Source organism: Scyliorhinus torazame, chromosome 3 (assembly GCF_047496885.1).
Source record: "Scyliorhinus torazame isolate Kashiwa2021f chromosome 3, sScyTor2.1, whole genome shotgun sequence".
In the NCBI taxonomy this organism is placed as follows: Eukaryota; Metazoa; Chordata; class Chondrichthyes; order Carcharhiniformes; family Scyliorhinidae; genus Scyliorhinus; species Scyliorhinus torazame.
Window position 1 is genome coordinate 148519269 of NC_092709.1, and position 144179 is coordinate 148663447.

Here is a 144179-nt window from a genome sequence, read left to right on the forward strand (position 1 = left end):
TATCACAGGGCAGGAAACCTGAATCTGTTGAAAGCTGCTTTCACACCATGCTTAATATTACTCTCCATTGATCATAACAGACTTAAGTCAGGCAGAATATAAAAAACAACACTAGCACTCACCCAATCCCATCAATTTTCTAACTGGTGGGTTGCATTAAAATTTCACTTTGGTGTTTCAGATTTGATTTTTATTTATTTGATTTCTTTTCTTTATGTCTCCTTTTGTCTCGTCCACTGATGGCTGCTGTCTTTTATCCATTTCTTAACCTGCAGCTTAACACTTTTCAGGTTTTGTTTGTCTATTATGGTGTATGCAGTCATTGTGTTTTTCCCTTTCAAATATTTCTCTTGTGCTATTCCTTTTGAAAAGGGGCATCTGTAATATAATTCAATCCTGAGGAAAAGTTTATGCCTAAAATGCTCACTGACTTTAGTTCTCTTGATAGATACTGCCTGAACTGCTGAGTTCTACCATTTTTGTTTTTGCATTGGGGTACTGTCTGTATATATGCTGGTGGCCTTTGCCATACTGTTCAGACAAGAAACCTAACGAGGAGTAAGGCCCCTCGAGTCTCGTCTGCTGATCAATAAGATCACGGCTGAACTTCTACTATAGCTCCACTTTCCCACCTTATTACCATCACTTGATTTATTTTGTGCTCAAGAATCTACTGATCTCAGTCTTGAATATAGAAAATTTCAAATATTCACAACCCCCTGAGTGAGGAAATTTCTCTTAATCTCAGCTTAACTGGCTCCCTTATTCAAAGACTATGGCCCCTCGAACTAGACTCATCAACCAGGCGAAACAAGCTCTCACAATCTACCCTTTCAAACCCTTGAGGAACTGTATGCACTTTAATTATATCACTCCTCTGTTCTGAATTCCAAAGAATATAGGTCCATCCTACTCAATCTTTCCTCATTGGACAGCCCTCTCTTCTCAGAAATCAATCCAGTGAACCTTCTTTGCACCCCCCTCGGAGACAACTATATTCTTCCTTAAGTAAGGAGACTAAAACTGTGCATAGTACTTCAGGTGTGGTCTCACCAAAACCCGATACAATTGCAGTAAGATTAAACTCCAAACCAGCAACATACCATTCACCTTCCTGATTGTTTGTCGTAGCCGGATGTTAACGTTTTGTGGTTCATGTGCAAGGTCCCCAAATCCATCTGAAAGCAACATTTACTAGTCTATTTCTTGCTAAAAAAGATACTCTGCTTTTCTATTCGTTCCACCGAAGTTGATAATTCACATTTCCCCACATTATCCTCCACCTGCGACCCTCTTGTCCAATCACTTAACTGGGCTGAATCCCTTTCATCTCTTTGCATCCTTTTCAAAGTTTATTTTTCCACCTGGTTTTGCATCATTAGCACACTTGGATACATTACATTGAGTCCACTCATCTAAGTTATTGATATAGATTGTAAATAGTTGAAGGCTAAGCATCGATTCTTCTGTCACCTGACTAGTTACATCTTGCCATTATTTATTCATACTCTCTGTTTTCTGTTCTTTAATAATAATAATAATCGCTTATTGTCACAAGTAGGCTTCAATTAAGTTACTGTGAAAAGCCCCTCGTCGCCACATTCCGGCGCCTGTTCGGGGAGGCCGGTACGGGAATTGAACCTGCGCTGCTACCTTGTTCTGCATTACAAGCCAGCTGTTTAGCCCACTGTGCTAAACCAGCCCCTGTAACCAATACATTGTCCCAAATCCAGGCCCCTGATAGTTTCTGGAAATATATTATTAATAATCTTTATTAATAGGCTTTATAGGCTTACATTAACACTGCAATGAAGTTACTGTGAAAAGCCCCTAGTCACCATACTCCAGCACCTGTTCGGGTATATAGAGGGAGAATTCAGAATGTCCAATTCACCTAACAACACGCCTTTCGGGACTTGTGGGAGGAAACCGGAGCACCCGGAGGAAACCCACGTAGACACGAGGAGAACGAGCAGACTCCACACAAACAGTGACTCAAGCCGGGAATCGAACCTGGGACCCTGGAGCTGTGAAGCAACAGTGCTAACCACTGTGCTACCGTACTTTACCACAGATTTTTAGATTTTAATGGTAGATTGTTGGCCAGTTGCGTTTTGTATTCAGGTAAGTTTTTGATGTTCATTGAAGGAACGCAAGAGACGAAAGTGATATTCAAGGTGATCTCAGCAAATGAACTGTAGAGTAGTGACAGTTCAGCTTATTGGGAAGGGGGAGCCACATGTAAGGAAACACATGCAATAATGCTTATTAGTGGGGGAGTAGCATTGTAATCACTGCATCAATCTTGTAGACATAAACCATGCAACCTGAGTTTTTTATTCCATGGTTTACATGACAACGAAATATGTTGTGATGGAAAATGCAAATTAATTAATAGAAAATAGCAAAATATAATGGCAAATGATAGAAACTACTTGTGATGTGAAGGTCAGATACAATACACAGTTTGATTCAGAGCATTATAAAAGCGTCAATGTTGCAATGAGGTTAAGATCATATCCACTGTAGAAATCAGTACAAGATGGAGATTACAGAATGAAATACTGCGGATGATGGAAATCCGAAAAAAAACCCAGAAGAGGCTGGAAATACTCAGCTGGTCTGCCAGCATCTATGGCAGTGTTTTCCAAACTTTTTTTCCGGGGACCCATTTTTACCAACCGGCCAACCTTCGGGACCCAACCCGACCGACCTTCGTGGCCCACGCCGGCCAAACTTCACGACCCACGCCGGCCGACCTTCGCAACCCATGCCAGCCGACCTTTGCGACCCACGCCGGCCAACCTGCGCAACCCACCATTTTCTCTTACCTTGTTTGATGCTGACAAAAATGGTGGAAATGGTTTTGGGTCCCTTTGGCCCCAATGGCCCCTTTGTCCCTTTGGCTGCCTGAATTTTAACAAAAAAGGCTGCGACCATAAAAAAAAAATGCGGCCGCACTGTGCTTGCGCACCGATGATCGCGCCCACATGCGCAGTGTGGCCAAATTTTTTTAATCTGTTCCTGGCCATTTTGAAGGCCACTCGCAGCCGGCATTAATAAAAGCCGGCTGCTGCGGCTGTTACGCGCGGATTTGCGTGATCGGGAACGCCGTTACGGACGACTCCGCGACCCTCCCGACACCCGCCCGCGACCCACCTGCGGATCGTGGCCCTGAGTTTGACAATGCCTGATCTATGGAGAGAGAAACTGTTGTGTATTTTAACCAAAGTCCTTCTGGACAATATGTCACATGATACGTGGTGCAGGTAATCATGGTGCTGATGGGGAAGGGGCTCTAGGATTTTGTGAGGGAATGGCAATATGCAGTCAAATTCTCTCTCCTGGCATAATTTCCACTTGTCAACTTTCAAATTTCCAACCACTTGCCCCCTCCTCCCCCCACAAATCACAGGCTGAAACCTAGCACGCTCCCCACATCCAATCTTCGTGCTTGCTCCTCAGAACCCACCTGGCACCCACACATGACACCAGGTATAGATTCCGATCCACAAAGCATGCAGCTCACAATGCCCTCTGTTTGTCCCCGCAGGAGAAGACAGCCCATCATAAGCAGGGAAGGCCCAAGATAGTGGGGGGGGGGGGGGAGGTGTCCCAGAGATTTGAGCCCTCATCCCCTACGCGTAACGGACCCTGGAAATCATGGTCTTGGCCAAGGAGAGAGCGGGCACTGACATTGAGGTTGGCCTGCGTCACAGAGGTGAGGATCCATTGCCCCTTCACCCAGATAACCTGTCTCAAGTGAGTAGTTCATGTCAGACAAAATTATCCTTCCCACTCACTGACCACGTCCTCATTGTTCCTGATCATGTCCTCATTGTCGCGCAGGATCTCGATCTGATGGGACCAGGCCATCCAGAGTTGATCCCCCCCATCACCCAGGTAAAGACCTCAAAGGGGAGATCCGAGGAGACCACCACCGAGGCGTCACAGCTATCGTCCCACTCACACTAGCACAGAGACACACACATTGGAGGGTGATATTTTTGGACAGGCTTCTGGGGCGGGATTCTCCGACCCTCCGTTGGGTCGGAGAATCGCCGGCGGGCGGCGTGAATCCCGTCCCTGCCGGCTGCCGAATTCTCCGGCGCCGGGGTTTTGGTGGGGGCAGGAATCGCGGCGCGCCGGTCGGTGGCTGCTGGCAGCGGTCCCCCCCGGCGATTCTCCGGCCTGCGATGGGCCGATGTCCCGCCCGTTCTATGCAGGTCCCGCCGGCGTAAATTGGAGTTAGTCCCTTACCGGCGGGACCTGGCGGCGCAGGCGGGCTTCGGGGTCCTCGGGGGGATGCGGGGCGATCTGGCCCCGGGGGGTGCCCCCACGGAGGCCTGGCCTGCGATCGGGGACCACCGATCCGTGGGCGGGCCTGTGCCATGGGTCACTCTATTCCTACGCGCCGGCCGTATAAGCCACCGCGATGGCCGATGCGTAGGTGAACCCCCCCAGCGCATGCGCGGGGATGACTCAGCAGCCGCTGACGCTCCCGCGCATGCACGGACGCGCACCGGTCGGCGGATTCCCTTCGGCCTCGGCTGGCGCGGCACCAAAGGCCTTCCACACTGGCTGGCGGGATGCCAACCACTCCGGGGCGGGCCTAGCCCCTGAAGGTGTGGAGGATTCCGCACCTTTTGGGGCGGCCCGACGCCGGAGTGATTCCAGATAGTGCATAGTCAATTGGAGGAGTCTCAAAGTCTACAGGCGCAGGAGATGATGCCAACTATGCATGGCATTGAGGCCAACACTGTTACGGTGATGATCACAGTGGAAAGCCTGGAGTACGGCATCAACATCTTCACAGGATCACAGATAAATACAGAGCAGAAAAGGCCCTTCGGCCCATCAAGTCTGCACCGCTGCATGAAAGGCACCTGATCTGCTAATCCTGATCCCATTTGCCAGCATTTGGCCCAGGGCCTCGAATGTTAAGACGTTCTAAGTGCTCATTCTGGTAATTTTTAAAGGATGTGAGGCAACCTGCCTCGACCACCCTCCCAGTTTAGAATGGTGGTGCCCAATGCATGGCTCAGTCTGTGAAGACCGTGGCTGAGGGCCTTGACATCATGTCCCAGTCACTAAGGGACATGTCCCAGGTGCAGATGACATTGCCGAGGCACTGCAGAGCATGGCCCAGTCACTCAGGAGCATCGCTGATGGCGTCGACATCATGGTGCAGACAATGGGGAACTAAAGGATTGACAGAGTCAGATAACTCAGAGGCCTCTGGAGCTCTCTCCAGCTGCCTCCCTGTCCAAAGGAGACCGCAGGGCCCTATGGGCACAGTCAGGGAGGAGGAAGCGCTAGAGGCCAATCCCAGGTTTGTCACCAAAGAGACAACGTCAGCTTCCAGTTTTTCCAAATCGCCCTTCCTGACACCAGCGCATCTCAAGGGCAGTGACAGAGCAGGGTGGCATGATGGCCCCGGGACACAGATAAGTCAGCCGGGGTCACCTCCCCAAAAGACAAACGGTGCCTGTACACTTTGGGACGTTGCTCGTACCCCCCTCTGGTTTCCTCCATGGCCGGATGGACGGCCAGGTCTTCAAAGTATGTAGTGGTCCCCTGCACATGGGGTGCTGCGTCTAGCCTGTGTCGACACTGCTGCCTTCTCCAGCGTCTGGCGTTCTCGGCTGCCACCAGCACCACGAGGGCAGCTTCTGCCGGACAGACACCACCATCCATTTCGGTATATGTGAGGAATTGGAGAAGGAGAGAGACCGACAATCAGTTAGGGCTTCCACCCCGGGACCCTCAAATTTACCAAGCCTCCCCCCACCCTTATGTGTCCTCCTTCTCTCAGAGTGCCATCCAGTGAGCCAGTTGTGATGGAAAACCTCGCTGTGCACACTGACTCCCAGCCACAGCAGGAGTCCAGAGACCCCAGACTCCTGCCAAGAACGTAAGGGAGACCGTGCTCAGCTGCCCTATGGTCACGAGAAGATCCCCAATGCTGAAGCCCTGCTCTTTAGAGTTTGATTGTTGGCTGATGCCTCTCTGGTGCTGATGTTTTAGATTTCAGGCACACGTTCAGGTATCAAAGTTTGATTAAAATGCTATGCACTAATTGTCCTCTGAAAAATGGCATGTGTACCCAAGAGAAGCCATTTGAGAGTTGAGGAGTGAGAAGTGGCTATCAAATCTAACAAGGCCAATCCTTATTAGCAATAGGCTTGGTTGTAAAGCTAGAGGCTGCTCACAGTCAAAGGGAGTTAAAGTGTTCTTCAGCATATAACCTCTGACCTGGAAGTGATTGGTAGGACAGACAGGCTGCAGCTGTGGTTGCCCCTGTAATGGTTTCCACAATATTTCAAGATGACTTGAAAGTCTCACAGGCATAAAGCGCCCCCCCCCCCCCCCCCCCCCCGCATCTAGTGTGACACCCGACCCACACAGCTTCAGCCCCCGGACCAAGCCCAGCCTCCCTGAGGCCTCTAACCCCCAGATCGCACCCCCCCCCCCACCCCCCAGCACTGGGCCAGCAGCTGTGGTGCCATTGAGCTGCATGTCAGAAAATGGAAAGAGCTGCTCAGCTCCTTACTTCTTCTCAGTAGCTGTTGCGCCAGCTTCACATTTTTAAAAAGGAGTACTGAATGACACCTCCGTGACTTCCTGCTGGGGATCCGGTTAATGCCTGGGAGGCTGCTGGATTCAACTTCAATACCGTTAAATAAGATTCAAATGAATGCAAATGAGGGTCAATGATATGCTTTCCATTCTTGGGCGAAACACGGATCTCGCCATCAGGAACGGGCCAGTTAGATTGCAAACTGATTCGTGCTGGGCGCGAGTCTCGATTTTTGGGCTTTCCTGCTATTTCCCTGGTGCGCCCAGATCCTCACACAGTGAAATGCGGTGGTTAAATCGTGCCCTAAGTTAATGTTTGTTAATATTTGCTGTCACACTGCAGGAGTGTGGTAGTCACCACTAGTAGTATATTGTATGTATTATGGCACTGTCCGTATATTAGAGGTACAAGGGTAAATCCCTGCCTGCTGGCACCTCCCAGTAGGAGGCGTATAAATGTGTGTGCTCTTCTGTGCTGTAGCCATTCTGGTTCCAGCTACAGGAGGCACAACAACTTGCTCAATAAAGCCTCGATTGTTCAACTATTCTCGTCTTTGTGGTAATTGATAGTGCATCAATTTATTGAGCAAGATTTTTTAAACGCTGGATCTCTGCATCAAGCCTGATCGCCTGCAGCTGAGCCCTCAAGCAGCCAACGCTACGTCTGCCTTTGACCACTGGTTAGCCTGCTTCGAAAGCTACCTCAGGACAGCCACTGAAGAACCCTCGGACTCGCAGAAGCTCCAAGTCCTCTATTCACGGGAGAGCCCTGACATTTGTCCCCTCGTCCGGGATGCGCCTACCTACTCCGAAGCGATGGAGCTCCTGAAGGTACATTACGTTCGACCAGTTAATCAAGTATACACCAGGCACCTCCTGGCCATGAGACAGCAACTCCCCGGGGAGTCTTTGGACGATTTCTGGCATGCCCTGCACATCCTAGGTAGGACCTGTGACTGCCAGGCAGTTTCGGCAGTCCAGCACACCGAACTTTTAATTAGAGACGCTTAAGCATGGGCATGAAGTCTGCGTACGTCCGCCAGCGGCGACTGGAAGGGGGTATGCTCGATGATGCGGGAACTAGGCAGCTCGCTAAATCATTAGAAGTGGCCTCGCGTAACGTTCAGTCCTACGCGGCCGACCACGCGGCACCCTCGTGGGCATCGTGGGCCCCACCAGCTGCCGACACCAGCTCACCGCAAGCCTTCACCATGCGGCAGACAGCCAACTCTGGGGGGCCCAAGTGTTGTTTTTGCGGGCAAAACAAACACCCAGGCAGCGCTGCCCGGCGCAGAGCACGACCTGCAATGGGTGTGTGAAGAAAGGACACTTCACTGCTGTTTGCCAGGCCCGGTCGGTCGCCGCTGTTTCCAGGCCTGGCGTTCCTACACCCCCCACGTGCGACCTGGGGCGCCGCCATCTTCCCCTCCACAAGGCACGTGCGGGCCGTGGACACCGCCATCTTCCTCACCGCAAGCCACGTGCGGCCCGTGGGCGCCGCCATCTTTTGATGCCGCCCGCCATGTGCGCCCTGTGGGCGCCGCCATCTTCACCACCATTTTGAACGGCGCCTCAGGACTCCTGCCACTACCTCCGCCACCGCTGACCAGCCCGGGACCTCCCAGCATCTGCTGCAGCTCGCCTCTATCACCCTGGATCAGTCGCGGCCCCGCAACCTCGCGACCACGACCACGACGATGAAGATCAATGGGCACAAGACGACCTGCCTTTTTGACTCCGGGAGCACAGAGAGCTTCATCCACCCCATTATGGTAAGGCGCTGCTCCCTCCCGGTACACCCCGTCACCCAGAAAATGTCCCTGGCCTCCGGATCCCATTCCGTGGAAATCCGGGGGTACTGCATCGCGACCCTCACTGTCCAAGGCGTAGAGTTCAATAACTTCCGGCTCTACGTCCTCCCCCACCCCTGCACTGCCCTGATACTCGGCCTGGATTGTCAGTGCCATCTTCAAAGCCTAACTTTAAAATTCGGCGGACTCCTATCCCCCCTCACCGTCTGCGGCCTCACGACCCTTAAGGTTGATCCACCTTCCCTGTTTGAGAACCTCACCCCGGATTGCAAACCCGTCGCCACTAGGAGCAGACGGTACAGTGCCCAGGACAGGACCTTCATCAGGTCGGAGGTCCAACGGCTTCTGCGGGAAGGGGTCATTGAGGCTAGTAATAGCCCCTGGTGAGCTCAAGTGGTGGTAGTGAAGACTGGAGAGAAGCACAGGATGGTCAATGACTACAGTCAGACCATCAACTGGTACACGCAGCTCGACGCGTACCCCATCCCACGCATATCTGACATGATCAATCACATTGCGCAGTATCGAGTCTTTTCCACAGTGGACTTCAAGTCCGCCTACCACCAGCTCCCCATCAGCCCGGAGGACCGCCAATACACTGCGTTTGAAGCAGACTGCCTCTATCACTTCCTTAGGGTTCCCTTCGGCGTCACTAACGGGGTCTCGGTCTTCCAACGAGAGATGGACCGAATGGTTGACCGGTACGGACTGCGGGCCACCTTCCCGTACCTAGAGAACACCACCATCTGCAGCCACGATCAGCAGGACCACGACGTTAACCTCCTAAAGTTCCTCCAGACCGCCAAACTCCTTAATCTCACATACAATAAGGAGAAATGCGTGTTCCGCATCAACCGCTTAGGCATCCTTGGCTATGTCGTGGAAAATGGAGTCCGAGGGCCCGACCCCGACGGCTTGCACCCCCTCCTGGAACTCCCCCTCCCCCACTGCCCCAAGGCCCTGAAACGATGCCTGGGGTTTTTCTCCTACTACGCCCAGTGGGTCCCCAATTATGCAGACAAGGCCCGCGCACTCATTCAGTCCACAGTTTTCCCCCTGGCGGCTGAAGCCCGCCAGGCCTTCAACCACATCAAGGCGGACATCGCCTAGGCCACGATTCACACGGTCGATGGATCATCTCCCCTTTCAGGTGGAGAGCGATGTATCGGACGTAGCTCTGGCCGCCACCCTGAACCAGGTGGGTAGGCCCGTGGCCTCTTTTTCCTGCACCCTCCATGCCTCTGAAACTCGGCACTCGTCTGTCGAAAAGGAGGCCTAAGCCATTGTGGAAGCTGTGCGACATTGGAGGCATTCCCTGGCCAGCAGGAGATTCACCCTCCTCACTGACCAACGGTCGGTTGCCTTTATGTTTAATAATACACAGCGGGGCAAGATCAAAAATGACAAGATCTTGAGGTGGAGGATTGAGCTCTCCACCTATAATTACAAGATTGTGTATCGCCCGGGGAAGCTCAACGAGCCCTCTGATGCCCTATCCCGCGGTACATGTGCCGGCGCACAAGTGGACCGACTGCGGGCTCTCTACTATGACCTCTGCCACCCGGGGGTCACCCGGTTCTTCCATTTCATCAAGGCCCGCAACCTGCCCTACTCCATTGAGGAGGTCAGGACCGTCACCAGAGACTGCCAAGTCTGCACAGAGTGCAAGCCGCACTCCTACCGCCCAGATCGAGTGCACCTGGTATAGGCCTCCCGCCCCTTTGAACGCCTCAGCGTGGACTGCAAAGGGCCCCTCCCCTCCACCGACCGCAACACGTATTTTCTGAACGGGATTGATGAGTATTCCCGGTTCCCTTTCGCCATCCCATGCCTCGATATGACTTCTGCCACGGTAATTACAGCCCCGCACAGCATCTTCACTCTGTTCGGTTTCCCCACCTACATCCACAGCGATCGGGGATCCTCTTTTATGAGCGATGAGCTGCATCAGTTCCTGCTCAGCAAGGGCATCGCTTCGAGCAGGACAACCAGCTACAACCCCCAGGGAAACGGGCAGGTGGAGAGGGAGAACGGCATGGTCTGGAAGGCCGTCCTGCTGGCCCTGCGGTCTAAAATTCTCCCGGTCTCCCGCTGGCAGGAGGTCCTCCCCGACGCGCTCCACTCCACCCGATCGCTCCTCTGCCCCGCGACTAACGAGACCCCTCATGAACGTGTGTTTGCCTTCCCCAGGAAGTCCACCTCCGGGGTCTCGCTCCCAACATGGCTGACAGTTCCTGGACCCGTCCTCCTCCGGAAGCATGTGCGGACCCATAAGTCGGACCCCTTGGTCGAAAATGTCCACCTCTTACATGCTAACCTGTAGTACATCTACATGGCACACCCGGATGGGCGCCAGGACACAGTCTACCTCCGGAACCTGGCACCCGTTGGATCCCCACCCACGACCCCCGACCTGACACCGCCCTCCCCCCGGTTGCCTCATTCACCCCTGCGCCACTCATCCTCCCTCCAGCGATCCTCACCGCAGCCCCCCACCCCAGCAGGGTCCGTCCTCCCACTGGATCCACTCAGGGGTGACGAAGATGAGGACAACACTCTCCCGGAGTCGCAGGTGACCAAGTCGGCGCCCACATCACCACCAGGACTGAGGCGATCGTGGAGGAGGGTCAAGGCCCCCGACAGACTTAACTTGTAATGTTTTCGAACACCCCCGCCGGACTCTTTTTTTTAACAGGGGGTGAATGTGGTAGTCACCACTAGTAGTATATTACATGTATTACGGCACTGCCCGTATATTAGAGGTACAATGGTAAATCCCTGCCTGCTGGCTCCACCCCAGCAGGCAGCGTATAAAAGTGTGTGCTCTCCTGCGCTGCAGCCATTCTGGTTCCAGCTACAGGAGGCACAACATCTTGCTCAATAAAGCCTCGATTGTTCCACTATTCTTTGTGGTAATTGATAGTGCATCAAGGAGTAAATGGGGAGGGCTGTTATGCATTGTAACCAATATCCTTCTGTACAGTATGTCACATGTGTATGGTGACATCACCAGAGGCACTTGGGAGATTTCCCTCTCGGACTGTAAACAAGCAGCACCTCTGGAATAAAGTCTGACAACTGGTCACGTAATCTATGCTGTGGCAACGCGGTTATTCTTTGTCTCTACTGTGAAGTAAAAGCAATACCCCTTCAAACATAACAGAAACAGAGTTAACATTTCAGGTTGATGATCCTTCATCAGATCGAGGGGTACTTTGAGAAGTAAGAAGTTTTGAGCAACACAGGTAAAAGTGGGAGGTCGGCGGGGTTGATGGGGGACTGAGTAAAGAACGGTCAGAGACAAAGTGGAGCAGAAAATTGAAATAACAGGCATCTGGATGCTCAGGGTCATACTTTTGGACTAAATGGAGGTTTACTGCAAAGCAGTCACCCTGCCTGAATTGGGTCTTATTTTGAGCAGCAAATATAGTGGCCGGGATTCTCTGGCCTCGTGCTGGGTCGGAGAATACCCGGGGGGCGCAGGAATCGTGCCACGCCACCCCGATGCCGGCTCGCCGAATCTCCAGCACCGGTTTTCGGGCGCCCGCGGGAGTGCCACCACTCTGGTGGGGGGCCGTTGAAAGCGGAAGCCCCCCGGTGATTCTCCGGGCCTCGACGGGCCGAGTGCCCGCCATGTTCGGCCGAGTCCCACACGGAGGGACCACGGAGTTCTGTCTGCAGGGGCCAGCCTGGTGGGGGGCGGGGAGATCCGACCCCGGTGGGGGCCTCCACGGTGGCCTGGCCCGCGAGTACCTATGTTCCCCTGTGCTGGGCCCCTGTAGGGCTCCAGCATATCGCCCGGGGGCCTGCGCGGAGACGGGAACCCACGCGCAAGCACAAACTCGCGCCAGCCATGGCGCGCTGGCTTTCAGGTGCCGGAGCTGCGGAGACCACTCCGGTGCCATACTAGCCCCCTGGGAAGAGGTGGATAGCTGCCAGGTGAGGCCTGCTGACGCCAGAGTGGCTTGCGCCACTTTTCACGCTGGCATCAGAACCTGGCCGCAGGACTGGAGAGTCCCGGCCAGTATTCTCCGTTCCACTCCTACTATGATATTTCTGTCCTCGACCCCTACATGATTCTAACAAAGCTAAATGTAAGCTTGAGTAACAGCACCTCCTCTTTCAAGTAGACACGCCATAGCCTTCTGTACTCAATATTGAGTTGAATGATTTCAGACCATAACCTCTGTCTCCGTCTTTCCGTTTTTTTGGTTGTTGTTGGTAATGATCCCTCCAGAAATACTTTTTGGATTTTAACCGATCCCGTTATCATCTCCTTTTACCTTGCACCAGCATCCGCTGTGCAATTATTCTCCCCTGCCTTGCAAGCTATTGTAGATCTTCCCTGATGTTCTTTCCTATTCCCTACCCTCCGACTATGCAGATTGGGGAATGTAATGTTATTTTTAACCATAACCTATCCAGACAATTAAGAATAGGTTCTAATTAGGAATTAGGAACCTCAGACTAAAAATTGGATAAATGTTGTCAGGGTCCTGCTGCACATGGTCTTGCCCACCAGACGATTGGGTAGAAGAATCTGGTGCGGATGTCAGTACACCCAACCTACAGCACTCCCAATTTCAAGGTGATTCATTTGAACAACCGGAAAGTTAGTCATCACCTCAAAACAAAGGCATTTCCTCTGACTCCAGTTCTCTTGTTAGTGCTCTAGTCCAGTGACGTCTTATGTTGGCACAGACAACCTGGAACCTGGAATGAGTGGGTTGTCTGATGAGGAGAGGTTGGACAAACTGGACTCGTTTCCACTGGGATTTAGATGAGTATGGGGTGATTTGATTGAAATATATAAGATCCCGAATGGCCTTAACAAGGTGGACGTGGAAAGGATGTTTCCTTTAAATAATAATAATAATAATAATCTTTATTATTGAAACAAGTAGACTTAAATTAACACCGTGATATACCTTCAATTCACCAAGAAGCCGAGAGAGCGAGTGAACATAAGGCTTTATTAGTCGTGAACTTGCCTAGCCTGAGTCGGTTGTGCAGATCAGTGCCACCCGCAGGTGGCCAGGTTATATATGGCCCCGGTGAGGGCGGAGCCAGAGGCGGAGCCCACGGCGGTTACAGTACAGTACCTGGAAGCAGCTCGTATTACCACTTCCAGGTCATAGGTTACATTAGGTGGATACAATGGTTACAGTGTCATGCATTATGGTGAATACATTCACCACATTCACCCCCTGTTAAAAAATCAAGTCCAGCGGGGGTGACGTGGGGTCATTACATATTCAGTCTCTCTGGAGGCTGGATCGTTCTATTCGACCTCCTCAGCTCTGGCGGTACAGCGGGCACGGTTGTTGCAGGTGGTGACTCCAGGGGCGTTGTGTCTGGAGCTGGAGCCTCGGTCCGGCGAGTCGGAGACGGTTGGGGTGTGGGAGTAGACATGGGGGTGGTGGGTGGCGGCAGTGTCAGCGCCGGACAGTACAGGAGGTGGGGGTGGGTAGCGGGGGGGGGGCGCGTTGGCAGGGGAACCAGCTGGTGCCACGTCTTGTAGGGAGACCGTATCTTGCCATCCGTCCTGGTGCACGATGTAGGCGTACTGGGGGTTGGCGTGGAGCAGATGGACCCTCTCGACCAGCAGATGGACTCTCTCTACCCCGGTGGCTGTGGATGTAGGCAGAGAAACTGACCAGTGTGAAGATGCTGTGCAGTGCCTTTATTACAGTGGCCGAGGTCATGTCGGGGCAGGGGACGGCAAAGGGGAAGCGGGAGTACTCGTCGATGATGGTGGAGGGGAGGGGCCCTTTGAAATCGATACTTAGGCGTTCAAAGGGCCGGGAGGCCTTTACCAGGTGGGCCTTGTCTGGCCGGTGGAAGTGCGGTTTCCACTCCGCGCAGACTTGGCAGTCCCTGGTCATTGCCTTGATCTCCTCGGTGGAGAAGGGCAGATTGCGGGCCTTAATGAAGTGGGTAAGCCGGGTGACCCCCGGGTGACAGAGGTCATTGTGGATAGCCCGAAGTCGGTCATCTTGTGCATTGGCGCATGTGCCGCGGGACAGAGCATTTGGGGGCTCGTTGAGCTTCCCAGGACGATACTTATATCGTAATTGTAGGTGGAGAGTTCGATCCTCCACCTCAGGATTTTGTCATTGTTTATTTTGCCCCGTTGTGCGTTGTCGAACATGCAGGCGGAAGACCGCTGGTCGGGGACGAGGGTGAACCTCCTACCGGCTAGGTAGTGCCTTCAGTGCCTCACGGCTTCCAATATGGCTTGTGCTTCCTTCTCGACCGATGTGTGTTGGATTTCGGAAGCGTGGAGGGTCCTAGAGAAGAATGCTACTTGCCTGCCCGCCTGGTTGAGGGTGGCGGCCAGGGCGGCGTCTGACGCATCGCTCTCTACTTGGAAGGGGACGGACTCGGCCTCCGCGTGCATTGCGGCCTTGGTGATGACGTTCTTGATGCGATTGAAGGCCGAGCGGGCCTCATCCGTCAGGGGGAAACTGGTGGTTTGAATAAGTGGGCGGGCTTTGTCCGCATAGTTGGGGACCCACAGGGCGTAGTAGGAGAACAGCCCCAGGCAACGTTTTAGGGCCTCGAGGCTGTGGGGAGGGGGGCATATCGTCAGGGTCGGGCCCTAGGACTCCGTTCTCCACGACGTAGCCGAGGATGGCCAGTCGGGTAGTACGGAAGATACACTTTTCTTTGTTATATGTGAGGTTGAGGGATTGGGCGGCCTGGAGGAACCTCTGAAGGTTGACGCCTTCCTGCTGATCATGGCCGCAGATGGTCACGTTGTCCAGGTATGGGTATGTCGCCCGCAAACCGTACTGGTCCACCATTCGGTCCATCATTCTCTGAAAGACCGAGACCACATTAGTGATGGCGAAGGGAACTCTGATGAAGTGGAAGAGTCAGCGGCTGCTTCAAAGGCAGTGTAGTGGCGCTCATGCGGGCGGATTAGGAGCTTGTGGTAGGCCGACTTCTGATCGACCGTGGAGAACACACGGTACTGCGCGATCTGGTTGACCATCTCCGCTATGCGGGGGGAGGGGGTACGCATCCAGTTGCGTGAACCGGTTAATTGTCTGGCTGTAGTCCACAACCGTCCAGTTCTTTTCCCCGGTCCGGACGACCACCACTTGCGCTCGCCAGGGGCTGTTGCTGGCCTCTTTGATCCCTTCACTCAACAGTCGTTGGACCTCCGACTTGATAAATACCATGTCTGGCGAGCTGGACCACCTGCTCCTGGTGGCAATGGGTTTACAGTCAGGAGTGAGATTCGCAAAGAGTGAAGGGGGGAGACCTTCAGGGTCGCGAGGCTGCATACTGTGAGGGGGCAAGGGCCCGCCGAACTGTAGGGTCAGGCTTCGTTGATTACACTGAAAATCCAATCCGAGCAGTAGGGGGGCACAGAGGTGGGGGAGGACGTAGAGCTTAAAGAGGGTATACTCTGCACCCTGCATCGTGAGATTGGCGATACAGTACCCCCGTATCTGGACCGAATGAGACCCGCAGGCAAGGGAGATTGTTTATGAGGCAGGGTAGGTGTGGAGGGAGCAGCGCCTTACCGTGTCGGGGTGGACAAAGTTCTCCGTGCTCCCGGAGTCGAAGAGGCAGGGGGTCTCGTGCCCGTTGACCCCGGACGACCATCATGGAGCTCTTTAGCGGTTTCGGCTGTGACTGGTCGAGGGTCACCGCGCCCAGCTGCGGGTAGCCTGCGTGATCGGTGGAGTCACAAGATGGTGGCCCCCATGTGTCGCACGTGTCGGACGGGATTGAGGATGGTGACCAAGATGGCCGCCCCCATCGGTTGCAAGTGTTGGTCGGTGCCGAGGCCGGCGGTCAAGATGGCGGCCCCCATGAGTCGCACGTGTCGGTCTGTGTTGGGGCCAGCGGCCAAGATGGCGGCCTCCACGATTCGCACGATGCCGATGACGCATCTGGAGGGGGCGCTCCGGGCAGGTATGCAGCCACATTGCTGGGTCTGCGGGGATGCGAGTCCATAGGTCGGGCCTGGTGCGTTTTCGATTTCTGGGCCTTAGGTCGGCCCAGACAGACTCTCGCGTAGTGCCCCTTTTTCCTGCAGTCGCTGCACGTCGCTGAGTGAGCTGGGCAATGCTGCCGGGGGTGTTGGCCCTGGCCGCAGAAGTAGCATTGCGGTTCTCCGGGCTGGGCTGGCAGACACGCGGCGCAGGCCTGCGATGTAGGCGGGTCCGATGGGGGCCGCGACGATGGTGTCCACGAGGGGTTCGTCGGGCCCGCGGGGAACGCGCTAAGGTTCTGGTAGGCCACCTCCAGCGAGGTCGCTAGCTTTACCGTGTCCCGCAGGTCGGAGGTCCCGTTTTCCAGCAGACGCTGCCAGATATAGTTCGAGCGGACCCCCGCCACGTAGGTGTCCCGGATCTGTGAGTTCATGTGCTCCTCCACCATCACATTTCGATAGCTGCAGTTCCTCGCGAGTAGAGTCAGGGTTTCCAGATACTCGTCCAGCGATTCTCCGGCGCGTTGACGGCGAGTAGTGGGGAGGTGTCTAGCGAACACCTCGTTTACTGGCTTCACGAAGTGTGCCTTGAGGATTGCGACCGCCTCCTCGTACGTGGCCGTTTTCTCAATCATTACCGTGATTCGATGGCTCACCTGAACGTGGAGGAGTCGCAGTTTGAAGGTCTCCGAGGGAGCCGTTGTGGAGGAGTCGATGTCGGCCTCGATGCATCAAAACCAATGTTCAAATATTTCCTTGGCTTCGGACGCGCGGGCGCCGGTTCGAGCCTGTCTGGCTTTAGAGTGACTTCCATGGTGCTGTTGACAACTAATAAATTGATATACCTTCAATTCACCAAGAGGCCGAGAGAGCGAGTGAACATAAGGCTTTATTAGTCGTGAACTTGCCTAGCCAGAGCCGGTTGTGCAGATAAATGCCACCCGCAGGTGGCCAGGTTATATATGGCCCTGGTGAGGGCGGAGCCAGAGGCGGAGCCCGCCGGGGTTACAGTACCTGGAAGCAGCTCTTATCACCACTTCCAGGTCATAGGTTACATTAGGTGGATACAATGGTTACAGTGTCATGCATTATGGTGAATACATTCACCACACACCGCAATGAAGTTACTGTGAAAATCTCCTAGTCACCTCACTTCGGCCCCTGCTTGGGTACACTGAGGGAGAATTCAGGATGTCCAATTCACCTAACAAGCACATCTTTTGGGGCTTGTCGGAGGAAACCGGAGCACCCGGAGTAAACCCACGCAGACATGGGGAGAACGAGCAGACTCCGCACAGACAGTAACCCAAGCCGGGTATCGAACCTGTGACCCTGGCGCTGTGAAACAACAATGTTAACCACTGTGCTACCAAGTCCAGTACTAGAGGGCACTGTTTTAAAATTAGGGGTCGCTCTTTTTGGACAGAGATGAGGAGAATTCTTTTCTCACAGAGGATCATGCAACTTTGGAACTCTCTGGCCGGGATTCTCCGGCCCCGCGCCGGGTCGGAGAATCCCCGAGGTGGCGTGGGAATCGTGCCACACCGCCCCGATGCCGGCTCGCCGATTCTCCAGCGCCGATTCTCGGGCGCCCTCGGGATTGTCGACTCTCCGGGCCTCGGCGGGCCGAGTGCCCGCCGAATTCGGCCGAGTCCCACCGGCATGGGTTTACTCTGGTCCCACCCGGTGGGACCTGGAAGCTCTGTCTGCGGGGGCCGTCCTGGAGGGGGGGCCGGGGTGATCCGACCCCAGGGGGGGGGGGCCTCCACGGTGGCCTGGCCCACGATCGGGGCCTACCGATCGGCAGGAGGGCTGGTTCCGTGGGGGCCCATGTTGCTCCGCGCCGGGCCCCTGTCGGGTTCCGCCATATTGCCCGGGGGCCGGCGCGGAGACGGGAACCCACGCGCATGCGCGAACTCGCACCAGCCACGGTGCACATGCGTGAACTCATGCCGGCCGTAGCGCACATGCGCGAACTCGCGCCGGCACAAGCAGCGGAGACCACTCCGGCGCCGACCTAGCCCCCTCGGAAAGGGTGCAAACCTGACAATCGAGGACCGTTGACGCCGGAGTGGTTTCCGTCGCTTTTCACGCCGGCGTCAGAACTTGGCTGCGGGATTGGAGAATCCCGGCCTCTGTCACTGAAGGCAGTGGAAGTGGGGTCATTGAACAGCTTGAAGGCGGAGCTAGACAGATTCTTGTTCGGGAAGCAAACCAAAGATTATCGAGGTGAATGGAAATGTGGAATTCGAAACACAAACTGATCAGTTATGATCTTGTTGAGTGGCAAAGCAGGCTTAAGGGGTCAAATGGTGTATTTCTGCTATTATTTCATATGTTCGTATACAAGCATTTTAAAGTTTATCCTTAGCACTTCAAAACACTGCAGTAGAGATTGCATTTCAGTTGTAGTTGTGAAATTGCATTCAAAGTGTGCTTGAAATTGGGCCATTTAGTTTACAGTTCAAGCTACTATTAAAATTGATTTCACTAATCACAATTGTAACATCTTTTATGAAACAACGTGATGCCGGCAGTGCAATATATGTGTTTCTTTATTTCGGCTTTATTTTTCTTTATAAATTTAGAGTACCCAATAATATTTTTTCCAAATAAGGGGCAATTTAGCATCGCCAATCCACCTACCCTGCACATCTTTGGGTTGTGGGGGTGAGAACCACGCAGACACGGGGAGAATGTGCAAACTCCACGCGGACAGTGATCTGGGGCCGGGATCGAACCCGGGTCCTCGGCTCCGTGAGGCAACCGTGCTAACCACTGCGCCACCGTGCCGCCCTTCTTTTGCTTTTCATTAAAAGTATTATTTTGTGTGTTTACGTGTGATAACCGATTTATTAATGCAGCTGAAAAGCAACATCATCACCACAAATTACATTTTTTTAGTCAGAGTATCACTTACGAGTAACCTGATTTTAAATAACTGAAAATTACTTTAAAAAACTATACTGGACCATGGGGTGGCATAGTGGCTAGCACTGCTGCCTCACAGTTCCAGGGACCCGGTTTCCGTTCCGACCTTGGGTTACTGTCTGTGTGGAGTTTGCACTTTCTCTCCGTGTCTGCGTGGGTTTCCTTCGGGTGCTCTGGTTTCCGCCTACAGTTCAGAGATGTGCAGGTTAGGTCGATTGGTCATGCTAAATTGCCCCTTAGGTGGGGTCATGGGGTTAGGGTGGAGGAGTGGGCCTACTAGGGTGCACTTTGCGAGGGTCGGTGCTGACACGATGGGCTGAATGGTCTCCCTCTGCGCTGTAGGGATTCTATGATTTATTAGTTATGCTAGTTAGTTTCTTAGTACATTATATATTTTGATATGAAAAACTGAAGAAAATGTATTACTACGTGCCTAAGTGAATTCAATTTAAAGAACCTTTCTAAGTCATGCAATCAGCTGAATCTCCAATTCTAACCCGGGGTCATGGTCAGTAATGTGTGCATGGGCTGAACTGGAGAATTGAATCTTGACTCATATGGAAAATATGAATGTAAGTACTTTAGGGGGTAAATAATGTTTAATCTCCCCTGATCTTTTGCACTGGTTCATCTGAATCTGTCCTCTACATTCATAAACAAGTGAAAACTCTACTCCAAACATTTTGAAGTATTGATTAATTTATTTATTGAAATATAATGATCTCAGCAGTGGCATGGTCAGTCATTCCAAACATTAATGTATTCAGTTAGCATGTTTGTATTGGTTTATCAGAAAGTGAGTTGCTGCGGAAATCGATACTTATTAAGATGATTGCCTGAGGGAGTTTAGTAACAACTCGACCATTCAAATGATTTTACACTGAAAAGAGACAAAGGAGAAACTGATTTAATCCCAGCAAGATTACTTCAAGACATGATAATATTTCGTGATTGCCGACCATTAACTACACTTGATGATATTTTCTATTTTTGTTTTTGGAACACTGAAACTTGAACTCGGTGAAGCTGTGCTGGGGCAAATTAAGAAATTATATTGCTCTACAATTTATATTTTAAATAATGACTTATCAAAAATATATATATTACTCTTGAATCCACCAGGATGATAAAATGACCAATAGTCTTCTTGTTGAAAGATGAAATATTTAATGAGTAATAAAATAATAAACTGAGTCCTTTTACTCAACACTAAACTAACAATAAAGAAATAAAGTACAATACAGATAACTATATAACTGTACACTATTATAACAAACTAGTTCTAACTTCTCTCACTCTAGCTATTCTATATCTTGCTTGTTCACTGTTCTGAATCACATCATAATGTGACTTAGAAAAGGTGGGAATCCAGTTCTTATAGTATCTGATTGTGAGCCATCTAGTGTTGAAATGACTGTACTACATTTACATACATTGATCATGTATATTTATATCTGAATATCACTACACACAATACATTTGATTGGCATTTAGCTACAGGACTGGCATCTACCCGATGAAGTGGAAAATTGTCCAGATATGACTTGCCCAGAAAAAGTGGAGCAAATCCAATTACCACCCCGTCAAGTAACTCTCAATTATCAGCAAAAGAAGTAAAGGATCATTGACAGTGATATCGAGTGACACTTACTCATGAATATCGTGCTCGTCAATGCTTAGTTTGGGTTTCACTGGGATTACTCAGCTCCAGACCTCATTGCAGCCTTGGTCCAAACAAGATATTGCGCTTGACATGTGGATCACCATTAACCAGCAACTGAACTGGACTAGCTACATAAATACAGTGGTTATAAGAGCATGTCATAGGCTGGCAATTCTGCAGCGTGTAACTTGCCCTCTGACTCCCCAAAGCCTGTCCACCATCTACAAGGCAAAAGTAAGGATTGTGCTAGAATACTCTCCACTTGCCTGGATGGATGCAGCTCCAACAACACTCAAGGAACATGACACCATCCAGAATAAAGCAACCTTGTAAAAACCTGGCTAAGTATTTGGCAGATGGACCAAATTGTGGGAAAATGTGAACTTTTCCACTTTGGCAGAAAGAATAGAAAGACCAGTTCATTATTTAATTGGTGAGAGATTACAGAATTTGGCGATACACAGGGGTCTAGGCATCTGGTACATGAATCACAAAATGTTAGTAGGCAGGTACAACGAGTGATGAGAAAGGGAAATAGAATGTTGCCGTTTATTGGAAGGGGAATGGAATATTACAGTAGGGAAGCTTTACTGCAGCTCCACAGTGAGAACACAACTGGAACTGTGTGTAGTTTTGGTCGACTTGTTTGAAAAATATATAATTGCATTAGAAACAATTTGGAGAAAGTTCACTCGACTCAATCCTGGAGGGCTTACCTTATGAAGAAAGGTTACAGGCTGGGTCTATACCCAGTGGAGTTTAAAAGAACAAGAGATGATCTTAATGAAACATATAAGATCCTGAGGGGGCTTGATAGGGTAGATATGATGAGATATTACCACTTGTGGGGGAGATTAGAAGCAAGCAACACAGTTTAAGAAAAAGGTAGTGGCTTTAAGGGAGAAATAAGGAGAATTTATTTTTACCAAAGCGTAGTTAGTCTGTCGAATTCTGTTCCCCAGAAAGCAGAACAGATTGAGAGATTTAATGTATTCAAGAGAGGGTAAGATAGATTTTTAATAGACAAGGGAGTCAAGGATTATGAGGAACAGACAGGAAAGTGGGGTTGAGACCACAACCAGGTCGGCCATGATCTTAATGAAGTTTTTAGCATGTTCAAATGGCCAAATGGCCTGCTCCTGCTCCTAATTCCTATGTTCCTATATTCCTAACCTGCTTGATTGACACCACATCCCTCACCTAAACATTCATTCCCTCCATCACCAGCACACATTGGCAGCAGTATGTACTATCAAGAAGATGCACTGCAGCAACTTGCCAAGGCTTCTTTGACAAAAACTTTCCCAACCCACATGTTTTTCTGCCTTGAACAACAAGGGCAGCGGGCACATGAGAACACCTGCAAGTTCTCCTTCAAGTCACACAACATTTTAATTTGAAAATACATCACTGTTCTTTCTTCATTATTGGGTCAAGATCCTGGAACGTCCTGCCCAATAGCACTGTGGGAGTACCTTCGCCACATGGACTTCAGCAGTTCAAGAAGGCCACCACCTTCTCAAGAACGATTAGGGATGGGCAATAAGTGCTGACCTCACCAGCAATGCCCACATCATGGGTAGATGAATTTTGTTTTGGAAGCATGCTGTGAATGTAAGAGGCAGAAACAGAATGAAGACATTCACTGAATTGCATTTATTAAAGCAGACTGACTACTGCAACAGAGTATTGGGAGCACACGTCCAAATAACAAGTCAAATCCAAACAATGAAAAATGTAGCTGACATAAAACAAATACGGTATTATCAGAAATACATTGCTGAAATAAAAAAGTGAAAAATCCTTGACAGGAGATGATTCTGTGATGATGAAGTTGAAATTAATGAAATTGAAGGAAAGTTATTGTCCTGATTGAGCAGCAGGAGATAAAGAGTAAAAATAATGGGTGTACAATCACAAAGAGATATTAATAGGTTACATTTAACAGACCAAACAGTGGGAACTCAATTTCGATGGAGGCAAATGTGAGTTCATCCACTGTGGACTAAAAAGAATACAACAAAGTAGTTTCCAAAAGGTGAAAATCCAGATACAGTGGCAGTCCAAAGAGACTTGGTTTTCGTGGTACTTAAATCATTAAAATTACATGAACAGGTACAGAATATAATGAAAGAAAACTAATAGATTGTGCCTTTTATATCTAGAAGGTAAGGATGCAATGGGGTAGCAGATATATATGCTACCACTATATAATACCCTAATTAGTTTACACTTGGAGCACTGTGAGCAGTTCTGGGCACCACACCTTGTTTAAGCAGTTTTAGAGGTTTAAGCAGTGATTTGATCAGAATTTTCAAGATATTAGGATAGGTTAACAATAACTTGTATCTATATAGCTCCTCTAATGTAATAAAAAATCCCAAGGTTGTATCACACGCTGAGATATTCGGGTAAAGAGATATTCGGTAAAATGATCAAAAGCTTGGCCAAGTTTAAGGATCGGTTTAAAGGAGGAAAGAGAGGTAGAGAGGAAGTGAGGTGTAGGGAGGGAATTTTTGAGATTTGGATCAAGGCATCGGAAGTCATGGCCACCAATTTGTGGAGTGATTAAAGCCAGGGACTTGCAAGCGGCTAGGACATGAGGAGCACAGATATTTTGGAGGGTTATAGGGCTGGGGGAGATTACAGGGATAATGGAGGCGCTTGAGCCTGGGGGAGTTGAAAACAAGGATGAGAATTTTAAAGTCAAAGTGTTGCAGGACTGGGAGCAAATGTGCATCAGGGAGGACAGAGGGAATAGTTGAATATGACATTGTGCAACTTAAGAAAAAGACAGCAGCATTTAGATGAGCTGAAGTTTACAGAGGGCAGAACATGGGAGGCTGGTCAGTGGTGACTCCAGCGATAGCAAAGGCATGAGTGTTTCAGCGACAAATGACACAAGAGAGGGGAAGACTTGGATAATGTTGCAAAAGTGGAAGTGAATGTTCTTACTGATGGCACAGATATATTGTTGGAACTTCACACCGACATGGTGAAAAGGCCAAACAGCTGGCAGGAAGAAGGATAGAGTGGATGGCTGGAGAGCCACGTTTGTGATGGGGCTCAAAGGTAATGGGCGGAATTCTCCCCTGCCCTCGCCAGTATGTTTGTTGGATGGCATGGCGGAAAATATAGCGGGTGGTCCAGAAATAGGTTTCACGCCATTGTAAATTTACAGCGAAATGTTCCGTTGGTGCCTACCATGGCAGGTCAGAAAACCCACTAGAGGCCGGAGTGAATCTCATTTGTATCCAGTTAATGGGACGTAAATAAGATTGTCCACAGTGCCGGCGGGAAAACACGCCAGCATGAAACACATTTGGAACAACGTGCATGCAAATTTCAGGACTCATCTAAACATTGCCTGGGGCTGCCTCCAGAGTTCAGGATGGAGGCCATCTGTAACCTTAGACCCTGGAGCACCACAGCTGTGAGTCAGGTGCATCTGCAGGTGGACCTTCCAGATTCTTGGAGGGGGCCCAACTTTCAGCCTCAGAATGTTCCTGGAGATCCATCTTCATTCTCATACTGCTCCAGGACATCTTTCTTTATTTTAAAGAGGTCCAACATCTTTCTGAAATAGTGGGTCAGTGATGTTGGGTGCCATTTGAATATGCAAAAGAGGCATCAGCAAACGGACTCACAGCCTTCAGACATTAAACAGTCAATAATGCAAATCTGCAAAAGCATTTATTCAACACCTTCATCAAGTTGCTCATTTGGATGAATCCATCTCTGTCTTCCCCTCCTGCAGCTCCAGCAGTAGACTCTCAACAGTAGAAAGCCACACTGGAAAGTCACACCAAAGCAGAGCATGCCAGAAGAGAGAAAGGGTACCCTTTCCTCTTCTGCAGTGCTGGCAGCAGGTCATCGTACACCCTCTGTTTCCTTATTCCAGGCCACAGAAGCAAAAGAGACAGAGAAAACACATCGCCTTCAGGCATTTGCAGCCACCAAAGGAGCGAGCAGCAAACACAATCTGCAGCCACTTGAAAATATAGTTTATTAAATGGTCAACAATACCTTTATTAATAAAAAAAACTACTTAGCAGTCCATATATCACAATAATCAGCAAACGATAAGGCAAAGGCACCATTCCATACACACAGGCACCTTTTCACTACATAATATCGGTACAAACACAAAGCTACAACAGTGCATTTATACAAAGAAAATTAAATACACGTTAAACATTAAAAAATCAACAGTACAGTAAAGTCCATAGCATCCGAAGCAACCTGCCGCTCTCTCACCCTCCCGCCATTCCCAGCAGCAGTCTTGGATCAGTGGAATGTCGCTCTGGGGTAGCACAACAATACACTGGAAAATCACACCGATGCAGAGCACAGCAGAAGAGCGAGGGAGCACCCTTCCCCCTCTCCAGCATTGGCACTATGTTCCATACTCGAGGCCACAGAAGCAATCGGGGCTGTAACAGACAAACACACGGCCTCCAAGCAATAAACATTACACAGTCAATAGTATAATAACTCTCTCCCCCTCCTGCAGATCCAGCAGTGGACTCGCATCAGTGGAAAGTCGCTCGAGTGGAAAGTGTAACAAAACAATGGAAAGTCTCACCAACACAGAGCACAACAGAAAAGTGAACGAGCACCACTTCCTCATCACTAGCACTGGTCCAATGTCATCTTACTGCCCCCTTCCACTTGTCCCAAGCCACAGGAGCAATAGGAGCAGCATCAGTCAAGCACACGGCCTCCAGGCATTCAACTTTAAACAATTAACAGTACAATAGCAAACACTCAGCTTCCAGGTGGTAAACATTGAACAGTCAACTGTACAATAAAGTCGCCAGCAATCTGAAAAAGGATTCCTTCAAGACCTTCAGCAAGTTTCTCAGTCGAATCGGTCTGCCACCCCTTCCCCCTCTCCAGCACTGGTAGTGGATCATCTTGCTTCCTACCTTTCCATGCGCTCCAAGCTACAGAAGCAAAACAGGCAGCAGAAGACAGATGCACGGCTTCCAGGTATCAAACAAGAAACAGTCAACAGTACAATAAGGCCATCAACAATGAACAAAAGCATTTCTGCAATACTGTCATCAGGTTGCATAGTCGAATCAATCCGCAACCCCTTCCCTCTCCTCAGCACTGGTAGTAGGTCACCTTACTTCCTCCCTTTCCATATGCTCCATACCATAGAAGCAAACAAGGCGGGAGCAGACAGGCACACAGTTTCCAGACATTAAACATTGAACAGTCAACAGTCCAATAAATTCACCAGCAACCTGAAAAACAATTCTTCAATACATTCAGAAAGTTGCTCAGTTGAATTGGGCCGCCAGCCTTCCCCTCCTTCTGCAGGTCACCTGACTTCCTCCCTTTCCTTACTCCAGACCACAGAATCAAAAGAGGCGACAGCGAGCAAATACACAGCTTCCAGACATTAAACATTTAACAGTCAACAATGCAATAAAGTCACCAGCAAGCTGCAAAGGCATTTCTTCAATACCTTCAGTAAGTTGCTCAGTCGAATTGGTCCGCCACATCTTCCCCTTCTCTAACACCAGCTGTAGGACATTTTACTCCCTCCCTTTCTTTACTCCAGGCCACAGAAGCAGAAAAGGTGGCAGCGAACAAACACTCAGCCTTCAGGCATCGCAGCCACAAGCAAGAGCAGAGTAAACACACCCTGCAGCCACTTGAGAATATTTTGTTTATTAAATGGTCAACAGTAACAAAGATTTGAAAATCAACGACATATTATTCCACATATCACACTAACCAGTAAACAACAAGGGGACATTGCCATTCCATATTGGTACCAATACAAAGCCATACCAGTTCATTTTCACAATAAAAAACAAACACACAATATCACCCCTCGCAGATTCCTCAACAGAAATGGAGAATAAGCCTGACAATGCGTTATCATGTCCAGAACTTTGTCGTCAAAATGATCTGTCCATCAATGTGTGACTTTTTCCACATATCAGTGCCATTCTCCGTCCAGGAGCCGCAGCTGTGCAGGCCCTCCCACGCGGCTCAATCTCACTGAAATCAAATCCTGGCATCCACATATTCCACTGGCGCTCAAGGAGCAGTTGAACATCTTTGACTTCCAGCGTGTTTAACCGGCGTTGACGTGCCAGTTACATGCAGCACTCACCGTACCAGCATTAAAAGCATCAGCAATCTGCAAAAGCATTTCTTCAATGACGTTAGCAGGTGGCCCATTTGGAACAATGTTGCATGCCAGGTCCCACAGCATCTTCTTGCTTCAAACTGGATTGCCTTCTGGACTCATATTTCTCCTTCCCCTGGTGTTCCAGGACTCAGGTATCTTAGAAACAATTGTCCTTCTTTCTGGCTACAGAAAAGGAAGGAAAGAGCAACAGCAGCTTACAGGCATCTGCAACCACCAGCAGGAGCAAGTAGCAAACACAACCTGCAGCTGTGAAGTGCTCACATAACTAACAATGTCAATTCCTTATTAGCAATGGCCTTCAGCTGTGAAGTTAGAGGCTGCTCCCAGTCAAAGTGAGTCAAAGTGACCTTCAGCAGATAACCAAGAATAGGATTCTGTCCTGGAAGTGATGGGTATGACAGACAGAGAGCAGGTAGACCCTGTTATGGGTGTCCACAATGTTTAAAGATGGTTTGAAGTTCTCAGAGATGCAAAGCCCCTTACACCCCCTGGCCCAGGGGCAACCCCCGACCTGGATGCTTCAGCCTCCTGGCCAAGCCCAACTCCCTGAGGGGCCCCCCACTCTCTTGAGCACTGGCACAGCTGCTCCAGTGACCTGGAGCTGCATGCCAGAAAATGTAAATGCTTGCTCAGCTCCTCAATTCCCCTCAGCAGCCATTGCACTGGCTTCATGTTTTTAAAAAGTAATAGTAAAATACGCCTGTGTGATTCCTTGCTGGGAGTCGGTTAATTCCTGGGAGGCCATCACATTCGACTTCGATCTCCCTAATGAGATGGAAACGAATGCAAATTGGGGTTATTTGGGTTAGATCCGGAACTCACCATCAGAAGCGGCCAGTTAGATAGCAAAGTGATTCGCGCCCAGCCCGTATCTCGAATTTGGCCTTTTCTGCTATTTAACCGACATGCCCGGATCCGCACTGGGCATAACGTGGTGGTTGAATCGCATCCACCGCCTACCAAACGGAGAATCCTGCCCACTGTATTTATAAATGTGCTGGCATTAATGTATTTCTCAATGAGGATTCCTGGGGTGTGATCCAATGAGCGTGTTTCGCCCGACTCGGGACACAACACGGCCGGTAAATCTTGCGAAATGCCTGTCTCGCAATCTGGACCCTGCCCACAATGGTAAAGACCTAAATTTGCATATTTCAGTGTGCAGTTAGGCACACTTGAATGTGCACTTGCTAGGTCTAACCAGCGTCCGAGATCGAATCCCCTCGCCGAGGAGGCCCCAGCTGGGCACAAAGAAAAACTGGCCTCCACAAACAAGGACCAGGCTGAAGGGCACTTGGGAGGATTGCCCAGGTGATTGGAGGCCCACAGGTGGTTGGCCTCTGGGCAGGGTGGCACCCTGGTACTGCTGATGCCACCTGGGAACCTTGGCATGGTCAGCCTGGCAGTGCCACCTGCACACCCTGGCAGTGTCACCAAGGTGTCAGCCTGACACTGCCATGGTGCCCAGAGGCACTGCCAGGTGGGCAGTAGCATGGTGTCAAAGTGGCATTTTGCCCGGCTGGGGATTGGGCCACGGGGTGCCCTGCCCTCATGAGGTGGGGTGTGGGGGCTCAAGGATCTCCCAACAGTTGTGGCATTGGAGGAGTCCAGGGTTCACGTTGGGGGTATCGAGAGATAAGAATGGTGACCTGAACTCTTCCTGCACAGGCGAGCAGAGCTGCTCAGTGCAGGAAATGAAGGTAAGTGTGGCCCAGCGAGGCCTTCCCTGTTAAGGCCCGAAAAAAATAACAGTCCCATTCGATATTGGGGTAGTTCCCGGCGCTTGCTAAACCCTCCCACAACGGGACTCATTTTTTTGTTAAATCGCGCCCCTGATCAGGAGTTATGGAGAAAGTTCCTTCAATAAAAGTTTGTGATTAAATTGTTCCAAAAACAATCAGAAACATCTAAAGACTGGGAACAATAACTGAAGTCTAAAACATGGGGAGCATAGTGGCAACCACAATTTGAACTCAAGTCCACCGACCATGAATAGAAGACATACATTTCCATTCAGGAACTCTCTTTGTAGTTCATTCTTAAATGTTGGCACATTATTGTGGTTTTACAATAATAAGGCGCCACTTCCTCATAAGAATGAATGGGAAAAAAATCAAAGGAAATGACTCATGCTTTTGGTGCATGCTGTTAAGCATCTTGTGTGGGTTCTGAAGAGAAGTGAAATAAAAAAGGTTTTAGAAAACGTGATGATTCAAAGTATCAATTTGTTACACTTCCCTCTTTTGGCAGATATTGAGATTTAATTTTTTTATTTATTGGTTAGTCAAAGTACTTCCTCTGATCTTGGACCTCATTATTTTGTGCACTAACGTAACACTCAGGAGCTAAAGATGTCCATGTCCTGACCTATTCATTGGCGTCATTAATGTTGTACTTGTTTGATTTTTACGTTCTGCTGACCTCTTTACTCCTTTTAGTGACAGAGTAGAAATTAGCTGTAACCATGGATAAATTGTCCATTCCTATCTTACAGCAATATTCCACATTTTACTAATCTCTTTGTTATCACGATTGGAACCAAGACGACTTAAATCAAGCACGAGGGGCCCGGTGAAGGGACGATTTTGTTTGACTCTCTTGGAAGGCTCTGCTGTAATTCCAGTTAAAATCCCAAGGATCAGTTTAAAACTGCTGGGACCTGGAATTGATAGGTTGATTTTCATTGTTTTTAAAGCCAGCAATAATAAAGCGATAAACTTAATGTCATGCACAAATGAAAAGCGGAGGCTCATTTCTCAGATGTACTTAGCAATTGCAAATATAGTAAATTAATTATTTGGAATTTTGGAGTATTTGTGTAGGCTATTCCTTTGTCATCTCAACGGAGAAATGAGTCTGTTTACTTAAAATGGGTTGAAGTCTCCACTCAGCTACTCTTGCTTGATTATTTGGAAAAGGCGTCCAACACAGCAAGCTTCTCACCCAAACAATCTGCATTGATGTCTGTATATTTAATCACACACAGGTAATCACTTGGTTCCCACTCACTTACAGGCTCTTCAAACTTCCAATATGGTAGTATAACTGCAATATATGCCAAAGGCGTGCACATTACATGAAGCGGTTGCAAACATGCTGAGGGAGAGCTCTGGCGTATGAGCCAGGCTGGAGCAGGCACAGCTCAGGGTGCTGCCCGTCTGGGGCCTGGAGTATTGGATGCCTCCAACCATCAGAGAAAATGATAACAAATATGTCAGCAAGTGAACAGAACAAAGCAGACACTAAAATAACAGTACTGGAGATAGCTGTTACTGTCTTGTGACCCAGCATAACTAGACCATCACATCAGTCCGAAGCGTTACTTGCGGACACTCACCAGCAACGCACATCACTTACTCTTGCCACTGAGGAAGTATGAGATTAGGTCTGGACTATCCAAACCATACAAGTGGTGAAATTAGTTAACCAGGCAGACCACTGCCATAATTATAGCTGTCATGATATGCAGACATGCAGATAATGATGTACAGACAGGCACAGACAGGCAGCTAATGAACACAGAGAACAGGACATGACCAATGAGCCGGCAGGACACACAGGGGTGGTATCTCACAGTAAAAGGCACGAGGCTCTCACACTCCACCTCTTTCCACTGATGAACATCTATAGAGTGAGTCAGGGTGCATGTACAGTATCACACCTCCAGCACATGGCTAAGAGCTAGTCTGGTTCAGTCAGACAGAGTAACCACACTTAGGTTAGCAGAGAGTCGAACTCATAAAGAACTGTGCTAACTGCGCTACTAGTTCAATAAATCAGATTGAACTAACTTCATGGTCTGGAGTATCTTTTGGTTGAAGCTGCGCCAGTTGCAGCCTGTGTTATCCCAGAGTACATAACACAACATGCTACCAGGGGACTGCTTAATCTAGGTGGTTTACTTCAGTCCGTTCCGTGACGACCAGCGAATGTATCCCGGCACCATGGAGAAGATTCAGGCTCCTCACCAGCTCAGGACCTCCAGCAACCTTAGTGCCAACTGGCGGACATTCAAGCAAAAGTTTCTGCTGTATATCGAAGCTTCAGACTTCGTAGGTGCATCTTATGAAAGCAAGATCGCGCTTCTCTCTCAACAGCGGGTGATCAAGCCATCGAACTCTTCAACTCTTTTCACTTCACTGAAGGCCAGGACAAGACAAAGTTTCAGACCACCCTGGACAAGTTTGACAGTCACTGTGAAGTGGACACCAATGAAATCTTCGAGCACTACATATTCAAACAGCGTCTACAAGGTAAAGATGAACCTTTCAACTCCTTCTTAACTAACCTCCACCTGCTAGCACTGTCCTGCAACTTTGGTGATTTTGCTGACTCCATGATAAGAGTACAAATCGTTTTTGGAGTTCATTCTGATCCTCTGAGAGAGCAGCTACTGAAAATCAAGCATATGACCCTGCCAGTCGCGATTGAAACATGCAAAGTGCATGAGCACGCCAAAAATCGCTTTGCCCAGTACAAATCGGCGGAAAATGAGAAACCTGCCTCCCATGAGGCAGAGAGTGTGCAGGCCATCTCCCGGATGCAATGCTCCAATGGGGATCTTCAGGCCGGCATTGACGACATCCTCGATCAGTATCCGGATGTGTTCGACGGGATGGGCATGCTGCCATATCGATACAAGATTCTGCTATGACCTGATGCCAAGCCTATGGTCCACGCACCATGCCGGGTCCCGGCTCCGCTGAGGGAGCGCCTGAAGGCACAGCTCAAGGATCTTCAGCAACAGGGCATCATTTCCAAGGTAACCGAACCGACTGACTGGGTCAGCTCGATGGTATGTGTTAGAAAGCCTTCGGGAGACCTACACACCTGCATTGATCCCAAGGATCTCAATAAGAATATCACGCATGAACACTACCCCATCCCGAAGCGGGAGGAATTCACCAGTGAGATGGCACACGCATGTTTTTTCACCAAGTTAGGTGCGTCACATGGATTTTGGCAAATCCAGCTGGATGAGTCCAGCAGAAGGCTCTGCACCTTCAACACACCGTTTGGCAGATGCTGCTATAATCGCATGCTGTTTGGCATTGTCTCGGCATCGGAGATCTTCCATCGCATCATGGGGCAGATGACGGAGGGCATTGAAGGGGTTCGTGTGTACGTGGATGACATCATCATATGGCCCACGATCCCTGAAGAGCATGTTTCCTGTCTCCAGCAGGTATTCAGCCGTGTCCATGCCAATAACCTGAAGCTGAACAAGCCCAAATGTTGCTTTAGCATGTCGACGCTCACAGGGTGACCCCACTGTCCACTGGCATGTCACTGGTTCAACTCCTGATGAACAGGGACCTGCGGACGACACTTCCAGCCATACACTTGCCCAACCTGGATCACCTCCCGGTGCTGCAGAATGTGCAGCATCTCCGAAACAAGCAAAAGCAGGGCTATGATGCTCATGCCACCGATTTGCCCGTGTTATCCCCGGCAGACACTGTCAGGATCAAGATACTGGATGGTGGCTGGTCTGCTCCAGCTGCCGTTGTTCAACAGGCTGCGCCCCACTCGTATGTTGTACGTATGGCTGATGGTTCTGTTGTGCGATGAAACAGACGGGCACTGCACTAAGTTGCCTGCCCGCAACCACTTTCTTCTCCATCAGGCTTCCATCCCGCCTGTCAAGGCGCCGTCGTCCCCACCAGCATCTCTCCGGCGGTCGACAAGGATCAGACGCAAGCCCCAGAGACTGGACTTATGAACATTTGGTTTGTTTGCTATGTTCTGTTTTCTCACATTAGACAGCTGTCTTCACATGTAAATACGTTCACATACGGCACCGCTTGTAAATATGTTAATATATGCCACCACATGTAAGTACATTCCCATGTGCCAACAAAACATTTTTTAAAAAGGGAGATGTCATGATATGCAGACATGCAGATAATGATATACAGATAGGCACAGACAGGCAGCTAATGAACACAGAGAACAGGACATGACCAATGAGCAGGCAGGACACTCAGGAGTAGTATCTCACTATAAAAGGCACAAGGTACTCACACTCCGCCTCTTTCCACTGATGAACATCTACAGAGTGGGTCAGGGTGTATGTACAGTCTCACACCTCCAGCACGCGGCTAAGAGCTAGTCTGGTTCAGTCAGACAGAGTAACCACACTTGGGTTAGCAGAGAGTCGAACTCATAGAGAACTGTGCTAACTGTGCTACTGGTTCAAGAAATCAGATTGAACTAACTTCAAGGTCTGGAGTATCTTTTGGTTAAAGCTGCATCCAGTTGCAGCCTGTGTTATCCCAGAGTACATAACACAACAATAGCCTTGTATAATAATGCAGCATCTGCCCTGCTCAACCGAGGTCATTATTTACACAGACCGGGTAAAACAAAATGCTGGGATTTTCCTTGTCCTCATAGGGACCTATTTTCAGTTTGGAGACTGATATATTAAGGGAGAAAATGCTGTATCATTCTCCTGACGTGTAGAAGACGTGGATCCCGTTGGTGAGGGGATCCAGGTCAGGAATAGAGTCTGGAACTCCGAAGAGTGGACAATAGTATGCAGCATGGAACATAGACTTTCGAGTATGTGGGTTTACAATGAATATATGAGACATGCTCCTGCTGGTGAAGTGCCCCTTCGGGGAAATCAGGGGTCTCTCCACTTGATGCTGCATACTCCAGCAGCACCGATTGAGGAAGGCGCTAGCAGATGCAATCACAGCATCAATTCTGGAATAATAGCTCATTGAAATTTGGTGGCAAAATTAACAAAACAGAAGGTTGCATAAGGTGACCTGGAATTTCAAAAAGAAAATTAGCGAGAGAGCATTTGATGCAGCTAGTTAAGAGAGATCAAGCAAAAAAAAAAGTTTATTTTTTAAATTGAATTAAATATTAATTTGCACTTTTTAATGATGCAGTCCAGTTGTTAGTTTGTACGGTTTCTCTTTATTTAATTTGACAAAGTCTGAATTCTGTGCAACATTTTGAAGCAAAAATGAAGACCGCCTGAAATTCCGACATCAACATGAAATATTATGCACAGCACAATTTATTACTTCAGGTGAACTATTACAAATGAGAATTCCCCACAACATAGGAACCACGTGGTCCCGAATAGAAATAATTGACAACCGTCTCTTTTCTTTCATCAACCCACTCCATCAAGAAAACGTGGGAGAAAGTACTGTGGTTAGTCAGTGTGAAGAACAGTTGTTTTTAAATTGTGCTCTGAGAAAGCCTCCTGCTACAATGGACTCTTTCACTCAATAACAACACAGTTCTTCTTCCCACAGGCCTTTCATAATGACCTGTATTTCTTTCCACATTCAGGCTGACACTCCATTCTCACAAGTTACAGCAAGCATGAGTGCACCATAAGCTAGTCTAAAATCTCGGTTGTGCCCCGATATGCAGCCTTTACACCCTCCCGCACCCAAATTTATAGATTAATTCTTCAGCCTATGCTTGTGCCCTGAAGGTAATTTTGAAATTTTATATTAGCTGAGCAGGGTTAATTATTTTATAACTAAGAATTTTCATGAACTCTGCTTTCTTTTTACAGGCCCCCCAAGGGAATGGGTTGGCAGGGGGGAGGTATGAAACAAAATTGGGCGCCGTGCCAGCGGAGTCGTTCCTGGTGCCTAGCTGACTGTCTCTGTCTCCTCTGTAATTTTACCAGCAGTGGGGGAGGTGTCAAGAGGCCTTATTGCTGGTCGACAATTGAGGGCAACGGCTGGCCATGTAAGAGCCTCTTCCTGCCGCTACTGGAATTTTACGTACGGCAGGGTAAGGCCCGGCATCAAAGATTCATCCCACCCATGTGACATTTGTCAGCTGGTTAAGGGAGGGGGGGAAGGGTGTTCCTTTTAAGACTCCATGTAGCAACTGGAGGTGCCCCCTCCCCCTTGGAAAAATTCAAGGCAATCAGGTAGAGTCAACATGGTTTTCTGAAAGGGAAATAATGTTTAACCAATTTGTTGGAATTCTTTGAAGGAGTCACATGAGTTGTGGATAAAGGAAAACTGGAGTGTACTGTACATGGATTTCCAGCAGGTATTTTATAACGTCATACATCAAAGATTATTGCCAAAAATAAAAGCTCATGGTGTAAGAGGTAACATGTTGGCATGGATTGAAGATTAGCCAACTAATTGGAACCAGAGAGTTGGCATAAATGGGTCATTTTCTTGTAGGCAGGAATGTGCTAGGGCCTCAACTTTTATAGTTTATGTAAATGACTTGGATGAAGGAAGTGAAGGTATGGTTGCTAAATTTGCTGACAACATAAAGATAGGTAGGAAAGTAAATTATGCAGAGGACATAAGGAGGCTGCAAAAGGAGATTGAGAGGTTAAGTGAATAGGCAAAATCTGGAAATGGAGTATAATGTGGGCAATGTGAAATTGTCCATTTTGGCATGAAGAGTAAAAAAAAAGTTTACAATCTAAATGGTGAGAGATTGCAGAGCTTGGAGATGCAGAAGGACCTGGGTGTCCTAGTGCATGAATCACAAAAGGCTGGTACAACTAGTAATTAGAAAAAGTTAATAGAATGTTACCGTTTATTGTGAGGGGAATTAAATACAAAAGTAGGGAGATTATGCTTCAGTTATACAGAGCATTGGTGAGACCATATCTGGAGTATTGAGTACAGTATTGCTCTCCTTACTTAAAGAAAGATGTAAATGTGTTAGAAGCAGTTCAGAGAAGGGTGACTCGGATAATCACTGGTATGGGCAGGTTATTTTACGAGGGAAGAGATTCGGGGCGCGATTTAATGTGTGTTACGCTTAAACAAGGGCTCAACAAAGCCGTTAAATTGCGGGAGAGGCCAGAATCAAGAAGCACAGAGATCTGAAGCGATTGAACCTGCCCGCTCCTGTTGGTGAAATCAGGATCTCGCCTTAGCGTGGCAAGAAACCAGTAATCACCACTTAAACCCAATTTCCACACAAGTAACAGGAGGGACCCTCTACCTAATGGCCTCCTGTAATCTAACCACCTCACCAGCAAGAGGTCATGCTGGCACCGATTAGTATTCTTTTTTAAAAACATGAAGCTGGCGGAAGGGGTGCTGTGGGCACCCGAGTCGGTGAGTAGCCATCTTCACTCACAGGCACAGAATTCAGGGGCACTATGGTTGCTGTCCTGGTGCTCGAAGTGGGGTCAGTCTCGGTCGGCATGGGCCACCATGGCAGGGGGGGGGAGTGCGGGTTTGCAAGGCAGGGGGGCTGGCTGCCCATGGCCTGGGCTGGGCTCGGGGGTGGGGGGTGGGTAGATGAGTGTCCCAGCACCCATGGCCCGCCATTCGAAATCCTGGACCATGTGGCCCCACTCTGGGGGCAACCCCAGCCCCTGCCTGCCTGCTCCACTGACCACCCATATATCCTACTGACTACGGAAGCCTCTGGCCATGTGGCTGAAGGCTATAGCTAATTGGGGATTGGCAATCATAGTGAAGTGATCACTTCACACACCCAAGTGGATTCTAGTGGGTAGGCATGTCATGTAGCATGTGGGAGTTATTGCCTAGCATCCCAATCAGAACATTATGCCTCGACACTGTGCCTGAACACTGCGGGAGGCAACACCACAGGTACAGCAGCCAACATCCGAATATCCAGGGGCTAGGTCCCAGCACCAGGGACATTTGCGTGACCAGAGAGTGGGTGAGTGCACCAGGGAGGGAACCAGCACCTGTTCCAAGTAACATTACTTGTGGGTGTCTGGGGTGCAGGGTGTGATGTCCAGTAAGCAGCAGTTGGATGAGGGTGAGCAATGGGGGGATTGGAGGGTCCCAGGGTGGAAGACACTGCTGGTTGTTAGTCTCACACCCTCTCCCAATTTCCTACAGATATTACACGGGATGGACGATATCTTGGACCCTGCGGAACTTGCCTTAGTGGTGCTGCTGGCAGATCAGGCGGCCAGTCACCGGGAAGGCGACGGCAGCAGTAGCGTTGACAGAGGCTAGCGGCCCATGTGCAGGGCCTCGCCCAGTACCCTGAGAACCCAGCCGCCCACCAGGCCAGGGAGGAACCCAGGAGGGGAGGTTCGCAACAGCCCAAGGTTTACAGGCGTCGCTGGTCTTTCGAACCGATGACAGGCAGCGCGTGCCGCAGGAGGCTCCGCCTCAACAAGGAGGCGATGCGGCACCTTTGTCATGTCCTCACAGACTTGGCACCACATGGAAGAGGAGGATACCCGCTCCCAGTGGCCATCGAGGTCACCGCAGCCCTGAACTTCTACCCCTCCGGATCATTCCAGGGCTCGAGCAGGGACTTGTGTGGCATCTCACAACTTACTGCCATGAGGTCATAGATTCCCTGTTTGCCTGGGCAGCAAACTATATAAACTTTGACAAGGACCATTCCCAACAAGATGCCCGGGCAGAAGGGTCCTCCGCCATCGCTGGCATGCTCCAGCTCCAGGGGTAATTGGTGGCACGCATGATGCCTTGTGTTCACCACGCCATCTGGGAGTGCCCAATATCAGCAGGAAGGGGTTCCACTCCCTGAACATCCAGCTCATGTGCGACCACCACATGAGGAATATTCACCTGTGCAAGCTTCCTGGGGAGTGTGCACGACAGTCAGGCATCCCCAGTCTCTTTGAGGACTGCTCCAGGATGGTCGCTTGGCTCTTAGTGGATAAGAGGTACCTGCTGAGTAACTGGCTAATGATGCCAGTACGGAGTCTGGTGACTGACACAGAGACCTGGTACACCGAGGCCCATGTGGCCACCCAGGCTGTCACTGAGGATGCATTGATTGCTCAAATGCGGTTTTGATACCTCGACCGCTCTGGTGATGCAGGACACCCCCTGGACGGTTGCATGCTTTGTGGTGGTCTGCTGTGCCCTCCACAATCTGGCACAGCATCAGGGCGACGTGCTGCAGGTGGAGGGGGAGGAATATGTGGCCACTTGCGAGGAGGAGGGTGAGGAAGCGCCGGGCCAGGGGGCGCTGGAGGATGAGGCGGGGAGGACCCCCAGGACCAGCAGGGAGGCTGGGCGACAGGCAGGAATCACAAGGATCCAGGAAGCTCGGAGGGCCATGGAGGCCCTCATACTCACCCACCTCTCCGCACAGCCCCGCCGCCCTCCCCTTTCCCTCTGCCTTCCCCTGCTCATCCCTGCACCATCTTCTCAACCCCCCTCCCGACCGCCAATTCCCTCCCTCCCAGGGTCTGTGTAACACCACTCCAGGGCAATGGGACTGTGTCCACACTGTCACAGGGTCACGGTCGAGGGCAGGAGGGTGATAATAATCCAGAGAGAGCAGACTGCTAGAATTCCTTGTTCAATCCATAGTCTGACCCCTGCTTGTATGCTAAATGCTAGCTCACACCCATCTACTGTGGCGGGGGGGTGGGGGGGGGGGGGGTGGTGGGGGGTGGTGGGTGGGGGGGGGGAGAGGAGGAGGAGCCCAGGACCTCCATAACTGGTGAGATGGGGCGTGGTATTGTGCTTGGCCTACATTGCTGAACAAAGTGACAGAGTTGACATACTGATTGAGGCCAACAGACATTAATGGGGACGAAAAGTGTCTGCAACTGCCCCACTCTCCCAATGATGCTGCCCCACTCACCCCATCACTCCCAGATACCCCCATCTTTTCCCAGCACCCTCCTTAGCTTACCCTATTTACACCTCACTTACCCACCCCCCCTACCTCCTACCTGCCCTCACCCCCATTGACCTCTCAGTGATCCTCCACCTCCTTAGCCTTCCGTGCTTACTGCTGCATCTAAGATGTGTCCCCAAGGTGCACATCAGAGGTGGAGGCAGCCTGTTGCCTACCGCATCCCGTGACCTTTGATGTCCCTGACAGGTATCCTCTGGGGCTCTGGAGCCAGACGGGCCTGTCGCAATCGCTGACAGCCATGCCCCGCCAGGCCACACTGTACCGGGTGCTGAATGCGAGAATTGCTATTGTCAAGGGGTTGGAACATGAGGGAGCTGGTGGCCACCATCGGCATTCCACAGGATGGCTTCGGGCTGACAGCCAGCGCCCCCTCTTCCCGGTCGGTGCCCATAGGGCCCTGGGGTGCACCTTGGGATAGATGGGCAACTGGATCGAGCCCGGCTACCCTTGCATCATCTAGTTCTGCCAGCCCTGGCAGCTCCCCAATGTTCGCAGCATGGTACTGACCCCCTCAGTGATGCTCCTCAGTGACTGGGGCATATCCCCCATGAGTGGGACATGCTCCGCAGTGTCTCATCAAGGTCCATCTGGGACTGGATGACATCCCCAGTGACTCGGACATGCTGTTGAGGTGCTCAGCCACGGCCATCATTGACTGAACCATGCCTTGGGCACCTACACTCATGCTGCTGACGTCGTGCCCCAAGCCTTCCACTGCGGTCACCACCCTAACAGGTTGGTCTTGGTGCCAAGCATTGCCAGCATCATCTCCTTCGCCTGTAGACTCTGGAACTCCTCCAATCGGCTCTAGACCTGCTGGAGCATCGCTGACATTTCCCATCTGAAGCCCTCACTCTTTCGTCTGCATCAGCTCCGGGTAAACTTGATCGAGAGACTCAGCATCTGACTGGGATCCAGCTGGGTTCTTGGGTCCAGCAAACCTCTGACTGCTGTCTCGCCTGGGGGTTACTGCCTCTACCTGATCTGCATCTGCAATTGTGTGGTGCTCACCAGAATGTGCCCCAGAAGCCTGACCACTACATTCGCCCACCGAGATGTGTGTGTCTGCGCTGATGGAGGTTGCGGTTGACAGAGGTGTTCTCTTGGGAGGCGGGGGGCACCCCGGATGGGCCAGTGGCATCAGCTATATGGGGGAGGAAGAGTATGCGGGGTGGGGGCAGGAGCGGGTGTCCAGTGTGTCATGGGAATGTCCCTTTAGGAAACGTTTTTGTCTTATCACATGGCTTCAGTGATATCATTGTGTGGGCGGAGCTGGGCTGTGGCTCTGGGAGTTGGTTTTACTTTCGCTTTGGTTTGGGGCTTGTTTGTAGCTCTGAGTTTTTGCTTTCATTTTCACATTTGGCTGCTATATTCAGAAAGAGAAGTATCTTGGAGTGTCTCTCTATCATCAGTTTAAATGCTGTTTCCAGATTACTTGATAATTTGAAAAGAAAGAATTCAAACCTGCTGTTTTGGAAAGGAAACAAAGCACCAGGTCTTGAGAGCTGTGTGCTGGGTCACACCTTTTGAAAAGGGGGTACTGGTTTTTGTTATTGAATTGGAACAGTTAAAGGGGGGAATTTATTAAGGGTTGTACATAGATTACTGGAGCTGAGTGGGGTATTTATGTTTATAGTTGATAAAAATGCTTACTGTGTGTGTTTATAAATATGTAAACTAAATTTGTAGAATAAAGTTTGTTTTGATTATAAGTGCTTAAGGCCTCTGTTGAATAACACCTGAAAGGCAGGCCCTTGTGCTCATCGTAACCAAAATTAATAAACAGTTGTAGGTCAGGTGAACTTCATGATATACTTTGGAGTTTTCTAAACCCTGGCCCACAACAAATGCGAACTCACCTGAGAAGCCCGGTGGATGTTGTTGACCTTCCTGCGGCACTGGGTGCCGCCCTCCTGATCACACTCGCCAAGCTGACTGCCGCTGTCACTTCCTCCCAGATGCGATGGCTACCCTGTGGCTGATCCTCCGAGACCCTCGGGGGGAACACGGCATCGTGTCTGGCCTCCACCGCAGCCAATGATCACAGGTCGGCGACACCAAAGCCTGGGGCTGGTCTCACTGGCGATATGGCTGTGAGCGGAGGGGGATTGGCTGTACAGGAGCATTTTAAGTGCTGCTGTCACTTCTGAGCAGGGGTCTTGCGACTGAGATCCCGGCGAATCAGTCAACGAACCATGATTTGAGTCATGAATCCTGTGGGGCCTCATTAAGTGGACCAATTAATGTTTCATCGTGGTGATGGCATCGCCGGGTCAAGTCTTGGGGATTTTATTTTTATTTTATTTGATTTATTGTGACATGTACCAAAGTTCTGTGGCCGAGGGAACGTACACAGTACGTACATAATAGACAAAAGAATAATCAACAGAGAACATTGACAAATGGTACATCGACAAACAGTGATTGGTTACAGTGCGGAACAAGGGCCAAACAAAGGAAATAAAGCAAATACATGAGCAAGAGCAGCATAGGGCATCGTGAATAGTGTTCTTACAGGGAACAGATCAGTCTGAGGGGGATTCGTTGAGGAGTCTTGTAGCTGTGGGGAAGAAGCTGTTCCTATGTCTGGATGTGCAAGTCTTCAGACTTCTGTACCTTCTGCCTGATGGAAGGGTCTGGAAGAAGGCAATGACTGTATCGGAGGGGTCTCTGATAATGCTGTCTGCCTTCCTGAGGCAGCGGGAGGTGCATACAGAATCAATGTGGGGCTGGCACCTTGTGTGATGGGTTGGGCTGAGTTCACCACACTGCAGTTTCTTGCGATCTTGGACTGAGCAGTTGCCATACCAGGCTGTGTTGCAGCCAGATAGGATGCTCTCTATTGCACATCTGTAGAAGTTTGTGAGAGTCGATGCAGACATGTCAAATTTCTTTACCTTCCGTAGGAATTAGAGATGTTGTTGGGCTTTCTTGACTGTTGCATCAATATAAGTCGACCAGGACAGACTGTTGATGATGGTGACTGTCATGTGAGAGTACCTTTAAGAAATGGGTGTTTATTACTGCAATGATGTCAGAGAGTGGGTGGAGCTGGGTTGTCTGTCAGCTTTTTACTTTCGTTTTAGGCTGTTTGCTGCAGGGTGTGTTTTAGTTTCATTTTCAGAGCTGGATAGCTGCAGTCACAGCTGTCTCTCTGTAACCTAAAGACCGTAAATCGATCCTGGTGATTTAAAACTAATAACAGTAGTGACTTTAACCTGATGTGCTTCTGGTAAAATGTGTTTTAAGTCTTATGGATGTTAAACAGAAAGCTTAAAGGATTACTTAGTGTTGTAGTCTTTGGGGGTTGTATTTGAATTAATGGTTGCTAAGATGTTCACTGTATGTTTCAAAAAGGTGAACTTGAGTTCATAGAATAAACATTGTTTTGCTTTAAAAAATACTTTGCCATTTCTGCTGTACCACACCTGTAGAGTGAGCCGTGTGCTCCCCATACCACAATCTATTAAAAGTTGTGTGTCAGATGAGCTCCATGATATTTTGGGGTTCTCCAAAACCTGGCCCATAAAGTGATCCCCAGCGCATTGCAGTTCCCACTCGCTACCACACTTCAAAATACTTAGGTTTGTATTCATTGTATTACGTCACCCTGGGCTAGTGCTTGATCAATTCCAGCCCTACTTGACCTGGAGTCACAACACAAGTGAACTAACCAATGATTTTTAGAAAAATACCCAAAGTCTTTGGCCCTTGGCTGCCCAATAGTTACAGTCATCAGAGCAGTAAATGGAAACACAATTACTGTTTATGTAAAACAAGAATAAAATGAAATATTCAGCAAATGCAACTAGTTAACTATTAGCTTATTCCGAACCCCCGCTTTAACTTGCCCCACACCCTCTTCACACAAGACAGATGGACCTGGAGTGGAAGAAAGGGGTGAAAAAAAATCATAAGTAAAAGAGAAAAAATGGTGGTTCCCAGAACCTTACTCCTCTTCAAACTTTGCTTTCAGTTGTGGTTTTTACTGGAGATTCCTTCAGATCTCTGTCGTTTCAGAAATACAGCACTCATTTTTTGCTTAAATTTAGGGTGCGCAATTAATTTTTTCCAATTAAGGGGCAATTTTGCGTGGCCAATCCACCTACCCTGCACATCTTTGGGTTGTGGGGGCAAAACCCACGCAAACACGGGGAGAATGTGCAAACTCCACAAAGACAGTGACCCAGAGCCAGGATCGAACCTGGGACCTCGGTGCCATTAGGCAACGGGGCTAACCCACTCCGCCACCGTGTTGCCCTAGAAATACAACACTGATAGCCTTTGTGGAGAGAAAGAGAGAGAGAACATTCTTGTCTTTGTTTGCAGCCTGTAATGGTTTTCCTATTGATTCATTCATTCATTCAGGTTCTCTGCAGGCTCAGGAATGCAACCTTTCTGGAAAGAGCACAGAGACAGAGAGACCTTGTCCCTGTGCTTTCAGGAGACAAACTAAAATCCTTCGGTCTCTGAAAATCATTCCACTGGGATAGAATCCAATCACCACCTGTTACTGGTCAGTGTACGACCCTTTGGGCCAATTCATTGCCCATCAGCCAATCACTCAAACTGAGTCCCACCATATCTCCCTCTCTCTGGTACCGACAAATCTGAAGCTCCTATGCAAACCAGCAGAGACTAGCACAATGTTCTCTCATGTAACTTCTGAATTCTGCTGATTGACTTTAAGATAACAACGGGAAAATAAAAGAAAGGACAAATAAGGGAATATACAGGAAGATCCTTATAAGTGGAGTTTAGAAGAGTAAGAGGCGACTTGATCGATACCTTTTAGATCCTGAGGGGTATGGACAGGGTGGAGTTATTTGTTTTTGTCAGAGAATCTAGGACAAGAGGCACAGTTTAAAAATAAGGGGGTCATTCATCTAAGACGGAGATGAGGAGAAGGTATTTCTTTCAGAAGCTTGTGAGTCTCTGGAACTCTCTTCTTCAAGAGGCACTGGAAGCAAAGTCTTTGGGTGCGATTTAATGGAAAGTTTAAAAGTGTCATCTGTGGTGGGTTTAGCTGGGAGTTTCACCCCCGGCTCTGTCGGCAAGTTCCCCACGACTACTTAACAGCCCTTAGTCACTTCTTCAGGCCCATGGGGAATTTCTAACCGGGCTAGCCCACACCTAGAATTATTTTCATCACTGGGGAGCTGAACTCGCTGGCCAGACCGGCTCCTCAGAGATCGTGCCGCCATTTTGAAAGGGTGCCCTGATCTCGAAGTGAGATTAAGGGTCCCCATAAAACCCACCCACAGGCAATTTCATCCCCCACACACACACCCATAACCCTGCATCTCCAAAGTGAGGACTCCCCACGATGGGGTCACTGAGGGTTCCCCATTATAGGCATTCCCACATCCCCTCTTCCAGGATCCCTGGCCGGGATTCTCCGAAATCCCGGCCAACTGTTGACGGCGGTGTCAAAACCGGTGCGAGCGACACCGTCGTCAACGGGCCTCCAGGCCCAGTAATTCTCCCCATCCTCGGGGACTAGAACGGCGCCGGGGTGCTGTGCGCAGCTCCGCGCCGATAGCTGGCCTGTGCACAGGTGATCTAGTTAGATCTTGCAAGGCACAACAACCACCGGGAAGCCTGTCCCAGCATTTACCGGCCGCGTCCCACTCCGAACGGGCGGGATGCGGCAGGTAGACTGTGTCCTTGAACATTTTAAAGGCAGAACTAGATAGACTCTTGATTCACAAGGGGGCGAAAGGTTATCAGTGGGCATGAATTTGAGGTTGAAGTTACAATCAGATCAGCCATGATCTTATTGAATGGCAGAGCAGTTTTGAGGGACTGAGTGACCCACTGCTGCTCCTAATTCATATGTTTGTATGTTCGTAGTCTCTGAGGACAAAGGATCCAAAAATCAACAGATCATGAGTCAGGTGTGTACTCGCTGTTTAATGCCTTCCATTGCTACCCTGCTAGGGTATTTGGGGCCAGTGAAGAGGCACCTTTCTGTATGGGGCCAGTCGGCATCAGAAGCATTGCAGGAAGTATCTTCTGGCACCTGCTTCACGCAGCTAGTAAATCTAACACTTGCCTACCATCATGAATGGAGCTGGGGGAGTTCTGGAAGTTGCCCATTGCCCATGGACATCCCAAGACCCCATTAGCTTCCTCCGCTATTTCCTGGGCTTCCTCATCATTCGAGAAGCCCAGCTGTTTCCTTGGTCTAGCTCCTCTGCAGTCACCACCTCAGCACCCCACCCTCAGCCCCCATCAGTTGTGAATCTTGACGTCACACCTGCCTCAGGAGACTGGACTCCATTCTGACAACAGGCTCCAACAATGTTGGAATAGTGAGAAATTCTAGTGTGGGGGACATCCCCTGACTTAATTGGCTTTTTTTTGTGAGGGATGGCAGAGTTTATAGTTCTCACAAGATCAATAGTGAGATCATGAAAATGCTCGGGTGTGGAGGAGGGGGGCGCTGTTGCTGGAAGTGGCAGCATTGACTGTGCCTTACTGTTTTCCAGTGACTTCTATTGCATTTCCACTGGAATGCCGAAGGAAAATTGGAAGCAAAGTTTCAAATATCAATGTTGCCACCCTGTCAAATTACCATAGCACAAAATCACATAGTCTTTCTTATTATGCCACTCAGAAGGACATTGTCACCTCTGCATGAAAATATATGCAATTTGACTTACTTATAGATGTAGAGAACATGGGTTCGAAATTGGTATGTGGCTCTTTTTGGACACAGGAGCTGTGATTGTGAGCTGCCCCATTGTCATGGAGGCAAGCAGAAAGCAAATTTTCTGCTGCCTCCTCATTAGAATAATTTGAGCATGTAGCCTAGTGTGACCCATACTGCTGTCTGGCTGCATACTCAACAGGGAAGCTAACATCAGATGGTTTTATTCCCTCGGCTTGAGCAATCCGAAACGCCTACAGATGTTTTGTCTCGCCTGCTGGGGCGGCCTCCGTCTGGCTGCTCACCCTCGACCCGCCCACCGGAGCCATCTATGCCCTACACTCCTTTGACCATGAGCCGCTTCTGGAGGCCGAGCTGTTCCAGCTAGCTTAAAACACTTTCAGGCAGCCTGTCCCTCTTCAGAGGAAGCTGCACTGGATCACAGCAGGCTGATACTCAATGCTATTGCTGCAAATCTGTACAAGATAAATTGAACACTAGGGCAGAGAGGGAGTTCTCAGCTTCACTGATGCTGCACTGAAGGCCTTAGTGATGGATGTGGGCAAAAGGAGAGGGGTAATGTTTCTGCTTCATAGCAGACGCTCTGATGTTGGCAAGTAAGGGCAATGCCCAAACCCAACCTTTGAGGATCTGGCAGTGGTGCTGGATGATTTTTGATGATTTCACATGGGTGGCCAAGGGTCGTGAAGCCAAACTACCAGTCTCTCATGCTGCTCAATGCACCATCACTCACCCTGCAGCACTCACTAGCACTCAGAACATACACTTAACTCTACCACTTCCCTCGACATACTACTTCCAGTGATAGCAGCATCAAACCCACTTCTCCCTAAGCCACCACATACTTTCAGTTAATCAGGCTGCTATCGGAACTTCTCCTGCAACACAGGCAGAAGCCACTCAATGTCTTAATGCTGCAGTGCAGCCTCTGACGAAGGTCATAAGGTCCATGCTTGTTGCCAGGCAGACTTAGTCTGTTGCCGTAGAGGCAACAAATCTCAATGCTCAAAGGAGTTTACAGACTCTCACAGCAATTTGTTCTCCAACAGGTCATTAAAATTGTCACTGCCTTGGGAACTGGCAGTGACTTAGTACAGCACAAACCAGCTGTGTTCCCTCGGGTTGCCAGCATTTGTGCTCCCACCACAGTCACCCTGTCAGTGCTGTTGCATTGTCTCTCAGCCAGCTAGCCCAGACTGCTCTCACTCATGGCACAGGAAGACCCTCACCCACCCACCAAACTGACTCCGTTCTTCCACTGCTCACTCGGGCCTGCTTGACTAGCCCCCTGCAGCGAGCCTGTCATAGTTACTCCAGAACTGCGCTTCCTCCAGGCGCCCTGCAGTCCCAGCAGTGGCCACAGCGGCTAGTGGCGCTAACTGATGGGATGGCACAGTGGAACAGTGGTTAGCACTGCTGCCTCACAGCACTAGGGGCCTGGGTTCAATTCCAACCTTGAGTCACTGTCTGTGCGGAGTCAGCACGTTCTCCCCATGTCTGCGTGGGTTTCCTCCGGGTACTCCAGTTTCCTCCCACAAGTCCCAAAGGACGTGCTTGTTAGGTGAATTTTACATTCTGATTTCTCCCTCTGTATACCCGAACAGGCATCGGAATGTGGTGACTTGGGGCTTTTCACAGTAACTTCATTGCAGTGTTAATGTAAGCCTACTTGTGACACAAATAAAAAGTATGATTATGATTATCCACCCATCACTGGAAGGGAATCCAGCTCTCCAGTCACTCCAGGAACAGTGCTGCAGTGACCACAGACATTCCCATGGTTCATTGCAACATAGCTCCTCTATCTAATACACAAATAATGGTATAGGGCAATAGAATTGTGAAGGACATCATTACCAGATTATAAAGTTTAAACACTAATATAGAAATTGCTGTGTGAAACCTTTAGTTGTAGCAAAACAACACCAGGAAAGTAGTAGGAACAACACTCAGAACACTTCATAGCATTCATCGATCTGACCAAAGAATTTCACTCAGTAAATTGCGATGCGCTGTGGATTGTGTTCCAAAGATTTAGATGTCCAATTAACTTAATCCTAATGTTGCAACTTCTTCCGAATGATATATTTGCAGCTGCCTTGAGTGGGAGATCTAAAACAAACACCTTCAAAATCCAGACCAGTGTCAAGCAATGCTGTGAGTTTGTCTTCCTTCCATTTACATTCTACCTGACAGTGGCTATTCTCCTCATCAATGCCCTCTGGTCACGGTGTCAATTTCCACCTGGATGGATAACTCTTTAACTTCAATTGTCTCCGTACCAAACCTCAACTGAGCCCCATTTGCAGTTGACTGCCGTGACTTTGTCCACTTTACACCAGATTTGCAAGCCGCTCTCAATCTCTTCAATTCTGCACACAAGAAACTTGGCCTGTTCTTGAATGTTTAAAAAATGTGTTTCCAGGATGTGGGCATTACTGGCTGGGTTAGCATTTATTTTCTATACCAAATTGCCCTTCAACTGAATGACCTGCGAGACCATTTGAGAAGGAAGTTCTGAGTCAACCACATTGCCGTGGGTGTGGAGTGACATGTAGATCAGACCAGGTAAGGACTTTGGGTTTACTTCCTTAAACAGCATTAGTGAAACAGGTGGGTTTTTATGACAATCAACAACGGTTTCATGGTCATCATTAATTTCAGATTTTTATTGAACTCAAATTGCACCAACTGCCTTGGTTTCATTCAAATCCTAAGAGCATTACTCTGGGTTTCTGGATTACTAATCCAGTGACAATACCATTTTGCCACAGTATAAACCACCCCCTCCCCCTCAATCCTGTCCACTTTCCTTCCCCTTCCTCTTATCTCCTGCTATTTCCCTCTCTACATCCACTCTCCTCTTCTCTTGCCTCTCTGTCTCCCCACTTCACTGCTTCATCGTGAAGAAAATGGACCCCAGCTCATTGCATCCATCTTCTAGAACTGCAAAGTAATTCAGCCCTTATCTAGTTCACCTTGCACAATGTCCCACCACCCTCCCCCACCCCATCCACTTACTCCCTACTTTGACTCTGTCTCCTTGATCTTTCCTCTTCTCCCAACACTCAACTGCCATCTTGGTTTACTAATTACCTGCTTCTAACCCTACCACACCTGAATACTGAACTTTGACCTCAACTGCTCAAATACAACAACGCAGGAGATTGAGCAGTTTTAAAAAGACGTTGGCAGTAAGTTTCCTATTTTGACTATGAACCTGCTCAGTTTTGGCTGGATTGTACAGTTGTCTTTTGGCTGCTCGTTTACAAAGAAAAAGTTGTAAAAATTGTACAGATAAAAAGTGAAAATTAAATACCCCATAAACATAAAAGAAATGTGCCCAGCTTTTACCCCAATGTTTTAGGTAAATAAGTAGAAAAGTCAAATATCGTTATTTAGAAATTTTGAATTAAGTTTTGATTTTATGTTTGCAACAAAATGTGAGTATATGTATAGCTTACTGCACAAATATGAAGTACAGCTGAAGCCCAGGAGGTAAATTATTAATCAAAGGGATTTAGAAGTAACTTAGGATCTGGGCGGCAGCCATAATTACAAATTCAAGGTCACTCGAGTAACCTAAGGGGCAATATTTATGATAGGCTAGAAACTACTGTCAATATTTTCTCAGTCTTGCATGAATGAACAGGCCTATTGATATGTGACTGTTTGCCACGTCTTTTTTTTAAAGTATATTTATTGAGGCTTTACATTTTAAAATTACAAAACAATACACAGCCGTAAGCAAGGATCAAGAAAAAAAAACGGCTCAGCATACATGAGTCCAGAGAGAGACAGGAGGATGTCACAACTGGCTCGACACAATCATTAGACATAACTAGGTACTTAAACAGCCCCACTGGAAACAGGGAGAAACAGGATGAGGCCATGGAAATCATGATGAAATGTTGCACACCCTCCCACGCCACAGTTACTATGAGAACAAAGAACAATACGGCACAGGAACACGCACTTCAGCCCTCCAAGCCTGTACCGGTCATGATATCACCCTTGGTCAAAACCCTTAGCACTTCCAAGTGCCGTATCCCTCTATACTCATCCTATCCATATATTTATCCAGGATAAACTTTCCACGCCATGTTTGGGTGCGCACCAATGTATATCTCCCACAATTCTAGCAGCACTAAAGGCACCAACGGCCCACCGCAGCCTCTTCCCCTCGGATACAAAACCCATCAGCACCCATGTTGCAGCCGAGCACGGATTCCTCATACCCACCATTGCAAAATAAACAAAATACAAGGGAGTGACATATACAACACACCACACAACTTAACTCCAAACTGAGAGCCAGTGCAGAACCAACATCATTCCACACTATTTTGTAGAGAGGACCGGCAGCAACATTCGGATTATGTGCGGAGTCTGCACGTTCTCCCCGTGCCTGCGTGCGTTTCCTCCGGGTGCTCCGGTTTCCTCCCACAGTCCAAAGATGTGCAGGTTAGGTGGATTGGCCATGCTAAATTGTCCTTTGTGTTCAAAAAGGTTGGGTGGGGTTACTGGGTTACGGGGATAGGGTGGAGGTGTGGGCTTGGGTAGGGTGCTCTTTCGAAGGGCCGGTGCAGCCTCAATGGGCTGAATGGCCTCCTTCTGCACTGTAAATTCTATGATTCTATGATTATGATCAAACCTTCTGAGCCTCTCACGAAAGCAAGAAAAGGAAGGAAAAGCTAGAACCACCAGAACTGACCCACAGGCTATCAAGGGGACAGGACCCAACCCAGGCTCTGCATTTCCCTGGTGCATACCGAGGATCCACCAATGAAGAAGAGAAGAGAACAGGTCGCTCAACTAATCAAAATGGCATCCCATCCCCCAGGGGAACAATAGGATATCCACCAAGAACATAAGTCGGCTCATCCCGAGGCCCCTGTGCACAGTAGAAGCAAAACCCAACCGCCCAAGATGCCCCCCAACATGCACCCCCTAAAAGGGACACCTCAAGCTCCCAGAGGCAACAGGAATCGAGCCACAGCACCGGACCTGGCCTAGCCCATACATCTTGACACACATGAACCAAACCCCCAGCGCCTCCAGCACATCTCAAAACCTGCCCCCAGCGGAACACAGAACTCTCCCACCCCATCCAGGGCAATGCACCGTCCTTGCTAATGCTAAGAAGGAAAAGGATGATCACTCTCGCCCCAGCTGGGGGGAGGGGGGCAAAGCCCAACCGGCAAAGAAGCACCGTCAAGACCCCCAACAAGTGAGCGCCCTGGTGGTAGTGCCGACTCCACCCTCCCTGGTACAACCAGGGGAGCCTCCCCCAGACCACTGGACCAGACCAGGATTAGAAACAGCACCCTGCTCACCTGGATAAAGAGAGGAAGAATGAAAAGTCCAAGGGAAGAGACACCCGAACCGACTCAGAATAACCGCCATCACAGAAAGGATACAAGAGCGACCCCTCTCCTCAACAACCCAATCACAATTAACCAGTCCCACCTCAGCATGCCCTATTATTAAATCCTCTTAGCCCAATAGCTCCAAAAAAAATCTCAGAGAGAGATCGAAGTGAAAGAAGGCTCAACCTCAGGAGCCAGAAGGAACCCAGTCCTCTCCAGGGTACAAACTCTGCCCAGGCCATCAAAGGATAAAGGTACGGATTCTTAAATTGAAGTACCTTAAATTTAAAAAATCAGAAAAAAGAACCAACAGCTATTAGCTCTAACTGGGCAGTGATGCTCAATCTCAGTGAGGGTTGAACGAACTCGACCAAACCAAAACATCCATCCTTCATCGATCTCCGGCTCTACCCATCTTTCTTATGAACAAGTTAGGGGGTTATAAAAACAGAAAACTCCCCGACCACAACAACAAGGATAAGACATATGTAGCCATCTGGGATGGCCACTTACAACAAGAAACATGGACGTTCGCAAAGCATAAAGGGAAATGTGGACAATGTAAGATTCAGGCAGGCAAATGAATATTTGTGGGCAAAGAATCCAGACAGCATCGAAACCGATTAGCATTTTGATGGCCCATCTCCGTAAGACAAAGGACTGATACTCAGGTAACCGATACAAGTCCAGACATTTTGGCGCCACTCCCTGTACTCAGGAAGCATAAACAGCAAGGTCAATGACCGCTTAGGACACGCCCGGCCATCGAGGCACCCGCCCCTTTATTGGCTCAGATCGAAGACAGTGATCGAGAACTGCCCAATTAATCGGGTTCAAACCTAAGGACTGCCCAAAAGAGCGCGAAACTCCCCAAGGATAAAGAGAGACACTGCCATGTGTTCGATCTCTTTTGGACCTGGTGCTCCGGCAACGCCTATCTCCAATCGCAGCACCACCAGAAGCAAGTCCAAGTTCAACTCCCGCTACCAGACGGATGAGCCCAGCTGAGCAGCAGTTACTTCTCCAGACCCGATAGATCCAGATTCAAGCAAAGGTCACTGTTCCTCCTGTGCCGGAAGGTAAGTACAGATTGTCATAGTTGTTAGGTGTGGTTTAACTAGTAGTGTTTATGTTGCATGTGTAAGTTAATCTTGTGTGTAAATAAAGTACCATTGATCTTGAACTAACTAACTGGTGTTTGGCTCTTTGATCGATATCTGGTTGAACCTTGTGGTGGTATCATTTGATACCTGGCGACTCTGAAAGCAATATAATATCGATATCTAAAGAAAGAAGGGCAGCCTTATTGACTGCCGTATTTATAGCAGGTACAAAAGGCAACACATAACAACAATAAAGGAGTAAATCTATGCGCAGATCGACTCAACATGAGTTTGCTAAGAAAGGGTAATAGGCAACACCCGCCCTCACGCTCACACCTTGTACTCCCTTGGAAGAGAAAGGACAACATTAATTATTAAATAACCAACAGCATAATCACAAGGTAGTTATATCCAGGATTACAGAAGAATGTATTGCAGGATAAAGACACCATCCATATTGCACGAGAAGATAAAAGATAAATCAGGATCAGTGTGTACTCTTCAGGATCTCTCAAGGATTCCAACGGTCAAAGTGCGAGACACCATCACTTCCATCTTGCCATCTCTTCGATGCCCAGGAGGCCCACAGTCTAGGCCTCAACTGGGGGAATGACTCGACCCACTGGCCGCCTCCAACCCCTCATGACTAGCATAGAGACTAGGACAATGTAGGACCAGCGATCGGTGGGTCTGACTGGTCCATGACCTTGAAGATCAGATTTGTCATCATGCTCCATCAAATCTGATGCACCCAGTCTCCAAATCAAGATTAGAACATAGAACATAGAAAATACAGCACAGAACAGGCCCTTCGGCCCGTGATGTTGTGCCGAACCTTTGTCCTAGATTAATCATAGATTATCATTGAATTTACAGTGCAGAAGGAGGCCATTCGGCCCCCTGAGTCTGCACCGGCTCTTGGAAAGAGCACCCTACCCAAACCCAACACCTCCACCCAACACCAAGGGCAATTTTGGACACTAAGGGCAATTTATCATGGCCAATCCACCTACCCTGCACATCTTTGGACTGTGGGAGCACCCACGCAGACAGATTGTTGAAGCATCACAGCCAATTTTCGATCTCAATCAGGAACTCGCTTTCCAACTCTTGCCAGGGACTGACTCCACGAACACCTTGCCCGGCCCCTACTACTCAAACCCGTCAGGATAAACAAAACATTATGCAGGAGGATCTCGACAAAATGAAGGCAGGTCCTCACTAGGGAAGGTGCTCCTTTGAGTGCAAGAACTTTGTCATGCATCTCCATTCCTCTCCCAATGGTTCCCCGCAAATCCTCAAAGTGAACTCTGACAACCTGCATCACAGAGCCGAGATCTTCAACCAAGATTACAGGCAGGATTCTTTGTTCCGCGTGCCCCCGGGATTTCCATCTCGCCAGCCGGCCAATGGGATTTCCCATTGTGGGTAGCCCCATGCCGTCGTAAAATCCCCAGGCTGCCGGTGCAACGGAGAATCCCGACAGCGGAAAATTCAGCCCAAAATCTTCAATGGCGCCTATCTTCGGGATGCACATGGAACTGCCGAATCGAGGACCCGCTCAGCAGCAACTACATCACTGCAAGCTGGACCCCAGCTCAGCTCACTCCATCCACCACGAACAAATGAGGATTTTTATTGTTAATCTTGGCTCTTCTTTGCAAAGCATCAATCAGGAATCTCCAGGGACATAGCACAAGCTACGTAACCCAAGAGAAAGGAAGTATGAAATGTGCAGTAGGATAAAATAAAGGATTCAAAGATTCGCAGAGCAGGAGCTCGCAAACCACAACCACTCACGGGCTCACATCACACGACCCCACCCATCTGCCAAGTCTTGATAGACACAGAACACAGACACATTGAGCGGGATTCAATGTCCAGCAACGGCGGAATCGCAAGGCACGATCGGGCAGAGAATAACATGTCGGCCGAAAATCAAGGCTGGCGCCGGGCACCCGACAGAATGCCAAACTCGCATGCCTCAATGACAGCGTGAACAGATTCTACTCCGCAAGTACAGTAAATGCTGTCGGCATATCATTAATGGGCCTGTCCTGATATTCTCCAGGACTCCCATGATTCTCCACCTCCGCCAGGAGGAATTACTGATGCCAAGGTTCATTTGTGGTTTTAAAAATCCAGAAACGGCCACAGTGGCTGCTGAGGGAGAGAGAGGAGGTAGGTCGTGCTCCCAGGGGCACAACTATGGGCTGCTGATCCTGCCCCTTGTATGGCTGGCTGGGCGGGGGGCGTCTGCCAGGGCCAGGGCTGTAGCGGCGGTAACTAGGGGATGGGCTGTAGGGTTGGGGTGTATCCCCGGGACCAGGGTGTCTTGGCATGGAACACCATTACCGCAGCCTGCAAGGCAGCCTTCCCACTGTGCACCCCACTGACCACCCACCATGGCCCATGGCTGCGTAGAGCAACCATGGATGTATGGAGAGTACCACTGGCGTGGATAGCGTCAGCCACCGGAGGTGGTGGGGTATTGAGGTTGGAGTGGTGTGGACGTGTTGGGAGGGTCTGGGGTGTTGGAGTGGTGTGGACGTGTTGGGAGGGTCTGGGGTGTTGGAGTGGTGTAGTGTGCGGGTAGTGGGGTGGTTTGGGGGAGGTGGAGTTGTGGAGTGGTCTGGGCTGGTGGTGTGGTGTAGGGGAGGTGGGGTGGAGTGGGTGTGGTGTTTGGGTTGTGCCACGTGTTCCATAGGGTCACCGCAACTCATCAGGGGTTCCCTTGGTTCAGTCCAGGGCTGCCACATTCGGGGGAGGGCCGATCGGCGGGCAGGTGGGGCTTAATTCGTGGCTGGGGGCACTGTGGGCAGGCAATCAGGGCGCGCGAGTGGCCAAAGGTGGGCACTACTTTGCCGGTCCAGGTCCGGGGGCTGAGTCTGCCTGGAGCACGGTGCAGCCGCTGCCGTGCGCTTCCGCGGCCTCTGAACCGGAAGTGCTGGGGGCCAGATCGTCAGCTAGAGCTGCGAGCTCTACGTCAGCTCCCTGCTAGCCCCCAGCAAAATGGGGAATTGGTGGCCTTTTGACGCCAGTTTTCCTGGCGTAAAAGACCACCGTATTCACAACGGCGTGGAGACATAGTTCCCAAAATTGAGAATCCAGCCCATAGTCTCTGAAATGCAGAATCCTGCCCATTGTTTTCTTTTAAATGACCTCTCATTTTATGCAATGTGTTTTTATTATGCACCTGCTTTGGATCTTCAACAGCATTGTGCACATTGTATACATCATCATTGCGCCCCACATTATGATGAGAGGGCGAAATGATCTGCTCGCAAAACTTTGTTAACGTTTCTTTTAAGAGGGCTGGTAGGAAATGGTCCTGGATGTTTTGCTCCTTGACTTGCTTTTGCTCCTGGATCTGGTTTTGGTATCTACACAGCTCTTTATTTTACAGAAGAACTACCTACTTGGAGGAGGTGCGGGCTTGTGGGGTCGGGTGATGGGGGGAGGGAGGAGATAATATTTATTTCCCCCATCTGCGCAAATTTTACAATAAGTCAGTTACGTTTTTCAAAGTCAGTTTATTGGTAAATGCATTGTGTATTCTGGTCCTCCTGGGAGGTTTTAGATCTCTTGTATTATTCTCAAATATTGAGTGTTTCAGGTGGGCCTCTGCTCTGTAATGGTAAAGTTGCAAAGTTCTCTTTCAGAGCTGGGTGTCAAGGCCAGTACAAATAAACTAAGATTGTCTCTGGAGAATCTGGAGTAGCTTTCCTCTCCGAGTGAAATAACTTCTTACATTTGTTGCTGATAATGGGATAGAGTTGAAGATCTAAATTATGTACACGAATACTGCATTGTACTTTATTCTTAGGAAGTCATTAAGCATGCAGTATTACCAGAGCATTCTTTCCCAAGCCTGGTTAAACAAATCATCAATGTTACAGTTAAGAACAGAGGCATTTATCAACTTTCAACATAAATCACATTGGAACAGAAAACAATAACTAAAATAATAGAACAATAAATTACCAGTGCCACTAAGCTTGAAACTTCAAAGCAGATGCTATTGCTGAAAGTACATTGTGTTTTATGGCATCAGTGACAGTCTGTTCTCTTGCCTGCCGATGTTGTTGAATATTCTTTGCTGACGCCAATTAGTGGACAACAGGGAAAACCATTTTCTTGGAAATGGCAGACGGACATTCGATGCTTCAGACCAATCAGAGGGACAGCAGCTCTGACAGCCCCATCTGGAGAGTTGGCCACTGCTTGAGGCAGGTTAGGAACTGTGAAGGTGTCCCAACATGGAGGCACCCTTATGGCCTGTACAGCACTACATAATTAAACAATGGTTAGCATGGCACGCCCACATGGCAGGAGGGGAAACCGCTTTGTTGCATTGAATGCTGCCATGATTGTTGCTTTGTACAGTCCTACCATTGGGCCTCAAGTGCTGATCACAACCCAGATAATGATGTAGAGGTGCCGGCGTTGGACTGGGGTGGACACAGTAAGAAGTCTTACAACACAGGCTAAAGTCCAACAGGTTTGTTTCGAATCACTAACTTTTGGAGCACAGCTGAGGAAGGAGCAGTGCTCCGAAAGCTAGTGATTCAAAATAAACCTGTTGGACTTTAACCTGGTGGTGTAAGACTTCTCACTGAACCAAGATAATCATTGACAGCAAGCCACCTGTAGTAAGCTAGTGGGTGGGTGGCAAAATGCTGGCAAAGCCAAAAAAGGTGGCAACCTCTAATTGGGGTTTTAATCAGCATTAACCTCCATGGAGCAAGCAGCCGATCCGATTCCCAGCCTGGCACGAGGAAAGATCCCTGGTGGCAGAAAACCATCCTGAGGCGGTTTCCTGTATTTTCTCAGCTGCACTCCTTCCAAGCCTGCAAACACAGGGCTTGGAAAATTCAGCCCATGATGCTGCTTTGACTAGTTCAATAAAGCTTCTGGTTAATGGTGACCTTCAAGTTATTGATGATAAAGAACACAGTGGTGTAATGTATTGAATGTCAGGGTTTGATAGTCTGGCTTTCTGTTTTCCAAGGTGGTTATTAGAGGTGCTTAGTTGGTGAGACATGTCACTTGTCAGTCAAAGTCAGGCTGTTGCTTCACTCCTGCTGCAGGCTTTGTCTTCTTTAATCTTTCATGGGATGTGGGCATTGCTGGCAGCACCGACAGATGTTGCCCATCCCTAACTGCTCTTGAACTGAGTGGCTTGCTAGGCTGTTTCAGAGAGCAGTGAAGAGTCAATCAAATTGCTGAGGGTCTGGATTCACATATCGGCCAGGCAGGTAAGGATGAGGGATTCCTTCCCTGGAAACATGCGGCGGGATCCTCCCACACTTGGCGCGATGGCCCGACTCCGGCGCCAAGAACGGCACAAACCACTCCGGTGCGGGTCGCCCAGAAGTTTTGGTATCCTCTGCACTTCTGGGGGGCTAGGCTTGCGCCGGAGGGGTTGGTGCAGCGCCAACTGGCGCCAAAGGGCCGGCGCGAGTTGGCGCATGCGCAGAACCGCTGGTGTGGTTCCACGCATGCATAGACCGGCCGGCCTGTTCCAGCGCATGCGCAGGGGTTTCTTCTCCGTGCCGGCCATGGCAGAGCCCTACAGAGGCCGGCGCAGAGGGAAAGAGTGCCCCCATGGCACAGGCCCGCCCGCAGATCGGTGGGCCCCGATCGCGTGCCAGGCCACCATGGAGGCCCCCCCGAGGACCCCGCTAGACGACCGACAAGCCAGGTCCCGCCATGATGGACCATGTCCATTTCACGCCGGCGGGACTGGCCAGGAAATGACGGCCGCTTGGCCCATCTTGGCCCGGAGAATTGCCGGGGGGGGGCCGCAGCCAACGGCCACAACCGGGGCGACGTGATCCCCGCCCCCGCCCAAAAACCGGCGCCGGAGAAGTCGGCAGCCGGAGTCGGAGCGGCGGGGCGGGATTCACGCCACCCCCCCCTGCGATTCTCCGACCCGGCGGGGGGGGGGGGTCAGAGAATCCCACCCCTGGTCTTAGCTTTTTGGCTGCTTCCTTGGTGGAGGAGTTGAGTGGAGTTGAACGCAGTGTAACGGCCAGTCCGAATCCTGGAGGAAAGTCATTAATGAAGCAATTGAAAATGTGGAAGAGAGAATTATTCCCTGAGGAACTTCCTCAATGGGTTCCTCATTGTAACCCATCATTGTCCATGTGTTACAATGATTGATCTTCAATAATAATGACCTCTTTACTTTGTGTCTGGTATGACTGCAGCAACTGGAGGAATTCTCCCTTAAGCTCTCCTGACCTTAGTTTTACAAGAGCGCCTTGGTACCATAGATGGAAAATAGCTGCCATGATGTCAAGGAGAGCTTTGCTTTGACATTAACCTTTCACCTTCATGTGTATGTCAAAGCTGCACTTACAAATAGGTGCTCATGAAGTCGGGCAGGTTTTAATGCTCAAGAGTGGGAGGGTTTGGAAGCCGGTGAATGTGGTGGTTAAAAGCATTGATATTGACAGTGCATCAGAAAGCCAGCTCCTACCCATCAATATACATAGTTATCTCCAGCAAGTTACGTTGCATTCGATCAACCCTTTCTGAAGAAGCAGATTGGCAGTCTAAATACGTAATAGCTCATTGAGTGCTATATTAACAGGGATTTGGGTTTTAAGTCTGAGGGCAGAGGTTTTCCAAGCATCCTGAAACCCATATCATAGTAGAATCATAGAATCCCTACAGTGTAGAAAAAGTTAATTCGGTCGTTGAGTCAACATTGACCCTCCAAAAGAGCACCCTTGCTAGACCCACTCCCCCACCCAATCTTTGGACATTAAAGGGCAATTTAGCTTGGCCAATCCACCTAATTTGCACATCTTTGGACTGTGGAAGGAAACCAGAGCACCCGGGGGAAACCCACGCAGACACGGGGAGAATGTGCAAACTTCACACAGTCACCCGGAATCGAACCCGGGTCCCTGGCGCTGTGAGCAGCAGTGCTAACCACTGTGTCACCATGCCGCCCATATATTCTGTGTAACCAAGGTAGCACATCAAGGGTTGAGGGATCTGACAAAGTGACAGGGAAAAATTCCAAAATGTAATGAGTCATCACACCTGTCTGACTCTGACTGAATTGTGTGAAAAGCTTTTGCTCAGACTACCTAGTCTAACTGTTCTGAAATGCAAACTTACCTCTATTTGGGGTGTTTTCAGAGTGGAGGCCAAGGGCTATGAGTCCTGACACACCCTGTAAGTTCTGACACATCCATGGAGTAGGCCACGTCTGCTCATTACAGTGCTTCAGGGACCTTTGAAGAGGTCACCAGGGTGCCTGTGTGGCATGAAAACAGCTAAGGGACCAAGTATGGCACCACAAAAAGTGGAGCCCAGTGACAGATACGCAGAACTGCCAGGAGAGGGCTCAGATAGGGATCCAAAGAAGGAAATAACCCAGAGAGAGAACCACTGGGAGAGAATCCAGAAGGAGACCCAGGGGCTGTTTAGCACAGGGCTAAGTCGCTGGCTTTGAAAGCAGACCAAGGCAGGCTAGCAGCACGGTTCAATTCCTGTACCAGCCTCCCCGAACAGGCGCCGGAATGTAGCGACTAGGGGCTTTTCACAGTAACTTCATTTGAAGCCTACTTGTGACAATAAGCGATTTTCATTTCAAAGGAAGGAGTCAGAAAGGGAGTGTTACATTATATTACCACACCTGGTAGCATGTTATATTACCTTGTGTAATATATGTTAGTCATTTGCTTCTTACCAAGATAATCTCTTACTCGATGTTGATTAACACTCGGAGTCTTCCAATTAAAGCAAATAATTTATTGAGTAACTTTAAGAAAAAAAACGAGTTTGTTCTCTTTCCAATACTCATACTAGATATTAAATAAACAAGATTGAATAAGAATTAACTATGATTAACTACATCTCCACTCTGAGCTATCTCTCTCTACCTCTGGTCACTAGTCACTAAACAAACGAAGAGGCGGGAACTCGGCTTGAGTGTGTCTTTGCTGTCCATTTCTAGTGCTGCCATCTAGTGATTACTTAGCTGTTACTTCTAAACATTAATCCCTTATATACATACAGATAATAATAATTGCTTATTGTCACAAGTAGGCTTCAATGACGTTACTGTGAAAAGCCCCTAGCCGCCACATTCCGGCACCTATTCGGGGAGGCCAGTACAGGAATTGAACCCACGCTGCTGGCCTTGTTCTGCATTACAAGCCAGCTGTATAGCCCACTGTGCTAAAATGTACATAGATATGCAGATCACGAAAGGGAGAACTCAGAGAGAGAGACCGTTAGGCAAGGAACCACTGTGAGGCAACCACTGGAAGAAGGAGAGCACCAGGAGGCCAAGACCAGTGAGAGGAGGCTGCTCGGAGGAACCACCAGCGGAAAACTACTAGGAGAGGAGCAAAGGAAGAGTCATCTGGCAGCAAAAGAGATGCTGCATGTTGGCTCCGTACAGGCACAGATCAGAGAAGCCTGGAGAACTTAAAAGGCAGAAGAAGGTTGTTGACTCCATGTTTCAGGGGCCTTTGAATCAATGGTGTTCAGCTCGGTGATACTGAAGAGCTCGAGTTTTGCCCGTACGCTAGTGCTAGACCATCGCCTCAATAAGCCATTGGAGTGCTGTGTCAGGAGAAGAGATTAAACCATCAGGACGTGAACTGTCATTGCGACAGTTCAAATTGGAGCAAATTTAGGAAGGAATTCAGAAGCTGGATTTTTAAAAATGAAGACTTGAAATCCCTTAAGAGGGAGACAAATTTTAGTGAGATTGTGTAACTCAGAACATCTGGGTGGGATGCTGAGAAATCCATGGGATATGGCTTGGTCGCATATAATAATAATAATCATTACTAATAATAATCTTTATTGTCACAAGTAGGCTTACATTAACACTGCAATTAAGTTACTGTTAAAAGCCCCGAGTCGCCTCATTTTGGCGCCTGTTCGGGTACACAGAGGGAGAATTCAGAATGTCCAAATTACCTAACAGCACGTCTTTCAGGACTTGTGGGAGGAAACCGGAGCACCCGGAGGAAGCCCACGCAGACACGGGAAGAATGCGCAGACTCTGCACAAACAGTGACCCAAGCCGGGAATCGAATCTGGTGCTGTGAAGCAACAGCGCTAACCACTGTGGTACCGTGCTGCCTGCCATTTACTGTGCAGTGTAATGTGGTTGTCACAGTTTTCCTGTCAATTCGCATGTACCTCATGTTAATTCTGAATGTTAGATTATAGGATACATATGGCATGGCAGCACAGTGGTTAGCAACTGCTGCCTCACGAGGCTGGTTTAGCACAGGGCTAAATTGCTGGCTTTGAAAGCAGATCAAGGCAGGCCAGCAGCATGGTTCAATTCCCGTACCAGCCTCCCCGAACAAGCACCGGGCTGTGGCGACTAGGAGCTTTTCACAGTAACTTCATTTGAAGCCTACTTGTGACAATAAGCGATTTTCATTTCATTTTTTTTCATTTCACAGCTCCAGGGACCCGGATTCATTTCCGGCCTCGGGTGACTGTGTGGAGTTTGCACTTTCTCCCCGTGTCTGGGTGGGTTTCCTCCAGGTGCTCCGCTCCCACAGTCCAAAGATGTGCAGGTTAGGTGGATTGGCCATGATAAACTGCCGCTTAGTGTCCAAAACGTGGGTGCGGTTATTGGGATTGGGTGGAGGTGTGGGCTTAAATCGGGTGCTCTTTCCAAGGGCCGGTGCAGACTCGATGGGCCAAATGGCCACTGTAAATTCTATGATTCTATGACACTGTAAATTGTTGTATTTTATCAGACATGTATAGTGTAGCTTGTTTTTTGTTTAACGAAAACCAGGGAATCTTGTGGCTTTTTCCTGTTAGTAAATTACTGGAATTTCAAATTTTCTCTACTTTAAGCAACACTAAATTACTTAAAGTCCCCAGCTGCATCATACCAAAATTTGGACATCTGTTTCAGGCAAGTAACATAAAAGTTTGCTGTCACTACTTTCCTGAAGCTTTCACCACTTTGGATTTGGAACAATTTAGTGGTAACTTTCAACGCTGGTGTGGATTGTCGATATGAACTCAAAGTTGCTCTGTGATGTAATACATCAGCACATATGCTACTTGTTTTGACCTTGTGGTGTATGTGCACCTTTAAGGGAACATATTTTTAACTGCTGTCAACCAGTACCATGCAGACAGGATGGGATTTAATAACACCATGTACTGAGAATACAGCAGTAGACTTCAAGGCCAATTGTGCCTATATATTCGCCCATTGAACATTTCACGCATATAGTCTTATCATCATATCAAGAGTCCAGAATTATGTTTTGCCACATTTGCATTGGATAGGAGAACGTTCATGACAGATACAATTTGAGATTGAACCTTAGATGAGGAGCAAGGTGGCCACCAGTCTAACAGTACCAGCTTCAGCACAAGGTACTGTTTGACTGACTACCTAAGTACTCAGGTACCCAGTATGAAATATGCAGTATGCAGTATGAAGATCTTTGACTGGACCCAGCAGCAGGAGGATTAGTGGCAGGAGGTCCAGCAGCAGGAGGTCCAGCAGCAGGAGATCCAGCATCAGGAGGTCAAGCAGCAGGAGGTCCAGCAGCAGGAGGTTCAGAAGCCAGAGGTCCAGCAGCAGGAGGTCCAGCATCAGGAGGTCCAGCAGCAGGAGGTCCAGCAGCAGGAGGTTCAGCAGCCAGAGGTCCAGCAGCAGGAGGTCCAGCAGTAGGAGGTCCTGCAGCAGGAGATCCAGCAGCAGGAGGTCCAGCAGCAGGTGGTCCAGCAGCAGGAGGTCCAGCAGCAGGAGGTCCAGCAGCCAGAGGTCCAGCAGCAGGAAGTCCAGCAACAGTAGGTCCAACAGCAGGAGGTCCAGAAGCAGGATATCCAGCAGCAGGATGTCCAACAGCAGGAGGTCTAGCAGCAGGAGGTCTAGCAGCAGGAGGTCCAGCAGCAGGAGATCCAGCAGCAGGGGTTCCAGCAGCAGGAGATCCAACAGCAGGATGTCCAGCAGCAGGATGTCCAGTAGCAGGACGTCCAGTAGCCAGAGGTCCAGCAGCCAGAGTTCCAACAGCAGGATGTCCAACAGCAGGAGGTCCAGCAGCAGGAGGTCCAGCAGCAGGAAGTCCAGCATCAGCAGGTCCAGCAGCAGGATGTCCAACAGCAGGAGGTCCAGCAGCAGGAGGTCCAGCAGCCAGAGGTCCAGTAGCAGGAGGTCCAGCAGCAGGAGGTCCAGCAGCAGGAGGTCTAACAGCAGGAGATCCAGCAGGAGGTTAAGCAGCAGGAGGTCCAGCAGCAGGAGGTCCAGCAGCAGGACATCTAGCAGCAGGAGGTCCAGCAGCAGGAGGCCCAGCAGCAAGAGGTCCAGCAGCAGGAAGTCCAGCAGCAGGAAGTCCAGCAGCAGGAGATGAAGCAGCAGGATGTCCAGCAGCAGGAGGTCCAGCAGCAGGAGGTCCAGCAGCAGGAGGTCCAGCAGCAAGAGCTCCAGCAGCAGATGGTTCAGTAGCAAGAGGTCTAGCAGCAGGAGATCCCGCATGAGGTCCAGCAGCAAGAGTTACAGCAGCAGGAGGTTCAGCAGCAGGAGGTCCATCAGCAGGAGGTCCAGCAGCAGGAGGTCCAGCGACAGGAGGTTCAGCAGCAAGAGTTCCAGCAGCAAGAGTTCCAGCAGCAGGAGGATCAGCAGCAGGAGGACAAGATGCAAGTGTTCCAGCAGCAGGACGTCCAGTAGCCAGAGGTCCAGCAGCCAGAGGTCCAGCAGCAGGATGTCCAACAGCAGGAGGTCCAGCATCAGCAGGTCCAGCAGCAGGATGTCCAACAGCAGGCGGTCTAACAGCAGGAGATCCAGCAGCAGGAGGTTAAGCAGCAGGAGGTCCAGCAGCAGGAGATCCAGCAGCAGGAGGTCTAGCAGCAGGAGGTCCAGCAGCAGGAGGCCCAGCAGCAAGAGGTCCAGCAGCAGGAAGTCCAGCAGCAGGAAGTCCAGCAGCAGGAGGTCCAGCGACAGGAGGTTCAGCAGCAGGTGGTGAAGCAGCAGGAGGTCCAGCAGCAGGAGGTCTAGCAGCAGGAGGCCTAGCAGCAGGAGGTCTAACAGCAGGAGGTCTAGCAGCAGGAGGTCCAGCAGCAGGAGGTTCAGCAGCAGGTGGTCCAGCAGCAGGAGGTTCAGCAGCAGGAGGCCCAGGAGCAGGAGTTCGAGAAGCAGGAGGTCCAGCAGCAGGAGATCCAGCAGCAGGAGTTCCTGCAGCAGGAGGTCCAGCAGCAGGAGGTCCACCAGCAAGAGTTCCTGCAGCAGGAGGTCGAGCAGCAGGAGGTCCAGCAGCAGGAGGACCAGCAGCAGCAGGTCCAGCAGTAGGAGGTCCAGCAGCAGGAGGTCTAGCAGCAGGAGGTCCAGCAGCAGGAGGTGAAGCAGCAGGAGGTCCAGCAGCAAGAGGTCTAGCAGCAGGAGGTCTAGCAGCAGGAGGTCTAGCAGCAGGAGGTCTAGCAGCAGGAGGTCTAGCAGCAGGAGGTCCAGCAGCAGGAGGTCCATCAGCAGGAGGTCCAGCAGCAGGAGGTCCAGCGACAGGAGGTTCAGCAGCAGGTGGTGAAGCAGCAGGAGGTCCAGCAGCAGGAGGTCTAGCAGCAGGAGGTCTAGCAGCAGGAGGTCCAGCAGCAGGTGGTCCAGCAGCAGGAGGTTCAGCATTAGGTGGTCCAGCAGCAGGAGGCCAAGGAGCAGGAGTTCGAGAAGCAGGAGGTCCAGCAGCAGGAGATCCAGCAGCAGGAGTTCCTGCAGCAGGAGGTCCAGCAGCAGGAGGTCCAGCAGCAGGAGGTCCAGCAGCAGGAGATCCAGCAGCAGGAGTTCCTGCAGCAGGAGGTCCAGCAGCAGGAGGACCAGCAGCAGCAGGTCCAGCAGTAGGAGGTCCAGCAGCAGGAGGTCAAGCAGCAGGAGGTCCAGCAGCAGGAGGTGAAGCAGCAGGAGGTCCAGCAGCAGGAGGTCTAGCAGCACGAGGTCTAGCAGCAGGATGTCCAGCAGCAGGAGGTCGAGCAGCAGAGGTCCAGCAGCATGAGGTCCAGCAGCAGGTGGTCTAGCAGCAGGAGGTCTAGCAGCAGGAGGTCTAGCAGCAGGAGGTCCAGCAGCAGGAGTTCCAGCAGCAGGAGATCCAACAGCAGGATGTCCAGCAGCAGGATGTCCAGCAGCAGGAGGCCCAGTAGCCAGAGGTCCAGCAGCCAGAGGTCTAGCAGCCAGAGGTTCAGCAGCAGGAGTCCAGCAGCAGGAGGTCCAGCAGCAGGAGGTCCAGCAGCAGGAGTTCCAGCAGCAGGAGATCCAACAGCAGGATGTCCAGCAGCAGGATGTCCAGCAGCAGGACGTCCAGTAGCCAGAGGTCCAGCAGCAGGAGGTCCAGCAGCAGGAGGTCCAGCAGCAGGAGGTCCAGCAGCAGGAGGTCCAGCAGACAGAGGTCCAGCAGCAGGAGGTCCAGCAGCAGTAGGTCCAGCAGCAGGAGGTCGAGCAGCAGGAGATTCAGCAGCAGGATGTCCAACAGCAGGAGGTCTAGCAGCAGGAGGTCTAGCAGCAGGAGGTCCAGCAGCAGGAGGTCCAGCAGCAGGAGTTCCAGCAGCAGGAGATCCAACAGCAGGATGTCCAGCAGCAGGATGTCCAGCAGCAGGACGTCCAGTAGCCAGAGGTCCAGCAGCAGGAGGTCCAGCAGCAGGAGGTCCAGCAGCAGGATGTCCAACAGCAGGAGATCCAGCAGCTGGTGGTCCTGCAGCAGGAGGTCCAGCAGCAGGAGGTCCAACTGCAGGAGATCCAGCAGCTGGTGGTCCTGCAGCAGGAGGTCCAGCAGCAGGAGGTCCAACTGCAGGAGATCCAGCAGCTGGTGGTCCTGCAGCAGGAGGTCTAGCAGCAGGAGGTACAGCAGTTGGAGGTCCTGCCTGCCAAAGGAGGATTAGTGGCAGGAGGTCCAATAGCAGGAGGTCCAGCAGCAGGAGGTCCAACAGCAGGAGGTCTAGCAGCAGGAGATCCAGCAGCAGGAGGTCCAGCAGCAGGAGGTCTAGCAGCAGGAGGTCTAGCAGCAGGAGTTCTAGCAGCAGGAGGTCTAGCAGCACAAGGTTTAACAGCAGGAGATCCAGCATCAGGAGGTCGAGCAGCAGGAGTTCCAGCAGCAGGAGGTCCAGCAGCAGGAGGTCTAGCAGCAGGAGTTCTAGCAGCAGGAGGTCTAGCAGCAAGAGGTCCAGCAGCAGGAGGTCCAGCAGCAGGAGGTCTAGCAGCAGGAGGTCCAGCAGCAGGAGGTCCAGCAGCAGGACGTCCAACAGCAGGAGATCCAGCAGCACGAGGTCCAGCAGCCAGAGGTCCAGCAGCAGGAGGTCCAGCAGCAGGAGGTCCAGCAGCAGGACGTCCAGCAGCAGGAGATCCAGCAGCAGGAGGTCCAGCAGCAGGAGGTCTAGCAGCAGGAGGTCTAACAGCAGGAGGCCTAGCAGCAGGAGTTCCAGCAGCAGGAGGTCCAGCAGCATGAGGTCCAGCAGCAGGAGGTCCAGCAGCAGGATGTCCAGCAGAAGGAGGCCCAGCAGCAGGAGGACCAGCAGCAGAGGTCCAGCAGCAGGAGGTCCAACAGCAGGACGTCCAACAGCAGGAGATCCAGCAGCAGGAGGTCCAGCAGCCAGAGGTCCAGCAGCAGAAGGTCAAGCAGCAGGAGGTCTAGCAGCAGGAGATCCAGCAGCAGGAGGTCCAGCAGCAGGAGGTCTCGCAGCAGGAGGTCTAGCAGCAGGAGTTCTAGCAGCAGGAGGTCTAGCAGCACAAGGTCTAACAGCAGGAGATCCAGCAGCAGGAGGTCTATCAGCAGGAGTTCCAGCAGCAGGAGGTCCAGCAGCAAGAGGTCCAGCAGCAGGAGTTCCAGCAGCAGGATGTCCAGCAGCAGGAGGTCCAGCAGCAGGAGGTCCAGCAGCAGGATGTGCTGCAGCAGGATGTCCTGCAGCAGGAGATCCAGCAGCAGGATGCCCAGCAGCAGGAGGTCCAGCAGCAGGAGGTCCAGCAGCAGGAGGTCCTGCAGCAGGAAATCCAGCAGCAGGAGGTCCAGCAGCCAGAGGTCCAGCAGCAGGAGGTCCAGCAGCATGAGGTCCAGCAGCAGGAGGTCCAGCAGCCAGACGTCCAGCAGCAGGAGGTCCAGCAGCAGGAGGTCCAGCAGCAGGAGGTCCAGCAGCAGGGCATCCAACAGCAGGAGACCCAGCAGCAGGAGGTCCAGCATCCAGAGGTCCAGCAGCAGGAGGTCCAGCAGCAGGAGGTCCAGCAGCAGGACGTCCAACAGCAGGAGATGCAGCAGCTGGTGGTCCTGCAGCAGGAAGTCCAGCAGCAGGAGGTCCAACAGCAGGAGATCCAGCAGCTGGTGGTCCTGCAGCAGGAGGTACAGCAGTTGGAGGTCCTGCCTGCCATAGGAGGATTAGTGGCAGGAGGTCCAGCAGCAGGAGGTCCAGCAGCAGGAGGTCCAACAGCAGGAGGTCCAGCAGCAGGAGGTCTAGCAGCAGGAGGTCTAGCAGCAGGAGGTCCAGCAGCAGGAGGTCCAACAGCAGGAGATCCAGCAGCAGGAAGTCCAGCAGCAGGAGGTCTAGCAGCAGGAGGTCTAGCAGCAGGAGGTCCAGCAGCAGGAGGTCCAGCAGCAGGAAGTCCAGCAGCAGGAGGTCTAGCAGCAGGAGGTCTAGCAGCAGGAGATCCAGCAGCAGGAGGTCCAACAGCAGGAGGTCCAGCAGCAGGAGGTCTAGCAGCAGGAGGTCTAGCAGCAGGAGGTCCAGCAGCAGGAGGTCCAACAGCAGGAGTTCCAACAGCAGGAAGTCCAGCAGCAGGTCCAGCAACAGGAGGTCCTGCAGCAGGATGTCCAGCAGCAGGAGGTCCAGCAGCAGGGTGTCCAGCAGCAGGAGATCCAGCAGCAGGAGGTCCAGCAGCAGGAGGTCTAGCAGCAGGAGGTCTAGCAGCAGGAGTTCTAGCAGCAGGAGGTCTAGCAGCACAAGTCTAACAGCAGGAGATCCAGCAGCAGGAGGTCTAGCAGCAGGAGTTCCAGCAGCAGGAGGTCCAGCAGCACGAGGTCCAGCAGCAGGAGGTCCAGCAGCTGGATGTCCAGCAGCAGGAGGCCCAGCAGCACGAGGTCCAGCAGCAGGATGTCCTGCAGCAGAAGATCCAGCAGCAGGAGGCCCAGCAGCAGGAGGTCCAGCAGCAGGAGGTCTAGCAGTAGGTGGTCCTGCAGCAGGAAATCCAGCAGCAGGAGGTCCAGCCGCCAGAGGTCCAGCAGCAGGAGGTCCAGCAGCAGGAGGTCCAGCAGCCGGACGTCCAGCAGCAGGAGGTCCAGCAGCAGGAGGTCCAGCAGCAGAGGTCCAGCAGCAGGAGGTCCAACAGCAGGACGTCCAACAGCAGGAGATCCAGCAGCAGGAGGTCCAGCAGCCAGAGGTCCACAGCAGGAGGTCCAGCAGCAGGAGGTCCAGCAGCAGGACGTCCAACAGCAGGAGATCCAGCAGCTGGTGGTCCTGCAGCATGAGATCCAGCAGCTGGTGGTCCTGCAGCAGGAGATCCAGCAGCTGGTGGTCCTGCAGCAGGAGGTACAGCAGTTGGAGGTCCTGCCTGCCGTAGGAGGATTAGTGGCACGAGGTCCAGCAGCAGGAGGTCCAACAGCAGGAGTTCCAACAGCAGGAAGTCCAGCAGCAGGAGGTCCAGCAGCAGGAGGTCCAGCAGCAGGACATCCAGCAGCAGGAGTTCCAGCAGCAGGAAGTCCAGCAGCAGGAAGTCCAGCTGCAGGACGTCCAGCAGCAGGAGTTCCATCAGCATGACGTCCTGCAGCAGGAGGTCCATCAGCAGGAGGTCCATCAGCAGGAGTTCCAACAGCAGGAAGTCCAGCAGCAGAAGGTCCTGCAGCAGGATGTCCTGCATCAGGAGATCCAGCAGCAGGAGGCCTGACCTGTCATTTCAGAAGTGTAGGAGGAATGATGTAGGAGGAATCTCGAAGCACTTCATTGCAGCAATGGTGGCTCACATTGCTGCCCGGGATGCCCTCATAGTGACAATAATAATCGCTTATTGTCACAAGCAGTCTTCAAAGAAGTTACTGTGAAAAGCCCCTAGTTGCCACATTCTAGTGCCTGATCGGTGAGGCCGGTATGGGAATTGAACCCACATTGCTGGCATTGTTCTGCATTACAAGCCTGCTATGTAGCCCACTGTGCCAAATCAGCCCCATATGTTTGGTTATGTTGCCCCAGTATATCCATATGACATCCAATGCAAAACCCACTTTGGATTTGGGTTAGTTTTATCGTCATGTGCACTGAGGTACAGTGAAAAGTTGTTTCACGGACAGTCCAGACAGATCATTCCATACATGAAAAAAACATTGGACATACATAAATACACGATGTAAATACATATTGTTGGGTGAAAATATTCACCAATAGATCTTAACGTGAGCAAAATAGCAATTTATAGCTGCAGAACTCTGATAGAAAGGTCCGAGAACCCCCGGTCTTGCTAGCACACTTTCTCTCTGAGCCGTGGCTTAAGCTGGCTTAATGTACACTTTCAAAGCAGAATTAGTTTGCGTTCTCATTTCCATACACCCAATCAATTCTCTTAGTATCGCAGTTCATACCATATTTAGTTTTCAATCCTTGTTCTCTTAGTATCTCAGTCCATGCCATATATGGCTATCAATTCTTTACACAGAAGCTTACTTTTTGTCCAATCCATATGTTGCATGTGTGATTACATAAGGTCATAAGGTTATGGGTTGCCAGTCCTAAGGTCATGAGTTGCCAGTCCTGGATGTGGTCGCAGCTGTTTTGACATCTTAGATTAACCGGTCATCATTGACCCATTGTTTTTGGAAGATACATCTGTTAGAGTCACTCTTCGTCCAAAGTTCACTGTCTCAGCAGGACAACACCATGCAGCAAACAGCAATCAGTAATTCATATTCCATCAGAAAGTTTACACCAACACATAGACAGAGGCATCAGGTGAAGCACACATCAGTCGAGAAGATGTGTGAAGAGATCAAATCAGTCCATAAGAGGGTCATTCAGGAGTCTGGGAACAGCGAGGAAGAAACTGTTTTTGAATCTGTTAGTCCGTGTTCTCAGACTTCTGTATCTCCTGCCCAATGGGAAAAGTTGGAAGAGTCAGTAAGCCAGGTGGGAGGGATCTTTGATTATACTGCCCGCTTTCCCAAGGCAGCGGGAAGTGTCGACAGAGTCAATGGTTGGGAGGCAGATTTGTGTGATGGACTGGGCAGTGTTCACGACTCACTATAGTTTCTTACAGTCTTGGGCCGAGCAGTTGACATACCAGGTTGTGATGCAGCCCGATAGGATGCTTTCTATGGTGCATCTGTAAAAATTGGTAAGAGTCAACATGGACATGCCGAATTTCCTTAGTTTCCTGAGGAAGTATAGGTGCTGTTATGCTTTCTTGGTTGTAGCGTCAACGTGGGTGCACCAGGACAGATTTTTGGTGATGTGCACATGTGGGAATTTGAAGCTGTCAACCATCTCCACCTCGGCCCTGTTGATGCTGACAGGGGTGTGTACGACACTTTGCTTCCTGAAGTCAATGACCAGCTCTTTAGTTTTGCTGACATTGAGGGAGAGATTGTTGTCGTTACACCACTCCACTAGGTTCTCTATCTCCCTCCTGTACTCTGATTCATCGTTGTTTGAGATCCGACTCACTATGGTTGTGTCATCAACAAATTTGTAGATGGAGTTGGAGCCAAATTTTGCCATGCAGTCGTGTGTGTACAGGGAGTAGAGTAGGGTGCTAAGTATGCAGCTTTTCGGGGCCCCGGTATTGAGGACTATTGTGGATTTTGATGTTGAAGGTGGAACTGTAGTTAATAAACAGGAGCCTGACTTAGGAATCTTTGTTGTCGAGATGCTCCAGGGATGAGTGTAGGGCCAGGGAGAAGGTGTCTGCTGTGGACTGGTTGTGGCAATATGCGAATTGCAGTGGATCAAGGCATTCTGGGAGTATGGAGTTGATGTGTCTCATGACTAATATCTCGAAGCACTTCATAATGATCGATGTCAAGGCCATTGGATCGTAGTCATTGAGGCATGTTGCCACTTAACCACTTAACTACCATTAATGCCACCTCCCCAACCCTCCATCCTCCACTCGCACTTCCTCCATCATTAAATAGTTCTTCAATCAAACAAGCATCCTTTTCATGGCCACTCATTGTTCAGAGATAAGTCTTGTCTTACTGGCCACTTGCCAATAGTAAGCAAAAAATGGGCAAGGTGACAAAGTAATGTAAGCAAATAATATTTATGTAGTTCATAAATTAAACAAAACATCATGTTCTAATACCCATGTGCATACCATTGAACAACTACAAATCCTTACTGCAACAAAAGCAAAATGCTCTAGAAATCTGAAATGAAACTGTAAATGATGGAAATACTCAGCAGTCCTGGAGAGAAACAGAGAGAACTTTTCAGGTCAAGTACTTTTCTCCAGATCTGAAAAAGGTCCTTGACCTACAGATCATCCCTCTTCCTCTTCCATGATGCAGCTCCGGTTGTTTCAGCCGAACCACAGGAAGGCTACTCAGAACCTGCACTGGTTGCTGACATGATCTTGACCGATGTTCTCTGTGTTTTGGAACCCACAACAGCCCTGCCAAAGACTATTCCATCTGTACATGTACATGTGCAGGCTGGAGAAGACAGCCATTGCAAAATGAGGCAGTGAGTGGCACGTTGACTTGGTGGGGGGGGGGGGGGGGAGGGGGGGGGGAGCGTGGTCCCAGGGTGATAAGTAGAAGTGCTTGGAACAGAGCCCTCACTCCCATGTCTCTTTCACCATCATCGCTCCCACCGGCGCTCCCTGGCTAGCAACAAGCTGGAGAGCACTTTGCTGCACATCAGTCAGGTGATGAATGGCCAAGCTTAGGGTTTTATCAATCCTATTTCAGATGAAGTCATAGGGTGCATGACATTGATGACGGTCGGTTTGCACTGGTGTGGTTGCCGTATTTGATACTCCATGCAGGTGGTCACTCTTTCCATCGATGGAGACATCATTGAAAACACGTGCAGCATCCTGCTGCTCATACTTGATTCCTTAAAACGTTCTGCTAGCCTGTGCAGTGTGACTGGAAGGCCATCTTCTACAGAAGTATTCCGTTTGTTGACAGCCTCTGAGGTTCAGCATCTGCTTCAAACTGAGCAGAAGTTGGAACATTGTGCGTCCTCTGACATAGGCTCTGCATTGCACTCTCTGTCTCCACCATCTGCTCCTGCTCACTCGTGAGTGATAATCATTTTCCTACCTCACCTACTGTGGGAAGCTTGATGACCCTATTGGAATGTAAATACATGAATTCAAACTGTCAAGGGAGGAATGTTTTCAAGTAACATTATGCACATGCTCATATTACACTGGGAGATGGTACATAGTTAATATGAGTAGGTCTTTTTGAAATGTGGATGGGTGATCTTTAATTAGGTAGGTACCAGGTAGCTGAGAGATCCCAATCACTGATAGTCAGACATACATGATGTGCACATTAGAATGTGGTTGAATGTGTTATTGTACTCAACTTTCATGCCCCTGCTTAGGTTAATAAACTAACTGACACCATGCTCCTGTTGCTCACCACCTGAACAATCTTAGCCATGTCTGTTTGCTTTCAATCATAGGCTTCTTTTCCTCTCGGTGTTATAAAAGTTCAGGAGGCCCAAGAAGGTAAGCTGAACAACATTTAATTAGTTAATATAAAATAAAAGCCGCAACAGAGCTTATAACTCAAAGGTCACAGTCGGGACTACTGGAAATGCTGCTCCCAGTCTGGGTCGACTTTTAAAGGTCGAGTTTACGAGCACCAGGCAGGAGTGGACCACTTAGTGGGGAAGCTCGTATGCTATGAGTCCCATGGGGAGATTGATCGATGTACACCCATGGATCTTACGAGGATCATTATAGCTTCCATCCCCCCTCCCCGCCCAAGTCCAAAGGTTCCCCTACAAAATGGAGGGGGACTCCTCTGCTGTTTCACCTGTGGCTGTGCTTCAGTCAGCTGTGTGGACAGGTTGCGAGGGGGGTTATTGTTCAGGGGAGGGCCTTCTTCATGCAGAACGATGAAGGGGCAAAGTTGCGGGCCTGCCTCAGATTATAACATTCTCCAGAAGTATTGAGGATTCTATGTCCATATCCAAGGCTGAGTCATCCATGTCGGGCATAGGTCCATGATGGGAATAAAGGACGGTAGAGAGAGTGGTCGAGACACAGATCTATCCAAGTGTGGCTTTGTCCGGGGCGAGTTCCCTGCCCTTGAGGTATTCTATGTGCTTTTGCATCATTTGTTCCCTAGTCGTGACAGAGGAAGAAACTGGCCTTGTTTTCTCAACTACAGTTCCTGGAACCCATTGGGTGCCGTCCCCAAAACTCCGAACATGAACACCGCCCGCTGGTTTAAAACCTCTGTCACGTATTCGGTGATCATGGTATCTCTTCTGGAGACCCTGCTCCATTTCAACATTCCCGCCAAGACAATGAACATTAAACTCAGGCGAGTCTGGAGGTGTCGGCCAATTAGTAATTCCGGCACTACCCAGGATGTGATGTGTGGGGTCATGCGATAGTTGAATAAGTACCGCACCAGCTTTATTTCCGGCTTTATTGTTCTGTTTCCTCATACTCTATTTAAACTTTTGGACCGCTTGCTCAGCCAACCCATTTGAGGATGGATGGTACGGGGTAGATCAGACATGTTTCACCACATTTGTGAGCATAAATGCCTGGAACTCCTCATTGGTGAAGGGGGTTCCATCGTCCGTGACAAGTACCTCTGGAATCTCATGGGTGCTGAACAATTGGCACAATTTTTCCATGCTGATTCACAAGGTGGTTGAAGACATTCGATGCACATCCATTTACTTTGATCGAGCGTCGAAAAGAAGTAAAAAGATTGATCACATGAAGGGCCCGGCGAAGTCAACATGCAAGGGTGCCCAGGGGCATCCTGGCCATTCCGAAGGATAGAGTGAGGCTGATGGAGGGAGCTTCTGGTGTTACTGACAAGCTGTATATAGCTGCACCATTCGCTCGATGTCGCCGTCAGGTTCTGTCCACCACATATTGCTCCTCATGATTTTTTCATCGTGGAAACATCCAGGTGTCTGCTTTTGAAAATCTTGTAACATCGTGCGCCGACCCAGTCGTTGGTTGACCATGCGAGCTCCTCTCAGGAGGACACCATCTTCCCCACTGCGTGGAAAGATAAGCCCACAGATTTTCCTTGCAGCCCCCGTGACGTAATTTTGTCAGAACAGGGTCCCTTTAGTCCACGTGCGGATCTGTGCGGCTGTCATGGGTAGGGTGTCCATGAAATTCAATATCAAAACAGCCTCATCCATAACTGGCAGGGAGGAGGGGCTTATAGGCAGTGGGAGTCGGTTAACGGCATCCACATATATGATCTGTGCCCCAGGATGATGTTCAAAGGTATATTCACACACTGCAAACAGCAGTGCCCACTGCTGGATTTGGAATCATCTTGGCCCTCCTCAAAGAGGCTGAGTAAGGACTTATTGTCTGTGATCACCGTGAAATGACGCCCATAGGTGTACTGGTGAAATTTCTTTCCTGCATATACCACAGTCTGTCCTTGCTTCTCAATCCGTGCACTACGGCGCTCCGCGTAGGCTAGGGTTCTGGCCGCATATGCAATCGGACATTCTATCCCAATGCCCCACTTGGGGGATAACAACTGCTCCAATGCCATATGGGGATGCGTCACATGTGATGTAAAGGTCCTTCATGTTTATTCACTTATTTCTCCTTTGTTTTATTTTGCGGTTTCATTTTTTGATCAATGAATGATTAATGGACATGTATCATTAAGTCAAGCAGCGGAGAGAAGGAAGAATTCAGAAGTTCCAGGAGAGAACACGCTGCTGGTTTCTACTAGTTTGAACAGGAGCTTCAGACTTTTGGCACTAGAGAGAGTGATGGGGTTGGGGCTCGGTTCGATTGAATGGCTGGCGGCAAATGAATTGCCCAAAAGGCTGTACTCTGCCCGGTAACAGGTGGTGATTGGGTCCTATCCCTATGGAATGATTTTCAGAGACCCAAGGAGCTCAGTTTATCTCCTGGAAGCAGAGGGACACAGACTCTCTCTCTCTCTCGTTCATGTTTTCTCCAGAAAGGCTGTGAGTTTGTACAACCCTCTGTGGGTGTTGATGATAGCATACTTCCGTGATGCCGTGCCTAATTCCAACTGGAGGTACGCATGGCTCATGCCGTGCTTTGTGAATGAGTGGCTAACTATTTTTTTTTTTTAATTTAGAGTACCCAATTCATTTGTTTTCCAATTAAGGGGCAATTCAGCGTGGCCAATCCACCTAGCTCAATCTTTGGGTTGTGGGGGTAAAACCCACGCAAACACGGGGAGAATGTGCAAACGCCACATGGTAAGTGACTCACAACCAGGATAGAACCTGGGACCTCGGCGCCGTGAGTCAACAGGGCTAACCCACTGCGCCACCGTGCTGCCCCTCCCCCGGCTAACTATGAGTACAGGTGTACCGGCCGAAGCAGGAGGTCCTGTTCACTGCCATTTTATAATCACCACACAGGCGGACTAGCTTGTTTGGTTTCAGCACCGGGACCACTGGCGCTGCCCATTCAGCGAACTGGACCAGGCGTATGACGTCCAATCTCTCTAGCCATCTCAATCATCATCTACTTTAATAAGCCGGGCATATGGGACCGGTCGGCCACTGAAGTATTTAGGCTGGACCTCCGGCTCAACATAAATTGTTGCTCTGGTCTCCTTTATTTTTCTCAGGCCCTCCTGGAAAACCTCTTGAAAAACCTCTGAGGACTTCATACAGGCTGCCAGTACCAATCGGAAGATTTGTTGTCAGTGCAGGTGGAGTCTTTGTAATTAATCATGGCTGAGAAGACTTGATCCTGGTCCTTGCACCACTACCAGTGGCAGCTTAACTGTCTGTTATCCATGGGTGACCAGGGTCACGATGGTACCAATTGATGATCTAAGGATCTCCAGTACATGTTGCCAGCCAGGCCTTGGTATCACACAGGCCCAGGGGCAGAATCCCCATACGAAGTCTATGGAAGGTTTGTTGCCCGATAATGGAGACAGCAGCTCCTGTGTCAATTTCTGTGTCCAGGTTGACTTGAAACTTTATGCTAATTGGGGCTACTTTGGGGACATGATGCAAATTAGTTGCATCAGGTCTTCATCCTTAGGAAGGGCAATGTGTAAGGTATCTGTGGCGTCTGTGTCACCTGGCCAAGACGATGGGTTCATTGTCAATTCTGGTGGCCTTGAGCATCGCAGGTCATGTGACCACAAGTGCAGCACTGTTGTGAGTACTACTCATCGTCCTTTGGGGATATGTCCCATCGGACTGTCATGGCCCATGGCCTTCGGGTCTGACTGCAATGGTGTTTTTGTGGTGACTGGGCCACGTGAGCACTGTCCTTGAATTTCATGGTTCTTCGGAACCTTGGCTGCCCAACACCGTTTACGCTGTAATCAACAGAACCCTCGAGCTCCTGGACACCCATTTCCACATTCAGGTGGAAGAGAGACAGTTCTTTGTCCCTCTTAGGTCCAAGGCCGCTCCATTAATAAGCTTTATCTGGGTTGCCAAATTGTTAATTCCACCAAACATCTTAACACATCGGGGAGGGATGGACCAACGTCACAATGTTCTGTTAACATACGATGGCGTCACTAGTAATTCTGTTCTTTTGTTCTCCCACAATCTATCAAATGTCACCTTTGCAGTGTCCCTCAAAATGTGCAGTTGAAATTAACTAAATTAGGCCGTAACCATACCCGCTCAACCTACTTGGTCAGGATTTCCAGAAGTCAGATGCAAATATAGTGGCTGGTTTGAAATATCACTCAAAGACCCGCTGCACTTAGGTCAGGCACTTAATTCCAAGCGTCGTTGCTACCTTTGTTCCCATGCGTTAATAATTTAAAATCTCCCCTATATTGTTGAGCAGATTATTGGTAAGTAGCTGGGCTGGATGACACCATTGGTGACATTTTGCAACACTTGGAGAAAAATCTGACCCAGCAGTGACTGGTTGGGTTAGACTTAGCCTGATTTTTGTCAATTCCATGAGTGGTCACTTCAACATTGAATTCTGCCAGCTAGGGAGATTTGGGGAATTCAGGCATCCATTCCACATAATTTCCATCCAAACCTGGCCCACAGGGAACAAACAGTGGGAATTCAATCACACGCCGCTCAGTGACTAGACTAATTATTTTAACGGGCAATAAACCTTGGTAATTCGCATATCCAGATTCTTAATACATATTCCAGCAGGTGAGGTTTTTTTCTGTGACTGTGATTGCATTATCTAGGACTCATTATCCAGGACTCCAAGAGTATTTTCTACCCTTGTCTAAAAATGTATCATAACTAAGATGTATTTTGTTTCTTTCCTGGAAAAGGCTTCACAAGAATTCTGGCTTATAATCCAAAATCCTAATAAATCCAAGTTTTATGATAGCATGATGCACACGCGACTAATATTGTTTACTGATTGTTTTTGTGTATCACCCTCAAACATTGAAGAGTGAATTTGAAGATCTATGAAAAGATTTGTTTGATCATGTCCAGGTGCAGCAAATATCAGACTATGTAGCAGGTGGAAGCATGATTCTGTAAAGGAACCTATCCAGTTTTCCTTGAGGTGTGGCCAAGTACACCCTGGGAAAAGAAAGACAAGGAGCCAAACAAAATCACCTTGAACCATTTTGCAGGTTTCTGCAGCCATGCAGAAAAAACCTTTGTCCAACTGTTCCATCTGGCCAATGTATTAATAATCCTGTCACATTGGTAGTCTCTACTGACTACTTTCATTCTCTTCTTCATCCTCTATGTGACAGGAAAAACAATGAACATCAGTTACAATGCCCACATTCTATGTTATAATTGCAACAACTATAATCCCAGTCAGAACACGTGGCCAAAACTGCAAAAAAATAAATCTGCAAAAGTCGCCACAGATCAAAGCAGCTGTAACAAAGTGCAGAGAAATTGCACTTCCAAGTAACATTCTTTTTGAAGACAGAAAGAGAGAGAGAGAAATGGGCAGAGAGGAACTGTAAAAGGGAGAGAGGATTAATGGTCAGTGCGTGAGAGAGAGAGAGGAATGGGCAGGTAAGAAGGAGAGACAATTAATGAGCAGATTGTGCATGTGTGAGACAGAGAGAGAGAGAGACGTGATGAATGAAAGGAGTGTGTGTGTGAAAGAGAGAGGGTGAGCAGAAAGAGATTGTGAGAGAGAGAGGATTAGTGGGCTGAGTGAGAGGGAAAGAGCGAACGAGGGGATTAATGGGAATGAGAGAGGAGGGAATGGGCAGAGAGAGCACGAGAGAGAGAGGAGAATGGGCAGAGAGAGTGAGAGTGTGAGACAAGGGGGATTAATGGGCAGAATGTGTTGGTGAGAGAGCGAGAGCGACAGGCAGCAAAAGGTTCTCCAATGTTAAAGAAGTCTAGGAAGAAAACAATCGTGAACATGATTGTGTGGGACCTGGATAAGTGCAGTTCCAACAATACTCAAGAAGCTTGATACCATCCAGCACAATACAGCCCACTTGATTGGCACCCTTTCCACAAACATTCATTCCCACCTTCACTGATGAACATTAACAGCCATGTGTACCATCTACAAGATGCACTGCATGAACTCACCAAGGCTCTTTAGACAGCACCTTCCAAACCCATTGTCATAATATACACCAGTATATCATGGTGCAGACACACACACACACTGATGGACATGCGGTGAGACCAATCAGCATACACAACACCACAGCCAATCACCAGTGAGAGCACACGCACTATAAAGACAGGGGACAGGAGAGTTCCCGCTCATTCGAGTAGCAGCCAGCTCGGAGCACAGAGCTCACAGCCTGCAACACAGACATTCACCATGTGCTGAGTGCATCACCTGGTTAGGACTAACAGTAGGCAGCAAAAAAGGGTCAACAGTTAAAGCTGGTATTGCATTTACCCACAGTTCAAGTATGTTAATATAGTTAACCTTATAATAAAATAGAGTTGCACCACTTCAAGTGTTGGTGACCTGTTTGTGATCCAGAACACCCAACACATCATGATACCAGGAGTGAACTGGTTCAGTCCAGATAGCCATACCTCAGTGTACAGTGACAACCAGCAACGATACCCAGGCAAGATGTTCAAGATCCGGGTTCCGCAGCAGCTCCAGTGCCACGGCGATCTCCGTGAAAACTGGCGGGCATTCCGGCAACAGTTTGAAATCTTCCTGCTGGCAGCCGAACTAGAAGACCTGGCCAATCCTGAAAAAACAGAGCTTCTCCTCACCATCGCCGGTGCCAGAGCAGAAGAAACCTTTAAAAATTTCAAGTTCTCCAAGGGGCAAAACAGGAGCGACTTCCAGGCAGTCCTGGACAAATTCAGCAAATACTGTGAGGAAAACACACTCCAACCAGCAAGAAAAGGTAAGAGAAGCGCCAGTACTCACCTCGAGGCCGTAATCCCAGAGCACAGAACGATTTTGGTCGGGTGCCATCTTTCTAAAGGGACTGCACTTGCGCAGTTGCGTGACGCCGCACATGCACAATCACGAAAACAGCCAACAGTAAAGGATCCGCGATCTGCGCATGTGCAAATGCCTCCTACATGCTACGTCACGCGCGTCATGACATCAGAGGCCCCGGAACACGTCCATTTAAAGGTGAAACGTCCCAAATCAAAGAAAAAATCTTTTAAAGCTGTAAAGCAACCTTTAGAGTTGCACCACTTCAAGTGTTGGTGACCTGTTTGTGATCCAGAACACCCACCACATCACCCATGACCACTACCATCTAGAAGGTCAAGGGCAGCAGAAACATGGGAACACCATCTCGTGGAAGTTCGCCTCAAGTCACTCACAATCCTGATTTGGAAATATATCACCGTTCCTTCTCTGTTGCTGGATCAAACTCCTGGAACTCCCTCCCTAACAGCACTGTGGGTATACCTACACCTCAGGAACTGCAGTGATTCAAGAAGGCCGTTCATCACCACCTTCTGAAGGGCAATTAGGAATAGGCAACAAATACTGGCCTAGCCTGCGACACCCGCATCCAAAGACGGATTAAAGTAAAAAGATAGCACAGCATTGGGGTTTGTCGAGTCTGACTCTTTTCGTTGGGGTGTTCTGTGCCGACGACATCACTCAGGCCCAGCCGTGTGGAAAGGGGTGCTTGAAGTTCATCAGTGACCATGTAAGTCTGAGAGTTGGGGGTCAGGTCAGGCTGCGTGGGGTGCAGGGAGATTGGCTCAGGCTGTGCTGCCATGAGACTGAGGGGTCAGATCAAGTACAAGGGCCCATGCAATACATTTCCAGCATGCCTGGCGGGGAGGTAAGGACCCAGGCCAGTGTGAGGATTGGATAGTCCTAACTCCCAGGCAGGAAAAGGAAGGGCTCGGGGGAGAATTGGCGATGGAGATGGGCGAACTGGAGACTTCTCTGCCAGTTTCACCAGCACTGCCACCTCTCTCTCCCCTTCTTCTCCGGTGGTGCCACCCACACTTTCTCCACAGTACATCACCCGAGCAGAACAGCACCAGAGAAGAAAGAAATGGAGGCAGAGGGGGTAACAACTGGGCAGGAGGCAATAGTGGAGGCAACAGCTGTGGCAGCAGAGGAGGAGGCAGAAACAGCTGTGGAGGTGGCAGCTACAGATGTGTAGGCAGCAAAAATGGAGGTTATAACTATAATTCGAGGATGCTGAACCTGAGAAAGAATAATGTATTTTATAAAGGACAGATCCTTTCGCTTAAATGTAAATCTTGATGAAAAAACTGACAAATAATGCTTTCAACCATTGTGAATTATGGCCCATTACTTGCTGTTTCCCCAACATCGCATTTGGAGGGTACCCCAATAATGCGCTGGGGAATCCCTCTAGGAAATTCATACAGAATAGTTCACCCGGAAATTGCCCAGAAGTGCTAACTTCCTCGGGACAATTGCTCTGGGCTGGGAACCATCCGTCAGAAGCGATTTAAATCATTAACTTCAGATGGTTCTGCCAGATTTACCCTGATAGTTACTCTGGAGGACTTAGAGGGTAAAAATAAATCACTTTTAACTCTCGAGTAATTATTTTAAAAATCCAGATCCAACCTCCCACGAGACACCCCCCACACACAGGGCCCCCCAGGGGACCCAACACACCACCCCAACACCCAGCCTTACCTCAACTCCACTCCTAGTGTGACCCAACCCACCACGCTTCTGTCCCAGTGCCCTCCTGCTCCCCACCCTCAATCCAACCTAACCCCCCCACACACCTCCTGGTGTGACCCAATCCAACTCGCGCCTCCCGGTGCGATGTGATGTGAGTGCCCCCACTTCTGGGACTGACATTCCTCTCCCGGACTGACCCCCCCCCCCCCCGCCATCTCCTGGACTGATATTCCCCCCCTCCTGGAATGACCCCTTTCTCCTTAATGATTTCCCCCCATCCTGCTCTGTCTGACCCACCCAAACCCTCCACCACGCGTTCCCCTGCCTCCCCTCCCCCCCCCCACCACCACCACCTCTCCAGTCCAAACACACCCTCCTCCTCCGTGGCCCAAACCCCTGCTCCGGTCCCCTTTATGGCAGAGAGTGCTGTAAAAGGGGTAGTGACTTGCCTCCCTGCACCCTAGTTACTCCACGTTGATGTAGCCGGGGGTGGGCTTCCCCGCTCCTGTCTCACCCAGCCTGAGTGAAGAAGGTCGGGCAAGGCAGGGGCCTTGGAATCACAGAGAAGGTAAGTCTGTCGAGAGTGACAATCCGCCAGAGATTTCCACTCCGCAGAATTTACAGGGCTCTGAGTGTTGAAGGTAATTTTAGGTTTTCTTTCTCTGTGCGCAGAGACGCGTAAAGGTACCGTGGAGCAGATGGTATCACTGAGCCTTCAATCCCAAACGTGTGGGACAATGCTGCTGAAAGCAGTGCTAATGATGTTCTCCTCAAGCATTCAGGTGAAGAGTATATTGGAAGGTGCTACTGCAGCCAGGGTGCATGTTCTCCAGCAGCTAGTATTTAATTGTGCTGGTTAATATTGTATTCTTATAGACCTGTATGAACAATTATGTGCTAAAAAGCTAATAGTGCTTGGAACTAGTCTACCTGCCCACATCGAAAATGACATCAAACTTGGTGACGCCTCATTTTTCCTGACAGAGGGATAAGATCACCTGAACATATACTGTTAAATGCAGGTGGCTGAGGAGCATGATGCTCACAATGAAAACAAAAGGCTGCACTTCCTCGGCACCAATGCAGCTGGAGGGTGTTGCAGACCCCACCCAGTGCCAGGAGCTGAAGAATAGTCAGAGATGGGAGGCAGAGAAGGCAGTTCTCCAGCAGTAACTGCAGACCGTGATGGCTGCCCTCCAGCAGAAACTAGAATTAGAGAAGGCAGCTCTCCAGCAGGAACTGGAGAGGAGAAGGCAGCTCTCCCGCAGAAACTGGAATCAGATAAAGCAGCCCTCCAGCAGAAACCAGAGGCAGAGAAGGCAGCCCTCCAGCAGAAACTGGAATCAGAAAGGCAGCTCTCCAGCAGAAACTGCAGACAGAGAAGTCAGCCCTCCAGCAGAAACTGCAGACAGAGAAGGCAGCTCTCCCGCAGAAACTGGAATCAGATAAAGCAGCCCTCCAGCAGAAACCGCAGACAGAGAAGGCAGCTCTCCCGCAGAAACTGGAATCAGAGAAGGCAGCTCTCCACCAGAAACTGCAGACAGAGAAGTCAGCCCTCCAGCAGAAACTGCAGACAGAGAAGTCAGCCCTCGAGCAGAAATTGGAGGCAGAGAAGGCAGCTCTCCCCCATAACTGTAATCAGAGAAGGCAGCTCTCCAGCAGAAACTGCAGACAGAGAAGGCAGCCCTCCAGCAGAAACTGCAGACAGAGAAGGCAGCCCTCCAGCAGAAACTGGAGGCAGAGAAGGCAGCTCTCCCCCATAACTGGAATCAGAGAAGGCAGCTCTCCAGCAGAAATTGCAGACAGAGAAGAGTCCTCCAGCAGAAACTGCAGACATTGAAGGCAGCCCTCCAGCAGAAACTGGAGGCAGAGAAGGCAGCTCTCCCACAGAAACTGGAATCAGAGAAAGCAGCCCTCCAGCAGAAACCAGAGGCAGAGAAGGCAGCCCTCCAGCAGAAACTGGAATCAGAAAGGCAGCTCTCCAGCAGAAACTGCAGACAGAGAAGTCAGCCCTCCAGCAGAAACTGCAGACAGAGAAGGCAGCTCTCCCGCAGAAACTGGAATCAGATAAAGCAGCCCTCCAGCAGAAACCAGAGGCAGAGAAGGCAGCCCTCCAGCAGTAACTGCAGACCGTGATGGCTGCCCTCCAGCAGAAACTAGAATTAGAGAAGGCAGCTCTCCAGCAGGAACTGGAGGCACAGAAGGCAGCCCTCCAGCAGAAGCTGCAGTCAGAGAAGGCAGCTCTCCAGCAGAAACTGGAGGCACAGAAGGCAGGCCTCCAGCAGAAACTGCAGTCAGAGAAGGCAGCTCTCCAGCAGAAGTTGGAGGCAGAGAAGGCAGCTCTCCAGCAGGAACTGGAGAGTAGAAGGCAGCTTTCCAGCAGAAACTGCAGGCAGAGAAGGCAGCTCTCCAGCAGAAACTGCAGGCAGAGAAGGCAGCCCTCCAGCAGAAACTGCAGACAGTGAAGTCACTCCTTCAGCAGAAACTGCAGACAGAGAAGGCAGCCCTCGAGCAGAAACTGCAGACAGAGAAGGCAGCCCTCCAGCAGAAACTAGAATTAGAGAAGGCAGCCCTCCAGCAGAAACTGCAGACAGAGAAGAGTCCTCCAGCAGAAATTGCAGACAGTGAAGGCAGCCCTCCAGCAGAAACTGCAGACAGAGAAGTCAGCCCTCCAGCAGAAACTGGAGGCAGAGAAGGCAGCTCCCCTGCAGAAACTGGAATCAGAGAAGGCAGCTCTCCAGCAGAAACCAGAGGCAGAGAAGGCAGCCCTCCAGCAGAAACTGCAGACAGAGAAGTCAGCCCTCCAGCAGAAACCAGAGACAGAGAAGCCAGCCCTCCAGCAGAAACTGGAGGCAGAGAAGGCAGCTCTCCTGCAGAAACTGGAAACAGAGAAGGCAGCTCTCCAGCAGAAATTGGAGGCAGAGAAGGCAGCCCTCCAGCAGAAACCGCAGGCAGTGAAGGCAGCTCTCCTGCAGAAACTGGAAAAAGGAAGGCAGCCCTCCAGCAGAAACCAGAGGCAGAGAAGGCAGTCCTCCAGCAGAAACTGCAGGCAGAGAAGGCAGTCCTCCAACAGAAACTGCAGGCAGAGAAGGCAGCCCTCCAGCAGAAACTGCAGACAGAGAAGTCAGCCCTCCAGCAGAAACCAGAGACAGAGAAGCCAGCCCTCCAGCAGAAACTGGAGGCAGAGAAGGCAGCTCTCCTGCAGAAACTGGAAACAGAGAAGGCAGCTCTCCAGCAGAAATTGGAGGCAGAGAAGGCAGCCCTCCAGCAGAAACCGCAGGCAGTGAAGGCAGCTCTCCTGCAGAAACTGGAAAAAGGAAGGCAGCCCTCCAGCAGAAACCAGAGGCAGAGAAGGCAGCTCTCCAGCAGAAACTGGAGGCAGAGAAGGCAGCTCTCCTGCAGAAACTGGAATCAGAGAAGGCAGCTCTCCACCAGAAACTGCAGACAGAGAAGTCAGCCCTCCAGCAGAAACTGCAGACAGAGAAGTCAGCCCTCCAGCAGAAATTGGAGGCAGAGAAGGCAGCCCTCCAGCAGAAATTGGAGGCAGAGAAGGCAGCTCTCCCCCATAACTGGAATCAGAGAAGGCAGCTCTCCCCCATAACTGTAACCAGAGAAGGCAGCTCTCCAGCAGAAACTGCAGACAGAGAAGGCAGCTCTCCCGCAGAAACTGGAATCAGATAAAGCAGCCCTCCAGCAGAAACCAGAGGCAGAGAAGGCAGCCCTCCAGCAGAAACTGGAATCAGAAAGGCAGCTCTCCAGCAGAAACTGCAGACAGAGAAGTCAGCCCTCCAGCAGAAACTGCAGACAGAGAAGGCAGCTCTCCCGCAGAAACTGGAATCAGATAAAGCAGCCCTCCAGCAGAAACCGCAGACAGAGAAGGCAGCTCTCCCGCAGAAACTGGAATCAGAGAAGGCAGCTCTCCACCAGAAACTGCAGACAGAGAAGTCAGCCCTCCAGCAGAAACTGCAGACAGAGAAGTCAGCCCTCGAGCAGAAATTGGAGGCAGAGAAGGCAGCTCTCCAGCAGAAACTGCAGACAGAGAAGGCAGCCCTCCAGCAGAAACTGCAGACAGAGAAGGCAGCCCTCCAGCAGAAACTGGAGGCAGAGAAGGCAGCTCTCCCCCATAACTGGAATCAGAGAAGGCAGCTCTCCAGCAGAAATTGCAGACAGAGAAGAGTCCTCCAGCAGAAACTGCAGATATTGAAGGCAGCCCTCCAGCAGAAACTGGAGGCAGAGAAGGCAGCTCTCCCACAGAAACTGGAATCAGAGAAAGCAGCCCTCCAGCAGAAACCAGAGGCAGAGAAGGCAGCCCTCCAGCAGAAACTGGAATCAGAAAGGCAGCTCTCCAGCAGAAACTGCAGACAGAGAAGTCAGCCCTCCAGCAGAAACTGCAGACAGAGAAGGCAGCTCTCCCGCAGAAACTGGAATCAGATAAAGCAGCCCTCCAGCAGAAACCAGAGGCAGAGAAGGCAGCCCTCCAGCAGTAACTGCAGACCGTGATGGCTGCCCTCCAGCAGAAACTAGAATTAGAGAAGGCAGCTCTCCAGCAGGAACTGGAGGCACAGAAGGCAGCCCTCCAGCAGAAGCTGCAGTCAGAGAAGGCAGCTCTCCAGCAGAAACTGGAGGCACAGAAGGCAGGCCTCCAGCAGAAACTGCAGTCAGAGAAGGCAGCTCTCCAGCAGAAGTTGGAGGCAGAGAAGGCAGCTCTCCAGCAGGAACTGGAGAGTAGAAGGCAGCTTTCCAGCAGAAACTGCAGGCAGAGAAGGCAGCTCTCCAGCAGAAACTGCAGGCAGAGAAGGCAGCCCTCCAGCAGAAACTGCAGACAGTGAAGTCACTCCTTCAGCAGAAACTGCAGACAGAGAAGGCAGCCCTCGAGCAGAAACTGCAGACAGAGAAGGCAGCCCTCCAGCAGAAACTAGAATTAGAGAAGGCAGCTCTCCAGCAGAAACTGCAGGCAGTGAAGTCAGCCCTCCAGCAGAAACTGCAGCCAGAGAAGTCAGCCCTCCAGCAGAAACTGGAGGCAGAGAAGGCAGCTCCCCTGCAGAAACTGGAATCAGAGAAGGCAGCTCTCCAGCAGAAACCAGAGGCAGAGAAGGCAGCCCTCCAGCAGAAACTGCAGACAGAGAAGTCAGCCCTCCAGCAGAAACCAGAGACAGAGAAGCCAGCCCTCCAGCAGAAACTGGAGGCAGAGAAGGCAGCTCTCCTGCAGAAACTGGAAACAGAGAAGGCAGCTCTCCAGCAGAAATTGGAGGCAGAGAAGGCAGCCCTCCAGCAGAAACCGCAGGCAGTGAAGGCAGCTCTCCTGCAGAAACTGGAAAAAGGAAGGCAGCCCTCCAGCAGAAACCAGAGGCAGAGAAGACAGCTCTCCAGCAGAAACTGCAGGCAGAGAAGGCAGTCCTCCAACAGAAACTGCAGGCAGAGAAGGCAGCCCTCCAGCAGAAACTGCAGACAGAGAAGTCAGCCCTCCAGCAGAAACCAGAGACAGAGAAGCCAGCCCTCCAGCAGAAACTGGAGGCAGAGAAGGCAGCTCTCCTGCAGAAACTGGAAACAGAGAAGGCAGCTCTCCAGCAGAAATTGGAGGCAGAGAAGGCAGCCCTCCAGCAGAAACCGCAGGCAGTGAAGGCAGCTCTCCTGCAGAAACTGGAAAAAGGAAGGCAGCCCTCCAGCAGAAACCAGAGGCAGAGAAGGCAGCTCTCCAGCAGAAACTGCAGGCAGAGAAGGCAGTCCTCCAACAGAAACTGCAGACAGTGAAGAGTCCTCCAGCAGAAACTAGAATTAGAGAAGGCAGCCCTCCAGCAGGAACTGGAAAAAGAGAAGGCAGCCCTCCAGCAAAAACTGTAGGCAGGGAAGGCAGCTCTCCAGCAGAAACTGCAGACAGAGAAGAGTCCTCCAGCAATAACTGTAGGCAGAGAAGGCAGCTCTCCAGCAGAAACTGGTTGTATAGGCAGCAGTCCTCCAGCAGAAACTGGTGGTATAGACAGCAGTCCCCCAGCAGAAACTGGTGGTATAGACAGCAGTCCTCCAGCAGAAACTGGTGGTATAGGCAGCAGTCCTCCAGCAGAACCTGGTGGTATAGACAGCAATCCTCCAACAGAAACTGGTGGTATGGACAACAGTCCTCCAGCAGAAACTGGTGGTATAGGCAGCAGTCCTCCAGCAGAAACTGGTGGTATAGGCAGCAGTCCTCCAGCAGAACCTGGTGGTATAGACAGCAATCCTCCAACAGAAACTGGTGGTATAGACAGCAGTCCTCCAGCAGAACCTGGTGGTATAGACAGCAATCCTCCAACAGAAACTGGTGGTATGGACAACAGTCCTCCAGCAGAAGGTAGAGGCGGTTTCTGTGATTAATCAAGACCTCAAGGAAAATTTGGAGGAGCTATCATTACTGACTCCAGGGTCCATTTTTCACCACTTTCAAACAGTCTCGGGGCTTTTCACAGTATCGTCATTGCAATGTAAGGCTACTTGTGACAATAAAGATTATTATTATAATGTAGATGCTTATATAACTGCAACTGTTATGTTACATACCACAGATATCTTAGTGCTGAAGAATTGTAGAAGATTAATTTTCTTTCTTGTTTTTTGTTGCAGCACGAAGACGACAGCCGCCTCGTGCAGAGATGTTGCTGCCAGGGACCGTGCCCTTCATAGCGACAACCTCACCCAGATTGAAGCACACCCTATGTCGATTTTCAGTCAGGTAGGCAAATGCTCATTCACAGGCACCTAACTCTGCAATGGACTGGAAGATAATGATTCTCCCAATGCTCCAGTTAAAATCATTGCCTGTTTACACAGTAAGTACCTTTAAAAATAATGAACAGGCGGTGAAAAACATTTGACAAGGTGCCACATAAAAGACTGATCCAGAAGGTGAAATTTTCGATTTGGATTTGGATTTGTGTTTATTGTTATATGTACCGAGGTCAAGTGAAAAGTATTGTTCTGCGTACAGTCCAGACAGATCATTCCATACATGAAAATAATAGGACATACAATAGATACACAATGTAAATACATAGACATAGACATCGGGTCAGCATATGGAGTGTAGTGCTACTCAGTAGAGAAGATGCCTGGAGAGATCAGATCAGTCTGTAAGAGGGTCATTCAGGAGTCTGGTAACAGCGGGAAAGAAGCTGTTTTTGAATCTGTTAGTCCGTGTTCTGAGATTTTTATATATCTCTTGCTCAATGGAAGAGGTTGGAAGAGAAAATAACAGCACTGTGGGTATACCTGCACCTCAGGAACTGCAGTGATTCAAGAAGGCCGTTCATCACCACCTTCTGAAGGGCAATTAGGAATAGGCAACAAATACTGGCCTAGCCTGCGACACCCGCATCCAAAGACGGATTAAAGTAAAAAGATAGCACAGCATTGGGGTTTGTCGAGTCTGACTCTTTTCGTTGGGGTGTTCTGTGCCGACGACATCACTCAGGCCCAGCCGTGTGGAAAGGGGTGCTTGAAGTTCATCAGTGACCATGTAAGTCTGAGAGTTGGGGGTCAGGTCAGGCTGCGTGGGGTGCAGGGAGATTGGCTCAGGCTGTGCTGCCATGAGACTGAATGGTCAGATCAAGTACAAGGGCCCATGCAATACATTTCCAGCATGCCTGGCGGGGAGGTAAGGACCCAGGCCAGTGTGAGGATTGGATAGTCCTAACTCCCAGGCAGGAAAAGGAAGGGCTCGGGGGAGAATTGGCGATGGAGATGGGTGAACTGGAGACTTCTCTGCCAGTTTCACCAGCACTGCCACCTCTCTCTCCCCTTCTTCTCCGGTGATGCCACCCACACTTTCTCCACAGTACATCACCCTAGCAGAACAGCACCAGAGAAGAAAGAAATGGAGGCAGAGGGGGTAGCAACTGGGCAGGAGGCAATAGTGGAGGCAACAGCTGTGGCAGCAGAGGAGGAGGCAGAAACAGCTGTGGAGGTGGCAGCTACAGATGTGTAGGCAGCAAAAATGGAGGTTATAACTATAATTCGAGGATGCTGAACCTGAGAAAGAATAATGTATTTTATAAAGGACAGATCCTTTCGCTTAAATGTAAATCTTGATGAAAAAACTGACAAATAATGCTTTCAACCATTGTGAATTATGGCCCATTACTTGCTGTTTCCCCAACATCGCATTTGGAGGGTACCCCAATAATGCGCTGGGGAATCCCTCTAGGAAATTCATACAGAATAGTTCACCCGGAAATTGCCCAGAAGTGCTAACTTCCTCGGGACAATTGCTCTGGGCTGGGAACCATCCGTCAGAAGCGATTTAAATCATTAACTTCAGATGGTTCTGCCAGTTTTACCCTGATAGTTACTCTGGAGGACTTAGAGGGTAAAAATAAATCACTTTTAACTCTCGAGTAATTATTTTAAAAATCCAGATCCAACCTCCCACGAGACACCCCCCACACACAGGGCCCCCCAGGGGACCCAACACACCACCCCAACATCCAGCCTTACCTCAACTCCACTCCTAGTGTGACCCAACCCACCACGCTTCTGTCCCAATGCCCTCCTGCTCCCCACCCTCAATCCAACCTAACCCCCCCCGCACACCTCCTGGTGTGACCCAGTCCAACTCGCGCCTCCCGGTGCGATGTGATGTGAGTGCCCCCACTTCTGGGACTGACATTCCTCTCCCGGACTGACCCCCCCCCCCCCCCCCGCCATCTCCTGGACTGATATTCCCCCCCTCCTGGAATGACCCCTTTCTCCTTAATGATTTCCCCCCATCCAGCTCTGTCTGACCCACCCAAACCCTCCACCACGCGTTCCCCCGCCTCCCCCCCCCCCCACCACCACCACCACCTCTCCAGTCCAAACACACCCTCCTCCTCCGTGGCCCAAACCCCTGCTCCGGTCCCCTTTATGGCAGAGAGTGCTGTAAAAGGGGTAGTGACTTGCCTCTCTGCACCCTAGTTACTCCACGTTGATGTAGCCGGGGGTGGGCTTCCCCGCTCCTGTCTCACCCAGCCTGAGTGAAGAAGGTCGGGCAAGGTAGGGGCCTTGGAATCACAGAGAAGGTAAGTCTGTCGAGAGTGACAATCCGCCAGAGATTTCCACTCCGCAGAATTTACAGGGCTCTGAGTGTTGAAGGTAATTTTAGGTTTTCTTTCTCTGTGCGCAGAGACGCGTAAAGGTACCGTGGAGCAGATGGTATCACTGAGCCTTCAATCCCAAACGTGTGGGACAATGCTGCTGAAAGCAGTGCTAATGATGTTCTCCTCAAGCATTCAGGTGAAGAGTATATTGGAAGGTGCTACTGCAGCCAGGGTGCATGTTCTCCAGCAGCTAGTATTTAATTGTGCTGGTTAATATTGTATTCTTATAGACCTGTATGAACAATTATGTGCTAAAAAGCTAATAGTGCTTGGAACTAGTCTACCTGCCCACATCGAAAATGACATCAAACTTGTTGACGCCTCATTTTTCCTGACAGAGGGATAAGATCACCTGAACATATACTGTTAAATGCAGGTGGCTGAGGAGCATGATGCTCACAATGAAAACAAAAGGCTGCACTTCCTCGGCACCAATGCAGCTGGAGGGTGTTGCAGACCCCACCCAGTGCCAGGAGCTGAAGAATAGTCAGAGATGGGAGGCAGAGAAGGCAGTTCTCCAGCAGTAACTGCAGACCGTGATGGCTGCCCTCCAGCAGAAACTAGAATTAGAGAAGGCAGCTCTCCAGCAGGAACTGGAGAGGAGAAGGCAGCCCTCCAGCAGAAACTGCAGTCAGAGAAGGCAGGCCTCCAGCAGAAACTGGAGGCAGAGAAGGCAGGCCTCCAGCAGAAACTGCAGTCAGAGAAGGCAGCTCTCCAGCAGAAGATGGAGGCAGAGAAGGCAGCTCTCCAGCAGGAACTGGAGAGTAGAAGGCAGCTCTCCAGCAGAAACTGCAGGCAGAGAAGGCAGCCCTCCAGCAGAAACTGCAGACAGAGAAGGCAGCCCTCGAGCAGAAACTGCAGACAGAGAAGGCAGCCCTCCAGCAGAAACTAGAATTAGAGAAGGCAGCTCTCCCGCAGAAAAGGCAGGCAGTGAAGTCAGCTCTCCAGCAGAAACTGCAGACAGAGAAGAGTCCTCCAGCAGAAATTGCAGACAGAGAAGGCAGCCCTCCAGCAGAAACTGCAGACAGAGAAGAGTCCTCCAGCAGAAATTGCAGACAGAAAAGGCAGCTCTCCAGCAGAAACTGCAGACAGAGAAGTCAGCCCTCCAGCAGAAACTGGAGGCAGAGAAGGCAGCTCTCCTGCAGAAACTGGAAACAGAGAAAGCAGCCCTCCAGCAGAAACCAGAGGCAGAGAAGGCAGCCCTCCAGCAGAAACTGCAGACAGAGAAGGCAGCTCTCCAGCAGAAATTGGAGGCAGAGAAGGCAGCCCTGCAGCTGAAACTGGAAAAAGAGAAGGCTGCCCTCCAGCAGAAACCAGAGGCAGAGAAGGCAGCTCTCCAGCAGAAACTGGAGGCAGAGAAGGCAGCTCTCCCCCATAACTGTAATCAGAGAAGGCAGCTCTCCAGCAGAAACCGCAGACAGAGAAGGCAGCTCTCCCGCAGAAACTGGAATCAGAGAAGGCAGCTCTCCACCAGAAACTGCAGACAGAGAAGTCAGCCCTCCAGCAGAAACTGCAGACAGAGAAGTCAGCCCTCCAGCAGAAATTGGAGGCAGAGAAGGCAGCTCTCCCATAACTGTAATCAGAGAAGGCAGCTCTCCAGTAGAAACTGCAGACAGAGAAGGCAGCCCTCCAGCAGAAACTGGAGGCAGAGAAGGCAGCTCTCCCACAGAAACTGGAATCAGAGAAAGCAGCCCTCCAGCAGAAACCAGAGGCAGAGAAGGCAGCCCTCCAGCAGAAACTGGAATCAGAAAGGCAGCTCTCCAGCAGAAACTGCAGACATTGAAGGCAGCCCTCCAGCAGAAACTGGAGGCAGAGAAGGCAGCTCTCCCACAGAAACTGGAATCAGAGAAAGCAGCCCTCCAGCAGAAACCAGAGGCAGAGAAGGCAGCCCTCCAGCAGAAACTGGAATCAGAAAGGCAGCTCTCCAGCAGAAACTGCAGACATTGAAGGCAGCCCTCCAGCAGAAACTGGAGGCAGAGAAGGCAGCTCTCCCACAGAAACTGGAATCAGAGAAAGCAGCCCTCCAGCAGAAACCAGAGGCAGAGAAGGCAGCCCTCCAGCAGAAACTGGAATCAGAAAGGCAGCTCTCCAGCAGAAACTGCAGACAGAGAAGTCAGCCCTCCAGCAGAAACTGCAGACAGAGAAGGCAGCTCTCCAGCAGAAACTGCAGACAGAGAAGGCAGCTCTCCCGCAGAAACTGGAATCAGATAAAGCAGCCCTCCAGCAGAAACCAGAGGCAGAGAAGGCAGCCCTCCAGCAGTAACTGCAGACCGTGATGGCTGCCCTCCAGCAGAAACTAGAATTAGAGAAGGCAGCTCTCCAGCAGGAACTGGAGGCACAGAAGGCAGCCCTCCAGCAGAAGCTGCAGTCAGAGAAGGCAGCTCTCCAGCAGAAACTGGAGGCACAGAAGGCAGGCCTCCAGCAGAAACTGCAGTCAAGGAAGGCAGCTCTCCAGCAGAAGTTGGAGGCAGAGAAGGCAGCTCTCCAGCAGGAACTGGAGAGTAGAAGGCAGCTTTCCAGCAGAAACTGCAGGCAGAGAAGGCAGCTCTCCAGCAGAAACTGCAGACAGAGAAGGCAGCCCTCCAGCAGAAACTGCAGACAGTGAAGTCACTCCTTCAGCAGAAACTGCAGACAGAGAAGGCAGCCCTCGAGCAGAAACTGCAGACAGAGAAGGCAGCCCTCCAGCAGAAACTAGAATTAGAGAAGGCAGCTCTCCAGCAGAAACTGTAGGCAGTGAAGTCAGCCCTCCAGCAGAAACTGCAGACAGAGAAGAGTCCTCCAGCAGAAATTGCAGACAGTGAAGGCAGCCCTCCAGCAGAAACTGGAGGCAGAGAAGGCAGCTCCCCTGCAGAAACTGGAATCAGAGAAGGCAGCTCTCCAGCAGAAACCAGAGGCAGAGAAGGCAGCCCTCCAGCAGAAACTGCAGACAGAGAAGGCAGCCCTCCAGCAGAAACTGGAGGCAGAGAAGGCAGCTCTCCTGCAGAAACTGGAAACAGAGAAGTCAGCCCTCCAGCAGAAACCAGAGACAGAGAAGCTAGCCCTCCAGCAGAAATTGGAGGCAGAGAAGGCAGCTCTCCCGCAGAAACTGGAAAAAGGAAGGCAGCCCTCCAGCAGAAACCAGAGGCAGAGAAGGCAGCTCTCCAGCAGAAACTGCAGGCAGAGAAGGCAGCTCTCCAGCAGAAACTGCAGACAGTGAAGTCACTCCTTCAGCAGAAACTGCAGACAGAGAAGGCAGCCCTCGAGCAGAAACTGCAGACAGAGAAGGCAGCCCTCCAGCAGAAACTAGAATTAGAGAAGGCAGCTCTCCAGCAGAAACTGTAGGCAGTGAAGTCAGCCCTCCAGCAGAAACTGCAGACAGAGAAGAGTCCTCCAGCAGAAATTGCAGACAGTGAAGGCAGCCCTCCAGCAGAAACTGGAGGCAGAGAAGGCAGCTCCCCTGCAGAAACTGGAATCAGAGAAGGCAGCTCTCCAGCAGAAACCAGAGGCAGAGAAGGCAGCCCTCCAGCAGAAACTGCAGACAGAGAAGTCAGCCCTCCAGCAGAAACCAGAGACAGAGAAGCCAGCCCTCCAGCAGAAACTGGAGGCAGAGAAGGCAGCTCTCCAGCAGAAACTGCAGACAGAGAAGTCAGCCCTCCAGCAGAAACCAGAGACAGAGAAGGCAGCCCTCCAGCAGAAACTGGAGGCAGAAAAGGCAGCTCTCCTGCAGAAACTGGAAACAGAGAAGGCAGCTCTCCAGCAGAAATTGGAGGCAGAGAAGGCAGCTCTCCCGCAGAAACTGGAAAAAGGAAGGCAGCCCTCCAGCAGAAACCAGAGGCAGAGAAGGCAGCTCTCCAGCAGAAACTGCAGACAGAGAAGTCAGCCCTTCAGCAGAAACTGCAGACAGAGAAGGCAGCCCTCCAGCAGAAACTGGAGGCAGAGAAGGCAGCTCTCCTGCAGAAACTGGAATCAGAGAAGGGAGCCCTCCAGCAGAAACTAGAATTAGAGAAGGCAGCCCTCCAGCAGGAACTGGAAAAAGAGAAGGCAGCCCTCCAGCAAAAACTGTAGGCAGGGAAGGCAGCTCTCCAGCAGAAACTGCAGACAGAGAAGAGTCCTCCAGCAAAAACTGTAGGCAGAGAAGGCAGCTCTCCAGCAGAAACTGGTGGTATAGACAGCAGTCCTCCAGCAGAAACTGGTGGTATAGGCAGCAGTCCTCCAGCAGAAACTGGTGGTATAGGCAGCAGTCCTCCAGCAGAAACTGGTGGTATAGACAGCAGTCCTCCAGCAGAAACTGGTGGTATAGGCAGCAGTCCTCCAGCAGAAACTGGTGGTATAGACAGCAGTCCTCCAGCAGAAACTTGTGGTATAGGCAGCAGTCCCCCAGCAGAAACTGGTGGTATAGACAGCAGTCCTCCAGCAGAAACTGGTGGTATAGACAGCAGTCCTCCAGCAGAAACTGGTGGTATAGGCAGCAATCCTCCAGCAGAAACTGGTGGTATAGGCAGCAGTCCTCCAGCAGAACCTGGTGGTATAGACAGCAATCCTCCAACAGAAACTGGTGGTATGGACAACAGTCCTCCAGCAGAAGGTAGAGGCGGTTTCTGTGATTAATCAAGACCTCAAGGAAAATTTGGAGGAGCTATCATTACTGACTCCAGGGTCCATTTTTCACCACTTTCAAACAGTCTCGGGGCTTTTCACAGTATCGTCATTGCAATGTAAGGCTACTTGTGACAATAAAGATTATTATTATAATGTAGATGCTTATATAACTGCAACTGTTATGTTACATACCACAGATATCTTAGTGCTGAAGAATTGTAGAAGATTAATTTTCTTTCTTGTTTTTTGTTGCAGCACGAAGACGACAGCCGCCTCGTGCAGAGATGTTGCTGCCAGGGACCGTGCCCTTCATAGCGACAACCTCACCCAGATTGAAGCACACCCTATGTCGATTTTCAGTCAGGTAGGCAAATGCTCATTCACAGGCACCTAACTCTGCAATGGACTGGAAGATAATGATTCTCCCAATGCTCCAGTTAAAATCATTGCCTGTTTACACAGTAAGTACCTTTAAAAATAATGAACAGGCGGTGAAAAACATTTGACAAGGTGCCACATAAAAGACTGATCCAGAAGGTGAAATTTTCGATTTGGATTTGGATTTGTGTTTATTGTTATATGTACCGAGGTCAAGTGAAAAGTATTGTTCTGCGTACAGTCCAGACAGATCATTCCATACATGAAAATAATAGGACATACAATAGATACACAATGTAAATACATAGACATAGACATCGGGTCAGCATATGGAGTGTAGTGCTACTCAGTAGAGAAGATGCCTGGAGAGATCAGATCAGTCTGTAAGAGGGTCATTCAGGAGTCTGGTAACAGCGGGAAAGAAGCTGTTTTTGAATCTGTTAGTCCGTGTTCTGAGATTTTTATATATCTCTTGCTCAATGGAAGAGGTTGGAAGAGAAAATAACCCAGGTGGGATGGATCTTTGATTATGCTGCCCACTTTTCCAAGGCAGCGGGAGGTGTCGACAGAGTCAACGGATGGGAGGCGGGGTTGTGTGATGCACTGGGCTTTGTTCACGACTCTCTGTAGTTTCTTACGATCTTGGGTCGAGCAGTTTCCATACCAGGCTGTGATGCAGCCAGATCGGATGCTTTCTATGGTGCATATGTAAACATTGGTAAGAGTCAACGTGGATGCCAAATTGCCTTAGTTTTCTGAGGAAAAGTACTGTTATGCCTTCTTGGCCACAGTGTCAATGTGGGTGGACCAGGACAGATTGTTGATGATGTGCACACCTGGAAATATAAAGCTGTCAACCATCTTCACCATGGCACCATTGGTGCAGACACGGGCGTGTACGATACTTCGCTACCTGACGTCAATGATCAGCTCCTTAGTTTTGCTGATGTTGAGAGAGAGATTGTTGTTGTTACAACACGCCATTAGGTTCTCTATCTCCCTCCAGATCGCAGGGGATTGGGATAGAGTACTAGATTGGATTGAGGAGTGGCTGACTGACAGAAAGCAGAGGGTCAGGATAAATGTATTTTTCTCTGGCTGGCAAACTGTTACTAGCGGGGTGCCACAGGGGTCAGTCCTCGGACCTCTATTGTTCACAATCTATATAAATGGTCTGCAAGGAATGACAGAGTTTAACATTGCAAAATTTGTGGACGATACAAAAATAGGTAGGGAAGCAGGGAGTGAAGAGGAAATAAAGATTTTACAGACGGATATAGAAAGGCTAGGAGACTGGGCCAAAATGTGGCAGATGGAGTTTAATGTAGATAAGTGTGAGGTTAACCATTTTGGCAGAAAAAATAGAAAGGCAAATTATTATCTAAATGGAAAACAGATTCAAAATGTCTCTGGGCAGAGAGATCTGGGTGTCTTTGTTCATGAATCACAGAAAGTTGGTATTCAGGTACAGCATGGAATTAAAAAAGCAAATGGAATGTTCACATATATTGCAAAAGGACTGCAGTATAAAAATAGAGAAATGTTGTTGCAATTGTATAGGGTGTTGGTGAGACCACATCTGGAGTATTGTGTCCAGTTTTGTTCTCCTTATTTGAGGAAACAAGCATGTGAATGCATTGGAGGCAATTCAGAGATTCACCGGATTGATTCCAGGATGAAAGAATTGATGTATGAGGAGAGATTAAACCATTTGGGCTTTTACTCGCTGGAGTTTAGAAGGAAGAGAGGGGATCTGATCGAAGTATATAAGATATTAAAAGGGATTGATAGAATAAACATAGACAAAACGTTCCCCTGTAGGGCAATAGAGAACAGATATCGGTTGAGAGGTGGTAGATTTAGAACTGAGATGAGGAGGAACTCCTTCTCGCAGAGGGTGGTGAATTTGTGGAACTCGCTGCCCCATAGTGCGAGGGAGTCTGAATCATGAAATAATTTTCACCCCTATATACGGATTACTTGGATTTGGGGAGAGAAACAACCATTTTAAAACTGAATGATAGCACAAAACTAAGAGGTTTAGTAAAGAACAAGCATAGTAGATTGTAGGAAACCATTAGCAGATTAGTGGAATGGGAAAAATTATAACTGATGTAACTTAGTGTGGAGAAGTGTAACTCAATACAACCAAACCACTACAGAACACACATCATAGGAAGAGATTGATGGACAAACAGAGTGTCTGAGTAATTCAAATATATTGAGGGTGACATTGGGCTATCTAGTACATATGTTTTATGTGTTGCAAGGCAGAGAGAAAGTCTGTGCAGACGCCTGAAAGGAAGTGTGCAGCTTCACCATATTGGGTAAGGGCAGGCATGAGAGCTACTTTACTTCATGTCTAAAGCAGGCAGTGGGCCAATCACAATATACTGTCTCAAGGAACATCAAATTTAAGCATTGTATAAACAGATTTCTTACCACAATCACCATCCCAATTTCGGCCACTGGTATCTGACCTCTAGGCACTGGCCTGACCTCTGATAATGCTCCTCCTCACCACGTGGACACCAATTTCTCCCTCCCCCCATTTGCTCAGCCTCCAGCATGACCTCTCCTACACCACTTCCTTCCTAAATTCCCATGATCCAAAATTTGAAGCCTACAATATCTTCCCGAAGCCCATGATCCTACATTGAACTGAATGTTTTCCACATAACTGTTGACCCCAATGTCTTTATAAACTTTTTAAACAATCACAGAATTTCTACAGTGCAGAAGGAGGCCATTTTGCCCATTGAGTCTGCCCCAACCCTCTGAAAGGACACCCCATCCAGACCCCATTCCCTGCCCTGTTCCTACAACCCCATTACCCTACCTAACTTACACATCACTGGACACTAAGGTGCAATTTAGCATGGCCAATCCGCCTAACCTGCATATCTTTGGACTGTGGGAGGAAACCGGAGCACCCAGGGGAAATCCTCGCAGACACAGGGAGAAAGTGCAATCTCCACACAGGCAGTGACCCAAGGCTGGAATTGAATCCGGGTTTCTGGCGCTGTGAGGCAGCAGTGCTAACCATTGTGCCACAGTGCCACCACGCCATGTTACTTATCTGCTGTCACCTGCTTGAATTCCTTTCGGTGTGCTGTTTATGGCAGTGCAAAACCAGCTTTGGGTACTTGAAGCCTGTACATGCCCTCGGGTCTCCCTAAAATCTTCACATTGCCCTATGCTCCCCTCCTTCCAAAATTGCTTGCTCCAGTGAGTAAAAAGAATCTGCAGAAGGATGCACTCGAGCCTGCTAAAATGATGCAACCTCATCTCTTATGATGACGAAACTACTGCTGATATTGACACAGATTTGATTTACAAAGATACCAAACCATATTTCTCCTGAAACAGCATCCGTGTGTGGCATTTATCGTTCAGATAATTGCTGACTTACTAGTAAGGCAATGCTTCACTTATCTAAAGTGATGATCAATTTCCAGGCCAACATTTGTTGAAAGTGGAAGTATATAAGTTGTAAAAAAAAAAGCCAAATGAAATAGGAACATAGAGTTAGAGTACGAATGAATTTAATGTAAAATACTGGTTATACCACAATTGCACATTTTGTGTAATCACCCCCACTGTCGGGTTATTTTTATTATAGTTTTACATCATGGCATTTCATTTGGCAGTTAAAAGTTATCCATAGTTCTGAAATTGCAAATAGGTCAAAATGGTCTAGAAAGCACTTTAAAGCCTATAGTGAACATCCTGGTCAGTATCCTGGAGGGGGGCGGTAGCATAACAGATTTGTTGTCTGTTTACTGTATTAGTTGCTCCCAAAGCTCTACATTGTGGAGACTAAACGCAGATTAGGTGCCCACTTTGCTGAACACCTTCACTCAGTTCACAAGCATGACCTAACCTTCGTTGCTTGCGCTTTCAACTCAGCATCTTGCTGTCATGCTCACATGTCTGTCCTTGGCCTGATGCAATGCTCCAGTGAAGTCCAATGCAAACAGGAACAACAGCATCTCATCTTCCGATTAGGCATCCTGCAGCCTTCTGGACTCAACATAGAGTTCAACAACTTTAGACTGTACATTTCCTCCACCATCTTGATCCTTTTTTTAATCCACATTTTTTGTCCCAATGTAACCCCCACCTTTCCCCATAGGTTTTCATTGAGCACTGCCCTTTGTTCTATTAACACAATGTGCTATCTTACCTTTATTACATTGTCAACACCTTCTATAGCCCTTCACACTGCTATTAACACTTGCTTTGCCTCATGCCCTAAACATATTTCTCCAATCTTTCCTAGCTCACAGCTATCATTGTCCTTCTATTTTGCTCCACCTGCTCCACCCCCTCTCTAACACTATAAAATTCATTACATTTCTCCCTTTCTTTAGCTCTGAAGAAGAGTCACAAAGACTTGAAACTTTATCCCTGTTTCTCGCGCCACAGGTGCTGTCAGAACTGCTGAGTTCATCCAACATTTTTTGTTCCTGGGCTAGTCATTCAGAATCCTGGACAGATAAGCTAAAGACTTGAGTTCAAACATCAACACAGCAGCTGGGCAATTTAAGTTCAGTTAATTCAATAAATCTGGAATGAATAACTAGTAAATAGTGATTACAAAACTACTGGATTGTTGTAAAAGTTGACCTAACTCTCTTTGGGGAGGAATTCAGTTATCCTGACCTGATCCAGCCTATATATGACTTCACAAATGTGGCTAACCTTTCACTGCTCTGTGAAATGGCCGAGTAAGCAGCTCAATTGTGATAAAATATCTGCAATAAATCTATAATAAGAATAAAACTGGGTCAACTTCCTGGCATTGGCCTCGGCACTGGATTTAGATAGGATGAAGGTATTTAAAAAATCATTCATGGGGTGTGGGCATCACTGACAAGGCCAACATTTACTGCCCATCCCTAATTGCCCCTGAGCCAAGTGGCTTGGTAGGCCATTTCACAATGCATTTAAGAGTCAACCACATTCAGATGGATCTTGTAGCCACCTAAAATGGCTGATTCCCTATTAATTTGGCCAAAACCCAATATAAAATGGCTAACCGAAAAGGCTGATGGGAAAAGCAGCCAACAGGACACAAACGGACAGCTGCAGACAGAATAGCGTATTCGGCTCTGGGGAAGTCGGCCCAGATCGATACCTAAGACTATTAGCAGCACACCAACACAGACATCTTTAGTTTAATCGGCTATCCCCGGGAACAATTGCAACATATTGGCAATTGAATGCTGGGCCAGACCTCTCGGCGCCTGCAGTGGCCGAAACAAAGACAGGTGAACGACCACCCCCCGATCGAGGAATCACCCCATTATTGGAGCATATCGAATCCAGTGATTGGGAACAAGTCCAATCGCTTGGGACTCAGGGTCAAGGGCCGCCCTGAGAGGCGGGAAGCCCCTGGGTCCTATAAATTGAGGGGCCAAGTTCAGATCGCTCTCTCTCCCTTCTTCTCCTGCTCGCAACCTTCGCAAGAACATCGACCAGAAACAGTAAGTTTGACTCCAGCGATCGCTACCCGATAGAGACTCCTAGCCATCGACCCGTATCAGCCTTTTGAATCCCGCAGGCCAGATCCAATTCGATAAACCATTCGGCTCCTTGACCTGGTGGGCCATCCCCAAAAGTTAAGTATTGGCCAGTAGTGGTAGGTTTTGATATAGATAGTAGAATTATTGTGTAAATATTGATTGCTGTACATAATAAACGACCGTTGGTTTCAATCTTACTAAGCGGTGTGCTGACTTATTAATCATAATTCGAGCTTGAACCACGTGGCGGTATCAGAAAGATACCTGCCGACTCGTGAGCAAAGGTGACATTATCAGAGCTAATAAAACTAAGGCTAAAAAGAGCAACAATCTGAAGTCATATGTAGGCCAGGGAAGGTAAGATGACAGATTTTTTTCCCTAAACGACATTTGTGCACCCGATGGGGTTTTATGACAATGACTCATGGTCATCATTAGACTTTTAATTCCAGACTTTTTTGCAGAATTCAAATTTCACCATCTGACCTGGTGGGATTCGAATCTGGGTCCCCAGAGCCTGGGTTTCTGGATTACTAGTTCAATAGCAATACCTCTATGCCACCATCCATCCCTAAAAGGTGGACTCAGCTGACTATGAAAAATCCCCACTAATATCTGGGAACTTGAAGCAAAATTATGAGAGGTGACCTAAAGGCTCAAGAGGCTCCACAGAATCATAGCTAGTCATTTAAGAGAGGCAGAAGCATATTGGTATGCAGTCACAGGGAGTGGCACTGGGAGTCCTTAGCAGTTATTCTGAACCAATGAAGTCTCATGTCATCAGGTCAAACATGGGCAAGGAAGTATGCTGCTGATTACTAACAACTACCATTACTCAGCTGATCAATCATGGAATCACAGAATCCCTACAGTGCAGAAGGAGGCCATTTGGCCCATTAAGTCTCCACCGACCCTCCGAAAGGGCACCCTCCCTTGGCCCAATCTCGTGCCCTATCCCCGTGACCCCACCTAACCTTTTGGACACTAAAGGGCAATTTAGCATGGCCAATCCACCTAACCTACACATCTTTGGACTGTGGGAGGAAACTGTAGCACCCGGAGGAAAACCCATGCATATACGGAGAGAACGTGCAAACTCCAAACAGCCAGTCACCAGAGGTCTGAATTGAAGCCAAGCCCCTGGCGCGGTGAGGCAGAAGTGCTGACCACTGTGACACCATGCAAGATTTTAAAAAGCACCAAAAGTAGCAATGTCAAAGGTACTCTGGAGGGGGCTTCATTGTCCCTCACCAAATGTAGTAGTATTTGCTGACTGAGCTGACTGCACCCTGACAGACATCTCTGACAGACGGGGCATGCAGATGGTGAGAGAGAACCAACAAAAGAGAAAACCTGGCTTGGTCTAGTCCTCATCAATTTACCTGTCACAGATGCATCTGTCCATGACAATATTGGAGGGCATGACCACCACATAGTCCTTGGGAAGACAAAATCCAGTCTTAATATTGAGGACACACTCCATCATGTTGTGCAGTATTACCACTGTGCTAAATGGGATACATTGAAAATAGATCTAGCAGCTTAAATCTGGGCATCCAGGAGGCTCCGTGAGCCATCAGCAGCACAATTGTATTCCATCAAAATCTATAACCTCATGGCCCAGTATATTCCTCACCCAACCATCAACTTCAGGCCAGCTGGAGACCTCAGACAATGAGCAATGTTAGGAGCAACACCAGTTTGAGCACCAGATGTACCTGAAAAAGTGCTGACAACGTGATGCAGCTACAACACTGGATTACAAACATGCTGAACAGCAGCAACATGCCACAAAGTTCACAGTTCCCCTAATCAATAAATTAGATCAAAACTCTGCAGTTATGAATGGCAGTGCGCAATTAAACAGCCAAATAGCCATGAACATCCCATCCTTAATAATAACAGCCTGTTATACAAGTGCAAAAGTCAAGGCTGAAACATTCACAATAATCTTCAGCCACTAAGGCCGAGTGGATAATTTATGTAGGCCTTCTCATGGGATCCCCAGCATCACAGATGCTAACCTTCAGCTAATTTAATTCACTCCACGTAATATCAAGAAATGGCCAAGTGTATTGGATATAGTAAGGATATATGGCTCCTAAAAACCTCATCAATATTGTGCTGAAGACTTGTGTTCCAGAATTAGACATGCTTTCAACCAAGCTGTTTTAGCTGGCAAATGTTCAACAAAGTGTAAAATTGTCCAGGTATGCCCTATAGGATGTATAATCATCTGGAAAGGAATGATTTGATTAGAGATAGTCAACACGGTTTTGGAAAGGGTAGGTCGTGCGTCACAAACCTTATTGAGTTCTTTGAGAAGGTGACCAAACAGGTGGATGAGGGTAAAGCAGTTGATGTGGTGTATATGGATTTCAGTAAAGCATTTGATAAGGTTCCCCATTGTAGGCTTCTGCAGAAAATACGGAGGCATGGGATTCAGGGTGATTTAGCAGTTTGGATCAGAAATTGGCAGAAGACAAAGGGTGCTGGTTGACAGGAAATGTTCAGACTGGAGTCCAGTTACTAGTGGTGTACCACAAGGATCTGTTTTGGGGCCACTGCTGTTTGTCATTTTTATAAATGACCTGGAGGAGGGCGTAGAAGGATGGATGAGTAAATTTGCAGATGACACTAAAGTCGGTGGAGTTGTGGACAGTGCGGAAGGATGTTACAAGTTACAGAGGGACATAGATAAGCTGCAGCGCTGGGCTGAGAGGTGGCAAATGGAGTTTAATGCAGAAAAGTGTGAGGTGATTCATTTTGGAAGGAATAACAGGAAGACAGAGTACTGGGCTAATGGTAAGATTCTTGGCAGTGTGGATGAGCAGAGAGATCATGGTATCCATGTACATAGATCCTTGAAAGTTGCCACCCAGGTTGAGAGGGTTGTTAAGAAGGCGTACGGTGTGTTAGCTTTTATTGGTAGAGGGATTGAGTTTCAGAGCCATGAGGTCATGTTGCAGCTGTACAAAACTCTGGTGCGGCCGCATTTGGAGTATTGCGAGCAATTCTGGTCGCTGCATCATAGGAAGGATGTGGAAGCATTGGAAAGGGTGCGGAGGAGATTTACCAGAATTTTGCCTGGTATGGAGGGAAGATCTTATGAGGACAGGCTGAGGGACTTGAGGCTGTTTTCGTTAGAGAGAAGAAGGTTAAGAGGTGACTTAATTGAGGCATACAAGATGATCAGAGGATTGGATAGGGTGGACAGTGAGAGCCTTTTTCCTTGGATGGTGATGTCTAGCACAAGGGGACATAGCTTTAAATTGAGGGGAGATAGATATAGGACAGATGTCAGAGGTAGGTTCTTTACTCAGAGAGTATTAAGGGCGTGGAATGCCCTGCCTGCAACAGTAGTGGACTCGCCAACACTAAGGGCACTCAAATGGTCATTGGATAGACATATGGACGATAAGGGAATAGTGTATATGGGCTTTAGAGTGGTTTCACAGGTCGGCGCAACTTTGAGGGCCGAAGGGCCTGTACTGCACTGTAATGTTCTATGTCCTATGTTCTATCCACAAAGAGCAGGACATTTTCAAACCATTTATTCTGCACCAAGTGATTCACATGCTGAGTCCCAAGAGACTTTCCATCACCAGCAAGGCACAAGTCTTGAGTGTGATGGAATGCTCTCCAGTTGCCCAAATGAGTACGGCTACCACAAACTCAAGAAGGTTGACACCAGCCTGGACAAAGTAGCCTGATTGATTGACATCCTATCCACCATCTTAAACATTGACTCCCTCCACCATCAGTGCTGTGCTGTAGCAACTCCTCAAGGTTTCTGTGGTGTACTTTGTGATTCTTGTTATCAGGATAGATGTTGTAGTGTTCACAAAGAGTACAGAAGCTAAGTTCATTGACAAAGCTAACATTTATTTATACTACTTATTAAAGCTCGACCACTTACTCCAATAGTAAACAATAATCTAGTAGTCTACAATCTACACTCAACTAACACTAGTCTCTACACTCTATCCATAACTGTACTCTGATCTCTCTCACTGCTCCTCTGCTCTCCTCTCCAGCCTTCTCCCAGAAGTCTGTGAGTCACTGCTTTATACAATTCTGCATCTAGCTCCATCCAGTGGTTAATTATGATATGACACTAACCCTTTATATTTTGAACATTTCCCATAATGTCACATCCCCCTTTCTTTGATAAAAATGTTTGAAATTCTTTCTAACATTCTTTTACATACATTGTTGAGAATGCTTTCATACAGTTCATGCTTAATGCTATGTTATATATCATAATTGGAATCACAGATTTACAGTCCTTACTGTTTTACAAATTTAGTCGATTTTGTGGTTTTCTTGTCCTTTTTGACCTTCTCAATGCACTGCAGTGTCATTGGAATTGTCTCTTGCCTGTTCTGTCTGTAGTTGATAACAACACTTCTGGTAAGTCAACGTTGCAAAACATGGGGTCTGGGTTTGTTATTGTTGGCTCTGGAAACTGCAGCGAATTCTTTACTTTTAATAATGCTCATCTGTTTCTACAAAACATCAGTCCAGCCTCAGTTTGGCCATATACAATCATGTTGCAACCTCATGTAATACCTTCGCAACGTCTGAGCAACTACCTCCTGGATTTCATATCCTGACAACATCTCCTTCTTTCAGTCTCAGTAATTGTTTTGCATGTCTGTCATGGTCTTTCATGAGTGAACTGCTCATCCATGTTTGGAATTGTTATGACTGGCAATGTTGTGCGAATCTTCCTTCCCATAAGCATCTGGGCAGGCGACAATCCTGATGATAAAGGAATAGCTCTGTCGCTTAACAGTGCTAGCGACAAATCCTTTTTATCATCAAATGCCTTTTTGAACAGTTGTTTCACTATTCCGACTCCTTTCTCGGCTTTCCCATTAGATTGGCGATATAGTGGACTGGAGGTAACGTGTTGGAAGTTGTATGCTTCTGCAAATAGCAACCATTCCCAACTACTGAAACAGGGTCCATTATCCGTCACGACTTTTAATGGAATTCCGTCTCGAGCAAATACAGACTTCACCGCTCTTATCACTGAGTGAGCAGTCGAATTTGGCAACATTATGACTTCAAGATAATTGGAATAGTAATCAATGATAATGAAATAATCATTCCCTCTGAAATAGAACAGGTCCACCCCAACCTTTGACTATGGGTTTGTGACTATCTCACTTGCTACACAGGTTTCCTTACACTGGGATTGTTGATGTGTTTGACAGGCACTACACTCTTGCATGTAGCTGTCAACATCTCTATTGATGCCTGGCCAGTACACTGACTGCCTGACATGTCTTCGACACTTCTCTATCCCTTGATACCCTTCATGTGCCTTTTCTAGAATACTTCTTCGTAGGCAGGAGTGTATTACAATTCTCCCTTCAACAGGAATCCGTTTATAAGTCAGTCATCTCTGATGCTTTGAAAACTGTTACAACTGCCATTAAGCCTTCCTTCTCTTAGGTTTTTGATCACCCGTTGAAGTATTGTGTCTTTTTCAGTTTCACCCGTATTAACTTTTGCTTCGCATCAGACACAAGTAACATGCCTGCGTCAAATGTGGCATGTGTTTCCACATTGAGTACTACTTCCAATGCTTTCTCATCATTGTAGCATGTAGCTCTTGATAATGCATCTGCTACAACTAGTTCTTTGCACTCAGCTTCATGCTGAGATGCTTTGGCAGTCTGATTTCTTTGTACCAAATTTAATTTAATGCACGCATCTACACCAATTAGTGATGACTTTGTGGCATCCACAATTTCAAAGTCCAATGGCATACAGATGTCACTTTTCTTAACTTGAGGCAGCAGGAACCTTTCGTCAGTATTGCATTCCCATTGTAAGTCTGTGGACCTGCAGTTTGATTTTTTAATTCATGGTATCTTGTGCACTTGTTTAAGATCTGCCTCTGTGATTAAATTTGCATGTGCACCCGTATTCAGGTTGAATGGGACATCAGACCCATTAATATTTAGTGTTACAGTTCAATCTTTAATTAAATCAGCGAGTTGAAATATTGTTCTATCAGTGTCCAGTCTAGTCCAATTCTGGTTATGGCTTCTACCATGAAGTTATCTTGCAGAGTAAACTTAGAGGAATCATTATTTGAAGTTCAAAATTTTTCTTCATGTCCTTCATTTTGTATACTCTGGACCTTTTATGTGTATAGAACGATTTTTTGAAGTTGTTTGTCGGTACTCTGATGTAAAATGGCATTGTGAGGTAAAATGATTGAACTTGCTGCATCACGAGCATTTGTTCCCTTTCGCAGGATAAGTTTTTCTATAGTGGACGTTGCCACAGCGTGTGCACGTCATCACGTTGGTGATGTCACTTTCAAAATGTCTGCCATCAGTGGTGCGCTGTCTTCCGAACAGCGCCACAGCCTTAATGGCGTCGGCCACGTTTCCCGAGTATCTACCTTTTTATTTAGCCCTGAACTTTGCATATTCATTTGTGGATTGCTCATGATTTATGGCTTCTTCCAATGGCAAAATCGGTCTTCTTAATAAGCTTTCTCGCATTCGCTCATCATAAATACCAAACATTATTTGATCCCGCAACATCGAATCCGCAATGGAGGAAAAATTGCAGGACTGTGCTCTCAGTCTTAAATCAGTTATAAACAAATCTACTAATACTTCTTTAAGCTGCAGCCTTTTTCTGAACATGCATCACTCGTATGTTTCATTGACTTGCACTTTGCAATGCACATCAAATTTATTCTACAGCCCGTTCAAGTTTTTTCTTATCCTCACTGTCTGTGAATTCAAATGAATAAAATAATTCTAATGCCTGCGGTCCAGCCAAATTGAGGAGGAGCATGACATTTTTGATGATCAGGAGCTGATTCTAAAGTGGAGGCAGATTTAAAAAAATTCAAATTGCTGTTTGAAATTTTTCCAGTTTAGACTTAGTTTACCGGTCGTCCTGAAGTGTTCTGACGTTTTCAGACCTTCCATCTTACGATCAGTAGCTGGCTTTGAGATCTGTGTAGCGGCTTGATTGTTCTTATCTTCTTTCTTGAAGCTAAACTCACTTTCCAAACTCTGTTTACTTTTTAGGTACCATGTGGTGTTTTCCACTCCTGGTAGCATGTAGCATTCTTTGTGATTCTTATTATCAGGATAGATGTTGTAGTGTTCACAAAGATCACAGAAGCTAAGTTCCTTAAAAAAGCTAACATTTATTTACACTATTATTAAAGCTCGACCACTTACACCGATAGTAAACAATAATCTAGTAATCTACAATCTACACTCAACTAACACTAGTCTCTACACTCTATCCATAACTGTACTCTAATCTCTCTCACTACTCCAATGCTCTCCTCTCCTGCCTTCTCCCAGAAGTCTGAGTCAGCGCTTCATATAGTTCTGCATCTAGCTCCATTCGGTGGTTAGTTATGATATGACATTAACCCTTTGTATTCTGAACATTTTCCACAATGTCACAGTTTCTTCAACAGCACTTTGCAAATGTATAAACTTTGCTATTTAGCAGCAAAAGGACACCAGGCACGTAAGGACACAACTTACTAATGCAAGTTCCCCTCCAAGTAACACACCACCCCAACATGAAAACATATCACTTTTGCTTCATTGTCTCTAGTTTGAAATGCTATATTTCCCTTTCAAACAATACCGTATGTGTACCTTTATCTGATGGACTGCAGAACAGTTCAAGAAGATAGCTCACCACCACCTTTTCAAGGTCAATTAGGAAAGGACAATAAATACTGGCCTTGCCAGCGATGTACACATCCTGTGAATAAACTAAAGAAAAATTACAGAGAAGGGAAACTATTGTAATGAGGAGGTACTTCTGGATTTTGTTTCTGCTGGAACGGAGAAGGCTAAAAGTATATCCCATAGAGACTTTTAAAATTATGAAGGTGTGATAAGGGGAAGGTTGTTTTCATGATGTGGAGTCATTAGATGAAATTATCATGAAGAGAATGAGAAAAGATTTCAGCAAGGTTGATTGGAATGCAGGGAGGGTTTTAGGGAAAGGCCAAGTGTCTTTTCAAGGGCCATTCAATATGTAAAGCAGAGAATCCTGCAGCACTCTGTTGGTGACAATGGGGCAGTGAGATTAGCTTGGTTTTGATCTAACAATTAACCAGCACAGATATAATGGGTCAAAATTGATTTCTGCTCTGTTGTTCAGTTCTGTTGCTCATTGTTTCTATCAGCTTAGAACAAGGCTGTTCCCAAGGTCTATTTTATGCTTGAAATTTAAGGAACATTCATTTCCAGAAAGCATCACCAAGTTACTATGCCTGTGGTGATAACCATTTGAATTAAATAGCTTATGATATTATGTTGAAGCTCAGACAATATCATAATGAAATAAACAGTGGGAGCATTTAAAGGCTTAGTTGAAGTTCCCATTCTGAAAGTTCTCGAATTGGTGCTCGATGAACAGATATCCCAACCTCTTTATGCCCACACCCAACGCCTCTCGATGTTTGTATTCCACCACCTGGGGCCAATAGCAGAAAATTTCCCCTGATGTTCCAGAAATAAGAACTAGTTCACCTTCCAACCACACACAATGTAAATAAATTAAAAGGTGATTTGTATGTTACGTATCATTGACCACGATACACAAGGATAAGATATTCTGCTCAAATTACACCCATATTCAAGCAATTGACACACTTACACGGTAGAGTTTGCTGCCTTGCAAAGTGATGGATCCAAAATGATTTACAGGCCACAATAATGTAAAACCTCACCAACACTTGGCTCATTTTTGTAATGGTAATAATTACACTGCAGAAGTAACTTATTGTACCTAACGCTCATTTGTAAAGAATAAGAAATAGATCTTTCTTGGCATTCTGTCGATCAGAAAAGAGGACAATTGACGTATATTGGCATGCATTTAAATCTTCAGAGAATTCTATGCCTTAATGAACATAATTTAATTAAAAATGCACTTTCAGCCTTTGAGAATTTTAACTTTCTTTCGCTTGCCCTGATTTAACACCATGATTAGGAAAAATAATCAATACAAACCTGTTTTACATTTGATAAAGTGTTTATCATGCTATTTAGTATTGCAACTGGATACCCAGCTCATAATGCATTACTGCCAATTGTAGCTACAAGTCAGTTCAATATTGCTAGCGGGCTAATCTGTGTACCTTGTAAATCATAATTACCTCGCATAGCTGATAATATAAATAGCTTTAAATATCACTGGGACATTAACTTCAATATTCTATTTGTTCTACCACTTTACATGTCTTTATTAATTAAATCAAAAACAAGTACACCAATATTGTTCTAAAACAGCTGATAGCCATATTACTGAGCAATGCTGTTAATGGCTTTCATTCCCCTTTGATTCTTAACAGTATACATGATAGTTTTCATGTCTACATTTCTAGACTTTTAAACATGCTTCTGCCCACACGGCACGGTGGAACAATGGTTAGCAATGCTGCCTCACAGTGTCAGGGACCTGGGCCCGATTCCAGCGCTGGGTGACTGCGAGTTTGTACATTCTTGCCTTGTCATCAGATGCTCAGGTTTCCTCCCACAGTCGAATGATGTGCAAGTTAGGTGGATTGGCCATGATAAATTGCCGATTGGTGTCCAGGGATCTGCAGGTTAGGTTACGGGGTTAGGGTGTGTTGGGCAGGGGGAGTGGACCTGGATAGAGTGCTCTTTCTGAGGGTTGGTGTCGACTCAATGGACCAAATGGCCTCCTTCTGCTCTGTAGGGATTCTATGGTTTTGTGTACAAACACACTATTTAATTGTGTGAGATGCCTTTCTTCACTATCTTTGTGTCTATTCTGATGCATTCAGGACTTGCATGCTTACACAATAGTTCCTAGGCTTTGATTTCTAATCTTTGAAAAACATTCTTTAAAATGTAACTGATGATAAATTAAGTACATTTAACTGTAATTACATTTGTCCCATCTCATCCCTTAAGTGCCACGTGGAAATAAATAAATAAGAGCATGACTGAATTAGTCTCTGGTCTGAATGAAGCTTATTGGAACCCAATGTCAAGTCAACCCGTTTTGACCTAACCTCTATCAGTATTGCGACATGAAACATTGCCAAACACTAAACTGCCCACCACTTACTGTAACATGGTAAGAAATCTAAGCATACACTACAGCTTCAAGTACCTCTTATAGAATTATATAATGAAGGGGCCTATTCAGTCCATTGTATCTAATTAGTTTCACTCCTCTTACTCTTTCCCACAGACCTGCAATATTCTCTCCTTCAATTTTATCCAATTCCTTTTTCAAATTTACTGTTGAATCTGCTTTCTTTCAGGAATGCATTCTAGATCATAATTCACTGTGTAAAATAATTTCACATCACACCTCAAGTCTCTTTTGCCAATAAATCCTAAATCAACATCATTAGCTTGTCAACCTCTGTCTGTGGAAGCCGTTTCTCCTTATTTACTCTATCTAAAGCAATCATGGGGATATATTTTATACAGGTGGGGGTGGATGGGTTGGAGGTGTGGGGAGTGCATGTATTGTTCGCATACCCCTGCCCCCATTTGCAAGAGTCAGCGGGTGGATGATGTCCCTGTAAAGGACCTGACCGACAGCCAGAACATGCTACCGGCCGGCTAAACAGGCTGAAAGTGGGACTTCAGCCCCTCTCAGTGGAAGGAAGTCTCGTCCCTCAGAGCTGCCCATCAATACTATTGAACAGCAGTCCCAGCAGCATCAGAAACGAGTAGTGGGTGCTGCTGGAATTTCAAGCAGGTCTATGCAAAACCTCGACAGATCTTGGAGCCAGGTAGACCCTTGCTTTTTGGGTGGAGAGGAATTGGGCATCATGGGGGAAGGGGGTGAAAGAGTGAATTGGCTTTAGAGGCCAGACAGGGATGAACAAAGTTTTTGAGGGGTGGAGTGTCTGATGCGCACAGAGTACCCCAAAGAACACCCGTGCCCCCTCCCTCCCGCCGTTCCTTATTATAAAAAAGCCATATTCGGGTCAATTGGCTTGATAACAAGCTCGGTTGACTCTTGGTTATTGATCTCAAAATGTTGTGTGGGCTGTTGATTTCGACACCCACCCATCTATCGGATTATGGAGGACTGCTTGGGAGTAGGTGGGCAAGTGGTGCGTTTGCAACTCCGTGTATTTTACATTTCCCCCAACTGCCTAAATCACAGTTGGTGGGGGATGTAAAATCCAGCAATTCTTGCAATTTAGAAAACTCTAAAAAACAGCCAGTTACTTTCTCTGTCTGATGAAGAGCCTCGACCCAAAATATTAACTCACCATTTTCCTGACATTTTCAGATGCTGCATGATTCCAATTTTTTTTGTTTTTATTTCTGGTCTTAACAAGACTTCTGCAAAAATGGATTGCCCTGAACTATTCATTAGATGCAAAATACTTGAATGTGCAATCTGTCATGATATGTAGACTGATATGAAACTAAGGGGTTAATCAGAACACCCGGCTGTGGCACGACCACTGGAGGGCACTACACAACTCATTATAAAACCAGACACACACTAGACCCTCCCTCTCACTCCTGGCAGGGACTGTAGGATCAGCACCAGAATAGTTTAGATCTCAGGCTGGGTCACCACATGTGGCCTACATCCCAGTTGTACAGTTAGTCATTATCACTGAGTTACTAGAGTTAGATCAGCCGAGTGTCGAACTCATTTATCTAGTTGTTGTTACTGAATAAATCCTTTCAATTTACTTCAAGGACTGGAGTATCTTTCAATGTCATCTATGGCCAGTAGCAACTTAATCAAACAGCATAACATAACAGAATCCAAATTAAAAGAAGCATTAAAGTAACGTTTCACCTATGCTAATCTAGGAATTTTCTCGGAACAAAAGAAGTTCCATCAAAAGAAAAATCCTCAGGAATAGGTACACTGGCTGGGATTTCCCAGGGCCATTGACAATGAGCAATGAGGTGGGAATATGGGAAAATGGTGCAGGGAGGTATTGGGGTGGGTTGCACAATACCTTCCCACAACCATGCCGATTTACCAGAGGTGGGAAAGATAGAAAAGGCCCCACACGATATCATTGATCAAATAAAATCTTAAAGTTTGGAATATGGATTGAGTCCGAAACCCAAAAAGATAAAAAGAATGGTAATTAGAAGAAATACATCAGAAGAAACTAGAGTGAAGAAGTGGATGGTGCCACACTGTAGATACGTCTGTCTATTTAGGACAAATAAAAACAGAAAATGGAAGATGTGATGCCAAGAATCAGAAAAAGGATAGAGATAGCCAGAAGCAATTATGGGAAGGTGAAGGATATTTACAAAGAACAAAGAACAAAGAACAAAGAAATGTACAGCACAGGAACAGGCCCTTCGGCCCTCCAAGCCCGCGCCGACCATACTGCCCGACTAAACTACAATCTTCTACACTTCCTGGGTCCGTATCCTTCTATTCCCATCCTATTCATATATTTGTCAAGATGCCCCTTAAATGTCCCCATCGTCCCTGCTTCCACTACCTCCTCCGGTAGCGAGTTCCAGGCACCCACTACCCTCTGCGTAAAAAACTTGCCTCGTACATCTACTCTAAACCTTGCCCCTCTCACCTTAAACCTATGCCCCCTAGTAATTGACCCCTCTACCCTGGGGAAAAGCCTCTGACTATCCACTCTGTCTATGCCCCTCATAATTTTGTAGACCTCTATCAGGTCGCCCCTCAACCTCCTTCGTTCCAGAGAGAACAAACCGAGTTTATTCAATCGCTCCTCATAGCTTATGCCCTCCATACCAGGCAACATTCTGGTAAATCTCTTCTGCACCCTCTCTAAAGCCTCCACATCCTTCTGGTAGTGTGGCGACCAGAATTGAACACTATACTCCAAGTGTGGCCTAACTAAGGTTCTATACAGCTGCAACATGACTTGCCAATTCTTATACTCAATGCCCCGTCCAATGAAGGCAAGCATGCCGTATGCCTTCTTGACTACCTTCTCCACCTGTGTTGCCCCTTTCAATGACCTGTGGACCTGTACTCCTAGATCTCTTTGACTTTCAATACTCTTGAGGGTTCTACCATTCACTGTATATTCCCTACCTGCATTAGCCCTTCCAAAATGCATTACCTCACATTTGTCCGGATTAAACTCCATCTGCCATCTCTCCGCCCAAGTCTCCAGACAACCTAAATCCTGCTGTATCCTCAGACAGTCCTCATCGCTATCCGCAATTCCACCAACCTTTGTGTCGTCTGCAAACTTACTAATCAGACCAGTTACATTTTCCTCCAAATCATTTATATATACTACAAACAGCAAAGGTCCCAGCACTGATCCCTGTGGAACACCACTGGTCACAGCCCTCCAATTAGAAAAGCATCCCTCCATTGCTACCCTCTGCCTTCTATGGCCTAGCCAGTTCTGAATCCACCTTGCCAGCTCACCCCTGATCCCGTGTGACTTCACCTTTTGTACTAGTCTACCATGAGGGACCTTGTCAAAGGCCTTACTGAAGTCCATGTAGACAACATCCACTGACCTACCTGCATCAATCATCTTAGTGACCTCCTCGAAAAACTCTATCAAGTTAGTGAGACACGACCTCCCCTTCACAAAACCGTGCTGCCTCTCACTAATACGTCCATTTGCTTCCAAATGGGAGTAGATCCTGTCTCGAAGAATTCTCTCCAGTAATTTCCCTACCACTGAAGTAAGGCTCACCGGCCTGTAGTTCCCGGGATTATCCTTGCTACCCTTCTTAAACAGAGGAACAACATTGGCTATTCTCCAGTCCTCCGGGACATCCCCTGAAGACAGCGAGGATCCAAAGATTTCTGTCAAGGCCTCAGCAATTTCCTCTCCAGCCTCCTTCAGTATTCTGGGGTAGATCCCATCAGGCCCTGGGGATTTATCTACCTTAATATTTTTTAAGACACCCAACACCTCGTCTTTTTGGATCACAATGTGACCCAGGCTATCTACACCCCCTTCTCCAGACTCAACATCTACCAATTCCTTCTCTTTGGTGAATACTGATGCAAAGTATTCATTTAGTACCTCGCCCATTTCCTCTGGCTCCACACATAGATTCCCTTGCCTATCTTTCAGTGGGCCAACCCTTTCCCTGGCTACCCTCTTGCTTTTTATGTAAGTGTAAAAAGCCTTGGGATTTTCCTTAACCCTATTTGCCAATGACTTTTCATGACCCCTTCTAGCCCTCCTGACTCCTTGCTTAAGTTCCTTCCTACTTTCCTTATATGCCACACATGCTTCGTCTGTTCCCAGCCTTTTAGCCCTGACAAATGCCTCCTTTTTCTTTTTGACGAGGCCTACAATATCACTCGTCATCCAAGGTTCCCGAAAATTGCCGTATTTATCTTTCTTCCTCACAGGAACATGCCTGTCCTGTATTCCCTTCAACTGACACTTGAAAGCCTCCCACATGTCAGATGTTGATTTGCCCTCAAACATCCGCCCCCAATCTATGTTCTTCAGTTCCCGCCTAATATTGTCATAATTAGCCTTCCCCCAATTTAGCACATTCATCCTCGGACCACTCTTATCCTTGTCCACCAGTACTTTAAAACTTACTGAATTGTGGTCACTGTTACCGAAATGCTCCCCTACTGAAACATCTACCACCTGGCCGGGCTCATTCCCCAATACCAGGTCCAGTACCGCCCCTTCCCTAGTTGGACTGTTTACATATTGTTTTAAGAAGCCCTCCTGGATGCTCCTTACAAACTCTGCCCCGTCTAAGCCCCTGGCACTAAGTGAGTCCCAGTCAATATTGGGGAAGTTGAAGTCTCCCATCACCACAACCCTGTTGTTTTTACTCTTTTCCAAAATCTGTCTACCCATCTGCTCCTCTATCTCCCGCTGGCTGTTGGGAGGCCTGTAGTATACCCCCAACATTGTGACTGCACCCTTCTTATTCCTGATCTCTACCCATATAGCCTCACTGCCCTCGGAGGTGTCCTCTCGCAGTATAGCTGTGATATTCTCCCGAACAAGTAGCGCAACTCCGCCTCCCCTTTTACATCCCCCTCTATCCCGCCTGAAACATCTAAATCCTGGAACGTTTAGCTGCCAATCCTGCCCTTCCCTCAACCAGGTCTCTGTAATGGCAATAACATCATAGTTCCAAGTAGTAATCCAAGCTCTAAGTTCATCTGCCTTACCCGTAATGCTCCTTGCATTAAAACATATGCACTTCAGGCCACCAGACCCGCTGTGTTCAGCAACTTTTCCCCGTCTGCTCTGCCTCAGAGCCACACTGTCCCTATTCCCTAGTTCTCCCTCAATGCTCTCACCTTCTGACCTATTGCTCCCGTACCCACCCCCCTGCCATACTAGTTTAAACCCTCCCGTGTGACACTAGCAAACCTCGTTATTATTATTTACTTAATAATAAGAAAACCCAAGCTTGTGACAAGGAAAAATTCACAAGGAGCCACATTCTATTCACTCCACTGTCTGCTTCAGAAATCTGGACAATAAGTAAAAAGCTGTGGAAGAAATAGAGGCCTTTAAAATGAAAAAAAATAATTATATATAGACCATAAGACAAATGAAGAGGTACTTGAAATTGCAAGGGCAAAAGGAACTAACTCTTAAAAGTGACATCCAGGAAAGAAAATGCCAGTATTTCGACTGCTTGATCAGAGCTGGAAAGCTACAGTGATCTCTCCTAGAGGGCAGTGCAAAGAGGGGTCGACCTAGGCATAGCCGGATGACAAATGTCAAAGAATGGTTGCAGATGAGCTGCAGTGGCCGTGTGAGGATTGTGCAAAGCCAACAAATATGACACACCAAGACAGCAGATCTCCTGTTGGGATTGGCTTTGCCCCACTTTCTCTTTGATTTGAGCATCTATCCCTGGCCACCAAATGTGTGCCAATTTCTTCATCCTCACCAAACCAAGGTGATCCCAATATAGTTGGTCAAGAGCTTTAGTAAGCAAGCATGGAGTAATAATTATTTGGATTTCCCACAATAAAACTCCATTCTGAACTATCCACCTCAAGTCTTTTTGGGATGTACGTTCAAGTATAGATTTTTATGATAAACATTTGACATTGTTACTTTTTGGACCATGCCTACCACCTTTCCCATCATCTGTATAACTTGAGATGAAGTCACTGAGACATTTTCCATGTGTGTGAAATATAGGATGCTAAAGAAATGCTCTATGAAGTAATGCTTGATGTGTAACAGCAATCTTGACAATGCAGCAGCATTTGCATGTTGCTCTGACTTGCGATGTTGGATATTGTATGTGTATGCCGACAAAATCAAAGACCATCACTGTAACCTATTGGCAGCTAAAGAAGAAATACCTTTACATGGCCCAAAGATTGTGTCAAGGGTCAATGACCCATTAAGAGTGTAAAATCAAATAATCTACAGTGCAGAAGGAGACCATTCGGTCCATCGAGTCTGCACCGGCCCTTGGAAAGAGCACCTTACCTAAGCTCACGTCTCCACCCTATCCCCCTAACCCCATCTAACCTTTTTTGGACACTAAGGGCAATTTAGCATGGCCAATCCACCTAACCCGCGCATCTTTCGACTGTGGGAGGAAACCGGAACACCCGGAGGAAACCCATGCAGACACAGGGAGAATGTGCAGACTTCACACAGACAGTGACCCAAGCTGGGAATCGAACCTGGGACTCAGGAGCTGTGAAGCAACTGTGCTAACCATTATGCTACCATGCTGCCCACGAATGACGTCCATAAAGGTAGTGGTGGAAACTTCTTACCACAAAATTGCTCAAAACCTCTTTTTCTAGCTGAGCGCAATTTGTTTCTGCGCTCATAAGAGGTTGTGAAGCAAATGCTATCGGTCGTTCCCCTCCGGAAGGACAACTGCACCAAACCCATAGAATGACGCATTGCAAGCAAGTCGTAACTTCAGCTTGGGAATGTGTTGAACCAACAGCTCTGACTTCTGGAAGGCACCTTTTACCTCATTTTATGCACTTTTGCATTCTTCTGACCAGTGCTATTACTGTTTGACACATAATGGCTTCAATCATGTTGCTAAATTCAGCACAAATTTACTGTAATAACTGATCAATCCGAAAACTAGCCTAAGTTGTGTTTTATTTTGAGGATGCAGTGCTTCTAAGATTGCTGTCTTCTTCAGCTCCTTGTGTAAGCCATCTTTATTGATAATATGACCCAGCTAATTTATGGGTGTCGAGCTGGTGCAGACTCAAAGGGCCGAATGGCCTCCTTCTGCACTGTAAATTCAATGATAATCTATGATTAATCTAGGACAAAGGTTCGGCACAACATCGTGGGCCGAAGGGCCTGTTCTGTGCTGTATTTTCTAAAAAAAAAAAAACGTCACACTTTTCCTTTTTAATTTGGAGGTTATGGTTTTGCAGACATTTCAGAGTTGTTTCCAATTTCTTCAGGAATGTTCCTGTTCACTCAAAAAAAGTGGTGATGAAAATGTCATCTAAATAACATTCCACCCGATTTAGCCCACTCATAACCTGATCCATGGACCTCTGAAAAAGAGCAGGAGCAGATGTTACTCCAAAAGGAAGTCTTCTGCCATGAAACAGATCTTTGAGCATCAGGATAGTGAGTAGCGGCTGTGATTTTGCATCCACATACATGTGTGAATATGCCTGTGATAAATCAATTTTATTGAATTGCTGTCCTCCAGAAAGTCCAGCAAACAAGTCTTCAATCAGTGGCAATGGATAATGATCTGCACACAACACTGAGTTGATAGTTGCTGTAAAATTTCCGCATATTCTAACTGAACCATCGTGTTTCAATCCAGGAACTATTGGTGTTGCCCATTCACTTGAAGCAACTGGTTCAATGACTCCTATTTCGACTAGCCTTTCTAGTTCTTCTTCAACTTTTGGTCTGATGGCATATGGTATGATTCTAGCTGAGAGACATTTGGGTACACTGTTTAGCTTGATCTTCAAATGCACCTCAACTCTGATCATGGAGCCTTGTGAATCTTCCAACACATTCTCATACTTCTCCAGGAGTTGTTGTAGGTTTTACTTGGACTCCACTAGTTGGTTTACTGTTCCCCAATTGAGTTTAAGCTGTGACAGCCATGATCTAACAAATAAAGCTGGAAAATGTCACAAACAACGCTAAGAGGCAACTCTGCTGTCTGCCCATTTACTTCTGCATTCACCATAATGCATCCCTTTTAATGGTGCAACCTCTTCATTGTATGTCCTCAGGATCACATTTAATGGTTTTAAAGGCAGATGCTTCATAGAATTTACAGTGCAGAAGGAGGCCATTCGGCCCATCGAGTCTGCACCGGCTCTTGGAAAGAGCACCCTACCCAAGGTCAACACCTCCACCCTATCCCCATAACCCAGGAACCCCACCCAACACTAAGGGCAATTTTGGATACTAAGGGCAATTGATCATGGCCAATCCACCTAACCTGCACATCTTTGGACTGTGGGAGGAAACCGGAGCACCCGGAGGAAACCCACGCACACACGGGGAGGATGTGCAGACTCCGCACAGACAGTGACCCAAGCCGGAATCAAACCTGGGACCCTGGAGCTGTGAAGCAATTGTGCTATCCACAATGCTACCGTGCTGCCCACTTTTGATTACACATTATCTAAGGTATTAACGATACAGCTGCCCCTGTATCCACTTCCATCTTAATTGGATGACCATTATGTTTTGGAAATGTCCAGAAATGTTGTTGATCGTCCCGCACCAACAAGATGCCTAGTTTCACTACTTGTAGTTGCTTGGATAGGTCACCTTCTGCGTGGTCTTGACTTCTTTTGACTAATTTATAGACCCGACTAGTCTGTTTAGATATGTTTTTCTTCTTGCACATCTTTGGTGTCGGTGAAGTTTTCTGACCCTAACTTGTCTTGGCAATATGGCTCTTTTTGCCCAAGTCCTTGAACATAGGGTCTATACGTGTAGAAGGGACTTTAGTTGGCGGATTAGCTGCCTTAAATACCTTGTATTATTTTAATCAGCTGCTTGACTATATTTCATGGAAATAGGCACTTAGCGAAGCATGATGGATATATAGTCTTATTTTTAGTCAAAAAGTTCGAAGTTCTGTATGAAACAGTCGGAAGGTCACACCATGTAAACAGGCGTACAGCTGCACATTGTTTTGCTTAGGCGAGGAATTCAAGGCCTGTTATTAAACTTTGCTCGCTTTCTGTCTCCTTGTTTAATCTCAAGAATGCCTCTCTGTTCGAGATATTGCTTATGATATTATATAAATTACTCGCCTTACCTTTGTAAAGCAGGGACAATTAGAAAGACTGCAGTCATTCTAATTCCCTCCACGAACTTCGTGTTAAATAAAGGACCTTTTGCGAAAACTCGAAGTGCTGACTATTTATTTCTTCAACAATACGCCAAGCAACATCCTTCCTTCCGATTCTTTTGCATGTATGGCACAAGCGATCCCCTTATCCACATTGTAACTTTGAATTTTTCGTTTTTGCCTGACTGTGGTTTGACTTTTTTCCCTGAGTAGTGGCCTGTACAGTTAGAAGACTTCGGAAACCTTGTTCCCGCAGCCCGTTCAGCTTTTCCACGTGCGCGCTCTTTGCAAATTGCCTCTTCAATGGCAGGCAACGTTTTGAACTCTGTTTCTTCTTTACTAACAGCTGCAGTTGATTTTTTAAAATAAACTTTCAGCATTGGCGTCTTGCTTTGCCTGACGTGTATGTGAGTCTGGTGTCGAGAATCTTTGTCCGCTCTCGACAATATCTCCAGTGATTAAGTCAACGTTTTTTCCATTCATGCAGCAATTCCATTTTCTTGCCTAAATCCTCATCAACTGTTTTCTCTCTTGTTAAATTCCTCTACTTGCCACAAAGAGAAAAGAATAGAAGTGCAATGCTCTAAGTTCATTGAAAATTTGATGCAGAGTTTATCAGGAGATAAAAGCAAATTATTGCATATACTGGAATCTGAAACAAAAACTGAAAATATTGAAAAATCTCAGCAGGCCTGACAATGTTTGTGGAGAGATTCTTCGCTTTGACAAAGAGTCATTCAGACTCGAAATGTTAGCTCTGTTCTCTCTCCACATATGCTGTCAGGCCTGCCGAGACTTTCCAGCATTTTCCATTTTTGTTTATTAGGAGATGTTGCTCCCACAGTACAAGATGGAGAACTGAAGCCCACGCAACACTCTCTGCTGACACTACAGAACACGTGATTCTTCACTCAGCAGTATACTTTGATACATAACAGATGCATTTTGGAAGGAAAAATGAGAACGGGCAATGTAAACTAAATTCTATAATTCTAAGGGACATGAAACAACGGGGTATTGAAGGTTTGCTTTGAAGATCACAGGGTGTAGTATTTTGAAAGACTGCTGACCACCAAGTAGATTAACGAATAAACGGTTGATCAAGGCAAATAACTATTTAGAGAGTGAGACGAAGGCTATTGTACTCCATGACTCCGAACTTCTAACTAACAGTAAAATCCTCGGTCAACCCCAGGATATATGCGCTCCTGCCCAATTGGCCGTTTGGGTCACATGAACGTCCGAGAAGTTGCCCTTTTAAAGCGGCACGCTCCCACATCCCTCCCTCCTTTAAATCCTCGCTTAACACATTACAACAATGGAACTATTTACGATATTATACAACAAATGGATCTCAGCACAGTCCCTTATAAGGTAAGGCAGTCCGGACTTTCTGATTCTTTGGGAGCATTGTAATTCACCAGCAGCTGCTCCTGCAATAGAGGTAACTTGGGTTTGAACCTCAATGGGTTGACCTCTCAACTTGGGAAGGTGCGACGTGCAGATAATTTCCCCAGTTCTCCCCGGTACATTTTCTAACTTTGGATAGCATTACTTTCATCTGTCGCAATATCACTGACAGGCATGCTAGGTATGGGCTGCCCCACAGGCTGTGTGTGTGATTCTCTTCTTCTCAAATGGTCCAGGTGTTTCTTCACCCTTTTTCCTTGGAAATCTATTTCATAGGACACTGGACCTGTTCTGGCCATGACCATTCCAGGGATCCAATTCAGACCAGCACCAAAATCTTTACTTATACCAAGTTGTCAAACTCTAATGATCTCTCAAGTTTTCTTGGGTTATGATGTTTGTTCTGTGAGTGCTGTTTTACCTTCACCTTCTCCACCAAATTTGTAAATACCAGATCCAACAATGTTCTGATACATCTACCCAATAGCAACTCGGCAGGTGTAACACCTGTGGTGACAAGAGGTGCTGTTCTATGGGTGAGCAGAAAACGGGCCAGTTTGGTTTGTAGAGCGGCTGATGACTGCTTCTTCATGGCTGCTGTGAATATTGGGATGGCTTTTTCAGTCATTCGATTTGAAGCAGAGTGGTAGGGAATGATTCAAATATGTTGAATGCTATTGGTTCTTATGAATTGTTTTAACTCTTCACCAGTAAAAGTAGTCCTATGACCAGAACCTTGGGCAAACTGTGGGTGGCAAATGTCGATTGTAACTTTTCTGCCATTGCTGATGAAGTTGTGGCCTTCACTTTGCTTAAGCCTCTATGATGAGCATGAACATGAGCCCATGAAAGGGCCTGCAAAGTTGATGTGTAGTCACACCCATTGTCCACCTGGCCACTCCCAAGGGGCATTAAAGCCACTTAAGGCAGGTTTTGCTACATTTGACACTGGTCAGATTGTTTGACCAGATTCTCCATGTCGATATCCACCCCGGACCATGACACATAGCTGTGTGTGAGCTTCTTCATCTTTGTCATCTCAGGATGGGCACAGTGCAGCTCTTGTAATAATAGCTGTCTAGTAGGAGTGGGAATGACCACCCTTGCTCCCCATAATAATACGCCTTCTTCACAACTTAACTTTGCTGTTCTTATCTGAAAGAGTCGTAACTGCTCAGACCTGTTATCATAATGCCAACCATGGAGAACCATCTGCTTGACTGGAGATAAATGGGGTCTTTCTGGGTCCAAAACCTAACCTTCCCTGTCGACACTGGCAATGTATCGAGAAAGTTTAAAGCGAGAATGATTTCCTCTGGTCCTGGCGGAAGTGGTACACTTTCAAGTAGGGGAAGGCAGCTTAAAGCGCCGTGTTTGAAATGTGTGTGCCCGGCCTATGTTGAAACGTATACATAGGCTGCAAACAATAGAACCTAGCGTTGGGCCCTACCTGAAGCTATGGGGAGAATAAGCCCAACAGGGCTTTGTCGGTAACAACTATGAAATGTCGTCCATCGACATACTGATGGAACTTTTTCACTCCAAAGGTTATGACTAGTCCTTTTTTTTTGATTTGCAAGTAAGCTTGTTCAACATTGGTCAGAGTCCTCGAGGCATTGGCGATAGATCTTTCTGCACCATCTTCCATCTTGTGCACTAAAAGTGCTCTGATTTAGTGAGGAGATGCAACAGAGATAAAAATGATCTCTTTTGAGGGGTCAAAGTGAACCAAAAGACTGGATGACTGCAAAAGTCAGTTTGATCTGTTCGAATGCTTCTTTCTGATACTTTCTTCAATATCACCTCTGGTGCTTCTTGAGTAGTCCAGACAGATCGTTGCATACATGAAAAAACATAGGCATACATAAATACACAATGTAAATACATAGACACAGGCATTGGATGAAACATGTAGAGTGTAGTACTACTCAGTAGAGAAGATGCGTGGAGAGATCAGATCAGTCCATCAGAGGGTCATTCAGGAGTCCGGTAACAAAGGGGAAGAAGTTGTTTTTGTTCTGTTAGTGCGTGTTCTCAGACTTTTGTATCTCCTGCCCGATAGAAGAGGTTGGAACAGAGAATAACCCTTCTCCGTTCCTAAAAAGGATTTCAATTCTGACACATTTTTGCGGGCCGGTGCTTCCTTAATTGCTTTTATCTTCTCCTCCAGAGGGTGCAACTCTTTGGCGTCTACCCTAACTTCTAAGTACATCATGACATGAGCTTGGAACATACATTTTTCGCTTTTCAGTCTTACTCGAGCCATCTTAAATCTTTTAACGATTTCTTCGAGATTTGCTAGGTTCTCCTCTTCAGATGCCCCTGTTATCAGCTTGTCATCTAGAGAGACAACCACCTTGGGTAGGTCTTGTAGTGAGCTTTCCATCGTGCTCTGGAAAATTTCACACACCAATAAAACTCTAAAGAGTAGTACGGAGAACAGTGGTTAGCACTGTTGCTTCACAACTCCAGGCTCCCAGGTTTGATTCCCAGCTTGGGTCACTGTCTGTGCGGAGTCTGCACGTTCTCCCCATGTTTGTGTGGGTTTACTCCGGGTGCTCCGGTTTCCTCCTACAAGTCCCAAAAGATGTGCTGTTAGGTAATTTGGACATTCTAAATTCCCGCTGTTCACTTGAACAGGCGCTGGAATGTGGCGACTAGGGACTTTTCACAATAACTTCATTGCAGTGTTAATGTAAGCCTACTTGTGACAATAAAGAATTTTATTATTATTAGTCTGGTATACTGGGATAGACTTTTGTTGGTATTTATAGTAACAAATTCTCTAGAAGCCTCGTCTAATTCTAATTGCTGGTACCCATGGCTCATATCAAGTTTAGTGTAAGTTAAACCTCCTGATGTTTTAGCGTATAAATCTTCAATTGCTCCAATTTGCCACCTCATTCCCGGTTAATTTGTATTCCCCACATGTCTTAATGGTTCTATCTGGCTTCACCACTGGTACAATGGGAGCCGCCACTCCGAAAACAGTACAGGTTGATGATGCTTAATTATTCTAATCACTTGAGTTCAGACCTAACCTTCTCATGTAAGACATATGGGATAGGTCGTGCTCTGTAAAACGTGGGCGTGGCCTCAGGATCCACCCAAATCTTTGCTTTCAGACCCCGTAATTTGCCTAACTTGTCTTGGAAAATCTCAAGATTTCTAGCTAAATTGCCGAAGCCAGTCTCGGCCCATCCAGTTTGGTCCTTCCCCCCCCCCCCATAACACTACTATTAGAGGCAGTTGAGCTGACTGGTGTCAGTAGCTAATGGGCATTATGGTTGTTCCCAGAATTCTTAACGCGTCCCCAGTATATATGGCGAGCCTGGCCACCATGCTTCTTAACTTCAGGGGGCTAGATCCTGCCTTGTAAGTTATGATACATTTGCTCACCTACAACTATAGTGGAGGCACCCATGTCCACCTCCATTTTAAGTGACTATTTACCCATTAACACAATTATAATTGGGGCCGCGCCCACCTTAATGTTGTTTAAAGCTATTCTCAACACTGTGTACTGGAGTCAGAGTTATTTTTTTGTTGGTCCCCTGTAGGCTCTGCCTAGTCTTGCATTTCGTCCTAATGTGCCCCCTCCTATTGCAAGCATAACATGTAACTTCCCTGAATTTACATCTCATCTGGAGGTGATGTCCCCGACACCCGTAGCATTCTGTACTGCTCCTGGTCTGTGGACAAATTCCATATATCTCTGCTCTTTTGCTACAACCGCCTTTCCTAATTACTTTCTTCACCTTCATCCGTGGCACCACGAATGCCAGCAGTTTCCCGCCAAACCTGGTGGACCTAGCCTGCTTGCATGCTCTGCAATTCCACTGCCCACCTTTCTGCACTTTCCATAGCGTGGATAACATCTGATGGATTTCCTAAGGTAATCTCTGCCTCTGATAACAATTTCCTTTGTATGACCATTACATTAACACCACAGACTAGCCTGTCTCTCAGCATGTTATTGAGTGCAGTCCCAAACTTGCAGTGTTCAGCCGTTTCTTTTAAGCCACAAACGCCACTATCATTTCCCCTGGGGCTCTTGTCATCAAATTAAATTTGTATCATTGCATTAAAACTGAAGGCTTCAGGTGGTAATGTCCCTTGACTAAATCCACATGCTCCTCAAATGTTTTGGAGTAGGGGGGCACCTGGAAAAGTCTGACTGCTAATCAGGTTATAGGTTGTGGTCCCAAAGGCTGTTTTTAGAATTATCCCAATTTCTGTAGCAATAGAAAGACACTCCGATTGATCGTTGTCACCATAAGTATCTTGAAAGACTGTCGACCACCAAGTAGTTCAATGAATAAATGGTTTATTAAGGGAAATAACAATTTACAGAGAGTGAGATAAAAGATATCATATTCCATGACTCCAAACTTCTAACTAACAGTAACACCCTCAGTCAACTCCGGGATTTGCGTGCTCCGGCCAATTGGCGGTTACATGACTGAGAATTTGCCCCCTTAAAGGGCTTTGCTACCACATAGGGCAAGTTGATAAGACTGCTAAAAAAGGAGTCGGGATTTTAGGCTTTGTAAATAGTGTCATAGAGTTAGAGTACATAAGCAAAGGTGTTAGCTTCAAGATTTAGAAAACACTGGCTAGACCTCAGCTGTAGCATTGAGTGGAATTTCCCTGGACTAGCGAAGGTGAGATAGCGGGCATGAAATTTGCAAAAAATGCTGTTGGGCGGTAGCCCACTGTGTTCCCACTTCCTTCAATTGTTTCCTGGTCAAATTGGTACTGAAGTCAGAAACCCTTTGTGGCTGAGGCATGAAGTCAAGTGAAGTAATTAATGTAATTAAGAAAGATTTTGTGCATGGATTCTCTCTTTGCAAATAGGGAGCAGTCTACACTGTCTCCAACCCAGTAACATGAGGACTTTTTCAGTGAAACTTACAAGCAACGACGGCTTTGATCAGTTACACAGAAGAGCTCTAGCCTCAGTCAGGTGAGAGGCTGCTGTTCAAGGCACTCCTTCATTGCTTGACAGATTATTTCCCAGTGTTTGGAAGGCATTTCGCCTTCATTTCATTCACCAACACTTTGCTCACCTCCAGCTACACGCTCCTGCCATCAGCCTTCAGAGTGGCTGATGCAGCTCTACAATCCCCTTCTGCTGAGGGTCAAGGGCAGAGATCATCACTGCCAATGGATCCAGCAGCAGCAGGATCAACGCCAGCAGGAGCATCAGCTGCCTTCTCCTCGACTACATACCCCTCCATTGGGCAGGGAGAATAGCGACCAAGATTCAGGGTGGTGAACATGATCGTGGTGGTCAAGCAGCCAAGACCCTGGGGACACACTGATTCAGTCCAGACCTCCAACACCGGGTTAACAGGCAGGCTTCCTTCCCAGTTGACCAGATGGGCATTGCCAATGGTTGCCAAGCTGCCTGTCACTGGAGACTCACTCCCTGCAGAGAGTGCTAGTAATATCTTGTGTGCAGAGGACAGAAGGGGAATGGGGCTGTGAGATATGGGTGTGAGAGGGCAATGGGATATGGGGGAGTGTGAGTGTTGGCTGCTCAGATGAGGATATGAGCTGCTCGGAGAGAAAGGGATGAGTAGAGCTGTTGACCCAAGGGGTGTTGTACAGGAAAATGCTGGGCAAGTCAGAGTGTGGGTATTGACACCTGAAAATGTTATAACATTCACCTCCTGAATTATCATTCCCTCCTGAGGCCTCTTGAATTCTTTTGTTGCAGTGTCTCCAGGTTGAAGGGAACACATTTCGCCCAATGACTTCCTTTGCCACAACTGCTCAGTTGGAGAGGTGAGCCTCTTCCTCCTCCTGTTATTGGGACAATTCAGTTCATTACAATAACTCATTGTTCACAGTTGGACCACTGAGTAAGAGCAAGATACCTGGGATGCAGCCTTGCCAGTTCTCCTTTCCATTCTTCTGTGTGCTGCAGTGTGAAAAATCCAAGTGCAGCTGAACTTTTCCAAAACATACTATGGCGCCTCAAAATCCTTCACCTGGCAAATGGTTACGTCATTCCATTTACCCTCTTTGATTGGCCAGCAAGCCAGGGCATAGACTTTTGATTGGTTTGCTCTGGTAAAAGCAACTTGAGGGCCTACTCCTCGGAGGTTTGGGTTCCCAGCACGGAAATGACCCAGAGACTATAGTGGTAAGATTCTGTCGCAGGAATATGGTGAAAACAGTAAAAGATTCATTTTTTAAAAAGAGATCGAGGGACCTCAGTAGATTTCATGTTCAACATTTTTTAAAAACCCATTTGCGGGATGCGGGTGTCGCTGGCTAGGCCAGCATTTATTGCCCATCCCTAGTTGCCCTTCATGACCAAATATCGCTGATCATTTGCAACCAAGTAAATCAAATGCTGAACCACATAGCCAGAACAAGTCAGAGGTAGTAGTACATCACTGTTTAGTCAGACTGAACACTGAACTGTGTTGTCCTTTGTTTTACCTCAACATTTCAAGCTGTTTTGAAGGAAGGAAACATGGACAGGGTGAGGGGATGTGCCGTCACATGCCTTCCACTATACCAACCAAAGAGATTTTCTACTAGAAATTATGTGAGCAGCCAAATGCACCTCACAGAATCTCAGAATAATACAGTGCAGAAGAGGCCCTTCAGCTCATCAAGTCTGTGCTGACTCATGAAAAACACCTGACCTGGCTACCTAATCCTATTTACCAGCACTTGGCCCATAGCCTTGAATGTTATGACATGCCAAGTGCTCATCCAGGTATTTTTTAAAGATTGTGAGGCAACCCACATCTACCACCCTACCGGGCAATGTATTGCAGACCGTCACCACCCTCTGGGCAAAAAAGGTTTTTCCTCAAATCCCCCCTAAACCACCTGCCCCTCACCTTGATCTTTTGTCCCTTGTAACTGACCTTTCAACTAAGGGGACAGCTGCCCTCTATCCACCCTGTCCATGGCTCTTATCATCCTGTACACCGCGATCAGGTTGTCCCTCAGTCTTCTCTGCTCCAGTGAAAACAACCCAAGCCTATCCAACCTCTCTTCATAACTTAAATGTTCCGTCCCAGGCAACATCCTGGTGAATCGCCTCTACACCCCCTCCAGTGCAATCACACCCTTCCTATTGTCATGTGAGAGTATCTTTAAGAAATGGGTGTTTATAAATGGGTGTGTATATAAATATCTGTAGTGAGAGTACCTTTAAGAAATGGGCGTTTATTACTGCAGTGATGTCGGAGAGTGGGCGGAGCTGGGCTGTCTGTCAGCTTTTTACTTTCATTTTTGAGCAGGCTGCAGGGTGTGTTTTAGTTTCACTTTTAGAGCTGGATAGCTGCAGTCACAACCAGAAGGTGTATGAATCTCTCCCTGTAATCTAAAGACTGTAAATTGATCCTGGTGATTTTAAACTAATAATGGTAGTGACTTTAACCTGATATGCTTCTGGTGAAAGGTATTTTAAGTCGTATGGATGTTAAAAGGAAAGCTTAAAGGATTACTTAGTGTTGTAGTCTTTGGGGGTTGTATTTGAATTAATTGTTGCTAAGATGATCACTGTATGCTTTAAAAAGGTTAACTTGAGTTCATAGAATAAGCATTGTTTTGCTTTAAAAAATACTTTTCCATTTCTGCTGTACCACACCTGTAGAGTGGGCCGTGTGCTTCCCATACCACAATCTATTAAAAGTTGTGGGTCAGGTGAACTCCATGATACACTTTGGGGTTCTCTAAACCCTGGCCCATAACAAATTGGGGGCTCGTCCGGGATAAAAGTCTGTCTATTGGATTGGCTTAGTGAACATAAAGACAGTGAGGGGTGAACATATTGTGGGTGATTTTCAGCAGTGGTATTTTAGTTTAAGTAGGGAGTGTGTTGTGGACAATGGCTCTTTCAGGGGCTCTGAAGTTTTTGGGGGTGGAGATGGTCACAAGCAGTACCTTACGGACAGAGACTAAAAGCAGACTGTTAGATTTGGCAAAAACATTGCAGTTAACATTACGTGACAAAATGCGAAAAGGTGAGGTAATTATGGCGGTGGCTAAGCATTTAAAGTTGCCTGAGATACAGTTTGACTCATTGGAAATGGCAAAAATTCAGTTACGAATTAAACAAATGGAACATGAGAAAGAATTAAAGCAGCTTGAATACGAAAGAGAGAGAGAGGAAAAAGAAAGAGATAGAGAGGAAAAAGAAAGAGAGAGAGGGGAAAAAGAAAATGAGAGAGAAGAAAGGAGAAAAGAAAGAATAGCCCTAGCAGAACAAAAAGAAAGAGAAAGGGAGATACAGATCAGGGAACAAGATAAAGAGAGAGAGTTTTAACTTCAGAAAACGGCCATGAAACATGACAGTCAGTTAAAATTGGCAGACATAAAGGGAAACACACAGTTGGTTGATAGTGAGGAGAGTGAGAAAGAGCGTCAAAGTCGAAGGCTTGGTGGGAATCTATTTAAATATGTCCAAGCATTGCCAAGGTTTGACGAGAAGGAGGTGGAAGCCTTTTTCATTACATTTGAGAAGGTGGCTAAACAAATGAAATGGCCACAGGACATGTGGGTATTGCTGATTCAAATAAAGCTGGTAGGTAGGGCTAGTGAAGTGTTTGCATCACTACCGGAGGAGGTATCTGGGTCGTATGAGGAGGTGAAAAAATTCATCTTATGTGCATATGAACTAGTGCCTGAAGTTTACAGACAACGGCTTAGAAATTTAAGGAAAGAATTTGGTCAAACATACATGGAGTTTGAAAGGATCAAACAGGGTAATTTTGACAGGTGGATAAGGGCTTTGAAAATAGACCGAACGTATGAAGCTCTCAGAGAAATTATACTTTTGGAGGAGTTTAAAAATTCAATTCCTGATGTCGTAAGAACTCATGTGGAAGAGCAGAGGGTTAAAACTGCGCGATTAGCAGCAGAAATGGCAGATGATTATGAATTAGTTCATAAATCAAAGCTTGGTTTCCGACATCAGTTTCAGCCTGTGAGGGATAGAAACTGGGAACATGAGAAATACTCAAGTGGTAAAGGTAAAGGTGATCTCATGGGAGATAATAAGGAGAGTGTACCTCAGATTAAATAAGAAATCCAGGAGGGTGGAAAAGAAATGAAAAATTTCAAATGTTTTCACTGTAATAAACTAGGCTATGTAAAGTCACAGTATTGGTGGTTGAAGAAAAGCACTGGGAAGGCTGATGTGGTAAAACAGGATAAGACAGTGGGGTTTGTTAAAGTGGTAAAGGAAAGACCAAGTGAAGCGAAGAAGGTGTAAAAGATTGTTAAGCCTAATCAAGAGGTGATTGATAAGAAGGTGCCAGATCTCTTTAAAGAATTTACTTGTGTGGGTAAAGTTTACTCATGTGTATCAGGGGGAGCAAGTAAAGAAGTCATAATTTACTCATGTGTATCAGGAGGAGCAGGTAAAGAAGTCATAATTTGAAGAGATACGGGAGCTAGTCAATCGTTAATGGTAAGAGATGAGGAGTTATATAGTTTGGGAAGAATGTTGACAGAAAAGGTGGTAATATGTGGAATTCAGGGTGAGAGGAGTCGTGTTCAATTATATAAGGTAAGGTTGGAAAGACCAGTGAAGAGTCCTCAAAGTAAAGCAGCGCAGCCTAGCGACCGCCATTGAGACCTGTGTCTTACACGAAAACGCCACGAGTCGGTATTCCCACATCCAAGCGGCTGAAACGGCGCAGCAAGGGCCCCACGAGGCGGAACGGGTCCAAGCAATTGAGCAACTCCAGGGCCTCAGCCTGGATGAGGGCGGCCATTTTGCGTGCTTTGCGCACCAAACGAGGGGACGGTGACGTCGAAGAACGTAATGCGCAGGCGTGCACCACGCATGACCGCACCACGCATGCGCGGTGGTGCAGCGAACGTGCTGATGCTACGACGGCGGCAACTGTGGCTCCGCCCATTTAAAATGACAATGCCCTGGCAAATCTCGACAATGCCCAAGATGTGGCAGACTTGGCCACTATGCTGCCTTCTGCCGAGCAGCTCAGCCTGCCAATTCATATCGCTTCAGCCAGCCTCGCAGGAATGTCCGGGCAATTCAACCCACGGTCACCGAGTCCGATGCGGACCTCCCACACAGCAGTGACACCGAGGACCCGAAGGCGCCTTTTCGAGTCGGTGTCGTGACAAAAAACAGGGTGTCCCCGAAGCAAAGACACCAGCCGCTGTCGGTATACAGCATTGATCCAGACGATGAGTGGTGTGCCACCCTGACGGTCAACCGGACCCAAATACAATTCCGCCTGGACACTGGTGCCTCCGCCAATCTCATTGCGCGGTCTGACGTCCAAAGCCTTCGTGTCAAACCAGCCATCCTTCCATCAGCCTGCCAGCTATTGGATTACAATGGCAATGCCATTGCTGCCAGCGGCTCGTGCCAACTTGAAGTGACGTACAGGTCACGCAAAGCCATCCTTCCTTTTGAAATCGTGGACTCCTCGAAAGCCTCCCTGCTTGGCGCGCAGGCATGCAAGCTGTTGAACCTAGTTCAGAGAGTTCACTCTCTCTCTCCTGATGACACGTCTGCCTTTCAGGACACTGACTTCAGGGCGCAACTCGACGCCATCATCGACCAACACCACGACGTCTTCGAAGGCATGGGCACGCTCCCATATACCTACAAGATCTTATTAAAACAGAACGCCATGCCTGTGGTGCACGCACCTCGCAGCGTCCCAGCACCTCTTAAGGACCGCCTCAACCAGCAGCTGCAGGACCTCCAGTACCAAGGAGTGATCTCCAGAGTCACGGAACCAACCGACTGGGTCAGTTCCATGGTATGTGTAAAAAAGCCTTCCGGCGAATTGAGAATTTGCATTGATCCCAAGGATCTAAATCGCAAAATCATGAGGGAGTATTATCCAATTCCCAAGCGGGAGGAGATCACATGTGAGATGGCTCGCGCCAAGCTCTTCACCAAACTCGACGCCTCAAAAGGATTCTGGCAAATCCAGCTCGACAAATCCAGCAGGAAACTGTACATTCAATACCCACTTTGGCACATATTGTTACAACAGGATGCCGTTTGGGATCATATCTGCTTCAGAAGTGTTCCATAGGATCATGGAACAAATGATGGAACTCATTGAAGGTGTTCGCGTCTATGTCGACGACATAATCATTTGGTCCACCACCCCGCAGGAGCATGTCAGTCGCCTCCAGCGCGTATTCAAACGCATACGTGAGCAGGGCCTATACCTCAACAGGGCCAAATAATCTTTTGGTCAGACGGAACTCGAGTACCTCGGGGACCACATCTCCCAGTTGGGTGAGCGGCTGGATGCGGACAAGGTGGCTGCTATCACAGCCATTAAAATGCCAGAGGACAAGAAGGCGGTCCTCCGATTTCTGGGCATGGTCAACTTTTTAGGGAAGTTCATCCCTAAACTTGCTTCTCATACCACGGCTCTCAGGAACCTGGTCAGGAAGACAACAGACTTCCAATGGCTCCCTTCCCATGAGCGCGAATGGAAGGAACTCAAAACCAAACTCACCGCGGCCCCGGTCTTAGCTTTCTTTGATCCAGCAAAAGATACCAAGATTTTGACCGATGCCAGCCAATCTGGCATTGGGGCAGTGCTCCTGCAACGCAATGAGGTCTCATCATGGGCCCCCGTTGCATATGCGTCACGCGCCATGACCCCACGGAACAGCGCTACGCGCAGATAGGAAAGGAGTGCCTGGGCCTTCTGACCGGTGTGGTTAAGTTTCACGATTATGTGTACGGACTTCCTCAATTCACCGTCGAGACCGACCATCGCCCGCTGGTCAATATAATACAGAAAGACTTGAACGACATGACGCCTCGCCTCCAGCGTATTCTTCTCAAGCTCAGGCGATATGACTTCCAGCTGGTATACACCCCAAGCAAAGACCTCATCATTGTTGACACTCTCTCCAGGGCAGTCAACACTCCAGGTGACCCAGCGGGATTCGTCTGCCAGGTTGACGCCCATGATGCCTTCGTGGCCTCCAATCTACCTGCCATGGATGAACGCCTCGTCCAAATTCGCCGCGAGATGGCGGCTGACCCTTTGCTACAGCGTGTCATGCGCCACCTAACGGACGGGTGGTTCAAGGGCCAATGCCCTCAATTTTATAATGTCAGCGATGATCTGGCGGTAGTAGACGGGGTTCTTCTAAAACTGGACCGCATTGTCATCCCGCATAGCATGCGCCAGCTCGTCCTGGAACAGCTACACGAGGGCCATCTTGGCGTGGAAAAGTGCCGCCGGCGGGCCCGAGAGGCAGTGTACTGGCCCGGCATCAATGACGACATCACCAACACAGTGGTCAACTGCCCCACTTGTCAGCGCTTCCAGCCGGCCCAACCACATGAGACCCTGCAGCCCCATGAGTTGGTCACGTCACCATGGACCAAGGTGGGCATCGACCTGTTCCACGCGCTGGGTAGAGACTATGTCCTGATCGTAGACTACTTTTCAAATTACCCGGAGGTGATACGGCTGCACGATATCACATCGTCTGCAGTCATCCGTGCCTGTAAGGACACCTTTGCTCGACACGGCATCCCACTCACTGTGATGTCGGACAATGGCCTTTGCTTCGCAAGCCAGGAATGGTCCAACTTTGCCAGGCAGTACAATTTTGCACATGTTGTGTTGGGCACTCTGGATTCAGTGCTCTTTAATGTGGTTGCTGACGTTTAAAATGAAGCTTGATGGGATCTTTAAATCACAACAAGAATGCAGAGGTAAGGAGGGTAAATTGTAGGAGCCCCACAGATGCTGCCAGACCTGCTGAGATTTTCCAGCATTTTCTCTTTTGGTTTCAGATTCCAGCAGCCGCAGAAATTTCCTTTTATTTACTTAGGGAGTGCTGCATTGTTTGGACATATTGGGGTAGGAGATTGCGTTTCACATTTTCATGCACTAAAATGAAAGCTTCACTTCCCAATTTTTGTGGTGGGATATCCTGCTTTGGAAATGACCACAAAAATCTCTGACCTCCCATAACAGTTAAGGCAACTCCTTAGGGAGTTAGGCGTTGCTAACACCTGTCTGAAATGAATGATGGCCTCATTAAAAAAAATAAACAGGTGTCCAGTGCTTGTTTTGGGGGTCCTTTGGGGAATCAACGAATTGTCATAGCACAGAAGGGGAACATTTGGCCTGTAGTAACTCAACTGATTTCCCACCCTTCCAACTTGTCCAGCAATTTATTTTCTCTTCAGGTGCTTATCCAAATCCTTTTATGCGTGAGAGTCTTTGACTTTTTCATTTTATCATTTGAAAGAAAAAAAGTCCGTGGTAACCTTGTAAAATGCTTTGATGATATCCATGTCACAACAAAATAATGGTACTGAGGTGGCAAGTGTGTGAGAAGGTCAAGCCAGTAATACTGAAGAGAAGAGGAGGCACATTCTGGCTTTAGGAGTAAATAGCGGTTAGTGTTGTCTAATCTAGTGAATGGAGGAGAGTGCTGACAGTAGGGAGAAAATAAAGGCTGTTGAATGCTTGGTCCTCAGCTGGTGCAGGGCTATGCAGAGAGTGAAGCAAAATAGGATTTAGGAGACTTATTTTAAAATTCTAGTGCACTGCGTGGATATCTTCGTAGCTTTGACAGGGTGGATGGTGAGCAGATGTTTCCTCTCGGTCAAGGTTCTAGAAGTGGGGACCACTCGGGATATGGGGTCAGCCTTTTAGGACTGAGATGTGGAGGAATGTCTTCACTCAGTGGGTTATTTGAAATGCTCTACCTCAGAAAGTTGTGGATGCTCAATCATTGACATAGATTCAAGATAGATCTTTTGGCTTTGAAGGGAATCAAGGAATATGCGCATTGGGCTGGAATGCGCAGTCGAGGTCGAAGATCAGCAGTGCTCTAATTGAATGTCCAAGATGTTTCAAGGAACTGCATCACCTTCTCTTGCCCCTATTTCTTATCTTAACCTCTTATGTCATTGAACTTTGTCCTACCTTACAGCCATGTCCAGTGTGACGCTCCTGGCATTGAGGTACTCTGCCATGTTTGCTCATTGCTGCCAAGCTGCTTGGCAGCACAACCGAAAACTAAGCAAACATTTTGAAATTGTGCAATGTACTGTTAATTGAGAGTGTAGGAGTCCACACTCGGTTTTGTAATCTGCGTGTCTGACCAGCGGGGTTGTGTTGGCATGTGCTCTGGCATCTTCAGCAATTGGAACTACAAGTAGACAGATGCTGGACAATCACCAGAATGAAAATCTACAAGGAGCAAAGTGAAACAATTTAATTTTGCTTTAGATGACAGCTGTTTTCAGCATTCATCTGACCTATGTGAAATGAGATTTTATTTAGCTTTAAAACAACAGAATATGTTTCATGCCAAAGCACCATTACATTACAATACAAGTCCAAATTGTTATAGACTAAATGAGTTCAGTACTTAAAAATCCAAGTTTGAATTTTACGAAGGATGTGAATGAAAACAAAAATAATTCAGTGTGGTGTAGCTAACATTGTTATCGCTTAAGCACATTAACAAATTAAAAGTATCAGTACTTAACTTTACGCAGTTATAAATTATATTTGAGTATGACATAAAGGAAGAGAAGAATGGATTTCTGTGATTTTTAAAGTTTATAATTCATTTTACGGGATGTGGGCTTCGCTGGTTAGGCCAGCATTTATTGCCCATCCCTAGATAACAACTATATTCAGTATCTCCATGGTCCTGCTGCAAATCAAAATTCAACTTGACCTGAATATTGATGCAAGTATTTTATGCAAAATATCTCCCTGAACTAGGTGTGCAACCCAACCAGGGGAGTATGCAGTGCAACAAATGGGCTGCATACAACAAAGGGAAATTCGAGGGAACACTGAACACAACAGTCATTTGTTTTTTATTCATCAATGGGTCAAGAGCAAGGCTGGCAAGCTCAGCAACTTCTGCCCATCCCTAATTGCCTTCAGAAGGTGCTGGTGAAGGTTCTGGTGAAGGTGCTGGTGAAGGTACTGGTGAAGGTGCCGGTTTTCTGGGCCAGGATATTGAGGAACCAACGAGAGATCATGCCACCTTGGACTGGGTGTTTTGCAATGATAAAGATTTAGTTGGCAATCTAGTTTTGAGAGAACCCTTGGGGGTGAGTGACAATAATATGATAGCATTCTTTATCAAGGTGGATAGTGAGATAGTTGATTCTGAGACCAGGGTCCTGAACCTCAATAAAGGTAACTATAATGGTATAAGGCATGAGCTGGCTAGGATGGACTGGGAAATATTATTGAAAGGAAGGACAGTGGACAGGCAATGGCAGGTATTCAAGGAAAGAATAGGCGAACTCCAAAAGTTGTTTATTCGCATTTGGCGCAAGAGCAGAAAAACTGTGGCCACACCATGGCTTACAAGGGAAATTAGCAACAGTATTAGATTAAACAAAAGGGAAACAAATTAGCAAAAAAAAGCAATAGAGCTGAGGATTGGGAAAAATTTAAAATTCAGCAAAGGCAGACCAAGGGATTGGTTAAGAAGGGGAAAATACAATCTGAAAGTAAAATTGCAGGGAACATAAAAACGGACTGTAAACGTTTCTATAGGTATGCAAAGAGAAAAAGATTGATAAAAACAAATGTAGACCCCTTAGAGTCAGAAATGGGGGAATTCATAATGGGGAACAAAGAAATGGCTGAGGAACGACTTTTGCTTTGCTTCTGTCTTCACAAAGGAAGACGTGAATAAAATACCGGTAGTTCTGAGAAGTACAAGTTTCAGTGAGGAGCTGAAGGAAATTAATATCAATAAATAAATGGTTTGGGAGAAATTAATTTGGTTGAAGGCAGATAAATCTCCAGGATACAAGCAAATTACTGCGGATGCTGGAATCTGACACCAAAGAGAGAATGCTGGAAAATCTCAGCAGGTCTGGCAGCATTGTAGGGAGAGAAAGGAGCTAATGTTTCAAGTCCAGATGACGCATTGACAAAAGATAAATCTCCAGGGCCTGATAACCTTCATCTCAGAGTGCTTAAGAAAGTGGCCCTAGAAATAGTGATCCATTAGTGGTCATTTTCCAAAATTCTTTGGACTCTGGAATAGTTCCTACAGATTGGAGGATGTCTAATATAACACTGCTATTTTAAAAGGGAGGTAGAGAGAAAACGGAACCATAGACCAGTGAGCCTAACGGCAGTTTAGGGAGGTTGCGAGAGTCCATTGTCATGAGAATGTCACTTTAAGAAATGATTGTCTGCTCATGTTACTGCAGTGATGTCAGAGTGTGGGTGGAGCTGAAGCAACTGTGCTACCATGCCTGCCCCTACAAGAATAGAGATGTTTTATTGCAATTGTATAGGTCATTGGTGAGGTCAGACTTGGAGTATTGTGTGCAGTTTTGGTATCCTTATCTGAGGAAGGATGTTCTTGTTGAGGAGGGAGTGCAGGGAAGGTTTACCAGGTTGATTCCTGAGATGGCAGGACTGTCATATGAGAGACAGTTCGAATTATATGCATTCGAGTTTAGAAGAGTGACAAGGGATCTCGTAGAAACTTATGAAATTCTAACAGGATTAGACAGGGTGGATTCAGAAAGAATGTTCCCGATGGTGGGGAGAGTCCAGAGCTAGGGGTCATAGTTTGAGGATAGGACTGAAGTGAGGAGAATGTTCTTCACTAACGAGTGGTGAATCTGTGGAATTCACTGCCACAGAAAGTAGTTGTGCAATTTCAAGAAGGAATTAGATATAGCTCTTGGGGCTAAAGGAATCACGGGATATGGGATATCGGGGGAAGGAGGTAGCAGGGTATTGAACTTGATGATCAGCCATGATCATAATGAATGGCGGAGTAGGCTCGAGGGGCCAAATGACCTCCCCCTACTTCTATTTTCTATGCATGTTTCTATGTATGAGCCTGTGAGACAGCTCTCCCAATGTTCACACAAGTCCCCAAAAGTTAGCGAGAATGACTTTGCTGGACATGTCTTTGGCCAATGCCTAAATCAATGCTGAGCACTCCATCATCTGGTTTTACTCTTATCATAATGGTTTGATTCAATTGAGCGGTTTACTCAGCCATTTCACAGAATAGTTAACAATCAACTTCATGCCGTGTGTCTGGAGTCACGTTTAGACCAGTGCGGGCAAGGATGGCACATTATTTTCTCTAAAGAACATTATTGAAAATGATGATGTTTACTGCAATTCAATACCTTCATGGTCCCCATTAGTAGTACTGACCTTTGATTTCAGATAAGTTTAATTCACTCAACCCCTCAACTGCTGTGGTGAAATCTAAACTAATTTCTCCAGATTATTAAACCGGGCCTCTGAATTACCAGTCCAGTGACATACTCCAGCTTCGAACAATTATGCCTATTCAAGATCAATTACAAACAATTTGCATATCCCTCCTAACATTCTGAGCAAATCAGTTCAAGTGTGTGAAGCCCTACTTGTCAAGTTCTAATCAGTGTGATTGTTATAACCAAAATGCAGTACAGAATAACCCTCAAGACATGAATGGAGTATCAGAACCCAAGCTCAATTAGTGTTCAGAAGGGTGATTTTTGAGCTTTGGAATTTAACATGTGCACTGAAGTGCGGAAGTAATTGACTCCCTCACACAGAATTTACAGACAGAAACAGGCCATTTTGCCCATGTATTTTCCTGCATGTGCCTCTCACCCTACCCACATATCCCTTGGATTTATTATTCTCTAACGTAACTTCTCTTTTGATGTAATTCACCTTTCTGTCCCTGCACAATGTTACCAGGTTCCACATGTAGTCATTCCCTTGGTAAAGAAGTTTCTCCTGTAATCGTCATTCGATTTATTAGTGACCAACTTACACGTACAGATCCTAAAATAGTAAGAGGTTTGCTTTCAAGACAACATTTCATAAATAAAGCTCGAACAAGCTGAGGCAGGCCTGGGACCCAATGATGAATTAGACATGGAAACAGATCCAAAATCAACTGAGATTTATTCACCCACAACAGTTGTTTCTGTACTGTTAAGTGCAGTGATGAATAACACATTAACAGGGATATCCCTCCTCCCTCAAAAATTCCACCGCCCACGAATACCCCTCCTCACCAAATGGTCCTCCACCTGCCAAATATTCCTTCCCCCCCCCCACCACTGTCGAATACTCCTCTGTCAAATACATCGTCCCCAACAAATACCCTTGCCGAATCCCCCCTCCCTTTGCTGAACACCCCTGACCCTGCCGAACACCAATCTTGTCCCCCGCCAATCTCTCACTCTTTATTTAGATTTAGAGATGTGGATCAGAAATTGGCTAGCTGAAAGAAGACAGAGGGTGGTGGTTGATGGGAAATGTTCAGAATGGAGCTCAGTCACAAGTGGAGTACCACAAGGATCTGTTCTGGGGCCGTTGCTGTTTGTCATTTTTATCAATGACCTAGAGGAAGGCGCAGAAGGTTGGGTGAGTAAATTTGCAGACGATACTAAAGTCGGTGGTGTTGTCGATAGTGTGGAAGGATGTAGCAGGTTACAGAGGGATATAGATAAGCTGCAGAGCTGGGCTGAGAGGTGGCAAATGGAGTTTAATGTAGAGAAGTGTGAGGTGATTCACTTTGGAAGGAATAACAGGAATGTGGAATATTTGGCTAATGGTAAAGTTCTTGAAAGTGTGGATGAGCAGAGGGATCTAGGTGTCCATGTACATAGATCCCTGAAAGTTGCCACCCAGGTTGATAGGGTTGTGAAGAAGGCCTATGGAGTGTTGGCCTTTATTGGTAGAGGGATTGAGTTCCGGAGTCAGGAGGTCATGTTGCAGCTGTACAGAACTCTGGTACGGCCGCATTTGGAGTATTGCGTACAGTTCTGGTCACCGCATTATAGGAAGGACGTGGAGGCTTTGGAGCGGGTGCAGAGGAGATTTACCAGGATGTTGCCTGGTATGGAGGGAAAATCTTATGAGGAAAGGCTGATGGACTTGAGGTTGTTTTCGTTGGAGAGAAGAAGGTTAAGAGGAGACTTAATAGAGGCATACAAAATGTTCAGGGGGTTGGATAGGGTGGAGAGCGAGAGCCTTCTCCCGCGGATGGAAATGGCTGGCACGAGGGGACATAGCTTTAAACTGAGGGGTAATAGATATAGGACAGAGGTCAGAGGTAGGTTCTTTACGCAAAGAGTAGTGAGGCCGTGGAATGCCCTACCTGCTACAGTAGTGAACTCGCCAACATTGAGGGCATTTAAAAGTTTATTGGATAAAAATATGGATGATAATGGCATAGTGTAGGTTAGATGGCTTTTGTTTCGGTGCAACATCGTGGGCCGAAGGGCCTGTACTGCGCTGTATTGTTCTATGTTCTATGTTCTTAGTTCCTTTCCTTCCAAAGTCCTCTCCTTCACAAAACACGCACCATGCCTTAATCCATACAGGCTGAATGCTGATCCTAACTAAAAATAATTAAAGTCAGCAACTTTTTAAAGCTATGCATCTATGCATCAGTCATTCCGACATTAGATCAAGCTTCTTAAAATTGTAGCCCTATCTAGGATAAGGAGCTTGCGAAAGTCTATGGCTCACAGTATCACTCTTTCACTCTACCACAAGATGTACTTGCACACTTAGACTGGTGTACTGGTTTCGAGAGAAAAATGTTGAACTTTGTTCATATCCTTTGCAATAGAGTCAAATATATGTTTTTGTTTTAATGTCTAGTATTATGAAAGAGGTCACACTTAATAGCTACTGTAAGCCACTGAGAACATGGAATCATGAAATCTTAGTGTTGTCGAATGGTTACTGCATAGGTGGTTATTTGACCCAATGTGTTCATGCTGGCTCTCTGCAGGAACAACTCAGCTGGTCTCACTCCTCCTGTTCTTTCTCATAGTCCTGCAATTGTTTTCTCTAGATAATTATCCAATTCCCATTTGAAAATCACAGTAGCATCTGCCTCCACTGCACACTCGGGCAGCACATTTATCCAGATCCTAACCACTCACTCTGTTAAAAAAGGTTTTCCTCATGCCCCCTGGTTCTTTTGCCATTCGCCGAAAATTGGTGTCCTTTGCTTCTTGACCCTTCTATCAACGGGAGCGATTTCTCCCTATTTACTCTGTCCAGGCTCTCCAACAATTCAACATCTTTTCAACTTTCTCTTCACCAAGAGCTGCCCCGCCTACTCAAATCCAGCCTCGTAGCTGATGTATGTCATCCCATTTTCGGAAATCTTTTCGAAAATCTTTTGCATCCTTCTGGAATTGTGATGCCTGGAGGTCGACGCAATACTCCATTTGAGGCTGAAACACTGCTCACCATAATTTCCTCACTTTTGTATACTGAGTTTCAAATTTTGAAAAAAAAATAAAGAGACCTGAATTTTTAAACTATGTTCCTGGAGAAAAAAGAAAAATACTGTAGCTGTTAAAGATCTGAACAAAAAAAAAAGTGCTCGAATTATTCATCTGTGGATAGAGAAACAAAGTTAATATTTCAGGTCCATGGTCTTTTCGGGAATGGAAAAGATTCTAAATGTAACAGCTTTAAGGAAATGTAGAAGGAAAGAAAAGGAGGGGCGAGCACAGAACAAATGTAAGGTCTCTGATCTGGTGGAAGGCAGGAATGATTAGATAACAAAGGGGTGGTCCTGCAAGGCCGAAACAGATGGTAAGGGGACAAGAATAGACACAAAAGATTTATGAGGAAGGCTCTTACGAAGCGTCATCTAGACTTGAAATGTTAACTCTGTTTCTCCCTCCATAGAAGGTCATTGCCACCATGGCTGTAGGCCACCGCCGTGCGCATGCGCGGCCACGGACCCGGCAATTCTCCACCCGTATCCGGCCAGGGGCTTTACACTGTGTGCCTGCTAGCCCTCGACTAGACGTAGGATTGGTACAGCTTTTGCGCCGTTTCTTTGTGCGTAAAACGCCACTGTTCCCATGCCAGCATCAGCACTTTGTCTTCAAATCGGAGAATCCAGCCCATTGTAATTATTTCCTTCCCCCTTTTTCCCCCTGGATTATTTAGTATTTTTGGAATGTTATTAGTATCTTCATGAAGACTGATGCAAAGTATTTATTTAACTCCTTTGACATTTTCTGAATTCCCATTATTATTTCCAGTCTCATTCTCCAAGAGGCCTATGTTCACTTTGGTCTCTCAATTCCTTTTTATGTATTCCTGGAAGCTCTTACTTGCGAGTTTACCCTCAGTTTACCATCTCCCTCTTTATTATTTTTAATACTAGCTTGCATTTACACTTGTCAACATTGACATGTGTCTCGTCAGTAGAACGTTTACTCTCTCCATCGATCATCAAGCACTGACAATGTTTTTAACCACGTCAAGATTGGGCCATCGACCTCTGTGCATCTCCAAATCGACTGATTGTCTTTTCCAGTACAACTTCAACGTTGAGTATCTTGCTGGTTCATGGAACAGAGTTGATCACGCAGAACCACAACACCGGGTTTGTAGACGTCAGCACCTTAGTGATCATGGAGAATTTGGTCTCAAAGACTATTTTTGAACTTGGAGAAAAATTTAAGAAATGATTTGATGTACACAAGTTTCATGTTTATGATATAGGCCCAGACTTGTGGAGACTACCTAACCTAGTCACAATGATGGCGCGAACCTGGATCCAGAGGTCCTGTTCCCATTTCTGACAGATCTTAATTTTGGGGCGAGGGGATGTGATGTGATTCACACATGGAGGAATCCCAAACTCACCAGGGCTATTTGATATCATTGCCGAGTTCAAGCAGACACCGTTTATGCTGGATCGATGTCTGTTTCCCAGAATGTTTGACTTTTGATTTATAAGAATAGATATGAATATGTGTAAATGGTGGATAACGTCTGTTGCTCTGTCAAGTTGCAAAGTTTTTTGTTTTTTAAAATAAATTTAGAGTACCCAATTCATTTTTTCCAATTAAGAGGCAATTTAGTGTGGCCAATCCACTTAGCCTGCACATCTTTGGGTTGTGGGGGCGAAACACGGAGAGAATGTGCAAACTCCACACGGGCAGTGACCCAGAGCCAGGATTCGAACCTGGGACCTTGGCGCCATGAGGCAACAGGGCTAACCCACTGTGCCACCGTGGTGCCTCACGTTGAAAAATTATTAAATCCCCTGCTCTTTACATTTTTAATCAAACACAGTATGTTGTGTCTCTGTTGAAAAAAATTGGTACTTACAATCAATTTCAAATTTAACCTAAGCCTGAGTGTCATCATTATAGTGTTATTACTACTTGAATGTGCCTGCAACCCATCATTATCACTGGGATTAAGGGATTAGCCACCTTTGATGTAGGGTTATAAATACAAATATTTGTTTGTATAAGGGATTAAATACTTAAAGTGATTTAAATGTATTGAATGTGCCTTTATCAGTGAGAGTGTATTCATATAGTGAAGTATGCGGAGCATTGTGGGTTGGCATGAATTAGCACTAAATTGGCATCAGGATTATAAGGGGACATGGGAGGTGATTAGAGGGGCATAGGTTGGCACGGAGGCTATGAGGGGCCATGAGATTGGGTGGAGGCATGAGTTGACATGGATAGGACATGGAGAGTAGGTTGGGGGGGGGTGAGCAGGTGTGAGGGCGAGAGGGCTTAAATGTTTGTTGTGGGTGAGGAAGTCCCGGAGGCATGCCTTTTAACTAGCCCATCCTGGTACTCGACAGCCCCTGTGGCTGACTCCTACACTTTTTCCAGTGTTTGACCCAATTCCACTGTGGCCCTGTCAGCCTGGAATGAAAATTGAACCATTCATAGCTTTTTTCTGAGGCGGGCGTGCTGAGCTGGGAATTTTCCTGTCTCCTCATACCCTCCTTGAGAGAGAGTAGTGAATGTTTGAAATTCTCTACCCCAGAGAGCTGTGTGTGTTCAGTCATTGAGTATGTTCAAGACCGAGACTGCATCACCTATTG

General features: G+C 47.9%; 1 pseudogene; it reads right to left on the bottom strand.

Moving 5' to 3' along the window:
* Positions 1–212: 212 nt before the first annotated feature.
* LOC140409399 (uncharacterized) lies at positions 213–63425 on the bottom strand (annotated as a pseudogene).
* Between the last annotated feature and the right edge of the window lie 80754 nt (positions 63426–144179).